This window comes from Schistosoma mansoni, chromosome 3 (genome assembly GCF_000237925.1).
Source record: "Schistosoma mansoni strain Puerto Rico chromosome 3, complete genome".
NCBI classification, from domain to species: domain Eukaryota; kingdom Metazoa; phylum Platyhelminthes; class Trematoda; order Strigeidida; family Schistosomatidae; genus Schistosoma; species Schistosoma mansoni.
The window spans coordinates 10715724-10859902 of NC_031497.1; the positions used below are offsets into that span (position 1 = coordinate 10715724).

Genomic DNA, 144179 nt, shown 5'->3' on the forward strand with positions numbered 1-144179 from the left:
CGGAGACGGATATCCGTGGGATAAGGCGAGGTGTGCATTTTTAGGGTCGACCTTTTCTAACCCAACCCCTCCTAGTGGGAAGGCGGCATCACTGTTATGCTGGTTGTCTGATGGAAACACCTTACAGCCGTCACACCTCTGTATTGTCGGCAGTACGACTTCGCCTTCGGACTTTGGGTTTGCTGCTTTTAGTCTTACCGCTCTGCAAATAATTTCTATTTGATTTCTTTTTCAAAAAGAAATAAAACTGAATGATGATTAACAGTGAATAACATGAAATGTATTTTATTCTATATAAGATTCAAAAGTTTAATGTGTTTGTATTTCAATATTAGTATTTATATTGAAATTTTAGCTTAGAAACTTTCATTTTTAAACATTTAATTATAAGCAAACATGGATAGTGGCTAGCAGTGAAATCCAGAACGCACGTTCCATCCTATTTGGGACTCGCCAGCTGGGACTCGAACCTAGTACCGTTCGCTTCAAACTCCATCCCGCGTCCTGGATTCCACTACTACCTACTATCCGTCTATGCTTATAATGCTTGTGAATTAAGGCTATATCGAGGCAATGCACACAGTATGAACATAAGTCAATAAGTGACTGATCAATTGCAGCCCTAAACATCAATGAGAAGATTCAAACAAACAATACCGAGTGCATTTAAACATTTAATTGTTGGAAATGTAAATCTTTTTTCATTTTGAAAATTTGAACATGGATTATATGTTTATTCAAATTGGAAACGACCGTCCAATGCTTCCAGGTTTTCCATAGTCGTTTGGCTTCAATGGATTCATGATCTCAACTATTAAAATTAAATGAACCATTAATTAACACATGACCTAATATAAAGAGTTATCATGAGTCTTTTTTTCATATATTAATAATAATTACCTTGTCAAGTATACTTATTATTTCAATGTTTAATGAATTAGTGAATAAAAGAAAAGATAAATATGTAAAACATTGTTTCTCACAAATTGGCTATTATAAATTAATTACTGGTTATTTTATATAAGAAGAGAATAATAGATAGACAGAAATAAGAAAATAGAGGAGAAAATTACTATTTAGGTAATTTTTCTTTTTCCTTTTTTTTCTTTTCATTTTTTCTTTTTTTTTCGTATTTAGATACTTCAATATTCATTGATTCATGAAATATAGTCCATTTATTTCTATTTTTCAGTTTAATTACCATTGAAGTGGATAGTCAATGATGATTAGATTGTAACTAATGTAAGTAATTTTACTATCTAAAAAAGAAGAAAGCAACTTTCATCATTGAAAGCATGGGTCAATTGAAGCTAGACCGTCAAGGAAAACTTATGAAAATACTGAAATCTTCACAAAACCCCTTCTGATAATAGCGTTTATCATGTTGTGTCGTATTACAGATAAAAATTGGTTTATTGTTATATTTATATCAAATAAACAGAAATAAACTGAATCGTTTCAATTAGTGATTTGTGGTAATTTGTTTCAATGTAAAGATGAAAATTCTCTCATAAGTTAACTGAATTGAATAAAACAAAAACACGTGTTACTATTGCTTTTCTTCTTACACATAATGAGTATACTTAGAAAAAAAACGAGAGAGAGAAAGATGACCATTTGACATTATTAATTCTGGGTAACATTTAAGAAATCTGAACACATAAATCAGTTTAACAAATGGTATAGAAGCCTATTTAGAAAAAAAGACATATCCATGTAGCAATGACTAGTAATCATGTCTGCCTAATTACGTAATCACAAGTGGTGAAAAGACAATTGATTAACACATTTCATTTGTGTTAATGATGGACTAAATTCAGGATTTAGTAAATGTGAATTGAATCATTTGACTAAAGTTTAATCAACTTAAGTATTTTATGCCTTCTATTTCTAAGTATACGTGTGAACAATAGAATAGTGTTCCAATGGCTAACAAATATATGTAAATGAACAATAAATGGTTTATACAAAACATATCATTAAAATTAACATAATTAAACACGAGTAAGCTGATAAGTATATGTCTAGAATTAAAGACATTATAGTACTATAAATTAGGAGATAATTGTAGTAATAGTATGGTTGTTTAGTTTTTAAAACCCAGTTTGTATGAGTGTTTGATATTATATAAAGTTTCATTCTAAGCCAGTTGACTTTGATATAAGGTTAAATTATCATTAATAAAGTAGTGAAAACAGTTAAGTTATGATGTAACAGTTAAGCCTTAATGATAAAACTATACTGTACTTAAAAGTTACATAATACTTTTAGATTTTAAATATATATTTCAAAAAAATGTTAGGTTATGACCAAACATAAGCGGTTTATCTCTCACAGGTGACCAAAATTTATGGTTAAACAACTAAATATCATAGGACAATGTGTGAAGTGTAGTTGTTAAAAGTGACTACACAGGAAACTCTTTATCGAAGATTATTAGATGCCAACATTTCCAGGTTACGATATCTGAAAACCTGAAGACACGAACACTTCATAAAAATTTCAGCTTGAAGTCAGTTACGGAGGTATATTTCCTTATGGTACAGTGTTCACTAAATGGTAGTAAATGCAACCGATGTGTTGATAGTGACATTCATATACAGTTGAATTCACGAGTCGATCTAAGCCAGACTACAATTCAAAACCTGGAAGCAATGGACGTCCGTTTCGTCATAGTATGATCGTGGATACCCACTGTTGAGGAGTCTCATACTAAGAAGAAACAGTCATTTAGTACTTCCAGGTTTTCAATGGTGGTCTAGCTAAGATCCGTTCATGAATTCAACTGTTAAAAATCCTACAATCTCCACAATTTCTCTTACTGATTAAATTCATATACCTCAATAAGTCAGTTTATCAGGCGTCTAGATCGCTCTAGTTAGTCAGTATTATCGTATTAGGGAGTACAAAGTTATGAGTTTGACTTTCCGTTACATAGCTTATCTGAGGGTTATTGAAACTACTCGACCATTTAAACTGTCATGGGTAGGAGGATATTCGTATCTGATATCTACTAACAGGGAATTGATTTCTTTAACTGAACTATACATGTTAACACTATAAAATTTGATTTTTTAGAAATTGCTTAGGTTATTTGAGTAGGACGTTTTGACTAGACGAACAAACAAAACTATCATCAAAAACAATTTTGAGAATGATGTAAAATTTAAACATATTAGAGCGTTGTTAAAATGAACTGAGCACAAAATATGGGAAAAAATGTTTGTCATTTTAAAGGACTTCATGACAAGGGTATTATTGATAATCTGCTGAACAAGGGAAATATTTAGTCGTTGTTTAAACAGTAATAACAAGTCACTTCATTTGAATGAGTAATGAATCATATAGTCCATAAATTGATATTTGTTATATTGTAATTAAAAAGTATTAAAAAACATTCAGGAAATCAACTAGATGTTAAGGCTTGAGAAACTTTAAATAACTTCATCCAGTTTCATCTTTCTTTCTCAAATTTTTTCTAATGATATGGAAATTATGTAGCAGTCCATAACCATTCCGTCTTAATCTTGAACTAATACACACACATGAAGTTGAACCCATGACTAAAACACCTTAGGACAGGAAAGATAGAAATCAGTAGCCAAATACAAATGCAACAGATTATAGTTCCTGACCATCATTTAGTGTAAATACTAGGGATTCACCTCAATTCCTATTTAGCAGTTCACATATGTCAAAGTACCCAGAAAGATCAATCATGAAGTAATTCTCCAATATGAACTGAACCGCTGTTTATGTTGTTGTTTATGGATGCTTGTTTAACTTGAAGGACATATTAACCACCAACTAATATGAGTCACTGAATTCACAATGGATGACCGAAATGGACGGATCTTCAAGTTAGACCTGGATATTCTCGTTTCAGAAGGATGTGTAAGCCCTTCCGAGGAGACTCAAACCGAGATAAAACAAATGTCCAGTGCTTCTTGGCTTTCACTGGCTTTTCATTTAACGGTTGTTTATTATGATAACTATTTCAAAGGTAAAATTTAATCAACAAATACTACATTTAAGAGCTCTTTTGATTGCGCTGTTCACTAGGAATCATAAGTAAAGATATTTTATACCTTTAATGTAATGAAGATTGACGACTTATTATCTAAAGTTTTATATTCTATGTATTTAAACTTCAATTCAATGTCGTCTACTAATGATAAGGTATATTACTTCATATCCATGATTAGTCTGTGTATGAGGGTTACAGGATCTTCGATTATATTGGTCTGTTAGAGTGTACGAATATGTGTGGTTTTGTACTAAGTATTAAAAATTCTCTCACATTTGTTTGTTTGTATGGGTTTTTCTTATTGAAAGTAATAAATTATCTGAGTAACGAATATATGAACAGGTTTGATTTCTTGACCTAAAGTTTTCTACATGTAACTCACTTAATAGCTTACATTTGCCACAAATTTATGAACCAAATATGACTCAAAAGCTTTTGACCACTCGATTATAATTCGGTAGCCAAATATTCATATTTTCCTCAGGAGATACTCATTACTATATTCGGTTTGATTACAAAAATGATTTTAAAGTTAATACTGTGCTACACCAAATGATGTCAAAGCATTATTTGACCCTTTCGTTGGTCATATTCTCAGGAGTGATTTAGTTGTCTTTCATATTTTGTAAATCTTTATGAGATTAATAGTGTAAAACTGGTGATTCTGTAGACCTAATTAGCGAGGAATAACTTTCTAACTCCATGTCAATATTTAACAAAGACAAAATGATAAAAAAATAAGAAATTGTGTTGACTGGTGTAAGATTATCGAAAATATTACCTACGATCATCAAACAAACAGAAAAGCTGTTTGTAAGTGACTCAACTAGCACATAAAAAGTGAGAAATATATAAATTTGCTTTCATTGATCACAAATTTGAAGGCTGAATAATTCCAGTGAAAAAAACTGACTACTAGAAATTAAAAAGTAGTACTATTTTAACTCGATAGTTTAAAGAATGTTATTCATCGATCTGGAAAACTAGCTTACTAGTTCAATGCGAGGAAGAACATAAAGCATGAAAACTTCCACAACTGATGACAGATAAGTCTAAACTGAATATACTGGCTAACGAACAGCCTAAGACAAATTTTTTTGATGAGAACTTCATTTCAATATGACAGCCTGTTATAACCCAAGTTATGTATTTATGTAAAATCGAATGTGAAGTGGTATTTAGAACTTAACGGTCTTTTCTAAGTAAAATTAATGGCTGGAGAAACGGTTGTGGATCCCCGAATATATCTGCTGTTGAATATCCTCAAGCAAAATTAATTAGTTTCGCTGATCAAAATGGACATGATAAAATTAATTCAAGATGCGATTTTTGTTAAAATGAGACCGAAATGATATATAAGTGGACAATGATGGCCGATACTTACGAGTATGGAGGTTGGCAGTTTTAAAACCTATTCACTTATGTTTCTTTTAAGGTCAAAAGTCGCTCTTTGAATTAATTACAAGGACTTAAAAATAGATTCATGTATTTTATTATTAGACGGACAGGATGGTAAAACTCTTCTTTTGGAAAGCTGATCGTAAGAAACTAGAAAGCAGGAAAATGAACTACACCATTTTAGTTTTCTCGTGACAGACATCCGTCTTTGAAATATTTTCGAATGTTTACCTCACATAGAATCTTTCTTTACAAATTTCTAGCATAAACCAACATTTTTCACCAAATAAAAAGCTAAATTTATCTAAAGAGCTCATAGATACTTAGATGGGAATATCAACTGAGGTGTATCTCGTGATTCGTGCATTCTGACAAACTGATTTGAAAATATTGTATTTGACGCGAGATATAAAGAGCTTGAGTTCGTCTCCCTATGAAGCTGTAGGTGTGTACTGCTTACTTATTTACTGACGCCTGTTACTCCCAATGGAGCATAGGCCACCGACCAGTATTCACCAAACCACTCTGTCCCGAGCCTTCTTTTCTAATTCTATCCAATTTTTGTTTATTTTTCTTATATCTGTCTCCATTTCTCGGCGTAATGTGTTCTTTGGTCTTCCTCTTCGCCTTTGGCCTTCAGGATTCCATGTGAGGGCTTGCCTTGTGACGCAGTTGGGTGCTTTCTTCACTTTGTGTCCTATCCACTTCCAGCACTTCTTCCTGATTTCTTTCTCCACTGGAATCTGGTTTGTTGTCTCCCACAGTAGGTTGTTGCCGAAAGTGTCTAGTCAACGGATTCGAAGTATTTTGCGTAGACAACTGTTAATAAACACCTGTATCTTGTGGATGATGGCTTTCGTAGTTCTCCAAGTTTCCTCCCCATACAGTAGAACTGCCTTGACATTTTCATTGAAAATTCTGAACTTCGTGTTGGTTGACAGTTGTTTTGAGCTCCAGATGTTCTTCAATTGTAAATATGCTGCTCTCCCTTTGCCGATCCGCGTCTTCACATCTGCATCACATCCACCGTGTTCATCAATGATGCTGTTCAGATATGTAAAGGTTTTTACATCATCCAAAGCTTCTCCGTCAAGTGTGATTCGATCGATGCATGCTGTATTGCATCGGAGAGTTTTGCTTTGTTGAGATTTACTGTTGCTGAGGCTACTGCTATACTACTCGTCTTCTCCTACATTTGTTTTTGCGTGTGTGATAAAATAGTCAGATCCTTTGCGAAGTCTAGATCGTTAAGCTGCATCCTAGCTGTCTGTCGTATCCCGTTCTTCCATTCATATTTCGACGTCTTCATGATCCAGTCGATCATCAGGAGCAAGAGAGAGGGTGAGAGTAAGAAACATTGACTGACATCAGTCATTACCTTGAACGAGTTTGTGAGCTGTCCTTCATGCACGATTTGGCAGTTTAATCCATCATAGGAATTCCGTATGATATTGACTATCTTCTCAGGCACATTGTAGTGTCGAAGAAGCCTCCATAGTGTTGTCCTGTCCACGCTATCAAATTCTTTCTCGTAATCAATGAAGTTGATGTAGAATGATGAATCCCATTCAATTGGTTGTTCCAAAATGATCTGTAGTGTTGCGATTATGTCAGTACACCATCGATACTTACGGAATCTAGCCCGTTGGTTTGGAATTTGGGAGTCTACGGAGTCCTTCATTCTGTTTAACAATACCCTGTTGAAGACTTTTCCTGGTATTGATAGAAGAGTGATGCCCTTGTAGTTATCACACTTGCTGAGATCGCCTTTCTTTGGTATCTTGATTAGGTGTCTTTCTTTCCAGTCTGCTTGTACTTGTTCTTCATCCCAAACCTTACTGAAGAGAATGTGGAGTAGCTCTGCAGTTGCTGCTACATGTGATTTCAGTGCCCCTGCCGGATCGTTGTCTGGTCCTGCTGCTTTGTCGCTCTTTATTTGTCTGATGGCCATGCTATTCTCTCCAATTTTTGGTGGACAAACATCGATTGGGGAGTCCGTGGGTGCTACTTCGATGTTGAGTGGTTTCAGTGGACCTGGTCGATTCAAGAGTTCTTTGAATCGTTCTACCCACCTGTTTCGTTGTTCTTCAATGTTACCTTGCCTTCCTTGCTTTTCACTGGTTGTTCTGGTTTACGGTAATTTCCAGCGAGTTTCTTTGTTGTGTCATACAGTTGTCTCATGTTTCCTTCTCTTGCAGCCTTTTCCGCTGTCATTGCTAAATCTTCCACATATTTACGTTTGTCGATTCTGATGATCCTCTTCAGTTCTTTGTTTACTTCTGTGTATTCAGCTTGTGACTTGGCCTTTTCTGCTCTTGTTCGGCTAATATTGATTGCTGCCCCTTAGAATTGATCTTTAACATCTTCATCGTAGTCGTTGGTAGTCACATAGCATTGGATGACGTTCATTGTAATGCCCTCTCTCCTTGTTTTGAAGGAGGTTTTGATGATCCGTGGTCCATAGGATTCCTATCCTATAATTGTTTTTTTGTGCTTGATTGGACAGCATCAATGCAACTCCTTGTGTATGTGGAGCATTTTCTTCTTCATGGCCGAAATATAACAACTAGTCTTTGTTGTTCAACCAGCGTCCAAGGTTTTTCGCTGATTCCAAGCACCTCCAAGTCATAACTTTTCATTTATGCAGCAACCTAGATGACTTTCCCGGTCTCCCACATTGTACGAACATTCCATGTACCTAAATTAATATTTGATCTGGTTGCCAGAAGGAGAATCAACCTCGTGACTTCCTAAGGAACTCAACTTTCATCATAAAGTGTCATAACTCATCCAAATGAAGATCTTCTAACTCCCAGGGTAGAGTCGAAACAGTGTGAATTACTTTTTCTGGTTAGCGTATTTTTTAGCGAGTTAGTTTTCTACGGGACAGGGTCGCAACCCCATACCCAACCCTCATGCTTTATCCGGGCCCCAGAGAGGCTCCAGGCGGAGTTAGGTATGTACTGTTATGTATTAGGTTATGACAAAAATTTTAAAGATAATCATCCTCTCGATCAACTTCATTCAAATTAGTCAAAGTCTTGTGGTTTTATTTTAGAAAGAACCAAAATAGTTGTAAATAGTGTACTCATAAAGTAAAGTCGAATTGAAACAGAAGCACACTGCCTCAGATCTAAATTTTATATTTGGAAATAGTATAACAGAAGCGACACCGAAACGCAATTCGAGTATTTTTATTGACAGTTGTCAGACATAAACTAAATACTTAATTCAAAACCAGTGAAAACTTATTGTATTCAATGATTGGCATTTTACTATGATGATTTTAACTTATTCCTTTTTGATATTAATCTCAGATATTCCAAGTCACTAATAATGTAATGTTCATCGAAATTCACAGAATACTATTCAATAGCAGTGTTATGGTATTGAATATCCTCACCCTCATTCTCACTTGTTTTCATTCCCTTTTGTGTTTTTAACTATACTACTTAGTAATATTCAGTAACTCATGTCATCGTGAATCATTTTTAAACATATAACTCATTTGAACACTTCGTTATTGTGTGATAATTTTAAGTATATACATGAATTTGTAATATTTGAACCTTTCATTGTTTCAGTAATATTTTCTTGACATTTTAAAACACATCGTCATTTCTTGTCTGTGCACTAAACATTTATTTACTGATAACAGATTCCATGTTTCCTGTGGTTAGTTCTCATCTCGAATGTTGACTGCTATAGTTGGATTAAAAGAGCTACTGGCTGTGAAAAAAGCCAATATGTGCTTTACTAAAAACGATAAGGATATTAACTATTATTTTTTTTATTATTAGTTTTATTCAATATCATATTTTTTGGTACAATATAGAATTATCAGCAGAATGTATTTCAACAAGTTTCCGTTTCCTACTTCTTGATCGATCCTGACGACAAATATTGAATGATCGCCAGTTAGAAGATAACAATTCAGTCAATCGACATCTAAATAATGTACATTCTTTTCGCTGTATATTGACAGCATTCACGATATCTCTGATTGAGCCTTTTGTAACTTGTACAGTGAAAGATTGTACACTTTTCAGAAACGTACCTGGATAGGTTATGCGATTAATGGTTATAATGATGTATTAAAACAAAAAAAATTAGATAACTTATTGAAACATCTAGATAGCAGGAACAGGTAACTCAGATGTTTAAGCAGGCCGCCTTTAGACAATCCAAGCTTTTCTTCTTTGATCATACTTTGACGTATATAGACGCTTTAGATAACTAATAAATATATAAATCCTTCAACCGTCCATTTGGATCTTCCGATGTGTACTGCAATCTGGACTATCTTCTCGACTGGCCTCTAAGTGTTCTGTCAATGCCATACTTCCGATTCACCAAAACTCTTCACTCTGTCCGACAATTAGTGTTACTTCAATACCGCGTCCCGCTACACAATACTCATAATATCCTTGTGAGTGTAGTCCACTACAACAGTATCATATTTCAGACAAATCTCAAGTTTTGATTTAGAAATCTCACGCGTCACTCAATCGTCTGATCTGAATCATCAAGTTAACTTAACAGTTAAAAACATGCTGAATAGAAGCAGTACTTCTAGCATATATATATTTTTTTCAAAGTTGAAATCATGAGTCAATTGAAGCTAGACCACCATCGGAAACCTGGAAGCCGTTTCGTCCTATTATGGGACTCCTTAGCAGTGCGCGTCCACGATCCCTCACTCGCGAGATCCGAACCCAGAACCCACCAGTCTCGCGTCAGAGCACTTAACCGATAGACCACTGGGCCGGCATCCACAGGTATTAATGTCTAACTTCAACCAATCCATGAAGTTTTAGCAACCGTTCACCAATTGTCTTCAGAGAGTTGTTATCTCTCAACAGACGTGGTTAAGTGCTCTGGCGTGAGACTGGTTGGTCCTGGGTTCGAATCTCGCGAGTGAGGGATCGTGGATGCACACTGCTGAGGAGTTTCATAATAGGACGAGACGGCCGTCCATTGCATCCAGGTTTTCCATAGTGGTCTAGTTTCAATTGACTCATGATTTCAACTATGAAAAATACTGAAATCTCCACAAAACTCCTTCTGAGTATATATATATATATATATGCAACACTATTGATACGTACTTTAGACACTATAATTTTATTCATAATGAAACTTATACAATAAACTGATTAAAAACTTGTAAAAATTAACTGATAATAATAGTGTATTCCATCGAATCAGAACAGTAAACTATTTATCATAGTTTTTTGTTAAAAAACTTTCGATAAGCAAATAGATTAGCATGAGTATAAAAAAGTATGACTACAAAGTGATCAGTTTATTTAGTTGTAATGAACTGTTAAGCAGTAACACCAGATACTGAATTTTCTACTGTACAAACTGATAAACGGGAAAAATTTTACAAATAGAAATTTTTATTGTCCGTTTGTAAAGCAAAAAAATGTTATAACGATTAATGTGAAGAATTTATTACTTCAAGGAATATTATTAGAACTTATGAACGTGGTATATTACTACTGTAGCTGGTGGTCGACTGTTTATGACTGCATCGCTAATTGTTATATCTGGTCGTCGTTAATTGTTATGTCGGAATCGCTGATCACTTATACTTGTAAAATGAGGAACCACTATAATTCCGACGACTCGAAAGTAAGAACACAAAGACTAGTACAAATGAAGATTTATTAACCCCGTTGAGTTAGTGGTACTATAGATTGTCTTATTTCTTGTTGCGTTTCCTCACTTATTCCGGAAAACATGACGACGACCCTAGTTGAAAATACACTCAATTACATATTGATTGCATACCCATTTTGATTATCAATTAAGATGAAAAAAAATATATATATATATATAAAATACTCTGAGTTCTAACAAACCATAAGCTGTATGTGCAGTATTTATTTTGCTTCCCATTATGGTATTTTATTCCATATAACATTAATTTATTTGAGTGTGACGTTTGTTAAAGATACAATATTCATGTATTCAATTAACATGAACTATGTACAGCATGACATGCAGCATATGGTATGTTATAACTCTGAGTACTTTTGATATATGTGATTACACCCTAATTAATAATCAAAATGGGTATAAAATCGGTTGATAATTTCTGCTTCATAACTATAGTACAGATTGAAAATTGAACGAGTTCGTTGTGGTTAAATATATTCAAATGATTAATCGTTGATTTTTGCCAACACACTGATTATGTAATCAACATAAATATTAATTAAGTGTTTATTTTATATGGATAATCTACATACTAAGATAAGTCTATTCAATATGTGTAATACTCAAATTAAAAAGTATTTAATATGATATGAAATGTAATTAAGAACCAATGAAATGTAGATTGTTATGAGAAGGGGTTTTATGGAGATTTTAGTAATTTTATAGTTGAATTCATGAGTCAATTGAAGTTAGACAACCATGGAAAACCTGGAAACATTGGATGGTTGTTTCGCACTACTGTGGGACTCCTCAGCATTGCGCATTCAGGTTTTCCATGGTAGTCTAGCTTCAATTGACTCATGAATCCAACTATAAAATCTACATTGTAGTTTATAATGTTAAAAGTTCCATCATATATATAATATGTTTGGATGGTAGAATTGAATAACTTCACTTTGATCATAAAACCGATCAAGTATACAAAGTTAAGAATACAAAACAACTGTTAAGTTCTAAAGAGATCAATTCAAGATGAACATTCATTCTGAAGTGAATAGTTTTCTTCTTGATGATATACTTTAAACAAAACCCAATTATGGGAAGTATTGATTTAATATTGACTAGTTTTTTTTTTCTAAAAGAAATGTGAATCTATAATACACAATTTTATATATTTTAACTATGAATGAAAGTACGGCATAACTTTTACATAATGATTTATGAGATTAGTTGTCAACGTGTTCTGGATGAATTCTTTAATGTATATAAAATAATTTATTAGCCCAGAAAAAGAAAATTCTTATCTCTATGGTGTAACTAATCACGTGTAAAAGTCAAGGTTGTTTTATCTATTGTCATTTGGTATATTCTCTTATCACACATAAATGTAAATAACATTTGGGATTAGCTTTCTTATTTTTCTTTTTGATAAACACAATTTAAACAAACAAAATAAATCATTAGTTGACTATTATTGTTTCCAAAGGTAAAACAATTCATCCAATAAATGTAGATTCCAGTTCTTGTTTTACTGACCTATCAGTAGTCAAATAGTACGTAACATAAAATATTTTCCGCTTCATTTAAAAAGCATTATTCCAAGGAATAGTTCCGACAAACTTCGACATTGACAATGATCATTATGTTTTGAACCAAACTGTTAAATAAAATACGCATAATCAGATAAATGTAATTAACACACATATAATCCAAATACAATATAGAATTAGATTAATAGTAAGTACTTGACAAACAGGAGATCAACAACTGCTCAATGATCAATTAATGTAAGAATTTTAGGCCTAAATAATTAGCAGCAACATCTCAGACTGTGTAACTGGATAACTCGGATTCCAATACACCATAGAGCATCAGTTTCTACAGGATTGTAGGCACATCCTGCTGACGAGTGCCAACTAGAACGAAATTTAGTTCAGAGTTTCCTGAGGACTTCCTTCAACCACCATATATTCAAATATATAAAGTGACTTAGTAATTTGACTAGAGAGGTCTTGTTTGCGAAAATTCTGACAATTTTTAAATAAAAAAGAGTGCTAAAATTCACTTTGTATATAACTGACATCAGATTAAAAGTTGATGACTGGGAATTTTCAGTCTTTTATGAGTACGTAAGGACGATCGGAAAGCTTTAAGGCGAATATATTTCTTCTCTTTCAATAAAAACATAATGAAATTAGTATCATACATGCTGGTGAACACTTTAATAAGTGGCTAAGCAAGGATATAATCAAGGTAGTAGAAAACTCAATTTGATTTTATTCAGGTAAAAAAGATCATAAGTTGGTCGTTTTCAATAAACTGCCCTGATTGTGGTAATCCGTCAAAAACTGATCAGATTCTGGATATTTCGAATGGGGGAGAGATAAATGGTTAAATAAATAATGAAAGTAACCAGAGCTCTGGAAATAAGAGAAGGCGATTCAACTTTTCCCACTCTCATCAGTAGATAATCATCTCGATGGTGCATATACTCTTTGTATTTTTATATTTTCAGAAGTTAAATTTATCAAATCTAATTATTTTTATTCTTTATATTGAAAAGATTTATACTTCATGACGAGTATCTGATTTGTTTATTAATTACAACATTACTTTATTCACTCAGATATTTGCGTTCTACTAGGTAAACAACATTTCGATTAACATAAAATAACTTCAGTTAAGAACTGAATCACCATAGAATTTACAATATGGAAATTTCCAAAGTGACTACAATAAAAAAAAACACTGGATATGTTTTAAAATAATGGTATGTAATTTTAAAAACAAATGAAACATCTACAGTTTATTTGAATTATTCAGTACTTTCGATAATTAGAGGAATTAATACTCATACGATTTTAAGATGGTGGAGAACACTTCACTTCTACCTGAAGTTTGTGCTGATGATGTCGTTCAGAAGAATGATGAAAGTTCCATGACTAAACTACCCAGATCACAGAACAAAACTTCACCAAAAAGGGGAATTAACAATCTGCTCATTTTGTATACCTGATTAAATTCAAAGTCATTTAGTGAACTGAATACTTTATCTCAGTTCTTTCAACTGACTTTAATTCAGTCATTAAAATCAAAATGGATTAAATGACCGGAACTTCATTAGAACAGATTCTGTGAGCAAGACAAAATCTCATATCGAGCATTTAAGTTGATGAAAATGTGATTTTTTTTTAAACAGAATGTAATAGTTTTGAAGCCTTTTTTTGTAAAGAACTACATTAACTACTGGGTAAGATTTTTTGATAGTACATTTTATTTTGTCATTGTTATCAACTGAAATTTACATATATACATAATGTATTATGAGACTACAGAATGAAATGACATCCTCCCCCCTCAAAAAACAACAACAACACATTTTCTTTCGAATATACATGTATGCACACACACATATGCACAACATTCTAAACACACTTTTCAAGTTATTCATAAGATGTACAAATTTGCACTTTATTATGTTCACTTATGAACGTTAAAATAAAATTGTCAATCAAATAACTTTAGTATTTCGTTTATCTAGAATTAGATTTATTCAAAAAAATGAAAGAAAAATGTAGTAGTACGTTTATATTAACACATAAAATAGAAATAAATTTAAAACAAAATTTTACATTTCATCTATGCTATTCATAAGTTTCCCTGTTTTAAATCTCGATTTTTACACCAGATGAAAAAGAGAAAAAAAGATAATCGTAAACATACTACTTTTCTCAAATCTATTTTCAGAGGGTACAACAACTATGAAATTAAATGTTCATGTAATATATTGAGTTAAATAAAATCTCAAAAAAATATCTGATCGTTTCCTTATTTATGAAATAATCGAAGAGAGATTAAGGCCAAGTATAATTAATTTGTTTTGACTAGTGGATATAAGGTTGGTAAATTGATATTTAAGCGCATAAAAGATCGATGAGATGATTGGTTTTCAAATGAAGCAATCTATCACTAAGTTATCTGAGAAGGTAAATATAATTCAAGGGATGACTGTCAAAAAAGGGGAATTCTATTATTACTCAATACCAAGAAGTAACGCATCAATTGTCATGATAAAGAGTAGTGACAAGAGGCGATCTCTTTTATTGAGCCCTCACAAGTTATAGCACTTCTTTTGGCCAACCAGGATTTGACACACACACACATATGCATCTCTTCTGAAGTACTAAACCATCTCTTAGGACATATAACCACGTTATGAGATAGTAAAAGTCTTGGAAGTTTTAATAAGCCTTAGAGAATATCCACTGAACGATACATGAGTCCCTCAGAACACAACATGATGAACCACTTCTAGGAAGCATCTATTTTGTCGCAGATAAGTGAGTTACAGTCTCAAGAGTGGAAAGGTACTCGATCAGGATTTGATCAATATATTGTATAGTTGTTTGGTGGGGGTTAATGTGATTAAGAGAGCAAACAAACCAGTTGGTTGAAAAAGACCCCATGCCTTCAGTAAACACAAAATAGAAGATGGTAACCTTGAAAGGGTGGGCTACTAAAATAAAGTTCACGTAACGCTCCAGAAATTTCATCTGTACTCTGATAAAATCAGCTACTGAGATAAGATCAATCCTTGGAGCAACTGCCCCTACATAATTCAGAGTCCATTTAATAATAATATCACCGTTATCATAATATATTATATAAATACACAATCATTGTTTGATGGACTGTTGCTATACTATCTTTCTCGAATTTTTCACCACTATATATATATCCACATCCATTACATCTAGACGACATAGAGTGAGTATTCAATGGTTCAGTTTTGTTTTTGAAAATCATCAGTCAATGATAACAGACTAACACAATCGAGGACTATTGATGTTGCCTATATATGAGTGAATTCCCATAACTGTTGTATATATGTAGCCCATATTAACTGGTAAACGAAAAACAACAAAATACTCAATGACAAAAAAAAATCAGAAAAACGATCTGTTATATTATTTATATAATTACATTCTACAAATAAGAAACATTTATAATTCTTCTCTCACCAAGAGTTTAGAAGAGTAGACTAGTAATTGTGATATTGTCTCTTGTACATTCCCTCTTCATCAACATAAACAAAGACGGCTGCAAGAAACACCGACAGAGACAATAACAGTTCAAAATGGATGAAAAATATACAATCTAGAACAAAATAATTAAAAGAATTCTACGATAGACGTACTACACACTTGATGATCAGTACTATTTATTGTAAATTATTCATTTATAATCACAAATAATCAGATCTTAAAAATAGGCAAATAAAAAAAACAAACAAACGAACAAATATCAGAATTAGAAAGTGATCACTAAATATGTTGTATTAAAGAAAAGATACACATACAAGCACACACATACACACTAAAAGATAGGGGAGGTAGAATGAAGTTGGTCATAGTTAATTAAGGGATATTATATGTAGATGAAAAAAACACACACACACAAGATACATATACACACATACACAGTCATAAATAAGAAAGAAATAATTATTTAAAGATGATAGTAACATAAAATGACGTAAGATATTTTTGTGTTACACGTGTTCACTTACTACATTTTTTTTTGTATTGTTGGTTAAAAATAGATTTCTCATGATGATTATATAATAATCATAATAATATGTACATAATGTAAGGAAAAATATTTTATCTATAAAGAACAGATTAAAATAATGAATAAAAGGCACTAACACATATAGGGTACATAAGTGAAACAAAGATAACCACTGAGTTAAAGATTAATTAATGTACATGATATTATGTCATTGTTTCTGCAATTTATTATATAATTCAAAAAAAGATGGATATTAACAGTAACAGTGGTAAACATTGCAGTGTTGGCGCTATTTTCCTTGACTTTCTTCTTCTTATTATTATTAAAAAAAAAAGGAACAAATAATACTTGGTATACAGCAACAAATGTGATCAAGTTGAAAAAAACTTTAGAATAAGAAATCACATTAAGATGAAAAGAATATCTAGGATGACTGACGGAGGAAAGGGTTATATGAATAGAAGGAAAAAGAAGAGAATGATACAATACATGTTAGGACGATTTATCAATTGATAGAAAGACGTTTACTGGTAGAAGTAGTTGCATTAGTAGTAGTACAGTTAGTAGTATTAGTAGTGGTGTTAAGTTTAACCGGTATGCTATTGCTATTATTATTATTATTATGAATAACAGACACAAGTGTTTTATTAGTCCGATTAGTTTGACTACCCGGTGATGATTTTGTGTTGCCACTTTCAAATATTTCTTGTAATCTACTGACCATCAGTCTATTCGATGAGTTAGATAATGGTCCACGATGTGAGCTAGGCTATGAGAAGGAAATTACAAAAAGAAGGAAAACAAAACTAGCACTGTCAACACACAGAAATCAGTAATATTGGTTTTATGTTTGTCATTGGAACAATGACAATGAAAAACAAATAAGGTATTTACTTCAACCCACAACAGTAAACATGACTTACTGCAAAGGATAATTCATGCAACAACTCATGATCACACACAAAAAGACGGTTAATACAGACACCTGCAAGTTAAACTGCATTAATTTAATACAAAAAAACACATTTAAATTTCTTTGGTTAGCTGGGTTAAAAATTGCATCACTGACTGTAAGTAAAGGGTTATGGGAATCATTGAATTTAATTGAGATCGCAAACAGATCTAAATTAAACCACCATGGAATACCTAGAGGCTCTGGACAGTCGTTTAGTCCTAGCGTAGGACTCCTCAGAGGTGTGCATTCACAATCCCTCACGCAGGAATCGAGTCCAGGACGTTCAGTCTCGCGTGCGAACACGTAATCTCTTGACCACTGAATTGGCATTCAACGGTATTAGTTTCTAACTTCAATCAGTGACCAGTGGAGCTAAACCGTGTTGGACGTGAGGCAGTTACCTACTAAAGACAATGGAAGATGGTTGGGGAATTTCATGGATTGATTAAAGTTGGACATGATTACCATTGAATGCCGATTCAGTGGTCTAGAGATTAGGTGTTCGTGACCGAATGTCCTGGACTCGATCCCTGCGTGAGGAGTCGTGAATGCACACCTCTGAGGAGTCCTACACTAGGACGAAACGACCTTCTAGTGCTTCCAGATTTGCAACGTTTATCTATTTCATATTGGTTCACGATCTCAATGATATTACAGATATTAGACTACTACTACTATTACTATAATTAACATAACAATGTAAAGCTTCTTTTACTTAGTTACATCACTGCAAAGCTAATCATCATCAAATCAATTGATTCATTACTAACCAGTTTATTATTGAATTTCTTTGGAGAAAGTTGTGCACTAAATTACATAATGAATAAACAAATACACAGACATTATTTAAAATCAATCAAATTGACCGAACATAAAACAAAACGTTTTAAAAGATATTTCAATAAGTAAATAAAAAAATATTCAGTTGGGTTTGATTAAATTACCCCTACAAGTACATAACAAGTGTACTATATTTTCTGAAAATTAAACGGTAAGGAAAATGAAAAAAAAAAGAAATATGCATACTCCATAGAAATTAAACTGCTTACTTTGGCAATATTAGACTTTCAAAGATAAACATTGGCAATGTACATAGCAGTGAACAGGAGTAGAACTATGGATCAGTGGTTTATTATTTCGAAATTTGAACATTGGACTACTTATTCCTAGCATCACTGTCCTTACTGTTATTTAAAAATCTTAAAACATGAAAAACCTTCACGAAATAAGGATGCTAATTCAAAACCTGGTATATAATTTATTGTGGTTAATAGTTCACTTGTGATTACTGACAGATAGAGAGATTTAATGATCTATACAAATTCTATTCGTTATAGGCAGAATTGAAGATATTGTAAGCAAAGATGGATAGTGACTAGCAGTGGAATCCAGGACGAGCGTTTCGTCCTACGCACAGTATGCACATATTTCAACAAGAGACTAATCAATTTCAGTCCTAAACATCAATGGGAAGATTCAAACAAAAAATACCAAGTGAATTTAGAGTTGAATATATTTTTGACTGAGAACTGACATCAACTGTAGAGCCATTAAAAATTAAGGCACACTGAACAAATTTCTTCTCTTATTCACTAACATTTAAAATGTTAGCAAACGTCAACTTTATATGGGATCGAATATACGATGTTCAGGTTTCACAGTTAGTATGTTACAATATGGAATCGAGGTTATAAACTTCTAGATCATAGATCCAATAGTTTGTTGATGATATTTGGTTCTCAATAATCCTCTCTAGCTTGAAAAGTTCTGATTTGAAAATGATCTTCAAGTTAATCATTATTAAACTAGAAGGCACATAAACTAATCCTAACTTCAGTTGAGTATATTTAGGGAGAGCAACGATAGGCTTTTTTAGAAAAAAAAAACCTTACTAAATCAGTTCCCGTACAACTAACGTAGTAGGTATTACCGAATCAATACAAACTTATCATGTTTCAGATGCGAATAATTTGTAATTGTCACTGAGGTAAAATGAGATAACTGTGGATAATCCTAGAGATTCATGAAAAAAAGATACAAACACTAGTCACAAGGTTTCGCTGTGTTAGATGCAGTTATGTACAAAATGAACCTAGGTTTACAGATAAAACATTGATAAATGATAATAACTGTTAATAAGTGAATAAATTTTATGATGCAATCTAATGTATACGGTAAACCATAAAACTATCTAAGTTTAATTTTGCGAGATAACTTTTTTAGTGTATAAAAAAGAGGAATTTTGCAAACTATAGTGATACAAACAATTTTAGGTAAGAATGAAGCCTTAAAAAATTCGAATGAAAAAATTTGGTGAAATTCATACTGAAAAATTCAATTGTATTTAGTGAACACAGTAAAAGGTTCCATAACTTGAAGACCTTGTATTATAAAACAAAATACAACTAAGTGAATAAGAATACTCCATATATCAGTCACCGGTATATATATAACTATCCCAAAATGTTAACATCCTCGGAAGAAATATGTATACAGATCGACGGTTATTCGAACAGTCATAAAAACAGTAAATAAAACCCTATTGATGAACATTGACTATTCAATTAGTCAAAAAGTTATACTAAGCAAAAAACTGATTGGCTGACATTTAAATACATTACTAATAGGAATCCATTTCAATCCTAATTTTTATACGTCAATACAACACAGAAGAGCTGTAAATATTAAAATACAACTGTATAACTAAATTTAGTCAGGTTCTAATCCATATTACTGAAGAGAAGAAACAACTAATATTGAGTAGTAAGTCAGTGATGAATAATATCCCGACAACGATCATAGAATCTTAGTATTTGGAATATTTTTAAGACAATTTCAAACAAACAATCAATTACAAATATCAAATAATACGAGATAACTATTTGATTATAATTTGGGGACTATTATCTATATGAATTTATCTTGTAAGTTGTATAGTACAAAACAAACAAGGTACAAAAGTTGTACTAGTGGATCTGTAGTTTTCTTTTCAGTTGATTATCACTTTATAATAAACATTATATTTGATGCTGTCATGCTAGTTTTATTCAAATTTATTTCACAAATGCAATATGAGATTCGGAGAAGAGAAATTATAGAACGAAACGCACATCCTAGACACTACTGCTAGCCACATTCGATCAATTCTAGATTAATTTGTGATATAATGGCTATATCAAGGTAATTCACACAGGATGGCACATATACTAACCAAAAGTGGTCAAATTTTAGTCAAAATATCAACAACGAGATAATCCAAACCATCAAAAATTAAATTAAAATTTATACCCCTTATACAGTTTTGAAGCTATCTGAATTCAGTAGCTAAGTGAATAATACGTTAAGGTTCTTAATCGAAAAGTAGCGGGTTCAAATCCCGGAGAAAACGTCAACCTTGGGATGGAGATACGCCCAAATGACGAGTCCTAGAGAGTATGAAACACGGGCTCAAGATCCTAATGCTAGCTATTTTCTATCTACTCACTGTTGAGAAGAAATTATGTTCTTACAATTTACTACGAAAATCCAGTTGGAAATTTGAATGCTTATGCTACCAGTGTGCTCATCAATTACCAAAAGGAAATCGGTAATCAAAACATTAATAATCTTAGCTTGTAATAGAAGTATGAAGCAAATCAAGATATACAGTGATTTCAACATCAATCAAATCAAATAAACCGAAATGTACATGTACTGAACATGTTTAAGGGTAATCAGAATAAGAGTTTCAGAAGACTTAGTTCTTGTCCAGCCTGTCGAGTTAAGAGAAATATTAAATTATAATGAAAAATAAAAAATAAAACAATATTGCTTATAAGTATGTAATTAAGATAGGAGTTTGTGATAGTTAGACAGAAAAATAAAAATAGGACACTCTAACCCTAACTTCCATCTCCCCCCTCCTCCGTTAAGAATATACACATAGTCAACTGACCTTTTCATTTGGATATCCATTTACCAAAGGACGATTAACACATGTTGTTTCAGCTAGTTGATTCATTCCTAAAGTTTGAAATCTACGAACAATTTTCAAGTCAGCCATGTTACCATTGTTGTTAATAGTAGTATTGGTAGTAGTCATGGAATTATTATTATTATTCATAGGATTAGCAGTGATTTCTAATTCTTTAACCGCTCTAGAAACAGCACCGAAAGATGAATAGGATTGTTTAATATTAGTTTCTTTTGAAGATTTCAATGAATTAGTTTTATTGACAATCACCTCTTTAGTGATCAATTGAACAAAATTAAGACTTTTATTGGTAGTATTAGTAGTGGTATCAGTAGTATTAAAAGAAATAGTATTTTTGTTGCTAGGACTAGTAGCAGTGGTAGTAGTATTAGCGGAAGTGGAGGAAGAATTACCAGTTGACTTAGCTGGAACAGATAACTGATGATCACTAGAAGAATCAACTTCATTCTAAGAAAATTAAAAGAAAGGAATACAAACAAAAAAAAGAAACATTTATTATACAAAGAATAAAAATCAAATCAATAAAATTATCTTTGTTAATGATACTCATTACCATAAGAGGTTCATGTAGAATGTTTAATTTCGTACTTCACATCATAGACTGACCTTGGACAATTATAGAAAGTACTGAGATGTTTCATTGAAGAAAGGAATTCAACAATCCTCAAAAATTCCCATCCCATAAAAATAATAATTGTACTCACTAGAGACTACTCTCGGGAGGTAATTCCTGGAGTTCTAGTAAGAAGCCTTGACCATTAAAGTTCAAGCACATCGAGTGTGAGGCAGGTAAATACCAATGGCACTGAACAATGACTATCTAATATTGCAAACTATTTAGTTATACATGTAAGCAATTAAATATTCCCTCAGTGATCCAAAGGTTAAGCACTTGTCACAAGGCCTGAGGGTTCGCGGTTCAATCGTTAGTGGGGATCAGTGTGTGATGTAAACGATGGAATTATTAATACTAAATTTATCAACTGTTTAGCCAAACTACAAATTCAATCTGATTCTGTGCTAAACATAAAATCTTTTACAAAAGTGGCTTTTATGGCAAAACTTAAAGAATGTTGATCCAGGACGTTTAGATCTTAGTCAACATTGCTCAAGTTAATAACAAAGGTTGATTACCACTCAGTCAAAATTATTAACAACAGGATAATTCAAATCACTTTTAATGATATTGTGGTGTATACTACTTATGTCTGCCTATGTAACAGTCAGAAGAAGAACGAATGGCAGCAAAAAGCTATGAAGTTCGACTTGAAGAAAACAGAAACGCAAATAGGAGGGAATTGTGACCTGGAAGAATCATACAGAATATGAAGGACAAATGATGGGATTTCGCAAATGAAGTATTCAATGTATGGTTCTCATATTTTACCAAGAGATTCTGTAATTTCGTATTGAACAGTTAATTGGTCGTACCCGCCTGTGTTCTCGTTCGTGAAAATATTAGTAATGTAAGATCTTACTCCTTCCACATTGGATAATCAACCTAGGAATCTTTTTTGTAAACTCAAATGCATAAATCTAATTACTTGACTTAACAGTTTCATTAACGGATTATTTACTAGAGTAGTCTATTTTACTAAGATTAGTATTTTCAATTAATTTTCACCATATCTTTATCATTTTCACGTTTTGATTTATTTATAGATTTAGTTAAACAACGAACTGAATTTAAACCAAATAGTTTATATTAGTTGAAATAAATGACTTGTTTGTAAACATGGATTTCGATAACTTCGGCAATAAGGAATAGACAAACACGTAGATCAAGTGGTAAATTTGGCGAAATAGAGTGGATAACCTTAAACGTTGTAATTATAGGAATCTATGTTCCCAAACCTAACTTTTGCATTCAAAAGAAGTTTATACAACTACCCTTCCTTCTTGTATTTGTTGTTTAAATCTTTCCATTGATGTTTAGGAATGTAATTGATTAGTCTCTTTTTGGCATATGTACAGATATATTCGGCTGACGAGTCCGAATAGGACGAAACGCGCGTCCTAGATTCCACTGCCAACAACCATCTATTTCTGCCTATAATTTTCTAATTTCTTTCACATTTGTATTTTTATATATTCGCAACGCAAATCTTTTGATTCTTACATAATTAAAATAATTTATTATTGTAATTGATACATTGAACAATTTAAAATGTATTACACTTACTAAAATATGATGATGTGTTGAAGTAGTGACATGTCCAGTTGCAGCGGCAAATGCTGCACCTAATCGACCAATTATGTTATTTTGAAAGTTTACTCGCCAACTACCACTAACAGTACTACTATTATTAATAGATTTATTTGAAGTAGAATCTGATGAAATTTTATCATTAGTCAAATCATTGAGTACTTTGGAATCGGTATTTGTACTCGAATTATTATTATTATTGTTATTATTATTATTCACTTTATTATTGATTGAAGAAGAACTAGTCTTAGATACAGTGTCGCAAAGTGAATTGCGTGGATTCAACTTTTTTACATTGTCAATTGGAATGGAGTAGTCTGATAGACTGACATCATTATTTCTTTGTTTATTTAGATTTTCAGCATCTATAAAATGAAAAATAAAATCGATTAATAGTATAATGATGGATGTAAGAAAAAAACAGTCAGTAGAAAGTTATCGCATCTATAACCATAAAAAACTGGTATTATGAAACTAAAAATATGGTAAGAATAAACGAAAAGACGATTATAACTTGTTATATCGTGTGAGTGCCCAGTTGTTATATCGATTGAGTGAGTGCGTACGTGTGCCCTATTTGATCTATGGACGTGCTGATTCCCGCCAATGAGAGAAGAGCGAATTATCGATCGGAGCAATGATACATAAAATCGTACGAGCAGTCTTGATTACTTGTCACTCCTGCTTTCTGCCTAGCCCAGCCAGTTAAGTCCAGAACACCAATAACAGCCTCTGTAATATGAATCATTATTCACAAACATACCGGGTTTATATACAAACCAAACAGACCACATCGTACCATAAAATAGAAAATAACATTTGTACAATATTTGGCCAAATGTAGCTGTGAATAGGGGGAAAGTAATCAATAGACTGATGATAACTCGAGAATCGTATAATAATAGTTCAAAGGTCGAAATAAAGCTTAGGATAAGAGGAACACGAATATGAATAGTTTAGTTACTTAACAATTATACAATAGGAAATTTAAATATTACATTGGTCCATAAATAGTCCTCAGAATTACCATTCATAATTCACCAGGGGATATAACATAACTAATAATATAGGATTTTTATGAAGAATGTAGAATTTTACACATCTACCAAATAAGATACGATGAATAATTATTCAGTACAGATTATGGGCGGAAACAATATGTTACTTGATTTGAAGCAAGATTTTCTGAAGCCAAGAATGTTGTTTCGTAAGCTTGTGTTTTTTCTTTAATAGTGATCATTGAGTGAAAGTGTATGATAACTTTGCGGAGGAATATGTTAGTGACGAAAAATAATCGAGACAAATGAGAGTGAAAACAGAAAGAAAGCTGACAAAAATCAAGAGTAAATTAAACAAGTTTTTTATTTGCTCTTCATTTTTGTCAGTTTTCGCCACCGTTTATTTTTTTAACTAAATAAACTTGTATACTGTCAAAAGTGTACAAACATTTGATGCTTCTCAATTTCTTAAATCTAAAAGTTATTAACTTGAATCAAATTAAAAAGAAAACAGTGATTAGAGATAGTCTTTACGGTTCATATTCTGATTCATGAAGCTGAACAATCTACATAAACATCGTGAAAAGTGCAATTACATACTGAGCCATTGAAAGATAATTATTTAAACAGTTTCCCATGGTATTATTATATAGGATGGGAGTACATATAAAAGTATACTTCATCAGAGCGTTTACATTCACAGGCTCAGTGAAGCATAAAGGCATCGAGGTCATTTAAAGTTACTAATTGAATTTTACTCACTTATTGGCTTATCCACCCATTCAATCACTACAGCTAGTAACATTAAAGCGTTTTAAAACTGTTTGTTAAAGAAATTTTTGCATTTCATGAAAAAAGCGGTAGATATTGATAGCTTTTGAAGTTCTTAAGACCACTTTTACGATAATTACTTTGCAAAAGAGAAAACGTTAATTATCTGTAGACAATGTCCTAGGATCATCAAACATTTTACTATCCAGATATACAACTTTAACAATAGACTGTTATCACGATAATTATTACTCATATTACCATAGTGACTACTTTTAATGTCATACACCCCTAACAGATATTCCCGATAAAGCAAGACCATAAAGTAACGAAGAATCTCATTAACATCAAGTAAACTTGCTGTTGCAGTGAGCAATTGCAACTGTTGTGCAAAGAAAATAGTTGTCATTTGAAATATATAAATGGTCAGTTGATTGTGATGTACTCACGCTTCTTAAAATTAACTGATAACGATGCAGTTCACGTGAACAATGAGAGCTTAGTCTTTAACATCAAAGCACAGTAACGAAAGTTTATGAAACAATAAATATCTGTATGGGGATTTGTGGAGATTGTGATATTTTCAAAATTGAATTCACGAGGCAATTTAAACTAGACCACCATCAGAAACCTGGAAGCGCTGGATGACCGTTTCGTCTTAGTATTGGACTACTCAGCGGTGCACATCCACGATCCCGCAGACCTCGGACAATGGATAAAAGGTTGTGCAAGACCATAGACCGATTGAAGTTAGACATTAACACCGTTGGAAACCGGCTCAGTAGTCCAGAGGTTAGGCGTTCGCGTGCAAATCCAAATGTTCTAGGTTCGAATCTCACGTGCGGGATCGCGGATGCGCACTGCTGATGAGTCCCATACTAGGACGAGACGGCCGTTCAGTGTTTCCAAGTTTTGAATGGTTTAGCTCGTGAATCAACTTTGACAATAAATAATATATTAAAAAAAGCTAATTATTAGAATGTTAGTAGTCTATCAAAAATATGCATAAAAAGGCGGTAGATAATTCATCTTAAGATCGGATACAAGTTAATTAAGTTGTTTATTAACTAACAATAATACCAAAATCAAAACAACTAATTTACACATTTCAAAATATAATTTAAATAATAAGAAAAACAGAACTTTCCTAGTCGAATATTCTATCCGAGTTAAAAGAATTTCAATACTACTAATAATAAAAATACATGGAAGAAATACAGTTCATTGAAAATGATAAAACGAGGCAGAAGGTAATTGAATCTTACGTAAGAAAAAAAGGTAAACATGAAATGATATTTTAAGACTGAATCGTAGTGTTAACTTAATAAGAAATACAAAGAAAAAAATTCCTTGATAAAATTGTTTATTTCACCTCCAACAACGAAAAAAATAATTTTCTTTTGATTGAAGAAAAAAAATATTCCAATAATTAAGTGGGCGGTTTATTTCATGATATTCTTTTGTTTTATAGAATATTTAAGACAATTAACTAGCCAATATTCACAATTGAGAGCTAGAAATCTGAAAGAATTTAGGAGGGAATCATCCAAATAAATTCTACGCTTCCAACTATTTATAAGTGAGATATATTTCAAAGATTTAGTATAGTGAATTTCTCTTCCCACCCACCGATGGATTCGAATCATTGTCATTAGGTGATCAAACCAAAATTTCAACAACATGGCAATTATTCTAAAAAACTAGCATGATATCAGGGTTTAGATAAGAAATTATCTGTAAGTATCCATTGGTTGTGATATGTTATAAATAGGTTAATCAACACTGAGTTTATCAAACGCAAAGTAGAACTTGGTACATATGCACATCGGTTCAAGTTGCCCGACTCCATTAGCACAGTAAGATGAAATTATCAAAAAAAATCCTAAAGTACTATAGGTAACAACAGTATAAGTGATAGTAGAGGAGTTTACACATGAAAGATACGATGAAGAAAGATAATATAGATTAATGTAATAAAAATATTCGTGCGATAACAGAAAAACTTGGGATATACGGGGGCGATTTTAATCGACTTTCAGTCACATTATTAAAATTCCAACTATTAGTGATGAACCGCAACCAGGTAGTCTGCACCTACCCGTATTGCTCAGTCCAATAATCAGTGTCTTGATAGACTAATATCGTGTCATGGTTTGGCCACCCTTAATTTTCTTCCAACCTACTCCTGCAACAGCAATCATTGCGCACCGAGGTAGTCGGTTTGTGGGCATAAGTAATGCATATCCTAGCCATCTAAGTCGATAAAGTTACACTACCTCACTAACCAATTTCCATCTTTATCTAGTATTTTGAGTCTAACTTCAACACTGTTAACTGGATGGTCCCGAAATGCACGAGAAATGCTTCGAATGCACTTATGATCGAATACAATTACCCTAGGAATATCTTTTATTGTTAAAGACCATGTTTCATACCTATAAAAAAGCATAGAGCAAACTGCTGCGCGGAAAATTTGTTCTTTAGATAGCAAACGGATAGTTTGCCTACCCCAAAAAGTGACGTAAATTGGCAAAAGCCAACCGGGTTTCCTGAATTCGTGCACAAATTTCGTCCGACACTGACAGTAGTTGACTAAGAAAAAAAGTGTGGTACAATGGGTATACAGGCCGAAATTGTCTTTAAAAATAGCCTCTTCATAAGAAAAAATTGAAGTGAAAATAACGATATTTGTTAACTAATTAGCTTTTAGTCCCATTTTGAACATTACGTAGGATTATGTAAGCCATGAATCATACTTTTTCAAATGCTTACTTTGGGAGTTGTTTACATGGGAGACAACAGGAGATCCAGAATTCGTTGAGCAAGCACTAGTGTTTGTTTTGAAAGCTGACAAACTTTTCGCTTGTAATATGTGATTTATGACTTTTTCATTTTTAATTATTTTATTACCACTATTACTGTTATTCCTGTTCTGATTTGATTCTTTTTTACAAAACTGTTTATTTTGAAGCGTTTGATTTGATGATGATTCAGTTGCAATTTTGTCTAACAGCACTGTATTTTGAATTTTGTTAATAACAGAGTTATCTGGCAAAGAAAATCGTGTCCTGTCATTTATGTTAACAGAAGATAATGGTGATGTAGGGGAGGACGGAGACTTCTATGAAAAAGAAAACAAAATTACAGATGTTGATGATTAATTATGACGACAATGATTAAAGGATGAACTAAGTAATGGCATAGGATGTGAAAATTTTGAAACATCAGGAGTTAGGTTATACAAGTTAAGGACACGTACTTAGTGAATTCATGAAATAAGTCTTATTTTGGTGTTAAGCAATTTAGATCGAACATTAGATCCTAAACTTAGAATTGTTCTCTTGTTGGGATTCATTAACAAAATGACTACCCAGAAATTGAAATGTATTCCTTAGCGCTTTGTTCAACGAATATGGTAGTTAAGCATTGTGTGTGTATTAAAGACTATCTTCCACACGAATGGATTACTTAATTAAACGTTACAAAAATTGTACTGGTATTCACTTTAACAAGATATTAGCTGGACAAATTCAACACGCAGTATTTTACATATTGATTATGTTCACCTCAAAACCTACTAGAATCATAAGCAAAGATGGATAGTGGCTAGCAGTGGAATCCAGGACGCGCGTTTGGTCCTATTTGTAAATTAAGGCAATATCGAGGAAATATGCACAGGATGCACATATGCCAACAAGAGACTGATCAATTTCAGTCCTAAACATCAATGGAAAGATTCAAGTAAACAATACCAACTGAACAGACTAGAACGTTTACTGATTATATTTATTTCATTAGTTGTAGTAATATATATTTAATTACCATTCAAAATAACCAGGTATAGAGTTAGTTCTTGTAGACATTTATCTAAATGATCAACATTTTCTGTACGTACATAAAATAAATAAAATACTACTTCAAAGAAACACTGGTTTATTTATCATTTCAGGATGAAACGTGAATTTTCGTTTGCTCGCTTTTTTTTAAAAAGGAGAACAACATTCTCGAATCGATATGGAACAAGAACAAACAATGATATCGGAATAAAATGAACGGGACAATACGAAAAATGGGAATAAAATCAACTGGTTATTGTCTTACATCTTGCTCTTCTGTATTGTTATTCTTCAGAGATAAGACACTGGTATTTGGATTGGTAGCTATAAAATGTCGTAAACTGGATAATTTTTCTCTGCTTATTAAGCTATCTCGTCGATAATTGGACTGTTTATTATCTTTAGGCTTTCATAGAAGAGGAAATAGAAAATAATGAAGACTAAATTAAAAAGTCATTAAAATAAAAAAAAGTGTATATGGTCATAACAACAAGAGCGACGAAACCCAAGAATTAATACGAATAAAAAAGTGAATACAACAATCTGTATCATTCAGTAATTAGTATGCAATTTAATACAGAAGATTAAAAGTTAAATAAACATTTTCCATTACCAGTAATACACATGAATCGATGTAATGTCGAGCCATTTAAACTATTTAGCTGTAATTCAACTTGATCGATAGACATCTATCAGAACAAAGATGGATTATACAGATATAATATTAGTCACTATTCATTCAGTGAACAAATCAATATCTTAACTATCCTACATATTTAGTTAAGATTTCGAGTATTTGAAAGAACCAATTCGAAATTAGACTAGAATACCTTGAAAAGAGTTTCCAGTTACAAACATCAGAATATTTTATTTAAATACAAAAACTGAAGTATGTATATATATATTGTATTGTGAAATAAATGTATTTAATAAACGATATGATTAAATGTATAATACCATGATAAAATTGAAATACTGGGTTATTCACAAAAAAAGAACAGTTAGTGAACCAAGCAGAATTATTAGCTGTGTGTATGAAGTAAAATAAGTTAAAAAGATGTTACACGATTAAATTACATTATTTAATGTAAAAACAGAAACATAACTGAATTACCTAAGTACTTAGAAATACAGAGTAAATAACACTGGGGGGGGGTCTTTTTACAGGATATGATGTGATAATAGAAAGATACAGTAGACAGTGGTAAACAGGTTGGTTCACGGTGTAATAAGTATCAAAGTCTGTAAGTATAATAAACCTAAAAGTAGTTTGTTCTGTTTAAACTCAATAAATTTTACTAACTTATCTAATCATGAAATATCGCCTTTTCTTTTTTAAAATAATCAAATTAAAACAAATCTAACCATTACAATATTACTGAATGGTTATTGTTTCTTTTGTGGAGATAATGCTGAAAGATGGTTTTCTTTGGTTTATTCAATTTCTTTAAGCAATAAAATGACTTCAGTGTATGTGAAACAGAATAGTGAAATATTTTTTGGAGGAGAGTGAGGGTAGTAGAAATTTCCATTTTATTTTACTTAACTTCTTTTACCTATCCATTGACTACTACTCTTAGTTGGTCTCTAACATACACAGACAATACGTTAGTGAACGATCACATCACGTTCACTTAGAAATAACTTGTTTTCTTTGTTCTCCTAACCACAACAGATGATTATATTTCCTGGGAATAAGCAATATATCGTTAAAAATAGGTAAGTATGAATATAATGAAAAAAATCACTTTAAATCTAGCACACACAGTATCATTTACCTACCTAACTACATTTCAAATCATATGGATCTTAATGAGAAAAAGTAGAAATAAAAATAATATTGGAAGCAGATCATTTTACAATGAGATATCGGTAACTCATCAGTGTTTTCTCTTTTTTCTCTTTTCCCTCTCTCTTTATGGTGTAAAATTTTTTTTATTTAATTTTAGAAAAATGAATAGAAACAGTTGTCAAATGGTAGTCCTGCTAAACAACTATTTCATGTTTATTGATAATCGAAACTGAATAAACTGATACATTTTCACATACCTGAACTGAACACGATTATACGTATATGTTGGAGACGTGATCGATTCATAATAAATTATATAAATAAAGGGCTATATCATACATATGGATCATTCAGTTGAAAGTAGTCACTATCAAACTATATAATCTTTAACAGATATCAGGTATTTTACCTACCGATAACCGTGTTTTTTTTTAAATCTGACAATTTAAATTATTTTTCAAGTGGATAATTTTTTTCGTAAAATTTTCAATGTTACATGTTTAACTGATAGGAACGAAGGTGGGTTTATATTGTATAGAAATTGTAAAGTCTATCACCATAGCCAACTATTTTAAGTAGTGATTAATTTATTTCCATATTCTACTGAAATGTGCAATTTCGAATTTTGCTTCTGTGTTGAAAGATACGCAGTTGTTGATTAGTGACAACAGTTAACAGAAATATGCAACGACCGTATTTTACAAAACAATAACTGAACTAAACTTCAAAAATATAGGCCAAATGATAGAGCAGTGGTTCTTTTGTTCTGTATAAAACTCAATTATTTGAGTTTACTTGTCGAATTACTGTTAAATAGTGTAAATACCCTCAAGTACTATCTAAATTTATTGATTTACGAATAACTAGGCTTCAAAACTAACTATCATCGAATCGATTAAGGTTAAAACACTCAGTTAATTTTTATTCTTTTGGTTCATAGACTGATGAAAACGACTGTTTTTACTGATTTTATTTTTCACTAATTGTCATTTGAACATATTTCTTCCATAAACAAATATTCTTACTTAGATAATTGTTCACTTTCAAAAGAGTAACACATTCTAAACAGTTATTCAAATAAGGATATCTATTGTTTTGACCAGTAGGATATTTTTCACATAATGTAGAATTTAATTGAAATTCTAGTTAGTACATTACAAATCCGTATAAGTTACCAAACACTCGTGTATCATATAGGGAATATAATAACCACTACCTAGGTATTCTGTGTAAATTTGAATGAAAGAGTTAACTTAAATTTCATTGGGTGTTCTTTCAATCAAAAGTTACCTGTTGAATTTTGTTAAAAAGTTACTTATTTAGTATATTTCTGTTGTGGACAGTTGTTATTCCTCAGGGTTTCTGTAACAAAACTTTATATTGAGTCAGATGTAAAATGTATTTTAATTTATGCTTTCTGCATTTCTCAGCTTTTGAGGTCTACAAAACACTAAAAACATTTATTTATTTTTAAAATAAATTGTTTCAGATGTATGTTGGGAGGTGTAGATTTTATGATGACAATAGTAATTGTGTGTAAATATCAATGACAAAACGTGACTGAATAGTTTGAAACAAACTAAGGCTAGGGATGTTTCAGTGAGAAATAGTAGTATCATATTCTCAAAATCCCATAGAAATAGTGGGAAAATGCATTCCTAACGTTTCATAACATCATGAAATACTTCGTTCAAATAATTCATAAAATCTACAAAGAAGAATTTCATATTCCACAAACTTGGGACATATCACCAGATAACCATAATATTCAGCCTAATTTAAATAACATTACATATATACTATCAAAAAATGACTGATTTCCACTATGAATCTTACATTCAACCACACCAAAACCGTTGTGAATTATCACTTTTAACTTAGAAGATATGGTGCAGTTAAGTTTTATCCTTTATTTGAATATATTTCACTGCTATTGTTGTTTCTTTATGCCCGATTAATTAAATCACGTGATACGACAGACAATTTGAGACATCGACCAATACGACAAGATCAATGACTCATAAACCTCTACGAGCAGCCTAGAGTTCTTATTGGTTTCCAGAGATAACAGCTTCTCTCCTAACCCAGCCGGTTTAGTCCAGAACGCCAATTCCAGTCTCCGCGATACGAATCATATATTTCAGACATACTGGGTTTATACACAAACAAACCAGACCGCATTATACCATAAATAGAAAACAACAATTATACAAGATCAAGCCAAAAAGTGTCTGTGATTGTAAGAGACTGTTAATAATAAACTGGGAATATCTCAAGAATAGCAAATCGTATGATAATAGTCAACAGGCTAAATAAAGGTTCATAATGAAATGAATATGAATATACATATAATATAGTTACTTAATAGTCATACGATAAGAATAATCGTATAATATTAGTCCATAAATAATTTCTAACGGTTACCATTCATTAATTACTCGTCCGGAAAAGCACAGTTTTTAAATTTTATTTAAGTAGGAGCATTATTCACGTGTTTGAAGAAGCGGCTTCTATGAAGTTGCTAAGTATGGGAAATACTAACCTACATGTTGATGCCATTTTACAATTACACTATTTTTGTGATAAATAGTTTTTTATTCATGCGAATTGCTCAATGACTGTACAGGCATGACATAATTTCAGAGATTTATTTGTTCATTCGCTTCCTCAGATGGTTGTTTTTGTATTACAATACTAACATTTCCTTGTGAAATTCCAGATATTAGATATTGTTAGTACAATAGTAAGTATGAGAAAGGTGAGTAATATTGCTCACCAGGTAGATCAGATGAAAAATGGATTTTTTCTAAAAAATGTATTAACTATCTATTTATTGAATTTCTGATGTGAAGGCAACTGAACTCATCTCATAAAAGAGATATAAAAGGGAAACAGTATGTACTTGAATGCGTAATAAACGTTTAGGTCAGCAATTATTATAGAACGACTAAACCTTTGAAAATTAGCTCATATTATGCCAATTCGTGTTAACAGTGAGATATTTTCAATATCTGAAACATTTTTAGCACAGGAAACTCCTATCTTTTATTCAATGGAATTTAAATATAACTTTTGAAGATAAGTGGTGATAGAAAATGACATTTATTCAGCGTGTGACATTTTCATAACATATTATTTTCTCTTCACGTCAAAGTATCAACTTATAATCGAGAAAAAAAGACCCAGTATTATATAAATATATGACAAAAAACCATATACTTACTTTAATCCAAGGATGTTGAAGGCATTCATTAACCGTAGATCTTTTTCTAACAAAAAATAGTAACATTTTGGAAATACAAATTATTACAATCATGATCATAATTCTTTAATGTTTATTGAGCAGTTTTAGATAGCTCTATAATATGCATGAGTGTAAAAATTATTATTAAGGGTTATATCTAGCTACAGAATAATCTAACTTTAAAATTTATGATGACTTTTGTTAAATTGTAGGCGCTTACAGGCTACCATAAAAGATTCCATTCGACTACTGAATTGAAATGACTGATCTTACTTCAGTGAAATCTATACAGAGCATTCAATATAAAGGTAGCAAAGATATCCTTATCATCGATATTTCTACGATCATCACTATTACCGTTGATAACAAAAATCTACTAGTTGAAAGCCTAGTTACAGTTCTTCACTGAGCTGCTGTTATTATCTTTAAAAAAAGTAAGAATAAGTCGGAAAAAATACAATCATGTCCGTATTCATAAATTGACTGACTAAATGATTAATACTTAAAATACACTAAACGATCACAATTCTTGCATAGTGTTCTGTTCAAAAATACACATTTAAACATATTGTATTGTATTTTCAAACAGATCATATATTACTATGTTGGAATATTCACATTGCATTGCATTAATATAATGTCAGATCACAAAATACCAACTAACTCTATATGCGATTTAACAAATTTGGTAGATAGAAAAAGTTTATCAATAAGCAACATTGTCAGTTAAACATTCAAACGACTAACAATTCCATATCCTGTTGTTATTTTAATTTTTGATTGATAAAAATCAAACCATTAATAAAGTAACTTCTATTCATTTTTGTATTGGTTGTTTGAATCTTCCCATGAATGTTTAGGACTGTAATTGATTAGTCTCATATTGGCATATGTGCATCCTGTACAGATTGCTTCGATATTGTTACTAAACATTATAAGCGGAGATGATTTAACACAAACATAGTGAAGTCTAGCTTTATTTATCCCTATCATTGATTTGTTTGTTTTTGTTTCTTTCTTATTTTTAAAGTTTCACAATTATTTTTATTTGAAATTAACGTGGATAGATAATTTTTTCTTTCTCTTTCCAGATAACTTGAGTAGTGATCTTTATTAGAAGGGGGTTTTGTGGAGATTTTAGTAACTGAGATCATAAGTCAATTGAAGCTAGTAATTTTTAATTACAATTTATTTTTCGAAGCAAAAAAAAACTAATTTTAAAGAAATTTATCCATTGTAAATTTAAGAAATGAAATTTTCTGTTCCAATTGTTTAAATGGATTTATTCTTTTATTGCATAAACACCTATGGTTGGTGCGCAATTACATAGCTTGGGAAGTCTTCACTAAGTAAGGTGGAAATAAATATAGTCTAACATCTTGATACAGAGAAGACTATATAAAATGTTTATAATTGATTGATTACTAAGTAATAACCAATCTCATGTATGTCAAGTCTTTCACAATGCTAATCGGATTCTATCGACCTAGTTGTCGTATGACCATTAGTCTAAATAATAAAATATCGCGTGCACTAGGTTGAGATATAAGGTGGTAGTCGGAGTTAATAGAAAATAAATCCTGAGATTGCTCAAAAATAGGTAATGGTGCAGCTTTTGAGTTGTTGTTTTTTGAGGGGTGGGCAAATAATCAATGATATGGCTTCACAATCAAGTAGTTGCAGATATATCATGCTTAAGTTATCTCAGTAATATCTATTCCAATAAACTTTTTCTATTTTCGTAAGATATTTCGTATGTTGTTTTATTCATCTGTTAAACAGTATGACAGTTTGAACTGGTAAATGAATTATGCTTGACAGTTTGTTAACTGAGGGAAACTTTTAGTAAATATAAATAGAGGGAATATATATATATATATATATATATATATACAACGGTAGCGATTAAGATAATTAGTGACATATCAAAGCAACAATGAATGAAACACATACATACATTCATGCATTCACACACATACACACAGACATCCATGGAATAACTCGATTATTCATGTTCTTCTTCTTTTTCGTGTTATTATTATTATTATTATCCTTTTTATAATAACGAATGGAATGTGTTCAACATGACCTTCAGTCTAAATTTAATCAATAAAATAATTCTTTCACCTTGATTTTGTTAACTGTAAGAAAAATGTGCTAATTTCGATATAAAAAAATTAATCAATTTAACAAATGTACACATGAATGGAATTTCTTTTATAAATGGGATAGACTGGTCATTTATAATAGAGTACGTGTATTTCGGCATGTGCACATGTCTACGGAATCATATATATATACTAGTGTATAGTTTCTTTTATTAATAGTATAATGAGAAAGTTATTAAGGGAAAGAGAAATTGTTAAATACAAAGCAAACATTCCCATATGATAGAGTTTTTTGTCAATCAACCTATTGGGCAAATTAAACTTAAACGATAGATAATCATATAATGTAATGAGATAACAACTATTAGATTCATTCATATGCATATATTCCATTGAACTTTAACAGATTTTTCAAGATATGATTTAAATGAATAAATAAATTGTATATAAAAGAAGTACATTTTCATATTTTTCACAGTTTAAGTTGCAAAAGAAAAAAAAGAAACAAAGAAATAGACCAAGTCATTTTGTATAAGATAAAGATGAACATTTGACATATGGGAATGAGATATAAAAACAGTAACAACAACCAGAAATAAAAAAAATGTTCCATTTCATTCAGTTGTTATGGAGTTCTAATCTTTTTTTGTTTCTTTCATAAGTATTGATTCAATCAATTCTGTGTAAGTGTAAAGCTTGTTATAATTTATTTAAAGATAAATAAACCGATAGAAATACATTCAATAATGTTTCATCATGTAGGATTTATTTTATTATTACAGCAAGCTAGTTTCAACTGCCTCATACATAAAAACAAACAAACAAATAAATAGTTGAAAGCGTGAGTCAATTGAAGCTAGACCACCAGGGAAAACCTGGAAGCACTAGACGGCCACTTTGTCAAACTATGGGACTCCTCAGCAGTGCGCGTCCACGACTGCGCCTCGCGAGATTCGAACCCAGGACCTACCAGTCTCGCGCCAGAGCACTTAACCGATAGACCATTGAACCGGCATCCGATGGTGTTAATGTCTAACTTCAACCAATCCATGAAGTTTCAGCAACCGTTGACCAATTGTCTTCAGTGAGTTTATATCTCACAACAGACGTGGTCGAACTCCACTGGTCACTGCTTCTCACTAGAACTCCTGGATTTACCTTTCGAAGTCAGTCACGTCCAGTGCTTCCAGGTTTTCCCTGATGGTCTAGCTTCAATTGACTCACGCTTTCAACTATGAAAATACTAAATCTCCACAAAAACCCCTTCTGATAAAAAAAACAAATAAATACAAAACAAACATATTGACAAGATCTGAGACATAAATTGATTAAATGACCAAACTGATAGAATAGGACGATACAGATGATAAAGATGTGAATAAAATTTAGAAAAATATTAACAGCAAATAAGTTTGTTAAGTTGTTACGTCAGTTTGAGAAGTTTGTTTCTGTTGGGGATGTCAAATCCCCAGAACTTACTTGGTAAATAGCTTAGTTTTGTAATTTTATTTTGAAAATTTGAATTTAGCTGTTTTCGCGCCAAAAGCGCTCTTTTTACCTTCACGTCATATTTCCCACTTGTAAACTATCTTAAACGCTATTGGTCCATTGTTTCTTTGTGTGTGCTATTTACTAATGATGCTCAAGGACAAATTGTTGCTGTATAAATGCGCTTGACTTTTTCCCTTATTTGATTGCTTGTACTCGGCTGCTTACGGAATACATATATATTCCCCTACTTGCCTTGGACTTCTTCATCTAGTTAGCGGGGCCTGGGACAACAGATTAGAATAGCTTATCGTGTCATTGGCTTTCGTTCGTTACAGCGGAATCGATTTAGTTCAAGCATAACAGTTTCAATAAGAGAGTGAGAATATTTCAAAACATTGAAGTACTAAGAAAACTAATTTTCAGCATATACACCTCAAAATAGTCAATAATTTCATGTAGACTGTATACACTTAATTTTTTAAAATAAAATTTAATAATCATGCTTGGTTTCATTACATTCTCCATGATATTAAACTATGATTAAAAGACTAAAAAATTCGGGATAATTAACAGTTTAAAGACGAAAACATTATTTAATTGATTCAACTAAATAAGTCAGTTGATTTTAGATTTAAAAAAAACAAGAAACAATGCAGTACTACAAAACGTGACGTATTTAATTAAAAAAACAAACAAACAAAATGACTAGAAGATGACCATAAAATAATGAAATTCAGTCAAAACATCTATTGTATTTATTTACATATTCAACAAGCTAACTGAATAAAACATTTATCCCATTTAATCAAATGACATTTCAATAACATCATGATGAATTACTGAGACAGTATTCTGTTGTGATAGTACTTATGCAAATTAGACATGAATTATTGATCTTTAACTTGACTAAATTTTATCAGTATAGGGTTGTTGGGATTGTTGAATTCTTAATTAAGATTTTGGACCGTTCGATGTTATACCACTATTGAAAACCTGAAAACACTGAACGGCTGATTCGTACTAGTATAGGACTCCTCAGTAGTGTTTATTAACACTGTTGGATCCTGAATCAGTGGTCTAGAGGTTAAGCGTTCACGCTTGAGACTTAAGGTCCTCGGTTTGAATTCCGCGTGCGTGATCGTGAACGAGCACTGCTGGGAAGACTCACACTGGGACGAAACGGCCATCTCGTGTTTACAGGTTTTTAATAGTGGTTTAATATCAATAAGTTCATGATCTCAATTAGAAACGAAATTGTACTTTTGGATATCTACAGTGAATAAACAAAAGGAAAATTACAGGAAAATGTTGAGTAAAAAAAGTATAAATATCAAAATTAAAATACCGCTGGTTTTTTGTAAATGTTAGCGAAATCACATGGAGAGTGAAATGAAAACGAGCTATCGTAAAACAATTCACGCAACATCACTTGAATAAATTAGTGTACACAAATGTAATACTATAGGATTGGTAATTTAGCGATTTTAAACTATTCCACTTTAGGTACAAATTTTGAATAAATCACTTAGGTAAAAGGCGACCAATGAGTATTATCACTTATCCTTTTACACATAGTTTTTACCAAGGCGAAGTACAAAAATAAGTTTCGTAAGATCCACATAACATATATAAATATATATATCAGTATTACCTGGGGTTTTTCACCAACAGTTTCTGAATAAAATCTTTAGCTAGATCACTAACATTTTGCATTTCCTCTCTTGAATAATCAACAATACAATCGAGAATATTTTGAAATGTTTCAAGTTGTGTATCTCCAGCAAAAGGTGAAATTCCAGTTAGTCTGTAGAAAAAATGGAGAGTAAGAGAAAGGAGAATAAAATAAGTCAACAACAGTGACTGTGAAAACAAATAATGATTAATGACCAAACAAGAGAAAATGAAAATAGTCTTGTCTTTCTACCATTACGAAAATACATGGTTGGAACACGTGATAAAAATTGATTTTAACCTAGCCATTTCACAGTCATTTCATATAAAACTTGTCTATGGTAAATACTTAGATTTGTTGAAGCATGAATCATGCAAGAATTCAGCTCCCATTCCGCGACTATATGTTTTCAAAAATAATATGTACTTATACTAACCCTAACCTAGCAAACAATAGATTTATTATCCAAAGTGATATGATTCATATTTCTTTTCCCTATTATCTTTGTTTTTCGTTATCTTCAAATTTTTCAAATCTGATCTTTATTTTCCAGATCATATTGTTCAAAATGCGCTGCGCCCATATGTCACATAGTCCTGACAAACTTCGTCTTCTCATTATCTTATCTAACTTTATCTCAGGAACTAACTAATACGAATATTCGTCAGAATTTGAACAAATAATTTACCAAGAATTGGGCCCTCAGTATAAAGGAGATATTATGCATAAAAATTTTATTTGAACTAATCTCAGCAACTGGAATTTAAATGATTACAAAGTTTCCCCCTACCAAACTTGTTTGAGCTTTTTCAGGATAATAATCAGAATTCTTAAAGACTATAAACACATTAGGAAACGATGAAAGTAATGAATGGTATTCTTGAAAAGTAAAGAAGAAAACAAGAATATGCACAAATGATACGACCATATATATATTATATATATATATATAACAAATAAGTTAAAAGTGAATATGTATACAAAAAGAGAAAATGAAACGAAATAATAATAATGTGACAGAGTAACAACAAGAAACGATGAAATCCATCATATGACTTTTCTTCAAAAGAAAAAAAACGGGGGACACAGAAACAAACCAATGAATAATGAATCTCAATAGATAAGAGAAGCATGTAGCATAACATAAATTTTTTTAAAAAAGCGGTATATTACATCAATGCCAAAATGAATGTTTATTACAGTCATTAAGAATTCTTTTTTGAAAGGTAATAAACATCACAAGTGTATCGTATACACAAGATTATCATATTTACATATTTTAAGAGGAATTAGTTACACAATTCATTGTCATTCACATGAAGTTATCAAGCATGTTGAACATTTTAGAGATTCATAAAAAAAAATGAAGTTAACTACAAATCAACATATTGTTCACAAAATGTTTACTGTATATCATCAACATGAATTCGGAAAAAAAGTAATTAATTAGAACTTAAATTAATGATATACAACTTTCTATACTTATATTTGAATGAAATACACTCAGAAAACGAATGAACTCGAAGGTAATTAATGAACCAAGTTGAAACCAACGGTAGTGAGTAATATATTAAACAGTTCGATAAAATAAGATTAGTAAGTAACATGCCGTTAGATTGCTGACAGACATCGTAACAATATTTAGGCATGACAACAACCGGTAGAAACGTGATAATAATTTTATTTTATTTATTTATTTAAACACATAAATAGTGGTACAAGGGGGCACCGGATATATATGTGATAATAAGGATTATTATATCTCTAGAATCAAGTTAAAATATCTACATTTCAAATACCGTAGCCTATTACAATTACTATTAAGACATGGTTGAATTTTCAGAAATCAAACTTAGTGGAAATATATATTTAAATTCTCCAATAATTTACTATAACTATTGATTGTAGCTAATATGTGATAATCGTAAATTATGTAAATTTCCCTAGGATGAATCAACATTAGTTTTAAATCCGATCATAGGGATATTCTCCATATACTTTCATATTTCTATCAATAATACAGTTACAGTGATATGACGAAGCAAGTATTAAGCCTTATAGTTAGGCAATAATTCCATCGTTGAAGGAATAGCTTACATTTAGATAAATGACTTCCCGTCATGTTTATTCTTGTTCCCAATGTTTTCTGTTTAAATATGTTATTTTTTTAAGAAAAATTCTATTGTGCAGGCAGGTGTATTATCTTCTGGTATCAGTTTAGTCGGGACTGATACCACTGATTTGATCTTTTGAAGCAGCTATTACTCAGTGACATACTGTCAATCTATTTTATCTATCGACCAGTGCTGAATTCATTCATTTTAATATTGCAAAACTCATTCAATATTCATCATAAAATCGTAGTGGACAACAAATACGTACAAAGTTAAACACATTAACTTCCAAAGCAGAAGAAATCAGACTTTAGTTTTGCATAATGGTTTACTTTTGTAGACAAGGCAGCTAGTATTAAGATGAAGAAAAACACATGATATATGACAAGAAATATGATGTTTGTATGCGATAACAAAATAATGTAAAGTGTTCAGATGATAGAAAAAAGAAGGGACTTTCCTATTTAAAAGCTCCTATGAATGTTAAGTGTCATTACCAAAGTTTGATTAGTTAATTTCGAATAAATTGAGCACTGGATAAATTGGAATTATAATTGTAAAGCTTCATAAAGTAGACGATGAAATTTCGGACGTTTCATGACTTAGTGTAGGCCATTTATACAGAGAATAAGAATAAATAACAAAATTACGTTGATGAAAGTTTAAGTAGTCCAACAGGAAACAAAGCAGAATATTTTTAATAAAGCCAAAATTGAAATAAGTCTGATTATATTATTTCGATTAAATTTATTCTGGATGTATTTTTTTTTCTTTATGTATGTTAACAGATATGAATGAGTTAAAATTTTGAAAAAAAATCTCTACAGTTTTACCAACTGTTCATTCTAGAAATAAAAAAAAGTTTTTATTAAGAAACTAACCCTAAAAGGAATGCTTTATCGATGTACTAGTAAGAATAATCACTTAGATTATCTAAAGTTCAAAAGATACTGGGATTTGAGTACAAGAAGTATTATTCTACTAACCAAGTATATAGGGTATATATATATCAGTAGGGTTAATTTACTCAACGATAAACTAAGAACGCTTATTTTAACTTGTAGAAAATAGTGTCAATTACAGTTAAGTGCCTAAATACTTAAAGCATTTCATTCTTAGCAGCTACAAAATTACAGTGTACAAACTTATTATTTATTATCATTTTTCGAGTACCCTTTCAAAAATTTAAAAAAAACTACACTTAAATAGAGGACATAGTACCTCAAGATAACAATTTAAAATACCTGACAGAGAGACTTAATGTGAAAAAAACTCTATCCAATAAATGCACAAACTATTGTCATGAAATTTAGAGCATTTCAAACATATTTCTGTCGACCTTAGGAAATTCTCAACTTTAGGTTGTGTACTTCTTCCAATTCCATTTTTATTGTCAAGAGCCCTGAGAAGCCAGACTACTAGGCTGTTTAGTCGTCTTACGTGTTCCTAGAGCCCTGTATACAGACGATTTACCTGGATTCGTTTTGCCAGTAATCATTTGGACAGTGAATCGGGTGTTGCAAAACACAACAGACCATATAAATTTGATTTTTATTTATTAAAACAGAAGTTCGACTGTTACACCGACTTTTCGTTAACCTCAATCTTCATATCTCTCACTAAAATACTATATCCACTTAAAAGTAGCTATTTTCTCCAACCTATTATCTTCATAAATAGCTCTTAAAATCTAATGGAATTCCTAGGAGTTTTTAAGAATTTTCACCTTTATTAGCTTAGCCCATTCATTTTCTAGCCAGAATGCATACATACATTTTCAACGTAGCCACTTATGAAAAACAATAATGACAAGATATATACATAAATGAACATTTTATAAAATTTCCATTATTGAGGATAAATCTGAAAAAGAATTTATGTATGCGTCAAAAGATACGCCTCAATATATTTTACATGATATACCATATATATATATATGCAAAATACTAACAGGTGCTGTGATGATATCAAGGTCATGAAATTCTTGAGGGTGAAAACTAAAAAAATCGGTAATTAAACTTTAAATAAACATGAAAAATGCACACTTCATTTATTTGATCCTTTTTTTAGAAACATAAACAAATTATGGATTTTTCAAATAGTTATGAAAAAGAAAATTTGACAGAATTTCAATAAAATGGGAGTTTGTGGAAAATGTAGTAATTTTAATAGTTGCATTCATGAGTGGAGTTTAATCAGTATCGAGCAGAGACAGGTATCTACATCAGACAGTGGGTGAATGGTTGCGCAAAATCATGAATCGATTGAAGTTAGACATTAACACCATTGAAGGCCGGCCCAGTGGTCTAGGGGTTAAGCGTTCGTTCAAAAGACTGAATATTCTGGGTTCGAGTCCTACATATGGGAGATCGTGAGTGCGCACTGCTGATAAGTCACATACTATGAAAAAAGGCCATGCAGTGCCTTCAGGTTTTCAATGGCGGTCTAGCTAAAATTGACTCATAAATTCAACCGTTAGAAATAATTAAACATATACACACAAATATAGACTCAGTTTACATATGGGACAAATTGGCAGGAATATAACTATTTATCATTAAGCAATGGATAGTAAGTTGGGAGGTTGATTCATCCTTTTTAACGAAAATAATTATTGAAGTTGTTAGCTAGAACCGTGAAACAGTTTGAACTACCGGTTTCTAGTGTCATAGATTGGAAACTTGTAGAGTAGTGCCAGAAAACGTTTATTTTCATATAAGTCAATATTGACCGTTTATTACAATGAGTAAATAGACATAACAATCGTACAGATAACACAGCTTACAGTATCTATAAATACGCAACTGAAACGATCTGCTATTATCCTGCCTAGTGATTAAAGGAAAACGATGAACATTTGAATAGTGTTATTCATTGTGATTTCGACTTTACTGCTTAACTACAGGTGTATTTATGTCATCCATTGGACTCGACTGTTTCTTTCAAGTGGTGTTGTTATATGACGAAAATCGTCAACATGGTAAATTGATATTCACAAACTATCTGACTAAATAGTAATCGAGTGTACACTAGTGACAAATTTCGAGATGGTAGTGAGGCAATCAACAGCTGATGAGACCGAACTATAATCGTGGTAACTAGTGAGTCAACTGAATTTGGAAACGTGGAGCAATAGATTTTAACTTGATGGTCTGAAAGTATTGTTTTTTCCACGAAATCTGGAGGTCATGTTGAAGAACCCCAAGCGCAAACGAAAATGCCATCCAATGTTTCAATCCTTCCAGTGAGCTCTTAAATGATATTAATTTGTGATGATCACCATCTTCTGATCATTATTAACTATCAGTGGGAAATATGAATGAAAGAATGATAGATGAAAACAAAAAAAGAACACAATTCTGAATAAACATAATTTGTTTATTTGTAATATAAATTGAAGTCGTTAAGTTTGAACTAATTATTATTTGTGATAAATCTCAAATAAAAACAGGAAAAAATTCGACTTCATAAGTTACTTACATATACAAACAAAGCTCAGAGACCAAAATCTCCACTAGAAACTACCTATGGTCTTCCAGAAGTAACATTTCACTTACTTTTTACAAACGTGTTTGATTTCAAACCACATGTTAATTTTGGTTTACAAAACAATTTACTGTTATCTTGCAGAAAACTCTTTTTTTATTTAATTCTTAAGTATGGGTAGTGATTAGTAAGATTTGTGATTTATTAAATTTAATCTAGCTGGAATGAAAGCAATGAAATCATAGTGTTACAGAGTTTTAAAAAAATCAAAGAGTTTTTCTCAACGAACAAACTAAATATGGATAAAAGGAATATGATAAATGATGTTTCATGACAGTGAACCTAATTACTGATTCAGTAATAATAATGGCATTAATCATAATAAAATCATCCACTAGGTACCTGGATATGAGCTGCACGTAAGGTGTGAGGACTAGTGATACAACTCTACTGCTCGAACTGAATTAAGTCAAGATAGGCTCGAATCTGGGAACTAGTCGCTGGAACGGCGAACGCCTAGACCATTAAGTCACAGATTATACTGATTCAGTATCATGTCTTTAAAAAAGTCTGGCCCATAACCCATGCGACTGTGGTTAGATGGAAGATACGTTAGCAACACACTGTAATTTAGGAGCATTTATGTATTAATAAAGAAATATAATTCAATTGTTAAAATAAAGGGTTATGTAACACAAAAATTTTATCCTAAGAAAGAAAGTACATTAAAAAAATCAGTCACCCAGTAGTACAAATATGATAAGAAACCGTATATATATATATATATATATATATATATATATAGGGGAGAATTATCGATAAATTCCTGAAGTCTAGCTCTAAGAAGAAATAAGGTAAGAAAAAGGAATGGAATGTGACATATATGTCACTTTTTTCCTTTTAACTTATGTTTTTTCAGTTTACTGTAAAATATTTTGTCAACTAATATACTTACAACTAGGCTAGAAAATATTTACCTTTTCGACTATAGACATAAATTTACAGTTAATTAAAATATTGTGAAGTTATTAGGATTTGTAATAATAATTTATTGCCTTGGTTGTTATGATGAACAGAACGTTTATAGATAGATGATGTGCAATAATACGATGTGACCGTCCGATAAATAGGGACGAAAATGCATCATTCATCTGAGCTCCCAATTACATGTTTATGAAGAGCCAAGGTAAGTTGGTTAGGAGAATATGTTTTGCCTTCAACTAAATACGTCACTAATAAGTCACGGAACTTATGATCTGAATCAGGCTTGTCCTCTATACTAGATATAGCATCAGTCCATAAATCCATCGACTGTTAGTAGGCGCAGATTATCTAATCGGGGTTCTTGAGATAACAGCAACCGGCGGTCGAAGGTTTAGGTTCATATAATCCAGAATAGTTTAAAATGGTAAGTTCTTTGCATTTAGAGAGAAATCATTAAGTTGGTTATTCTTACTGTAATGAAGATTCAATATTGGATTTGTACATTAAATCGATTATAATGGTTATATAATCGTAATAATTCTTTTTAATTTTATAAGATTTTATCCAATATTTGAACATCCAAGTTTGACTAATTTAAAAGGTAATAACAGTTATCAGCATTCATAACCTTTAAGTTCAACGGTTAGTCGAATATCATTTCAGATAAATTATATATGATAATTAAGAACTTCATGGAAATATGTTTTAGAAACGAAGTGATAGCCCTAGAAACCCACCTAAACTTACTGAAATTCAGAATTATTTAAAGTAAATATCTTCAAAATGAAACTAAATTGTGGAGACCAGATAATTTATCCCACAATGCGTGATATTATGAATACATCTAATGAATTCAAGAATACCATCATGAAATTTGTGTAAATAAATCATAAATTAGGGCAGCATTAGCACTAGGGCTAATGATTTGAAACTATTCTTACCAGTAGGTAGTATATACGGAATACGGATTAATTTAATTTCCAAATGTTAAACTTTCATCTCAAGTTTCACAAGTGATTAACAGCAAAAGTAATTAATTATTTAAGCCTATTTACGTAAGCAACTACTCCTTAACTGCACGTTTTTATCGGCATTATAAATAACTGATCTATTATCATTAACATTACTATTATTGTGGTTATATGATAATAACTGACGGAAATTGAGGTAAACAAAGGTTCAGAAAACCAAATTAGGATATATATATATATATATATATATATTAAACAGCTTGCTACAAAATATGTTAAGGAATTAACAATATTTTGTGATTATTGATGTTACCAAAAAAAATTGTGTAAAGGTGAAGTAAATGCTCTTTTTCGAATAAAGAATGTAGTATTTATAATCCAAACATAAACATTGTACCGGTAAACACAATTTAGAAGATAACTTTGATAAAGTAATTTTTGACAGTTGAAGTGTATTAGTTGAACACTAACATTTACGCTAAAAGTATCTCTATCACAATACCATCATCATAGACATGTATTATTATTAACTTGTACAACTCATAAGATAAGTTTATAAGAACTTTCGTCTAAATTAGAGCGAATAATTTCACAGTATTTGAGCGCCAAGTTGATGTAAGACATTAATTAGGAATAATATATTTGTGAAATCTCATCGAATGAAATATTCGATAATTTTGATGTTTGATTATAATTCCTTGAAAAAGCTTGGACCAAATTGCTAGGCGAAACGTTGGATTTACTACAAATCCATTCGCTGAGATTTTACAAATTAATGTCATAAGACAAGGGTAGAATTAAAATAATGATTTCAGTGTTATATCTACCTACCAAATTAAACTTTCATGCTCCGAAATAACACATATTGAAACTGAACTCTAGTGAGAAATGCACTGATTGAAGAGGCCGTAAAATAGTAGGACGTAGAAAGAGGGGGTGAAATGTTGACAAAATAAGGTCTCTTCTAATTACAACAAGCTTAAGTTCGATAATGAAAGAGGTCTCGGAAAAAAATCAGTTCCAGCTACTAAAAAACAAGTATTTTCTTTGTTTTCTTAAGCGTGAAAATCCCTTGTTTCACTGCCGCTTCAAAAACGCGAATTTCTTTGGTAGACAACTTTTAACAATAGATAACATACATTTCTCCAAACATACAACTAGAAGTATTTATAAGTGGTTTTACTTTCCAGAATATGACTGATACTACAAATAGTTTGTATGCATTTTCCATTGTTCAGATAGAATAATTAATTATATTGCACGGTTTGTTTTATTGAACATTCTGCTCCCACTAAGTAAAGAGAGAGTCATATTATTTTCGTTATATGTTGAGTATGTCATTTAATTTTTTCAATACATACAAATATTCCAGTATCCCTACATTTGTTATTTATTTATTTAAACACGTAAAACAAAGAATGGATATAATTGGGACATTAAGAAAAAACGAAATGAAAGTTTAATTGAAGAGTCCAACACACAAAAATTTTGTTCTAATGACAAGTATATCAAAAGATTGTAGTCAGAGGGAGAATACAACTAAAACAGATTCAAATCAAGCATGCATTCGTAGAATATGATAAATATTACGTTGCTTCTTCTTCAACTGCAAACAAACACCTACAAGTTTTATCGAGAATATTCACAAAAATCTAAGGCTCTGAAGACAAAACACTCTCCATATTTTGATAATACACCACTTGCTGAACAGGGGACACAAACTGGATACAATGTGTGCGTTTTAAGTGATCAGTAAATGATCCAGTCTCACCTTATTAAGATTCTCGGAAGCAATAAGTAGTGGGTGGCCTAAACATGATGTTTGCATCGAGAAAAGAGTATATGATTAACATACAACTACCATGGGTGACAGATACAATTAGCATGATAACTAGACATATTAACATTTTATTATAAAATCACTGATAATCACAATCCAGAGAGTTTTTTAATCAAAATGTCATTTTCGTCCTTAATGTCGCATATTTTTGTTAGATTACGTACTAAAATTACTTCAAATATTCTACAATCATTATTCCGATCATTTGTTCTCTCTCTTGGAGATCCTGTTTAAATTATAATTTTCAATATCATTTACATTTCAGATAACTTATAGTTTATTGATAGACAATTCATTCGTTAAAATTTTAATTATGTTACCATTTTGAATTAATCAAATTGATTAGGTTATATGTAACCAAACAGAAATCAATAAACTACAATGAATCCATTGTATTCTGTTAATATTTTCACTATTGCTTTGTTAAATTTTTTTAAAGGAAACCAATCACATTAAAACAGATTTCTCCATGTTTTTTTTTTTAAAAAATTTGATTTTATTGTTAAAAATAACCGATTAGATACTTAATTCCTGTTAAAAACCACATTTGATAATGGATTAGTAAAATAGTCAGTCTAACTTCTCAGATATTCTATCAAGTTTGATGAATTGGATTAGTTTTTTTTCTTGTTGATACAATAGATAACATGATAATATTACACACACACACACCCTTATATTCAATGGAAGCTAAATACAACCACCTCAAGACAATTAAATTTGTGAAATTAATTATCAAAAAATAAGATTTTACAAGATAAAAAGAAAACCAGATAGAAGAAAAAAACTTAATATTAAATAATAGAAATTGTTAAAAGTTTCAAACAAGACTGTACAAAAGTATCCAAAACATTAGGTAACCAAGACTTTAATGTTAGAGACTAATTACATAAGAAATATAAAATCGAATTTCATGATAACACCATACCGAAGAGAGAATAACATAAACAAATACATGAATTAACTCACAAAATGTAAGTCAATACTCCGACCGCCCACATATCAGTTGCAAAAGTTATCGGATCGAAATTGACGATTTCTGGAGCTGTTCATAATATGAAAAGAGAGAAGAGGTAGAAACTAATCATAATGATTAGATTACAAAAATGAATTAAGATATTACGACGACGATAATCAAACAAATATTTTTGATTCATCTTGTATTGGTTATTTGAATCTTCCCATTGAAGTTGAAGACTGAAATTGATCAGTCTCTTTTGGGATATGTGCATCGTATTCGGATTGCCTCCATATTGCCTTAAGTCACAAGCATTATAAATAGAGATGGATGGTGACTAAAAGTGGAATCCGGGATGCGCATTTTATCTTATTTAGGACTCATCAGCTGGATATCCCTGCAAGCCAGAGTTGATGTTCATTTCAGGACTGATCGGTTCCAGTCCTAAACGTCAATGGGAAGATTCAAATGTCCAATAGAAGATGAATTAAAATTCACACCATCGCAAAAGCTAGTAGCTATCTGGAATCAGTAGCTAACTGGATAACGTGATAGCGTTTGAAAAGAACGGTAGTGAGTTTGAGTCTCGGAGTGGAAATAAACTCTGAGATGCAGGTACATTCATGTGACTGGTTACAAATAGGACGAGATGGGCGTGCTGAATTCCGAAACTAGCCACCATCCATCTCTGCTTGCAATACTTTTTTAATATTGGTGTTTATTAGTAATATAATAATCATTTCGTCCTATAAACAAAATGAAAATGAAATGGATAGTATGAGCTAACCATAAAACAACGTAAAAAAATTTCGAAAGCGACTTTATATAATCCATTGTTAAACCACTGCGTAGTATATGTGAAGCTTAGATCGCAAAGTATTACGATATAAAATACGAGATATACCACTGCAGCAGAACATCACAGCAAAAATAAAGTTATGTTTAGATGCAGTAAAGTACCAAAAATTGTAATAACTAATCACGTTTACGTTAGTGAACTTCGTAGATATGCTTAACAATCCCCTAATATTGACATGCAGGATTAAATTGGAAAAAACAGATAAAGTTAAAGAGGACAAAAAGAATACCAAGCTAGAAAATTGTTATGAGGTTTTCAGACTCTCTATGACAGACGTAGAGAGCTAAACGAAACAGGGCGACATTTAATTTGGTACAAGTATTTCAACAGTACTTTCAACTTTCTTCATCTAATCCAATTTATTTTCAAATTGCTTAATACAATTTTTCTTACTTCTGTTTTCACTCATTGATTTACTAAGAATGTTCCTAAGATCAACAGCGTTATTAGATTAGATATTTTTATCGTTTGTATTAGTATATATATTCAGATTTGTATGTGTAATCAAAATAACAAAAATAAAACGATTAGCTAAAACCGTATATAATTTCAAAACTACACATTTCTTATCAAAAGATGTTCCTTTTACACAACACTAAAAAGAACAGAAGTTGATAGATACTGTTGAAATCTGGGATGGATTGGTAACTTATAATAATTCTGAGAAATACTTTTTATTCTCGTCAATACTGCAAAAATAAACGCCAATGCAAGTTTACATCCCCACTTGAACAACAATAAAACATGTAACGATTGGAGAAATATTGCCAATTAACTTAATATTGATCAACTGAGAAATTGCCTACAAGGTTCATGTGTCCTATGCGGATAATAATAGTAACACTAATGATAATCATAAACATATGAACAGTGAATTTACACAGACGGAATGATCTATTTGTATGTGTACGTGCATCTGTATGTACATACGTGTACACAGTAGGTTTGTGTATATCTGCACTAATTGGCAAAAGAAGTGTGTTTATGTGTACGTGAATAGATAATTTCACAAAATTGAGAATTTTGCAATTTTCTCTTAAATATAACAGGATATTATGCTACTATTGGAGTTTATTTTATGAGTCAGACAAGAAAATACGGAAAAAATATATAATTTTATTACAGAAGTGTTCATTATAGCTATTAGACGATAATTTACAGAAGAATCAATGAAATTAAGGATAGCAAGTCTTGGATTTGGGCGCAAAATTCATTCATCCATATAGTTAAATAGCATTTTGGCATTACAGCTTATGTCGATTCGTGATGAAAATTTTTACTTTAATGCATAATCTTAATTTCCAACTCCAAATCCTGATCCTGATTCATCATATTAACTTATAACCCTCTTTTGGCACTGGTAAGTTGATGAATTGTCTTAAGGTCACTACAGCTCCGCTCAAACGTTGTCCATAAACTATAGTCCGACCAAAATTATATTCCAAGTGAATATGTTTGGGTAGAAACTACTAGAAATGATTCCTTACTTTTAAAAATAATCAAACAGGAACTATTGGAAAGCTAATTTATTTTTAAAATAAGAAAAATAGAAGTTCGAATTAACATGTTAACAATATGTTTGTCTTTTAGATCATCGTATCTAATTGCAATCAATGTATTTTTGAATTAGTCAGATAAGCTCATCTTGAATACTGAAATAAAAATACGTTTGAGAATGTTGAATTAAAGTTCAAATAAGTGAGTTTAAGCCATTTGTATTGCTGTCTCATAACTACCGGAGTTATTCAGCTGCTAAGAGGCAGACCAGTTAAAGTTACATTAGAATATGTGGTACAGTAGTTTGAAGTATAATTATTAAACAAATGAGAGAAACAATACAGATTATGACTATAATCAGTTGATTATTAACTTTAAAATTATAATCATATATTTCAAACTTTGTATGACAAACTAGTGACAGGTTAGCATCCTTTATAAGCCTCGAACTTAACAGTCAGTTACATGCAACGTAGAGAATGAAACATATGTGCACCGGTTCAAGTTGCCATATTCCGTTAATAAAATGAGATAAAGTTATCAAAACAAATCCCTGGGTAGTAGAAGTAGTAATAGTATCAATAGTAGTAGAAAATATAAAACACAAAAGATATGATTAGAAGAGTAAATATGGATTCGTGCAATAAGAAAACCATAAGATAATTAACAAATTTGAGATCTAAGTAAAAGCGAAGAATAAATACACCCACGTCATTGCGAACAGCTCCAAGCCATTTATCCAACGCCTCCAAACACTGGTTACGATGATCATGCTGTATCCAAAAAGGTAATCTTCACCTAGTTATATGGTTGAGTCCGATTGTCAATGACTTTATAACTGGTGCTATGTCTTGGTCTGACAACCCACAACTTGATTCCAACCTACTTCTAAAACAGACAACACCGCCTGCCGAGATAGGCGGTAGTTTTGTATTCTGAAAACATATCTCAATCAAGTGCAGTGACGGACACTTTCAACTACTCCACTTCCTACCGTTAGTTAAGGTGTTGATCCAAACCAGTCCCAAAAATTTCGGATTTAGAGGAAGAGAATCAAAACCTAAATATGGTTTAATTATTGTTTAAAGTGGTCATAAGATTCTGAAATTTACCAGTCTTCACTAACCTGGACCATATTAACTGTTAATTCTAAGTCAACAAGTGATTTTGCTTGTAGGAGACCGATTTCTTGAAAAGTTAGGCGATGAGAGTGTTATCGCTAAAGGATGTATATTTCATTTGTTAATTTATTCTTCTTAATTTATTTAAATAGATATAAAAAATGAGTAGAGTGGAGTTTTGCACGAAAGTATATCGATTCTAGTTTAGTAGGACTGTCAACAGTTAAGGCAAATATTTAGATACACTAGGTGAAGAACCGAAGTGGGTAATGAATCAATAGGCGCAGAGTAATATTTTTCAAGGGTAGATAAAAGAAGAGATATATCAATATTAATATAAGTGGAGAGTTTGATACATCATCATCCGAACTGATACTGATTGAACTTTACATATGAAGCATAAATGTTTCAGATGAATAATTACTGACATCAAAGGTTAGGAATATATTCTACTTTAATCAACACATCAGAGTTGGTGGTTGCTATGCATGTGTAACCATTGATTTAGCTCCTAACTTCATCCATTGACTTGTAGTCTTGACTACCACTTATTTAAAGTGAGGGTTCATTACTTAGTGATTCAATTATAATCAGCTGATGCTTTAAACGAATACTATACAATTGAAAAACATGATAGTTTACGGTAAACAAATAAGAAAGTCTACTTACGCGTATTCTTTTCTTGGTATGACTTGGTGATTTTTTCACGAATGAAAATTGTAATAACATGGACTGATGCACTGTTGTGCATCGTAACATTTTATTTATCTAAAGTTTTCCATCTAAATAATAGAAAAACTATTTCCTGAGTTGTACTTTAACAATACTTACATCAGCGTGCAATTCTGGCTAACACAGGTGTAGGTTGGAAAGAAAGTTATATGAAACTAACCCGATAGGTAGGATTAGTCTGTGAAAGCAATGACTGACGGCCTAAGGAGTTTAAGAGAGTATGAAGGTTAAACACTATTAAGGTAATAAGGTTTAAAATCGATGGCAGTGATATAGATGCAGTAATTATTCATCTCCATCTAAATCTTGAATAGTGCATTTTTCCATACATTAATTCATTAAATTTATGTATTTATTTCGACTTTTTGCCTTTCAAACTTTCCCTAATATATAGTTATTTCCACTCGAGCTTATTTCCTTTGATGGTAATTATGTGAAATGTATCAATTTGGATTGTTACCAATTTGTGTCAGATCTTGTATCATTTTATATTTATTTGTCTGGTTGGTTTACTGAAATGTCATGAAAACTTTGAAAAAAGTTATGGCTTACAAGTAGATATCCAATTATGTTAAAATTATCATCAGAAAAGTACAAGCAGCTAAAATCATAATTAAAAATATTTAATTATAAAACATATATTTTGAAGAGTTGTTAAATATGAATGTACTTATTAACTACATATACTTGGTTAACCTCCAGAGTAATTGGCAAAATATGAGTTGGTTGTTTTTGCCTTATTCATATTGGTTTGAATCTTCCCATCAATAATTAAATTTGAGATTGATCAGTGTTTTTTGGCATATGTGCACCCTGTACAGTTTGTCTCAATATCGCCATTGAGTCATAAAGATTATAAGCAAAGATGGATGGAAACGCGAATGCTGGATTCCACTGATAGCCACCACTCATCTCTGCTTATAAGTAACTGCATGATTAGAAAATTTCAGGAATAAAAATATAACTAACACAGTATTCTTGAAACTGTAGTTAACAGCGCCAAAATAGTAATAGACAAATATCTAGTCAAAACAATATAGTTTAAATGAATCTTCGAAAATATATGCTAAACATGAGATGAATAGTGAAACGCGTTGTTATAATACTGGTATCAATAATAATACGAAAAGCTAAACATAAAGTGTCGTTCAAAAAGAATAGATGAATTAATGGGATCGATTTCGAATCATATCAATTAGCATTTCCCGTCATTGATATATGTATATACATATATTACGGTAAGAGAAAGAGAGAGAAATTAACTGGTTACGTTTAATGTCTAAATAATAGTCTCACCCATTTTCTTTGAAAATTACTCAACATTGTAGACTGTGGCTATATATACAATACCAGTATAGTAAAAAAGTCAATATTGTCCAACTACTAAACACGTTAATGGATATGATTTTTATTTACTTTTACCGTGATAGAACGTCTATAATAAAACACGCAAAATATTTAACATGAAAGTTAAAACCAAGAGTAACTGAAACCTGAATACAGGACAATTTATGATAGAAAAGAAAGGGATCAACTATGATTTCGAATAAAGAAATCAATGTATACGATAATATTATCCATTAAACATGTTTATGTATATACAAATGTCTTACAAACTTCTCCCTTCTCTTTCCCATCCATTCATTCTACTAACAATCCGTCAATCAATTTATTTAGTGAAATTTTTTTTATGTATTCTTAATTTTGAAGAAAAGATAAACATTATAACATTAACATATTCTAATAGAAAATGCTTCATAGGAGGATAAACGTAAAAGATGAAGCAGTAATAATGATTATTATTGTCTTAAACAAATAATCAAGATATCTATTTCTAATAAACATAAACACTAATGTGATATAATAAAAAAGGAACAGAAATGGAATAGGAAATATAATATAAAGCAACATTGAAGACAATGTTAATGTAAACTAGTGAAGTACAATACATATATTATGTACTTATCTATACATGAAAGCATACACAAATGCATTTGACAACAAACGAACTTTCAATATTAGATAATAAGATAAGAAATAAGTACAGTAGATTTTTGACTTCTACTGTATGTTTATGTAAAAAAGAAAAAAAAATAGACAATCAGAATTAATGTTTTGTAGAAGTAAATATTCAATGAATTCATAGGAATGAAATAATTCTGTTCTTTTACATTAAACTTAAAGAAAGTATTCACAAGGTATATAACAAAAAAGTTTTCGCTAGAATATACCTTCATGTTTAATAGTGCACTAGAGTTAAACATACAGAATTGATTAATTTTGGAAAAAAAGTTCCATACATTTATGTTTGATACAAAAAAAATAGGAATTTCGCTATAGAACTTGTGAAAAATATTGAATGAACAATGATACGACCAGTAAAAGTTCAATCATATAATCTGTTTCATGACTTGTATGTTTATTTGTGAATGATTGTATCATTTCGTAGTTACAGTCTCATGATTAAATAGCTTATATGGATAAGTGGAATTTTTCTTTCGCTATATTAAACTTAATTAGATGAGCTGGTTTTGCAGAGATTGTATTATTCTGCAGGTGATATTCGTCATGAATCGACCACATTTAATGTACCACTGAACATCAAGAAAGACTGGATAACTGTTATATCCTAGTATGAAATTCCTCCTGAGTACGCTTAAACACTAAACAACTGGATTGGTCACATTCACTTATTAAGCAGTCACTACCAGACCTAGAAATATTGGGTTCAATCTCAGGCAAGCTCATGGTTGTTTACTATTGGTAAGTCTCAAACTAAGATGAAACATTTGTCCAGCCTTCTCTGGTTTTCAATGGGACCTCAAACGAGATCAATTCGCGACGGACACTACATCAAGAATATACTCAATTAGTTGGCCATTTTTTATTCACTGAAATATATTCAATTAGGATTCAGGGTTCAGTTGCATGAGTGAATTTAATCATTACTTCATCCCGTTCAAATCAACATTAGACTAATATTTACTTCTTATATATTGTAACAATCAATGATCTCATAAAAAATTACAAACATATAACATTAACAATAAACCCATGAATAAACTGAGTTCTAAACGGACAATTTTGATCGACATATTTATCAGCCAAAAATGTTTGCTCACCCCCTATTAGTTTAGTCATCCAAGTTATAACATCTCAGAGTTCTTGTACTACATTGAACTATTATTATTATCATTATTAGGATTTCCATATCACTTTTTGTGTAACCACTGTCTATTTGCATATGACTATTATGGCTGCGCTTGACATGATATCACTTACTTATTCTGTTAGTAAGAAACATGATCATGAACAGTGAACTGATAACTTGATTCACACAAAATCATATTTCATTTACTAGGTCAGTACATATGTAGAAGACTTAGCTGAAGCAACATAGAATCCATTCACCTCATTCTTCAATGTTATCACTTTATAAAACTTTATAAATTTACAGAATTGAGTAACTCTTATCAATTCAAGTTACAAAACTTTGTCATACATTATAAGTATCAGTGATCATACATTAAACAACATAAACTATTATTAAAATATAAACAGAATAAGGACTGGAAACTTCACTCATAATTGCAATGACAGAGACATTTCTATAGAGATAGTTAGAAATTTAAGTCTTTGAAGTTTACATAGAAGATTTAAGAGAAACTTTATGATTGGTTGTATCTGATATTATCTCGAAACACCGAGATAAGTCAGCTCTCGAATACTATCATATATCACGATGAGAAGTTGATTAAACACAAATCTCTCATACTGTAGTGTATGCTACTTTTGCTGACAGATAAAAGTAGTATGTAGCAGCAGTCGGAAGTGGAATATCTACCAGCAGAATATTGAACTGAAGAGAACAGAAATTGAAACACAGAGCAATTGTAATAACAACAGAATTGTAAGGATGAAAAAGTATGTACAGGACAAATGAAGATGTGCAAATAATGTATTTAATGTATGATTTCCGTTTTTTACAAACGCATTGTGCAGTTTCGCTTAAAAAGTAGATTGCCTTTCCCTACCTGAGTTCTCGTCAGGTATGAAGTGATTAAAACGTGACTAAACAGAAAATCATGGTATCATAAAAATGACACTAACAAATTAATCGAAGTTTCCCACATACCTAACTACATATCAACAGGTCTTGATGATCTTTCCTTACTAAGTATTCCTCCTAAATGGGGCTAGATATAAAGTTTAAAGGCGGGATCATACGTATTCGTGAGTTTTAATTTTTACTATTTATAGCTAGATAAAAGTAATAATGAAGTGGAATACGATTATACTTTGATTACCATAGGGCAATATTATTTGCAAACATACATTTTCGTGAAATAAATATGTTCATCAATAATAAATTAAACCAGCGGCTAGACGATTCGAAATTTCTAGCGCTGGCCAGAACTACACTTATGACCAAATAACTGTGAACAAAGTATTCCATAACTACAACAATTAGGCTATGAAGTTTTATCACTAAGAGACTTCAATCATAGATAATTGGTACTTGTCGTTTGAAAATTCTTAAATGAAGGAAACAATAAAGCAAAATCAATGTTAGGAAATTTAACAAACGTGAAACAGTGAAATAAAGTAATGTGTTTGCAATTTCAGAACTTAAGTACCCTAATACACATGTTTTATTGTTTGGGAACACTAAAATTTCTTTCTAAATGTTGTATACCTAAGTGTACGCATTCTGCCAAAGAACAAGCTAAAATCTGAATTAATAATATTCCTACACAGAATAAATACAAATGAGAGTATGAATGTTTGTATAAAATGAGTGTTATTTATCTTTGCATAGTTAATTCAAAACACTACATTTATGTTATGTAACGATAGAAAATATCCAAAGTGAGTAAACGAACTGAAACATTCTTGATTATGAACTAATATCCAATGAAGCCTATCAATGGTAAGTTTTAGATATTTTGTTTCCTTCTACAGTCACAAAGTCTAGACAATAGTCACATGTAAGCCGAATAGAAATATTAGTCTATGAAAAGCCTCTAAAGTTAAAAAATAGTAATCAGTAGAATAGAGTAAATTAAAAGCTGTGGAAGTTAGTTAAATTAATCTTCCACTAAAATATATCTGGTTCTAATTTCATGCTGTTTAGTACTTAGAATTGACTGAATCCTATCAGTTAAGTTTGTAAAATGGCTTCCACTTCGAACAATGAACCATACCGATGGATCTAAAAATTGTACATGGCTTCTAACCAGATGGATTAAGTTAACTGACATTGAACGAATACTTTTTTCTAACCATAAATTGTTTGTTTATTCATGAAAGCAGTTTTTCATCACTGATATTAAATTAGTTACCTTGACTTTTATGAAGCTTTGATCATCCCGATTAATCAACCAAAGTGGATATAGAACCTGGTTCATCATCAGAATGACATGTAATTGATAAGGTGAATAGAAAAGGTATCCATCTAGTTGTAATACCAATGATAATAAGAAAGACTAAACAAATAGAACATTATTTAGGAATAAAAAAGTGAATTAGTGAAATAAAAGGTATGGAACAACATTCAAACTGAAAACCTAGGAAGAGAATAACGACTGATTTTTAGTCTTCACTTAATCACCCCTAATTTCATTCCAATCTACTTCAACCCTGGGCACTATCAAGAGTTGAAGCATGGGATGATTATGCACAGTATGATCTCATGTTAGTATTAACTAGTGAAAATAGCCTTGGATAACAAATTGGTATTTTTCATTAGTTTTTTAAAGAAACTAGATACTTTTATTTTAATCAAGTGAGGAGTATAAAATATCATTTTACAAGAACTCGTACACAAATAATAGAAACGGAATTTTCTTAAAAATCAATCCTATAAAAAGAACGAACACTAGTAGAATCTAGCATTTTTTAATCCCACAGAATGTATTTATGTAGGCGAATGCTCATAAATCAACTCTTATATTGTATAATACCAAAAATCACATATATTATAAATTGTCAAAGTTAATAACTATATAAATTCAGTGTTTCGATTTTACACACATATCTATATATACAGATAAGCATATATATACACACACGGATACATTAATTTCTCTCTCTTTTTTTCTTAATCCAAAATGTGTACAAATCCCAATGTCAAAAATAGTAGATGATTACACTAATTTCCTATCGCAACAGTCAATAAAACTTCCAATATCATAAATAATCTTTAAGGCAGAAAAAAGCTCGAAGAAGTCCAACAGAAAAAATATTTATTAGTATAGTGGGGTTTACGGAGATTGTACAATTTTCATAGTTTACATCACGGATTAATATTAGCCAGACAATGATTGAAAACTAAAAAGCACTGGACAATTGTTTTGCTTTAGTATGAAACTCCTCATCAATGAGCATCCACGACCTCAATGAGGGAGTTTACAATCGTCACAAATAATTTTTTGTTTGAATAAGATAATCCTTAGAGATAGTAAAAGGTTATGTCGTAATAAATGCTGTTAATTTACAATGTTCATTAGAGAAAAATGAAACTGATGTCCTGATAATTAAGTTTACTTTAGTAGTAGTACAGTCTTATTGATGATGAGATGAAAACGTTGATGGAAGTTGTCCTGTCAATGAATACAGCATGAATGATTAGAAATTAATATGATAACTACGAACTCTAAGTAATTTATCATACATGTAGATACAAATATATGTATCAGATTACTATAAAAAAGGCTGTCTCATGAGTTGAATATAACGAACAAATAAAAAAAAGAAATACAAATCTGAATACCATAACACAATTCCAAGAATATGACAATTATGAGAGAAAATGAGAAAAACCACAGAAAATTCTCAAAATATAATCACATGAATATGGCAAGAGTAACTCCTTTAAGAGAATCAATCCAAGCTAAGTATTGTTAATATGAGGTACCTTTGCTTGATAATCAAGTGATAGGATTCATTATTATTACTAACGTTTTGAAAAACGAAATCGTTTTATGGAAAGATTATTTATTAAACTACGGCGCTGATTATGATATCATTAATCATTTGAAATCTACAAATAATTTTATACTCGATTAACTTTCCAGGGAAATATGGTTATTATTGATTGTCAGTATTCATATCACCTGGTCACTGGTATTATTTGTTCAAAGTTAATAATGAAGGGTCAATTAAAGAAACAAACAATTTTAACAAGAAGTTTTCACCTATCATTAATATAATTGAACAGTGAAACTTGCTCGATCCTTGGTACTTAAGAATAAAAAACATTAATATAAAACCTAGAGTAAAGGAGCACTGTCCCAAGTTGTTATGGCTTACATAAGTTCAGTGAGAGGAAATAAACAAAAAAGTGGTGAAATAGTAATAATGATAACACCAACGTTAGCGAACAAGTGAAAAGGATAAGAAACAAATATATTTGGTCAGTATCAACTCTGAACACAACTACTGCTGTCGTATTACTTTTAATCCTTCTGACACTTGAACCTGGATTTAGTCAATAATATTTATACAAGTTATTAGTAACTTGAATGTAAACAAAACTTTTGTTTGAAATGTTTGAACAGATTTCTTTTTATGCCTATGCAGTTATGATAATGATCCGTCTACATGGACTGATGCATGCAAGCAATAGTTGTATTTCTCGACAATAAATCTGTCTAAGATTGGTAAGAAATGTCACTATTAAGTTGATTAAAATTTTGAAATCCCGCCAAAAAGCACTTTAGATGCATTCATTTTATACAACTGCTTTTCTCTATTAATTCAAAATATCAGTAAGGTTAAGATTATCCTTTCTTCAACCGTCTCATCAATCATACGCTGGAAAGTCCTTGAAGAAGTGAATGATAGAGATGTATATCTGTTGGCTTTTTGATTTCCTTATAAGGATAACATTATGAAATACAAATCAGGTTGATGAAATTGTGGTTAATCAGTCAAGAATTAGCGTTCATAAGCACGATATATGCTGAGTACGCTAAATTAATTGAATAAGGTAGGGAATTTCGTAAACTATATTGGTGAAAACAATCATGTTTGAACTACTATTTATTGAAATAAACACATATAAGTACAGAACTCTCAATATGTCTTGTGTAATGTTATCTTTACATTCTGGTTTTATCACGGTGCCTAACATTTTCTAAAAAATATCCTTTTCCTCTTTATAGAGGTCGATAAATCCCTTCCACGGTGTGGGCAACCGGGAAGTGATAACCGCCCTCAAACCTATAACAGTACTCAAGATCACTGTATTCGTAATCAATCTCCTTCTTCAATTCCCATTATTCCTCCTACCTTGACTTTTAACACTAAACTCCCTCTTTCGGCTTCCTCCTCAAGTGCCACCATGGCCAACGATTCTAATGTGCGAAATACTGTTCCAGGTCTACTGAAACCTCGCTCCAAACTACACATTGGAGCCTTCAGCGTACACACCCTATGTAAAATCGACCAGCAGGCCTCCTTGGCTAAAACCCGAAATACGCATAAAGGATCCTAGTGTGGTCATTCACTTGATCTCACGTTGCCAAAATGGAGAGCCGACGAGATACACCTTCCGTTTATCTGGCCGCCCGATGGCTAGTTCTGGTGGACTGGGGGGTGCATGGAAGAGCACTAAGTACGAAGGGCAGAACAAACACAATTACAATGGGTCACCGTTAATAGTCGCCTATTTGCTATTCGAGTAAACGGCTCCGTAGGAACACGGAAGGATAGGGACACACGTCGTTGCCTTTTCGTCATTTCTGTCTACGCTACCACCGACTGCAGCCCGGATGAAGTGAGAGATAACTTTTACAGAAAGCTCTCTGACCTTCTTCAAAAAGCTAAGCGCTCAGACATAGTACTCGTAGCAAGTGACTTTAAACCAAACAAAAAGACATTTAGTTGGGTATCTTAGTATTCCGGCTCAGCGAACAGATAATGGTGATAGCCTGTTGCAACTATGCTCAGACAGTCGTTTATTTTTAGCAAACACTGATTTTAAGCACAAAGAGAGACATCGTCTAACATTGGTGACCCCCTTCACCAAACCAACGATGGACTCAAATAGACCATACTGTCATCAGTCATCGTTGGAGAGGCTCGATAGGAGACTGCTACTCGTATTGGAATACTTGCTTAGACTCTGACCATACTCTAATAAGAGCACGCATTTGTTTGCGCCTCACTGGATATAGGAAAACTACACTAAGAAGACACATTAGAATTGAACTGGGGGACGAGAAAGACAAAAGTAGATTCCAGGAACAGCTGAGGTTACACTTAGGCAGTTCTGAAAACGAGACTGACTCAGATGTTGCTTGGAAAGATATGCAAACAGCTGTGAAAACAGCAGCAACATCTATTAGTGATTTGAACCAAAAGGTCACGAAAAACCAGTGGATTTCTTCCAAGTTTATTGCACTGACAGATTTTCATAAACTCATCCCATCTGGCTCCGAACACGATGAAGAGCGAAAGCAAATCAGATCTCGGCTAACCAAAAGTATAAGAAACGATCGTGAACAGTGGTGGGCAACGAAACCAAAAGAGATGGAAAAGGCAGTGGCTGTAGGCACCACCAGACAACTCTTCAGACTGATAAAAAAAACCGGAATTAAGAAGTCAAGTGTAAGCGAAACGATCTCGGAAAAAGACGAAACCCTTATCTGCTCTCAGCCCAGACGTTTAGAACTATGGGCGGAACATTTTAAGGAACAGTTCAGCTGGCCTTCAGCTACTCTACAAATGCCGACCATTCCCAAACAGCCTGAATGGAATATTGAAGTAGGTCCCCCAACTCTATTTGAAGTTCAAAAAGCTATAGCTAATCTGAAACGAGAAAGAGCAGTTGGTTCATATCGATTAGCTTTAGAGGTCTTTAAGGATGGTGGGCCACTTTTAGTGATTAGGTTGACTAATATTTTAGCTAAATTCTGGGAGTTGGACGTCACTTCATCAGAGGGATCTCAATCACTGATTGTCCCAATATATAAGAAAGGATCATAATCATCCTGTGATAACCATAGAGGGATTAGTTTGACTAATATAACATCTATACTACTAGCCTCAATAATTATCGGACGCCTAACAAAGACTTTTGAACTGCAAACAAGAGAAAATCAGCCCGGATTCAGACCTGGTCGTGGCTCTTTCGATCACATATTCACTATTTGTCAGGTTTAAGAACACAGGCATGCTTCTTGGTGTCCGACAATCGTAGTTTTTCCTGACTTAGAAGCAGCATTTGACTCTGTAGACCAAGAGGTTATGTGGCAGTGTCTGTCATCAAAAGGTGTACCTCAGAAGTACAGAAACCTTGTGAAGGCTCTTTACTCGGAAACTACTAATCGAGTCAGAGCTTATGGCGGACTGTCATCTGATTTCGCAACCTCAAGTGGTGTCCGACAAGACTGTCCAATGTCTCCATTTCTGTTTGATTGCATCATAGACCTACTGATGGAAATAACGTTCTCTGAATTTTCAGAAATTGATCTCCTTCCAGGAGGTACTTTTATTGACTTAGAATATGCAGATGACGCTGATAAAATGCAGAGTCCTCTGTTAGAACTGAGTAACAATGCCAGGATATTTGGGATGCATTTCTACCCCTCTAAATGTAAACTGCTACTCCAGGACTGGCCTGCGTCAACACCTGAACTAAGGATAGGGAGTCAAATAGTCAAACGCGTCGATAACTTCACTTATCTTGGAAGTCTGATCAGCCCTAATGGGTTGGTGTCTGACGAAATCTCAGCACAGATTCGAAAAGTTCGCTTGGCTTTTGCCAACTTACGCCACCTATGGCAAAGACGAGATATCCGTCTATCAATTAAGGGACGAATATATTGTGCAGCAGTTCACTTTTTTCTACTTTACGGCTGCGAAACGTGGCCATTAGGAGTAGAACATACTTGTAAGTTACTAGTATTTGACCACATGTCCTAGAAGTATTGTTCGCATCTGCTGGGATCACCGGGTAAGTAACAGTGAGGTCAGACACAGGGTATTCGGGAGTGATGGTAAATCAGTTGGTGGGATTGTAAATCTTGATCGACTGAGATGGTTGGGCCACGTGTTACGTATGCCTGAACACCGATTACCACGACGCGCTATGCTGACTAGTGTTGGAGAGGGTTGGAAGAAAGTTAGGGTCGGCCAAACTAAACGTGGCATCAGTGCTTGAAGTCACTAGCTTCTATTCTGTGCCATGTTGGTAGATGTAGACTACTTGGTTGGGGCCCGCATAACTATCGTAACCAATGGTTGGAGACCCTGAGTGACATGGCTGAGAATCAGTCACAATGGCGTAGGTGTAAACACTCTTTGTCTTCCCTTAAACCGTGAGATTAAAATTTATTTATATCTTTCTTCCTATGAATTAATTCTTTCTTCCTGTATTATATCCATATACACAATCTTTCTTTTTATAGATTACTACCATTGAAGTGGCTACTATGAATTTGATGGTCATCTTTTGCCAATGAGGGGTGGCAACTTGAACCGATACATATATGTGCCCGATTCCACGTTGTAGCTGACTGACTGAGAGGTCGATAAACAAAAAAGTTTCACCCGATGATTAGTATTAGATGGAGTTCATATTAATTCTGCACAATTGAATACTATCAATATTTATGAATATCTATATCCAACAAAGATGACTATTTTTTCAAAAAAGACAGAAATTCCATTGGTAAATAACTACACCACCTAATTGATAATCTTAAACTCATATCCAACGCTTGAGTGAATTTCTTGGATTTTAAAGTACCATTTTATAAAATATAGTACATAATATGAAACAGAAGTTACAGACTTTCATTCTTTGATTTTTATCTGCAATTAAACCAAATGCAGGTTTCCATAAGATAAACATGTATCCTGCATTATTTTTTGTCACTATTTGAAACTACTTGAAATCTACCTTTCTCATCAAGTTAATTCTGTGTTTAAAATGTGGTTATAGTATTTGATGGGAATTTGTAACCTTATTTAGTAACTACTAATGTTAAGCTTATAATTTGGTTAGCTATTACAGTCCATTTATTTGAAACCCTATGGTTTATAGAAAGTATCCTAATTTTGTCAAGCAGTCCCAGTTATTTGCTTTGTTTTCATAAAGTTCTGGTCATAAATTAAATCAACCGTTACCCGTGGCATTAAAAACATAGATTCACTTACCACAAAATTCCGGTGTTCCTGCCATATCTTGAAAGCTTTCATTTGGATTTAGAACTCTGGCTAGGCCAAAATCAATAATTTTTATCTTTCTGGATGCCAGATCTTCAATCATTATATTCTCAGGCTAAAAAATCAATATTTCATTATAAAGTATATTGAAAGATGCAAAAATAAGAAGTATAAACGAGTGATAGAGTGTGTAAAATTACCTTCAAATCCAAGTGAACTATTCCCAAACCATGCATATGTTGGACACCCAGAAGAATTTGCTGGACAAAATTTGAAGCCTCCTCCTCTGATAAACGCTCACAATCGGCTACGCGTGCAAACAGTTCCCCACCAGTTACTCTAATAAGAATGAAAAACCAGCATGAACAAATGTTTTTATATTTGGTAAGACAGTTATCAATCATAAGTAACTTAAGACCTGGAACAAACATTCATCAAAACAAGTCGTTACATTCAGAAGCCTATTGCTTCGTATCAATTGTTTCTCAAACAGATAAAAATATGGTTATTTATGGTTACACCTATGTTATCAGAGTAAAACGGTTAGTCTAACTGTAAATAACAACGAACCATGTCTTCATTTAACTGTGAACTCGGTAACACGTACTTTGATTTGGGTAGCAGGGTAGTAGCAATAGCCCACCTACAGTATGGCCCAAAGTCAAGTACATAAACTTGTCCTTACTATGGCAGTTGTGTCATAAACCAAAAATGCAGTATGAAAGAAGAACCTAAATAGTGCAGCTCTTAACTTTTTTCGATGCTTACCAATAATTTTCATGGTTTCATTTTTCAATTTGTTTTTTTCATCACTAATGGGATATAAAAAATTAATTCACATTTCAGAAATAATTAATAACTAGTGGATGGACTAAAACAAGTGAAGAAATGATGGGCCCTGAATTTACTCGACGTTATGTGCAATTGTATTTCAGTCAATCATCTCTGCAATATGTCGAAATACAAATTACACAGTAACTGAGAGCTAATAGATTCCATTAACTGTTAGCAAACATTAATTATACATGATAAGAAAAGTTGGACAGTTTCAAAACCCTATTTCATCAGCTTTCTAGTTTACTAACTTTGTGGTACTTTAAGTAAAGACGAGAACGTTGTTCAATTCTATGGAAGCTCAAACATTTCATCGTTAAGAGGCTGGGTACATTTGAACTGGCTATTCCGTACACACAGTAAACTTTAACTCTATGTACCTGCATTCGAAAAGTATTTAACTGCTGACATATCTACAACATTAAAGAAAAAACTCAAGATATCAGTTGACTATTATCTTGTTCACAAGTGATTCAGTCAACAATATACTGCATCTAGAAGCCATAAGAGATAGCAGTAACTTACAAGAGAAAATGAAAGACAGTTTAGGGGGACAGCCGCAAGAAATTAAATATCAAATATGCTTGAAGCATCAGTTCTTTTCATTTACTAGTCAGACATGGTAAAAAAGCTAAGCCATGATCGTAAGTATCAGCAGTTGTCAAACGTATTTAAAAAACCTGCTTAGCTACTAAGTTGTATGGTCTTTGTGATTTAACCTATAAGAGCGTGATGTATCAGATAATAATCGACTAAAACCATTTTTTGACATATATAAAATAAAATGGAGGAACCAACAAAAACACAAAAAGATGAGTCTTCCACTGATGTAGAGAGAAATCTTTGTTCTATCAGTCTCCAAGAAGAGCCTGAGTAATATATTTGACTCATTTGTTTATAAATGTGCTATGTATCAACATATTAGTTCCCACTACGACTAACATATGAGAACGGGAAGTCGGACAGAACTGGAAATATTACTAGCCAAATATTGAATTCTTTAGTGACTTAAGTCCTGAGCATAATCACAATTACTGACAGAGTGAACTGTTTGTTAGGGCGATTGTAACACACTGAAAATTCGCGGTAAGGCTAACACAGAACCCTTCTCGCGCTACTTCCAGCGTCAAGCCCAGTTAAAAGAGGGTTAAGAAAGGAGTCAGCAACCATGGAAGTAACCAGTATTTGGTGAAAAAGCTTCAAGACTACATAGCGCTCACAACAAGTGTTTGGTTGCATAAGAAATGAATATCTTAACCAAATTTTTAGATAAAGTATAGTCAGGATCATTTTGTGAGAGAATAAACACAGGGCATTTTGATCTCATGTGATTCAGAATATTTCGCAAAATATGTCAGTCTGGTTTTTATGGAAACCCATCATCTCCAAAACAGATTTTCATTAAATAATTAGGCAAGGCAGTAAACGTTGATAAACAGATGAACAGGTGAATAATCATTTCATGACCTATAAATGCACATAAAAACACCAGAAAAATACAGACAACCGGTAAGACGTAGTAGGAATTGGAAGGTTTGCTCCAGTGACACAAAAACATGCAGCTTGAACGGTAAGCCGGCGCAATAAGTATAAACCGTTAAAATCTTTAGTAATAAACCCTAATAACTACTTCACGTTATACAAACGGTATATTTTGCGGATAAAGGGAATAGTACCTAGTAAAAATACTTGTTGAAAGCAGCCCTAAACGAACAACAAATACTGTCTGCAACATCAGCGTCAAATTTAGACGGTTTGTACGCACAATAAGATAATTATTAAGTGTACATGCAAACGTATAGAATAATCTATATGAAGATAACTCAAAATACCAATCCCTAAAAAATACATCATGATAAATTCATGCTGGATTACAAACTACTTACAAATCCAAAATGAGAACAACGGAATCCTCTCGATAGAAAACTTCATGCAAATTGACAATATTTTCATGTTGTAAATTTGCTAAAATGAAAGCCTCGCGGTCAATATCAGAAACGCTCGACCCATGAAGTCCTGTGTTAATCCGTTGCTTCATTATAAACTTAGCCGCATATTTCTTGTTTGAACTTTTGCACACACAAAGATTGACGTCTGCGAAGTGTCCACTGATAATTCCTTATGATCGATAATATTTGAACTTACTCTCCAATTTTCTGTTGTATATCGTACAAGTCCTCCAGGCAACCGTGATTAACAAGAGGCTCCTAAAACATGATATTTCTTTGAAGAATATTCTACCTGACTTAGAAGAGGCATAATAATCAAACCATCTGATCGGCGTTAAAACCAAACCTCGCGCAAAGACACTGTATTTTTTGTTATCAGCTTTTTTGAAGTGTTAAAACAAACTCATCCCTTTATCTTACATGGACTGACTGAAAGTCGAAATAATGTTCCATGGAGTTTTTATTGATTAAAAACAAGGGTTTCTGAGCATAATAGAGGCTTTTACTTCCATAACCTACAATCGACAATGAAATCTAATAAACATCTGGACGAAGCTTCTGACAGTTTATTAGTTTATTCTTTGCTTGTTAAATGTCGAGTGTGTTCAGTAGATTTTCGCGAGGAGCCAAGACGCGCAAGATGGGAGTTTGTGCTCCATTTCTTAGCAGACAGGTTAGATTTCCATCCACCCATCAACCAATAAATACTACAAGAGTCCCTCCATAGAGGAAGTCAAACTCTGAATTCCCGGCACAGGAAATTAGACCCGTCACTGAAATGTATAAATGTCGATGGTGCGCAAGCGAAAAACAGCTAAAATTTGGAAGAGATTCAAATCTATTCAAATCCTTTTTGTGAAGTAAAAAGGTAAAGTCAGTTCTTTGGAGACAATACGTAGTAATCGCAAACTTAAATTCCTGAGGATGCTGAAGCAATGAAATGACGTTTTGCTTCGCTGAAATCAGGAATGCGGAGTAAACCTGTCAGTCATTGTTGTTCTTCAGCTGCCCACTAGAAATGGTTACCCGATTCCTTGTAAACAGATATTCGATTCCATTTTGTTCGAAATATACTTATTGATGCTCAGATACATAACAGTTATTCATTAACCACTTTTTTTCTGTACAGTAGGTTATTTCGTACTAGTAAAACCTTCGAATGTGAAGTGATGTCTGTACAACTGAAGTATTTTAACTCCCTTGATATAATTTGACCCTACAGAATCATAGAAATTACCGATAAAGTTTGTTTCTTTATATGTTGCGAATTGAGATGTCCATGTTATATATATCCCTAAGTTAACAATGGATACTATTCCTTTCACACTAATTAGTCTGAAGATCAATAATAAGTTTGAACATACGTTTTTATTTATAAAGGTCAAGCATACTGACTACATGGAACTACCTAAAAGAAGAGCAATCTCAGAGTAGACAGCTACCATAGATGATAAGCGACATTTGGCTAAGAAATCTACAATACGTGAAGTAGGTAAACGAACCAGATAAGTGTAACTTGTAGCCAAAGAACGAAAAGAGAAACCTTTCTATTGGAAGGCGACAGCAACCGTTTCTAGTGATAGGAGCATCGATTCGGACCATGAAAATCAGGGACACAGGAGCCGTGGATAAACGTTAAGCAAATGAGCTAATTACGAGGAGACATAATTAGGTAAAATGTCGAAAGTCAAACCAGTAATTCAGAAAAAAAAGAAGTGCCGGAAACAACAAGAATTAAAATAGGGACGTGAGTACTTTGAAGTAAAGAAGAGGTATTCAAGAACACGCATGCAAAATAAAGTGTGTGATCACTTGCCGCCAACCAAGATACTACAACTGATTCCGTCTTGGGCTCTCCTTACGAGTTGTAACCAATCACTTTTCATTCCTTTGGTATCTGGCTCCGATTCTCCATCGGTTTCCTTTGTTTTTCACCTTCAGAATTCCAAGTTGGAGCTTGCCTCATGATGCAGTTTGATGATTTCCTCAATGTATGTCTTATCCACTTCTAGCGTCTTTTGCTAATTTCCTCTTCGACTGGAAGTTGGTTTGTTCCCTGGTATCGTAGGTTGTTTCTGATGGTATCCGGCCAACGGATCGGGAGTATCTCGCGTAGACAACTCTTTACAAATAAATGTACCTCTATGATGAAAGTTGTGGTGATTCTCCAACTTACAGTTGTGTACAATAAAACTGTCTTGACGTTTGTATCGAAGATTCTTTGATTTCGGCTGACAGTTGTTTTGAGTCTCATGATCGATCTGGTCCTCTGTAATGTGATCCGTTGAGACCCATATCGCTTCACTTACGCGTTTGTGGGGGAACATAGTGTCACCTATAACCATTTTGTTGGCGACACATGAATATGAAAATCTCTTTCCATTCTCGTTCCTTTCTCTCAGTCAGTCCATATCGTCACATGATATCTTCATATCCGATGTTGTCCATTCCTACTGTGGCGTTTAGGTCTCCCATTGGGATGACCAGGTCCTTTCCTGGACACCTGTCTACGATCGACTGCAGCCTCTCATAAAACCGATCTCCATCGTCGTCGTTGATTTTATCGATAGCCGCATAACAGTGGAAAACATTCATTGTGATTCCAACCTTCATTTTGAAAAATGTTTTAATGATTCTGGGCCAATGAAATTCTCATCCTATGAGTGCTTTTTTAGAAAGTGGCAGTGCAACTCCTTGTGTGTGCGAAGCACTTTCTTCTTTGTGACCAGAGTACAACAGCATCTCTCCCGAATCTAGTCTTTTCTGTCTGACTTGTGTTCAATGGCTTTTACTTATTTCGAGCGCCACCGAGTTGTATCTTCTCATTTTCGCAGTGATTTTACTGGTCTTGCAGGTCTCCCATATTGTCCGAACATTCCATGTATCTTTGTTAATTGTTGCTTTGGTTATTAGAAGGGACATCAGCCTCGTGGCTTTCTAAGAATCTCGCCCTTCACCGTCAGGTGCCATAACTCTTCTAAATGAATATCCTTCAACTTCCAGGGCAGAGTTTGAATTGTTTGAGTGATGTTATCTGGTTGCCGTTTTGTTGGCAAAGTCGTTTTCTACGGAGTGGGGTTGCTGACCTCATGTCCAACTCTGCTCCTTTACCCTGGTTTGGGGCCGGCAGTAACCCTGGAATGGCTACAGGCGGAGTTAAATTTTCATATAGGACACTTCAATAAGGGTCATGTCACTACAATACCACTAGATCATATCTCTAAGTGAATCTGATAAAAATCCCACAAACATAACGTCAGTCAAATTTTGTATTTGCTCATTGTTCTTGAAGAGTATTGCTGGGTTTGTGTGCCTTAGTGTAAAACATAGGTGTAGAGAAAGACAGTATAACCAAGACAAGGACGTATTTTTGGGTGTATATTTGTACAGTCGAATGAATTCCGAGACATTCAGTACTAAAAGTTCCTATTACAGTTAACTCTAACAGGCAAAATAGAAGTGATAGACAAATAAATGCTTGAAGACGGCAAACATGTAAGTCTACTCAACGTGCATGTTCACTACCTAGTCACTAGAGCTGCACAGACATTCACTTGCATCTTGAGCAAAATGATGTAAAATAAACAAACTCGTAGTTAATAGACTTTTAGGTGGAAGACAAATGTTTGTGAAGAGGACCTTAGTCAGATAGAGAATGATTGAAAGTTACCAATTAGAAATTTGACAATTTTATCACTTATATATGAACTGTCCTTCCACTGTTTTAATTTTGCTTTAAAGCAAGCATTATGGTTCTTGGCTCTGGAGTTTATCGTATTGGCTCTAGTGTTGAATTCGACTGGTGCGCTGTCGGTTGTGTCAAGGAACTTCGACGCTTAGGATGGAAAACAGTTATCATCAACTGTAATCCCGAAACTGTATCAACTGATTTTGATATGTGTGACCGACTCTATTTTGATGAACTATCTCTTGAACGTGTTCTAGATATATATGAGTAAGTCCCATATACTACAACCATTTTAAGTAACTTGACGTTTTATTCCACAGAAAATATACGCTTCTGAAAAAAGAGGTTTTTCAAGGAGTCTTGTAATTACTTAAGTGACTCGAATGAAACTCTGTATCTTAATTAAAAATTACCTTACTAATTCGTTGCTATTTCACTGATTAAACAACTTAACGGTCCTAACGACGTGTTAATTCGTTTAGTAAGGTATTTTTGACAAGAAACAAGTGCTATGTAGTACTTTCAGATCTATATTTTTGGTGGCACTTTTAGTTATCTGATGTCCTTAGAAGTGTAATATATATCGTAGTGTGCAGCTTGATCAGATGGCTGCAAATGCCCTTGAGGTAAGTCTCCTGGTGAGATGCAACAGGCTTTCAGCTTGATGAACCCCCAATCACTTCAATACAATCAGGTTGAATATGCTATTAAAATATTATTTCAATATGCTTTTGGATGTCACTCGTTTTATACTCACTGAGTTGATGAAATGGGATTTACTATTCAGTGTAAACAAAACGATATCGGAAACCATGTTAAATGTGATGTGTTGCAGCTGGTGTTTCTTTATTGTTTCTTTCTCCTTAGTACAACTCAGTAAATTTACAAATTCGTTTATTAGGCTTTGAGCCACAAGTTTTGTCTCAAGGTCTAGCAATATGAGTCATTCGCCCGAACTGAAGTCGCTTAAGTTGGATTAGATCTTGTGACCCATGCTTAATAGCCGGATGATTTTACCATGTGACTACCACTATCAAACATTGCTGATCTTTTTAAGTGATCTGGGTGGGTGATCTTTGGAAAAATTTATCTATAATAGGTTCAGACGATGTTCAACGTTCACCAAGTAGATTTCTGATCTCGACCCATTGACCTACAAAAAAACTGCTGTTACTACAGTTATATAATGGGCCATCACTTAGATGTAATAAATTTTGATTGAGAGTTTTTGATGTGAATAACGCTTTGATTTTTTTGTTAATTCATCCCTTACATGTCATCACTTTTGTACAAAAAATTTTTATGCCCGAGATTTAACTTGATTTTGATATTGAAGTACTTCCTAGGAGATCATTTAACTATGTTTTGTGTGTCAACCTTAATTCCTAAACATAATTACAGATTCGAATCACCCATAGGTGTTATCGTTAGCATGGGTGGCCAAACACCAAATAATATCGCTATGCCAATGCATCGTTTAGGTGTACCTATTCTCGGCACAAGTGCTGAGTCCATTGACAATGCTGAAAATCGTTTCAAGTTTTCACGTTTGTTAGACTGTATCGGGTTGTCACAGCCTAGATGGAAAGAACTCACTGATATTGATTCAGCCAAGGCCTTCTGTGAAGAAGTAAGCAAGGTTTCTCTATTTTATGATATTTTATTTTGCTCATAATTTTGTTATCTCCAACAGTATGACGTAATTCCTATCATGGATACTAAATCCATAGCTACTCTTTAAAAAGCGCTTTCCAGATGGGTAAACATTATTCTAAAAAATCGGCTTTACTCCTTTTTAAATTTGATCACGTAGATTTTGAACTCGGCATCTATTTATTTGAGTTGTAATCAGTCCCAAATCTTATTCTTTGTTATTGCTTAATAAATAATTCAATCAGTAATAGGTAGTAGCCGTTTTACAGTAGATGCTTGTTTAAACTCAGCCATTAACTCTTATAAAGCTTAAATGGATATAGAGCCATGTTATCACACTTTACTTCTGCACCATTGCCTGTAAATTCGTGATTCAAAGCTATGGATACAAAATCAAAGATCTTAAAACAGTAAACTCATGTAGATGGAATAGACGGTTTGCATAAAACACGCTTTTGAACTGAGTAGAGTGTTTAGAGTGACGTACAAACTTAGATAATTTATTATCATCATTGAAATAGTTGGAAGGAAATTTATCTGTATCGAGAAGAAGTTGGCACTCGTTGTTTTTCAAACATTGGGATAAATAATTATTTTTAAAAACACATCCATGACATTAAAATAGTATGATTTAAAACAAAGTACCTGATGATTTCAGCTATAAGGATAGAAATTGGTATAATATTTTAAGGAATTGTATCCCCACTGAGTAGAAACTTTTCATTGTCTAGAATGGTGAATTCATCCGTCCAACCAGTCCAAACAATCAATAGAGGACATTCGTAAGTTACGAGTAGTTGACAATATATACTCATGAAGTGTTAATCTCCCATGTTGGGACGGCTGAGTGAGCAATATTAAGATTAAATCCAGGGTAATTCCGTTTAAAAGATTATGAATCTCCATCAACTGAAGTGGTTGGTCATGTATTACATATACCCATAAGCCACCTACATCGACGCGCAATGATTACCAGTGTATGAGTAGGTTGCAAGAAAGTTAAGGACAGCTAAGCCAAGACGTCGCATCAGTCCATAAAACGATTAACTATTGGAGAAATCCATTTTTGTAGATTCGTACTAACTCCATGTGATCAGTGTGATAATTCCAACCAGTGGTTGGAAACTTTGGATGATGCGGCTAAAAATCAGTGGTAATTGCACAGAAGGATTCATTCTTAGCCCTTAATTCGGTACTACGCTTCAAAATTATTTTGTGCTTCTGATTCTACAAGTTTGTTTATTCTTCTCCAACCAAATTCCTTTTGCTTAATATTCTTTGTACTATCACTGCTACTACTACTTCTAATACTCTAGTATTCATCTTAATAGTCTCATTTCACTGTGCTGATTTGGTATTTTAATTTGATCCTATGCACATACGTGAGGTCCTATGTTTGTCATGACTTACCGATTGATGAGTCCGTTGGAGGTAACTGATTTCACCTCTCCCAGAATGGACTTGAAGTTGGATTACAAATCAACTTGGCAACATGTTCACTAAACTGATTGATTTAAGACATGAAAATAACATCGGTGAATTGATGACAATAAAAAAATCTTATTATTAATACTACTAGTTATCATGTCCTGTTTTTCAGAAGTTTTTGTTCTATTTTCATTTACAGGTCGGTTACCCGTGTCTCGTTCGACCAAGCTACGTGTTATCTGGTGCTGCTATGAATGTTGCAAACGATCATGATCAATTAATTACATTCCTGACTGCCGCAAAAAATATTAGTCCAGAACACCCAGTTGTTATAAGTCAATTTATTTTGGATGCTAATGTGCTAGTATAGAAGTATACAATTGCGAGCTTGACCGTTTACGTGGCCAATTTGATACAAATTATAAACCGTAAGTTCAAGTATGCAACATCGTCCTTCAACGCTCTGGGAGCCGTAACGACTGAAATCCCAAAAATTCTTGTGAGCGCAAATGAAAATCTAACAAATCAAACTTTTTAACTTGGGACAAAACAGCATTCTCCAAGTAGTGTGCGTATTACAATCTAAATAATCTCAAACGTTTTGCTTATTGTAAATTATTTATTACAAAAGATAAGGAGATTAGAGCAAAAATACGAACACCATAGTCGTACAGAAAGCTCTACACATTCGAAGGTTTTACTAGTACGAAATAACCTACTGTGCAGTAAAAAAATGTGGTTAATGAATAACTGTTATGTATCTGAGCATCAATAAGTATATTTCGAACAAAATGGAATCGAATATCTGTTTACAAGGAATCGGGTAACCATTTCTAGTGGGCAGCTGAAGAACAGAAATGACTGAAGACCCCCTTCCGTAACCTTTTGTTCAGCTAAACATCTTCACACCTTATCAACAAGAGTTGTTACGTAGGCCTATTAATGTGGCATATTATTTGCGAAGATTCAGAAAAGTAATGGTCTGACAATGAATCACGCATTACCACATCACCACATTCTTTATTCTTAGAGAACCCATAACCCCAATCGACAATAAATGGGAGGTTCAAACTAAATCGGGCCGCATATGACACCAGCTGACCAATAGTGTTAAAGTGATTGTCGTCCAGACGTAGCATTGCCTTAACCAGTGATTCATCAACAAGAAATAATTTCACAAGCTGTTACAGATTGAAAATTCTGTGAGGGTTAAAAGGCTTCTGAATCATCAGAGTAGCTTCCATCTAGGAATGAGTCGACGTTGGTTGATTTCTATGACTTGTGTCTTCTCCAAATAATAACGAATAGTAGAAAATTACAGTGAAAATTGTTGTGACCTCATTGTAATTTTAACCATTCTATTCTATTTTTAGGCTATACTTTGAGGATATTCGTGGCTGAAAACAATAATTTTCTCACAATGTGTGTTTAAAGTTTCCGGGATTTTGATGCACTTATTGCCGTTCTTTCAAACATCCGTCAACTTCCCGTGGTTGGTAGTGGTGAATCGAGTATGCCGACTGGTGAATGTGCTGGTGCTCTGATATTAGAAGATGGTTCGGTATTCAATGGATTCTTGTATGGTGCTAAGACTCCTCAGTCTGGGGAAGTGGTTTTTCAGACAGGAATGGTGGGTTATGTAGAATCTTTGACCGACCCATCATACCACTCCCAATTACTGGTACTAACATATCCATCTATCGGTAAGCCGCATTGACTTTTTGATGTCTCAGGTAATTATGGTGTTCCATCACTGGCTGATATTGACGAATCCGGTTTGCCTAGGTGGTTTGAATCAAGCCAAATATATGCTAAAGGGCTAATTGTTTCTGAGTTGTGTGAAGAGTTTTCTCACTTTTCAGCAGTCAAGTCACTTAGTCGTTGGTTATATGAAAGTGGTGTTACATGTATAAGTGGAATCGATACGCGATCCCTAACCCTAAAGCTTAGACAACATGGTATTTTGATTTTTATCGGTTGCTTGATGCTTTTAGGTACGCTTCTGGGAAAAATTATTCCCCTTTCACTTCGTCCAGAAACATTCGATTGGATCGACCCTTCTAAAAGTAATCTAGTTTCGGAAGTAAGCAGAACTGATATCAAAGTTTTCAACCCTCATGGAGATGTTCATATCGCTGCACTAGATTGCGGGATGAAGTTTAATCAAATACGCTGTTTTGTCAGGAGAGGTGCAAAGGTAAGGCTTTATTAGGTTTGTCTCAGAGCCCATAATGCTCTTCTGCATCGGCTCAGTTTTTGAAGATATTTCATATTTCAAAGTGTTTTGACGTTAAATGATTCATCTTTAGCAACTGTGGAGATAATGTAACTTACTTTTATATGATGATATCAACCCATTGAAGTTTGGGAACGAAGAGTATTTAATGGTGCTTCACCAGCATCTGTCACACGACGACATTGCATATAAGCCAACTAGTGGTTGCAGTGTTATGTACCTACTGCACAATCAGTTTCTAGTTGCCCTAGTTCCTTTCATAGTTTTCATTAGGTATTAGCATTTATATTCAAAGCTGTTTCACCTAAAAAGAGTAGTTATGTAACGTCAGATTTGCTTAAGACTTTTGTCACACATATTTTATCGTCTAACAATACTTTATAATATCTGTTCGACAATTTATTTTAGGTGACGGTTTTGCCCTGGTCAAGTGACCTGACTAAAACCGAAACAAATTATGATGCACTATTTATTAGTAATGGTCCTGGAGACCCTATTCAATGTAAGGGTATTATTGACCAGATTCGAGGATGGATGACCACAAAAAAGCCTTTATTTGGCATTTGCTTAGGTCACCAGTTAGTTGCTTTGGCATGTGGATTCAAAACATACAAAATGAAATATGGAAATAGAGGTCACAACCAACCTTGTGTTCACTTGCCTACTGGACGCTGTTTTATAACCAGTCAGGTAAGATAACTTTAAATGTGTGCGGTTTAATTTTGTTTTAGAAAATCCTCTAGTGTAAAACATTCAGTTGTAGGCTAAAGTCCTACGACAAGTTATATTCCCCCTTATCACATACTTCATTCAATGATGCTCTGATAAAAGTACCCTCTTCGCTCAATTGTTTAAGCGATTTTTCTAACTACCCAGTCATATGGGAGGGTCCTCGTAAAAATTCTGTTCTTGTCGTAGAAGTTTAATAATGTCCAAATTTCATGCGTAGTTTTTCATTAACAGTTGATAGTATATAGTCCACTTACGGAATTTAGTAGTTATAGTAACCATAAAAACTGTCAAATTTGTCGAGGTTAATCTGTACATACAAGGTATTTTTCGGTCAAGTTTTGATAAATGTTGCAGATAACGTCAAAACAGTGTATTGTTCACATTTTAAACTATATTTGCAAATTACCCATATCAATAAGATCAAGTTGTACATATGCTTAATACCTTAGTAAAAATCATGCAATATGATGATAGTGCAGAAAGTCAACACTTAAAAATCTTCTGTTTCTGTAAAATTCTATTTCATATCTCATCAATTTCATTGATAGCCTAAAATACTATGTAAACAAACTGAGCAGTCAATTTTAGGACTTATGAACTAAACTACATCTCTATGTATGTTTGGAATAAAATCCGACTATTACAAGCTGATTTACTAACTTAAAATGCAATCAACTGGCCAACTACCACATGCTCTAGCGGTCAAATCATACCTTCATTGTACAAAGTAGAAATCAATTTCGGCTGCGGTAAAATAGCGATATCTTACATAGTTCTGTCAACAACCGCTGAATAACTATGTAAGTGCTAGACGTGGAATTCTGGTTTTGAACGACATACAGATTTTTAGTAAATCTCAAGTGAAGATAACAATTGGTTCCTTGAAAAACTTAAGGTTATATAATCTAAAGTTTATATCTCTTTGATAAACACATTTTGATTCAACCGAACCGAGGTGTAAATAAAATAATTTTCAGCATGTATATACTTAAAGATGATAGCCTGACAAGCTGCAAAGAGAAATTTTCATGAGTGTTTCAATGACTCAAGTGATAAACTAAGTATTTCTGAACATCTTTTAGTTGGAAAAGGACCAATCCTGTCGTAAAAGTGATCTGGTATTGGCTAAGCGTAAACATGTGGACGTGACTAGTTGAACATTAACCTCCTAATACCTGACTTAAAAGTATAGAAGTTGGGTTGTTCAAGTTCCTTTGACGTCTCATTTACTGACAGTATACGACCAGATATAAAACTGATATACTCTACGGTTTAGAGTATACTAACTAAATTTACATGAGTTAAATAAATATTTGGTTTCGGTTAGCCCGATGAAATATAGTGATGCGATTTCAACTTGTAGTATGTTTATTATTCTTTCAGTGGATAAGCTTATTGGCGTTGAATTTTTTATTTGTTCCCAAAGAATCATGGATATGCAGTTGACACTAAAAATATTACAGATGGCTGGTATGAATTGTTTCGGAATAAAAATGACCGGTCAAATGAAGGTCTTGCTCATTACACTCATCCATGGATGACTGTTCAATTTCACCCTGAACATATGGCTGGACCAAGCGACCTGGAGTTTTTGTTTGATATTTTCCTAAGTTACGTAAGTTAATTAGTTTAACTTTAAAAAAAACTTATTGGGTTTTAGCGATCCTGTTATGTTTTCAACAGGACTACTGTTCAAATTTATCCTCTTTTGCTTCACTTTTTTATAGATCCGATCATCTGGTGGACAAAGTCTAAGTGATTGTCTAACGAATCACATTTCCTATAAGCAGGAGGAATTTGAAAGAGTGCTTTGCAGTAAAGACAATAAACCAAGAAAGGTTTTGCTTCTAGGTTCTGGCGGTTTATCAATTGGTCAGGCTGGGGAATTTGACTATTCTGGTAGTCAGGCTCTTAAGGCCCTTCGAGAAGAAGGTGTTCAAACGTTACTGATCAATTCAAATATTGCAACTGTACAGACGACCGAAGGAATGGCTGACAAGGTAAGACTTTGTGGAATATGTTTTCATTCACTTCTTCAAATGTGCTATTAGTTAGTTGCTCACATTCACTCTAGTTCCGATAGTTTTGATTGTTCTTGTCCTAAAGTTTTATCTCTTAGCTTCTGTGTGAGCAATCTGGTATGTACTCAACATTACTTGTAGATGTGCGGTTGCAAGACGAGTTGCTTTGTTCAAATATTAAGATATCGACCATAATCACTCGTCTGTTATCTAAAGATATTAATCAGTCGCTACTATGTTTAAAGTCAATTTTTATGCTAAGTCTTATCTCTTATCCTACATGTATTTCATAGGGAAGTTTTTGGGAGACTTTAAGAGACTTGACACCATGTTCTTGTATATTCATGGAAACCGGAATTATTCATTCACATATATCTCTAATTTTGCAACGGTCTTTCCAGTCAGTAGTAAAAATAGACGATAATATGTTTTGATCTATTTTCTGACACTCACAAACAGAGAAATCAATTCATAAGCAATTGGAAAAAGATATTATCAAGAAAGTGTTGTGTTATGTTTTCCAAAAGCAGTTTTCGGTTTGTCGCTACTTATCAGTTATAGGAATGTTGATGGTGAGCAGTAGGAATCTCATCATATTACGTCTTTTCGTCGCCGATTTCAATTTTTCTTAATTATAATTGGATAAAAGTATAACATGTTTTTCATTGCCTTGAACCCTTACAGATATTTTTACTTCCAATCACACCAGATTCTGTTGCCCGCGTGATAAAAGCAGAGCGCCCAGATGGTCTTCTAATAGCTTTCGGTGGTCAGACTAGTTTGTCATGTGGTCTCGCTTTGACAAAAGTTGGGTCAAGTTCTTTAATTCCGGATCTTAAAGGTGAAGATTCAAAGAAATCAAATGTGTTAGATTTATATAATTGTCGGATTTTGGGTACTTCCATATCTGCCGTTGAAATAACAGAAGATAGAGAACTATTTGCAACAGCCATGCGATCTATGGGAGAAAAAGTTGCTCCAGCAAATGCAGCGACCTCTGTGCAGGTGTGTCAGTGTTTTGATGTTCATTTTAGTTTGAATCATTATTTTTGAGTAAGATAAACACCAAAACATATGCTTCATTTATTAGTTAACAAGGACTGACTATCATCTATAATATTTGTAGGATGCGGTCAAAGTTGCAAATGATCTTGGTTATCCTGTGCTTGTACGTGCAGCCTTCGCATTAGGAGGAATGGGGTCAGGGTTTGCTGAAAACGCTACTGAACTAGAACGACTGGCTGGTAAAGCCTTAGCTCAGACGACTCAAATTTTCATCGACAAATCTTTAAAGGGATGGAAAGAAGTTGAGTATGAGGTTAGTTTTTACTAAAATATTATTAATCATCCTGAAATATCAGTGAAATTATACTGAGTTACATCCGTTCCTATTGTATGGTATTCTAACCAACATTTTTTATTTAGGTTATACGTGATGCTTATGACAACTGTATTACAGTCTGTAACATGGAAAATGTCGATCCTGTAGGCATTCACACCGGGGAATCTATTGTTGTATCACCAAGTCAAACACTCTCGAATGTTGAGTATTATATGTTACGGTCAGTTGCAATTAAAGTAAGCAAACCTTTTTTATTAGTCCTTAACCCAATATGCTAATATACTTTATCATAGCTTAATTAATATTCCTTGTCGCTTGTTTTTAATGGATTATTATTAGTTCACATATCTCTTATTTGTAGCAACCAATAATATCATTTATGTGATTTGCCTGCACATATTTTGATTCTCAATTTTAGGTCGCTCGTCATTTGCGGATTGTTGGTGAATGCAATATCCAGTTTGCGTTAGACCCACATTCTTTGAACTATTACATCATTGAAGTAAATGCCCGACTGTCTAGAAGCTCTGCACTCGCTAGTAAAGCCACTGGTTATCCTATAGCCTATATAGCTGCCAAACTTAGCTTGGGTAAGAGTCTCCCGGAACTTACAAATAGTGTAACTGGTGGTCTCACCACAGCATGTTTCGAACCTAGTTTAGATTACTGTGTTGTGAAAGTTCCACGCTGGGATTTAGCGAAGTTTTCTAGAGTAAGTTCAATCTTTATCTTCGTGACTGTTGTTTATTCGTAACAAACAAATAATTTTTTTCATTCTTATTTCTGAGTAATCATTATTTTAGCTTCTGTTTGCCAAGCTTTTCGATATTTCGATTTCCTGAACACTTTGATTCTAAATTATTTAACTTTGAATGAAAACAACCTTCACTTATCAATAAATGACATTAGCAGTCTTCATAAAAAGGTATAACACAATCTGTTAATTTAAATCTAAAAATAGTTGTTAAGTTGAAAAAAGTTTTTTTTTGTACTTGAACATTTGGGATAAAAATCATACATTTTCTATAGACGTCTCATCTGTATAATGAGTAGGTAAAAAGCCATTTGGAAATGTACGAAAACGTTTTAAACACATTATGCTGCGAGTGATGTAACGGATCACTGAATAAGTGTTTAGCGATCATTTCGTTTAATGAGTAGTTTGAAATTATGTACTGTCTTTATACCCTGTTTTTTGGATAAGCTTAAACTTCTATCTTTTGTTAGCGGGCAGGAAAGAAAATAATAGGGAGTGATCTCGTTCATTATCATTGATTTCACACTTAGAAATTATCAACTTGGCGCACAGACTTGTCAATCCCCTTTGTCTGATAAATTCTATCATACACTTGCTGAAAATATTAAATATATATAAACCCAATGATTAGTTCAGCGTATGGCTTCTTGTTTCTCTGTACTACCTCTCATCACTAACTTATGCTCTGGTACGGCCAGGGTGAGAAGATTCCACTCTCTCTCTCTCTCTCTCGAAATGCTCTCACATGGCCATGTATATACAACCACTGTCAGAGAAGTCCTACTCACTGCCTTCTCGCAAACGGGGTGTTGTTTACGAAATTGAGAGGACGGAAAGCGAATGTCCGGTGCTTTAGCCGGGTTGGTGGGTACGGAGGATCCACCTAGGGGAGTTGGAAAACCCTGATTCCAAACCAATGGTGCACATTAGCTTCACTATCCTAGAGAAACAAATGGAGTATGAACCTATTGTTGGTCACCAGCTACCATGGGACTGCATCTCTTAACGTTGCTCCATTCTATGTGGATTAGACCTTTAAGTGGAAGGCTCCGGGTGTGGCCCTCTAAGAAGGCTACCTGCTTCGGTTTTGGAGCCCGGACAGTATCCCGGCCCTCACACAAATCAAATGAAATGACAATTAATACTGGATATACTATTTTCGCTTCAATTAAAATTCAGACAACTCACATTCATTTTTATTTTTATGTACTACGTCACTTATCTACTCTTTTCTATTCTCACTTTGCGTATTATTATTTTTCAACTTATACCACAGTTCTCCTATGCTGGAGACCTTGTCCCATCCAGACGATCTTGAGTCACTGACTGGTCAAAAGTTGAACGCTACCACCTACTAAGAATACTGAAACAGTCTTTCTGAAACCATGTACACCATTCAAACAGGCTTCCTTCAACGCTCGTATACTAATGCAAGTCGGACAACAGATATAGTTGGCTATGTCTTTAGAAAGTCTTAATATCGATATCTGTTTTCTATCCGAGACCCGTATTCAAGACTCTAGTGAAGTACTACAAATTCGCTCTCCATCTGTCGCTTTGAAAAGCTTGTTTCACGTGCGTTTATCCGGGAACCCTGTGGCATCTTCGTTTGGTTTTACTGGCGTTGGTGTCGTACTAAGCTCTAGAGCTGGGGCAGCACTGACCGATTTGATCCCCATTAACAGTCGGTTATGTGTTGTCAGATTAGAAAGTTCTGTCAAAGTGAAAAGAAATCGGTGTGAGAAACGATGTCTTTTCGTCATCTCCGCCTATGCTCCGACAGATTTAAGCTCGGATGCGATCAAGGACGAGTTTTACTACCAGTTAACAGTTCCTCAACAGAAAGTGCGTTCGACAGATATTGTAGTACTAGCCCGAAACTTGAATGATCATGTCGGGCGTCTAGTCACAGAAGAGAATCCTTTAGGTGGTCGATGGCGACTTGCTGGTCGCAGGCCAGATAACGGTGACCGTCTACTGCAACTTTGCGCAGACTACAACCTGTTTCTGGCTAGCAATAACTACCGGTATAGTCATCACCGATATGCCACCTGGCACCCTCCTTCATTTTAAGCCTGCACTCAGATTGGTCACATGGAGATCAGCTACCACTAGCGTGGTTGTGTACAGGACTGCCTCCCCCTTTGGAGTACCTATCTGGACCCTGATCACGCTCTTGTTTGCGCTAATTTTACCTAACAAGTCTATCGTCGTAAACGGATCGATGTCAGTAAATGTGTTGCAGCTTCTGATGCAACTAAATATTAAGCCAAGCTAGGTTCAAGGTTAACTACCCTCCTGCCGAAAAGTATAGATGAACATTAGTTACAATCGCATGACGCATCAGTGGAAGCAGTTTTGCTCTATGCTTGTGGCCTCTCTGAGTTGAGGATGATAGGTGACTCTCTGTTGTTGATCATCGTTTTCTCCGAAAGATTACTGACATCTGGTGGCAACACCATGTTAGTGATGCAGAGGTTCGGCATTGTGTGTTCGGGCACAGCAGCGATAATTCAATTCGTGTTACTATCTTAAAACATCGACTTCGGTGGCTTGGACGTGTCCTACGAATATTATCCCAGAGAATTCCACATCATGGGTTATTTTCCGACGCTGGGACTGGTTGGGAAAAGTGGAGAGATGGTCGTTGCATGATGTGGTATCGTGGTAAGAAATAAAACTGTACAGGTCTCGCTTCTGTTGTGCCTTCACAACTCCCTGGTTGGAGTCCTAGAGATGGTGCGGCGCAGTGGCTTGAGGCATCGTTATCAGACATATCCATTCCTAGAAGCTAGTGGCGATCCCGCTGTAACTTTATTTTACTTTCTTCATAAAAATTGGACGTAACTTCTTTAACTGGAAGAATTCTTTCTTAATTGAAAGCGTGAGTCAATTGAAGCTAGATCACCATGAAAAACCTGTAAGCACTGGACGACCGTTTCGTCCTATTATGGGACTCTTCGGCAGTGCACATCCACGATCCCGCCTCTCAAGATTCAAACCCAGGATATATCAGTCTCGCGCCAGAGCACTTAACCGATAGACCACTGAGCCGGCATTCAACGGTGTTAATGTCTAACTTCAACTGATCCACGAAGTTGAGCAACCGTTCACCAATTATCTTCAGTGAGTTTCTATCTCACAACAGACCTGGTTTGAACTCCAGTGGTCACTGCTTCTCACTAGAACTCCTGGATTTACCTCTCGAAGTCAGTCACTAGCGAGCATGTGATTATTATTATTATTATCAGAATGGGTTTTGTGGAGATTTAGTATTTTCATAGTTGAAAGCGTGAGTCATGGGTGCGCACTGCTGAGGAGTTCCATAATAGGACGAAACGGCCGTCCAGTGCTTCCAGGTTTTCCATGGTGGTCTAGCTTCAATTGACTCACGCTTTCAAATATGATAATACTAAATCTCCACAAAACCCCTTCTGATAAGAATTCTTTCTGTTTGTACCTTTGCTAACCGAACTGCTTTTCTCACTATTATTACTTCACTATCATACACTAGTTTCTGTTTGTTATTGTTCTCCTTTTTCTTATATGCACTTTACATTCTTTTTCTCCACATTCCCGTTGTGATTGTGTGGCGCATATGTATCTGGTGCCCCTTTGTACCAATATTTATGAATAATATATAAGAACTCGTCTAAATTAGAGCGAATAGTTTCATAGTATTTGAGCGACGAGTTGATGTAATACATTAAATAGGAATAATATATTTGTAAAATCTCAACGAATGAATTTGTAGGAAATCCAACGTTTCCTTGTAGAAGCTTGGACCAGATTGCCAGGCGAAACGTTGGATTTACTACAAATTAATTCGCTGAGATTTTACAAATATATTATTCCTATTTAATATTTATGAGTTCAAATAAACAAATAAAATAAATAACTTATAATCGCTTTCAGAATATTGTTTTGTATTATGTTTTTTGATGGTAACTCAATGACTTGAAGTGTTTAATATGACTAATAACATTAATAATGGTTACACAAATAAAACAAGTTCGATAAATTCGTAGTAGTGAGAATAAACATTTTATTGCTCGAAGTTTAATTTTTATGCGATAATTGAATATAATGGGATAGAGGGGATCAGTGAATAAACAAATGTATTTGAATAAGGGTCTATTCTTAAAACGTCTCACAAGTGTTAATTTGCTGATGTTTCTTACTATTCATAAGTACATCTGAGAAAAATACTAGCAGCTGTGTTGAACTGAGTAGTTGTTAGGAATGTATAGACGAATTTTCACAATGAGCATGTTTTAAAAATCTATTTCAAGGTGAGCCGTAAAATTGGCAGCTCCATGAAAAGCGTTGGTGAAGTAATGGCAATAGCACGCTGTTTTGAAGAGGCTTTACAAAAATCTCTTAGGATGACGAACGAAAGCGTCTCTGGATTTGATGGCTCACTCGAAGCTCCTGATGAAAATGATTTATCTGATCCTACGGATATACGAATCTACAAATTGTCTGCAGCACTACGATCTGGCTGGTCAGTTGAACATCTTCACGCACTTACTTCAATAGATCCATGGTTTCTATATCGCATGCGCTCCATTGTTAATTGTGCAAAAGAGTTGGAATCGGTAAGATTAATGTCATTTAGTTGTTGATATTTAATAATCTTCCGGTGCAATAAATGTTTATGTTAAACATAGAGAATAGCACTGAAACAATTGACATTTTCGCACAGCTTTTTGCCTCACTATGAGTTTATGTAGCGTCACTCAAATAAAACCAGTTGTTTGTATCGACTGTCTAAAAAGATTGAAATTACTATAAGTTATCCCTTGGTGGTTTATTAAATTATACATTCTTGTTCTCTTCAGTCAGTGCAACATTACTTGTGAGATTACTATCATTTTTAATAATACATATACATCAGTAGTGGAGGAAGTTTTTAACCCATAATAAAACGGATTTAATACTTATGAATCCATCACATCTAGTGGTTCAAAGTTCAAAATTATACTTAAACACTCAGATAAAATCAATCAATTGTTATTCTGTTTTCTGACGTATCTAACTTTTCGGTAATATATTGGATTCACCATATGTATTATGATTTATTTTAGCTGTAAGTATACATTTTCTAGGTATGTACAATAACTTATTGGTTCATCTATCACGTTTACATAAAGCTTTTCGTCTTTGCATGGCAACACAGTACATTTGATTTGGTAATGAAGATATGTAAACAATAACTTCGTGAATGCTCAAATAAGTTGGGGTTGTGCAGTACTATTTTTTATGTTTGTATAGTCATTTAATTGTAACATCCGAACTCAGTAAAACATATGCATAAAATAAACTGTCTGTCGAACTTTATGATACTAGTTTTGTTTTTCATTTTTTGTGACAAAATTAGATCACTGTGAATCAAGTTAAAATATAAGTTTTTATCGAACTTTTAGGAAATCGACATACTCTTAAATTTGGGATAACCCTACCATCCTATTACTTTATAAACCATAAAAGTAACAGATATTTCAACACTGTAAGATGTTAAATTATGCTCAATGTAACAGAAATCTTGAAGGTTAAGTTGAAATAATAATTATTTGCTTTTTTACCAACAGTTTAAATAAACCTGTCTTGTATTTGACTTGCGATTCCCATAACCTTTTAACTTTTAGCTATATGAAGGCGCTCTCGCAAATGCTATGAAGTTATTGGAGTGTATACCAACAACCGTTCCAGACAACAGCTCCTTTTATACTTTAGTGCGACATGCTGAAAAAGTGATGATCGCTAAAAGACTCGGTTTCAGTGATGTTCAGTTAGCTCGTGCTTTACGTTCGACTCCAGTCATGGTTCGCTGGTTTCGTAAACACCTTAACTTAAACCCACTGATCCGTTTAGTCGACACTGTGGCAGGAGAATGGCCTGCAACTACAAATTATCTTTACACAACGTATGCAGATATTCCATTAGGCAATATTCAACATCTACTCAGATCTTTCCATGACTGTCAAACGGAAACTTTAGTACCACAGGAAATGATAGATTTACTATTAAAGTGCATGACTGTGACCAAAATTCATGATGTCTTACCTGAGCAAAAATGTAAGTTTATATCACTTATTCCTTAGTCGATTTTTATCTGTTGAAAACTCTATTCTAATGACGTTCATTGTGTGTAATGATTTATTATATTTAATAGATAAAAATATAGAACTAATAATAAGAGTGTTTTCTTTGCTTGCAGACCGTCTACATTTTAGCTCCTTTCTAAAGCTTTCCAGCATTATTTATTTTCAAATAATAGTAGATAGTTTTAGCAATTCCAACATGACGTAGGATGTTTTCATATTATTACTAAGCGTGTTTAGAGCATTTCCCCGCCAGTCATTTATAAACACCTAAATATTACACCTATATGTTTTTAAAAGATGTGCCACGTGGATGTTCAAAGTTTGATATCTTTCACTGTTACTCCTGGTGAATCACAGGCTGCTCACCAGAATCCTCCAACTGATTCCGTCTTGGGCTCTCCTTACGAGTTGTAACCAATCACTTTTCATTCCTTTGGTATCTGGCTCCGATTCTCCATCGGTTTCCTTTGTTTTTCACCTTCAGAATTCCAAGTTGGAGCTTGCCTCATGATGCAGTTTGATGATTTCCTCAATGTATGTCTTATCCACTTCTAGCGTCTTTTGCTAATTTCCTCTTCGACTGGAAGTTGGTTTGTTCCCTGGTATCGTAGGTTGTTTCTGATGGTATCCGGCCAACGGATCGGGAGTATCTCGCGTAGACAACTCTTTACAAATAAATGTACCTCTATGATGAAAGTTGTGGTGATTCTCCAACTTACAGTTGTGTACAATAAAACTGTCTTGACGTTTGTATCGAAGATTCTTTGATTTCGGCTGACAGTTGTTTTGAGTCTCATGATCGATCTGGTCCTCTGTAATGTGATCCGTTGAGACCCATATCGCTTCACTTACGCGTTTGTGGGGGAACATAGTGTCACCTATAACCATTTTGTTGGCGACACATGAATATGAAAATCTCTTTCCATTCTCGTTCCTTTCTCTCAGTCAGTCCATATCGTCACATGATATCTTCATATCCGATGTTGTCCATTCCTACTGTGGCGTTTAGGTCTCCCATTGGGATGACCAGGTCCTTTCCTGGACACCTGTCTACGATCGACTGCAGCCTCTCATAAAACCGATCTCCATCGTCGTCGTTGATTTTATCGATAGCCGCATAACAGTGGAAAACATTCATTGTGATTCCAACCTTCATTTTGAAAAATGTTTTAATGATTCTGGGCCAATGAAATTCTCATCCTATGAGTGCTTTTTTAGAAAGTGGCAGTGCAACTCCTTGTGTGTGCGAAGCACTTTCTTCTTTGTGACCAGAGTACAACAGCATCTCTCCCGAATCTAGTCTTTTCTGTCTGACTTGTGTTCAATGGCTTTTACTTATTTCGAGCGCCACCGAGTTGTATCTTCTCATTTTCGCAGTGATTTTACTGGTCTTGCAGGTCTCCCATATTGTCCGAACATTCCATGTATCTTTGTTAATTGTTGCTTTGGTTATTAGAAGGGACATCAGCCTCGTGGCTTTCTAAGAATCTCGCCCTTCACCGTCAGGTGCCATAACTCTTCTAAATGAATATCCTTCAACTTCCAGGGCAGAGTTTGAATTGTTTGAGTGATGTTATCTGGTTGCCGTTTTGTTGGCAAAGTCGTTTTCTACGGAGTGGGGTTGCTGACCTCATGTCCAACTCTGCTCCTTTACCCTGGTTTGGGGCCGGCAGTAACCCTGGAATGGCTACAGGCGGAGTTAAATTTTCATATAGGACACTTCAATAAGGGTCATGTCACTACAATACCACTAGATCATATCTCTAAGTGAATCTGATAAAAATCCCACAAACATAACGTCAGTCAAATTTTGTATTTGCTCATTGTTCTTGAAGAGTATTGCTGGGTTTGTGTGCCTTAGTGTAAAACATAGGTGTAGAGAAAGACAGTATAACCAAGACAAGGACGTATTTTTGGGTGTATATTTGTACAGTCGAATGAATTCCGAGACATTCAGTACTAAAAGTTCCTATTACAGTTAACTCTAACAGGCAAAATAGAAGTGATAGACAAATAAATGCTTGAAGACGGCAAACATGTAAGTCTACTCAACGTGCATGTTCACTACCTAGTCACTAGAGCTGCACAGACATTCACTTGCATCTTGAGCAAAATGATGTAAAATAAACAAACTCGTAGTTAATAGACTTTTAGGTGGAAGACAAATGTTTGTGAAGAGGACCTTAGTCAGATAGAGAATGATTGAAAGTTACCAATTAGAAATTTGACAATTTTATCACTTATATATGAACTGTCCTTCCACTGTTTTAATTTTGCTTTAAAGCAAGCATTATGGTTCTTGGCTCTGGAGTTTATCGTATTGGCTCTAGTGTTGAATTCGACTGGTGCGCTGTCGGTTGTGTCAAGGAACTTCGACGCTTAGGATGGAAAACAGTTATCATCAACTGTAATCCCGAAACTGTATCAACTGATTTTGATATGTGTGACCGACTCTATTTTGATGAACTATCTCTTGAACGTGTTCTAGATATATATGAGTAAGTCCCATATACTACAACCATTTTAAGTAACTTGACGTTTTATTCCACAGAAAATATACGCTTCTGAAAAAAGAGGTTTTTCAAGGAGTCTTGTAATTACTTAAGTGACTCGAATGAAACTCTGTATCTTAATTAAAAATTACCTTACTAATTCGTTGCTATTTCACTGATTAAACAACTTAACGGTCCTAACGACGTGTTAATTCGTTTAGTAAGGTATTTTTGACAAGAAACAAGTGCTATGTAGTACTTTCAGATCTATATTTTTGGTGGCACTTTTAGTTATCTGATGTCCTTAGAAGTGTAATATATATCGTAGTGTGCAGCTTGATCAGATGGCTGCAAATGCCCTTGAGGTAAGTCTCCTGGTGAGATGCAACAGGCTTTCAGCTTGATGAACCCCCAATCACTTCAATACAATCAGGTTGAATATGCTATTAAAATATTATTTCAATATGCTTTTGGATGTCACTCGTTTTATACTCACTGAGTTGATGAAATGGGATTTACTATTCAGTGTAAACAAAACGATATCGGAAACCATGTTAAATGTGATGTGTTGCAGCTGGTGTTTCTTTATTGTTTCTTTCTCCTTAGTACAACTCAGTAAATTTACAAATTCGTTTATTAGGCTTTGAGCCACAAGTTTTGTCTCAAGGTCTAGCAATATGAGTCATTCGCCCGAACTGAAGTCGCTTAAGTTGGATTAGATCTTGTGACCCATGCTTAATAGCCGGATGATTTTACCATGTGACTACCACTATCAAACATTGCTGATCTTTTTAAGTGATCTGGGTGGGTGATCTTTGGAAAAATTTATCTATAATAGGTTCAGACGATGTTCAACGTTCACCAAGTAGATTTCTGATCTCGACCCATTGACCTACAAAAAAACTGCTGTTACTACAGTTATATAATGGGCCATCACTTAGATGTAATAAATTTTGATTGAGAGTTTTTGATGTGAATAACGCTTTGATTTTTTTGTTAATTCATCCCTTACATGTCATCACTTTTGTACAAAAAATTTTTATGCCCGAGATTTAACTTGATTTTGATATTGAAGTACTTCCTAGGAGATCATTTAACTATGTTTTGTGTGTCAACCTTAATTCCTAAACATAATTACAGATTCGAATCACCCATAGGTGTTATCGTTAGCATGGGTGGCCAAACACCAAATAATATCGCTATGCCAATGCATCGTTTAGGTGTACCTATTCTCGGCACAAGTGCTGAGTCCATTGACAATGCTGAAAATCGTTTCAAGTTTTCACGTTTGTTAGACTGTATCGGGTTGTCACAGCCTAGATGGAAAGAACTCACTGATATTGATTCAGCCAAGGCCTTCTGTGAAGAAGTAAGCAAGGTTTCTCTATTTTATGATATTTTATTTTGCTCATAATTTTGTTATCTCCAACAGTATGACGTAATTCCTATCATGGATACTAAATCCATAGCTACTCTTTAAAAAGCGCTTTCCAGATGGGTAAACATTATTCTAAAAAATCGGCTTTACTCCTTTTTAAATTTGATCACGTAGATTTTGAACTCGGCATCTATTTATTTGAGTTGTAATCAGTCCCAAATCTTATTCTTTGTTATTGCTTAATAAATAATTCAATCAGTAATAGGTAGTAGCCGTTTTACAGTAGATGCTTGTTTAAACTCAGCCATTAACTCTTATAAAGCTTAAATGGATATAGAGCCATGTTATCACACTTTACTTCTGCACCATTGCCTGTAAATTCGTGATTCAAAGCTATGGATACAAAATCAAAGATCTTAAAACAGTAAACGCATGTAGATGGAATAGACGGTTTGCATAAAACACGCTTTTGAACTGAGTAGAGTGTTTAGAGTGACGTACAAACTTAGATAATTTATTATCATCATTGAAATAGTTGGAAGGAAATTTATCTGTATCGAGAAGAAGTTGGCACTCGTTGTTTTTCAAACATTGGGATAAATAATTATTTTTAAAAACACATCCATGACATTAAAATAGTATGATTTAAAACAAAGTACCTGATGATTTCAGCTATAAGGATAGAAATTGGTATAATATTTTAAGGAATTGTATCCCCACTGAGTAGAAACTTTTCATTGTCTAGAATGGTGAATTCATCCGTCCAACCAGTCCAAACAATCAATAGAGGACATTCGTAAGTTACGAGTAGTTGACAATATATACTCATGAAGTGTTAATCTCCCATGTTGGGACGGCTGAGTGAGCAATATTAAGATTAAATCCAGGGTAATTCCGTTTAAAAGATTATGAATCTCCATCAACTGAAGTGGTTGGTCATGTATTACATATACCCATAAGCCACCTACATCGACGCGCAATGATTACCAGTGTATGAGTAGGTTGCAAGAAAGTTAAGGACAGCTAAGCCAAGACGTCGCATCAGTCCATAAAATGATTAACTATTGGAGAAATCCATTTTTGTAGATTCGTACTAACTCCATGTGATCAGTGTGATAATTCCAACCAGTGGTTGGAAACTTTGGATGATGCGGCTAAAAATCAGTGGTAATTGCACAGAAGGATTCATTCTTAGCCCTTAATTCGGTACTACGCTTCAAAATTATTTTGTGCTTCTGATTCTACAAGTTTGTTTATTCTTCTCCAACCAAATTCCTTTTGCTTAATATTCTTTGTACTATCACTGCTACTACTACTTCTAATACTCTAGTATTCATCTTAATAGTCTCATTTCACTGTGCTGATTTGGTATTTTAATTTGATCCTATGCACATACGTGAGGTCCTATGTTTGTCATGACTTACCGATTGATGAGTCCGTTGGAGGTAACTGATTTCACCTCTCCCAGAATGGACTTGAAGTTGGATTACAAATCAACTTGGCAACATGTTCACTAAACTGATTGATTTAAGACATGAAAATAACATCGGTGAATTGATGACAATAAAAAAATCTTATTATTAATACTACTAGTTATCATGTCCTGTTTTTCAGAAGTTTTTGTTCTATTTTCATTTACAGGTCGGTTACCCGTGTCTCGTTCGACCAAGCTACGTGTTATCTGGTGCTGCTATGAATGTTGCAAACGATCATGATCAATTAATTACATTCCTGACTGCCGCAAAAAATATTAGTCCAGAACACCCAGTTGTTATAAGTCAATTTATTTTGGATGCCAAAGAAATAGATGTTGATGCTGTTGCACAATCTGGTCGTCTAGTTGCAATGGCTGTCTCTGAACATGTTGAGAATGCTGGTGTTCATTCAGGTGATGCAACACTTGTCACACCCCCTCAAGACCTCAACGAAGAAACTCTGAAACTTATCAAAGAACTAGTTCGAGCTTTGGCAGATGAACTCGAAGTATCGGGTCCATTCAACCTACAACTTCTTGCTAAAGACAATCGTCTTCTAATCATAGAAGCAAACTTAAGAGTCTCCCGTTCTTTTCCATTTGTATCTAAAACACTTAAGTATGATTTCATAGCAGCTGCTACACGAGCCATTCTTGGTGCAGCACGTGATTCCATTCATCCCCCATTTGATACGCCTAATTCAAAGCTGGAAAAATTGTCCCTATCCAAGTCCTTTCTTGAGCCATCTGTCAACATTTTGGAGAACACTATAGGATATGTTGGTGTAAAGGTATGCTTCTATGATTAACGTCATTTTGTGTCGCATATTTTGCGTTTTATTGAGAACTAAAGTCTGTACTTACTATTACTATCGTTATTCTGTCTTCGGTAACCGTTTTGAAAAATAATTATAGCAAATGTAAATAGAAGCATATTTTTAGTCCTGTATTTTGTAATTTAAGATTTTAAACGAAGAAATAAAACGAAATAGATTAAAAGATTAGCTGTTGTAGAAGCTATATATCGATATATTCGGTATAGAACGTTCGGTAAAATTAAATCTTTTGTAACAGTCTACCAGTAATTTAAAGCTAAGCCATAAATTCTACGAATTATAGTATAATACATCATAATTTCATTTCGCTGATGTATATCTAAATTGCAAAAGCATTTATATATCCTAGGTTCCGGTATTCTCTTTCGCACGCCTTTTGGGTGCTGATGTTTTGTTGGGTGTCGAAATGGTCAGTACTGGTGAAGTAGCATGTTTTGGTGTTGATCGCTATGAAGCCTATCTCTTAGCACAAGCTGCTGCATTATGTAATACAAATGGACTCCTTCCTAAACCAGGTGATAATGTATTCTTATCTATAGGAAGTTATCGTCATAAATTGGAAATGCTTCCAAGGTTAGTAAAATTCTTCAAATACTGTCTCCTTTCAAGCAATTTATAATTATGATAACTTATGTCACCTACTCTGTGCAAGTCAGGACATTTAAATCAAAGGTGTTAGCCACTGACCAGTGTTCTCTGTGACGTCTTTATATTTCGTGAAGAGTGGGAGCAGTAAAACACTTCACATGTAATAATTAGCATCTCACTACTAAAAAAGCAAGCTTAAATTTTCGGAAAACTATTTTCTACTGTTTATTTGCGCTGTTATTTGGTTGTCAGTAGTTAGAATAGTGTCTGGAAATTCTAACTAACTAGAATGTTGAAAATTGCATATTCGAAACTTACTCAAGAATTTCATTATATAAGTAGTTTTTAAAACCCTTGGTGAACATGTTTCAACACATTTTCAGAGCAATTTCTTGATAAATTAGACTATCAAAAAATAATGGTCAGGCTTAGCAAAATTAAATGCAGACCAAGTTTGTGGGCATGCATAGTATCCGCTGTAATTACAAGATCTATAAAATTTATACCGGACATTTAGGTCATCAGTCCTTCTTTCCTTTGACGATTTTGACTTCATTAATTAGGTGGTGGATGTCATTCAGTTTATAGATTATTTTTACTACTTTGATCATTGTTTCTAGTATCTACGATTATTTATATAACTAGTTAGATTGACGGATTACATACTAAATATTTAGCACACAACTGTTAATCTAAATAAAATTTATCATTTACTTCTCAGTTGAATATGCTTGTCTGTTTAAGTATTTATTCGGGATTCGTTTTCGAGAATATTGATTAACAAATAATTTTTAGAAAAAATCAAACCAAGTTAATGATAATGAGGATTTTATGACATCATTCGTATAGTACTGTCTTAATATCGACTCATTCTTACTTCACTAGTAGTTAGAATGCTTGATAGCAATCAGAATAAACAGAAGTAATTTTCATTTCGAATTTCGATCAGTCTTAATTGTCATATGTGCTTCATGTGCAGGCCCTCTTGATACAGCCATTTTTTCACAAATTTCTACACAATAGATAGAATCCAGGATGCGTGTTTCATTCTATTTAAGTCTCGTTATCTGAGTGTACGTGGATCTCAGTACTGATGTTCACATCGGAACTAGAATCCAATTCATTAGAAATTGAATTAAAATTCGTACTTGTTGTACAAGCTAGTGAATGTCTGAGCTGAGTAACTAAACAGTTAACTCGTTGAGCGTTTGATGGAAAAGCCACTGAGTTCGAGTTCTGTTGTAAACATTAACATTGAAATCTAAGTGTACGTTTAGCTGACGAATCGCAAATGGAACTAAACGCGCTTCCTGGACTTCTCTGCTGACCATATTTCATCGTATTCTATAAGAGCTTATTTTCTCTAAGTTAAAGAGTTTTTTTTCTACTTTTTTGTATCATCTGATTCCAATGACTTAAGGTAAATTTGCATGATGTGTAAACAGCTTGTGCTGACACGGTTTTTAATCAAGTGATTTCCAGTTGATAAGTAACATTACCACCGGAATGACAAAATTCTTCTGGTTTTAACTTTATCATACTTTGTTTCTTAGTGTTAAACAGTTACACCAACTTGGATACAAATTATACGGAAGTTGTGGAACTGCTGACTTCTATCAAACTCAAGGCATTTCTATCATCCCAGTGGAATGGCCTTACGAAGAATCAGATATATGCATTTCTGATAATAAGTGAGCTTCTTTTTTAACATTTTCCTCAATTTTTTTATAATTATTACTGTAATCAAAGCTCATTTTGTCCTAAATAATGTTAAGGAGAATTTCGAACAAATGTTCTAACTATATGCTAAGATTAATCTTCTATTTCTTGCTTTGGCCTCGTATTAATTAGTATACTGTGGAAACTTTTCTATAGTATTATTGGTACTGTTTAACTATTTACTTAAATTAGATTTCTTCAAACTTTTTATTTTAGAATTCAAAATAATATGGATGCAAGTTCAAAAGACGGTACAATTCAGCAATATCTTAAAGATAAACTGTTTTCATTGATTGTTAGTTTATCATTGAAAAAAGTGGGATCTCGACGTCTTTCAGCCTTTGTTACACGTGGTGAGCAATATATCACTCATTTTGTCAGGGTTATACAGAATAATTCTTCAACTCACACACTAGACTTATTGTTCCTAAAATTAATAACACTAGTTGAATATTACATGTAAAATGCAACAGTAAATTCTGTACTGAAGTATAAAGTATTGTAGGTATTTTGAAATAAATGAAAAATATAGATTAATTCTGTACGACTGTTTCCTAACCTTATATTTTATAGCACGTCTTTAATTAGTCTACGAACAAACAAGTTTACTTATTTATTCAGACACATAATGCTTTGGATTCTTTTTCTGGTATCCCAGCCCTCACACAAATCGAATGGTCTAACTTGCTTAGGTTAAACACATTAACATTGGTAAAAGAGGCACCAAATATATATGTGTCACACAAACCATTCGACTTGTGTGAGGGCCGGAATACTGTCCGGGCTCCAAAACCGAAGCAGGTAGCCTTCTTAGAGGGCCACACCCGGAGCCTTCCACTTAAAGGTCTAATCCACATAGAATGGAGCAACGTTAAGAGATGCAGTCCCATGGTAGCTGGTGACCAACAATAGGTTCATACTCCATTTGTTTCTCTAGGATAGTGAAGCTAATGTGCACCATTGGTTTGGAATCAGGGTTTTCCAACTCCCCTAGGTGGATCCTCCGTACCCACCAACCCGGCTAAAGCACCGGACATTCGCTTTCCGTCCTCTCAATTTCGTAAACAACACCCCGTTTGCGAGAAGGCAGTGAGTAGGACTTCTCTGACAGTGGTTGTATATACATGGCCATGTGAGAGCATTTCGAGAGAGAGAGAGAGAGTGGAATCTTCTCACCCTGGCCGTACCAGGGCATTTGGGGGCAGCGAACACGTAATATCTATACATCCCTTTATACTTGAAACTCTACGCTGCTGAAATGCTATGATAATAATTCTAATTCAAAAATCATATACAATGACGTTTTTGTTGAGTAAGACGCTGAACCAATTTCAGAATTCCGTTTTAATGAAATCGAATATAATATGAAAGGATATATTCTTCTTTCCTTCACTATGTATGTTATGAATCGCCATTGGAATCTCTGAATTTCTTTGAGTAAACGGATTTAGATTACAGTTTTAATCCCTGTAATAGATTCATTCTACCTTAACCTTAGTTTATGACATGTTTATTTTTTTGCATCAGCAATTTACAATCAAACGCTGATCAAATTATAAAAAAATAATGATGATTTACGAAACTCAGTATGTTGTTTGATTATTCACATTTATTTATACTGTTGAACTATCAATTATTAATAACTCTTCCCCCCATAAACTTTACTTAGGCTATCAAACTAGACGTCTTGCCGTTGACACAAACGTACCTCTTCTAACTGATGTAAAACTGGCTAAACTTCTTATCGAAGCTCTTTATCGTTATTTTCATGGACAGAGTGCTAATAAAACATTAATAAAATCTGAAGACAATGAATATAACGTATATAAGCAATCATTCCTTCATCGTTTACTTCCATTGCATTCAATAACTTCTAGTCAAATAATATATTTGCCAGGTTTGATCGATATTCACGTCCACACCAGGTAATGTTTTATGCAATAGTCACGTTGTATTGTTTTTATATTTATTTACTGATGACCGGATAAAATGCAGCATATTGATGAGTAGAAACATGTCATTAGACTATCTTAATTAGAAAGACTTGAGCTGTTTCACAATTTGTTTGATATTCTCTGTAATACTGGCGTTTGATTCCTTAACTATTGATGAAAATCACGATGTAGTTATTAAATGGTGTATCATACGCCTAAGTAAGTTATAGCTAATTCAGTTCGTTAACGAAGTACCGATTCTTGTACTCACTTTGAAATTACACTTGTGTAAAAGTGACTCACTAAGGTACTGGACAAATTAAAATCAGTGATAAATATTAGAATCTGTTATCAGTGTCAAAAATCAAGTTATTGAACAACTGAATTATAGATACACATTGTTTTATTTATTGATATTGCATAACTGAAGTTCAATGTTCTGATTGAACAATGTTAAACAAGGTTTGTGTTTAGTTTGGATCAATAGCTATTTTTGAACTTTGAAAGTCCATAATTCGCTAAATTTGATAAAACACCTAAAGTTACCATCCATTCTGTAAATTTGAGAACTCACTGACCAAATAAATCCCTAATCATTCTGAAAAGTTGTAACTTTATCCAACAGAATGATGCTACGATTTCGTTTTCACTCACTTCAAAAGCCTTAGAAAACTCATGTGGATAAATAAAATAGGAACTGTAATAATTGAGTAAGCTATTTTAATAAATGAAATCACTTATTTGATTAGTGTTACATTTAATTAGTTAGTAAAAAATGGGCAAAGGCCAGCCCTAATGGCAAACGATTGGAATAGTTTTCTAACTGAGTTTATCCTTAATTTATAATATTGTGTTGGCAGTGTATCTGACAAATCACATTCATTTGGTTGTAACTAAGATAGTTTCTTCTGGTTTGAAATTTTTATTGACATTCTGATTATCCATCTTTATTTGGTAATGATTTTGTCACTATTATTCTCCTCCCTACACATCAAAAAATGTGCATTGCAGTGCCAAAAATATCTTACGCATCTCCTGTACCTTCAAAAACACTTTTACATTCATAAAGAGGGAGACTTCTCTGAATTATTCGCGTCCCTTAGTTAGCAGAAGGATGGTTCGACTGCTTCACAGATAAAAACGAGTTGTTATGGGTGAATTAACACTTTTGATCGGTGCCAAGATTTTGTCAGCCACCAACTTCTTAGGACTGTAACTTTGAGGATAAATGAACTGGTTAACACGTTTGACTACGTTACTCTCTATAGTCAGAGTGAAAGTTAATGCAGACCAGTTTTGGAATTAGTGGTAGACAAACGCATCCCAAACTTTCTCAGATTGTTGCTCAAGCTGTTGAAAAGACTCCGTTTGTCATTAAATGAAACTGTTATCTACCTACCCTGTCATTGACTGGCTCTATAAGTAAGTGACCAATACCCGGAAAGTCAGGCGGAAAAGCTTTGTTTTTGGAGGCATACCTTTTAGAAAAAATAATAAAAATGTTGAATTTATCAGTTTTCATGAACTGCGCTTGATGCAGATAAACCATTTGATATTTTACCGTAATCGCCAACTCTACCAATAGTACCCAAATAAGGAACCTTCAGTAGGTTTACAGACATTTTTGAACGTGGATGGAATCTAACCGTTTAATATGACTAAATTTGACGTCAATATATATCTTCTTTTTAGAGTTTGTTACCTTATGAAGATTTATCAGGTGGTTTTGTGGAGATTTAATAATTTTTTTCAGTTGAAATCAATTGACTCATGATTTCAATTATGAAGATTTGGCTAATACTTCCACGACTATGTTTAAAATCTACATAGTTTCCTCTGGTTCAATGTTTCCATCCTTCATTTAAGCTTCAGGTGATTAAGGAAGTTAATATTATAGACCCGATATTAATCGGAGTGATTCATCCGTGGCTATCAAAAATGGATCTTTCTTAGAGAACAATCGCAACCACTCAGGTGTAACGACTTCCAGCTTTTAAGATCTGATTAGTAATTCAGTTAATTTTAATGTTAATGCTAAGGCATCATTCATAGAAACTTTTGAAACTAATTTAATAAAACTTGATGCTGTTGTTCGCTCCAAGTTAGCCATTGTCTTTCAAAACTCACTTAAATTCAGATGGTTTACATCTGACTCTCATTCGAACTGTCTGTAAATAGTTGCAAGTGGGAAGAGTGGCTGGAACCAATTTAAGCTGTTTCCCAAAGTGTTCCATCTGTCATTCCAGTCGTCCAGGCTGAAAGTAGATCACAGCTCCACATATTTCCGAGATAGTCTCAGTGATAGCTGACTTTTTAACCTATGTCTCTCTCATGAATCTGGAAAGCTATTCTGTGTTAACTATTGCAGCTGCCTTTTCCATTCTTTCTGCTTTTGATTACTACATAGGCATTTTGTTTACGTTTGAGTTGCCTCTAGTCATTATTGTGTTCAGACTCTGTAGAGATATATTTAACTGTAGAAATCAATTCAGTAAATACTTCAGAAATTCACTATTCCTTTTCTAAGCATTTTGATGTATGCTGCTGACAGATATGTTTGTGTTTACACCTAGTTCAATACCATGCTGGAATAGTTGGAGACGAATATCCTTCGTATATGGCTATAAGTGTTCAGTTATTTCTTCCTTGGGTATATCTGTAACATTTACACTTTTAGACTAAGCTCCAAAAGACCTCTTTGTCCCAGTTATTTTGGTCTTGTAACTGAACATGATCAAAATCCAGAAATGAACCCTAGAAAAAGCTGGAAATTTCTATCAAACATCTTCAACAAAGATTTATTAGTGTCAATCTTTGACTTTCTGTTCAGTGTCCTCAAGTCGGATAATGTCGTTAGTCCAATTCACGAATGTTCACTTCAATTTCTGATTCCAAACTAGAACCATACCGATGGGATCACTAGAAGTCATTAATAACGTAGATGATAGGTGAATTGTTTTGGTTATCCACGCCGATAGTAAGACTTAATTTATGGACGTTATATTTTATTTTTATCCTTAGCACTCTTCAAATGATCTGCCTAGGATGGTAGAATATCAGGCAACAAATATTACACTCACTATAGGTTGTTTCAGTGATCACCAAGAAACTCCGATCACTTCTTTAATTTCACATACAGATTAAATGCCTTCCGTCTAGTATTGTTCAGGTTAAATAGGTTCCGACACTTCTTCCCAAATAATCCTTTGATGTTGTCTTACAAGGTAAAAGCTTTGACCGTTTAATTTAACTATGTGATAAAATGATTAGCTAAAAATTCATCTATTGTGAAATCCTCCACAAAATAATATGGGTGTTGGCAGATGAAAAAGTCAGTCAATGAAACACATCTCCATGACTATTCCATAGGTATTTCAAAAACCCATTACTCGTTGTTTTCATTTTTGTCTATTACTTATACAGGGATCCCGGAATGGAATATAAGGAGGACTGGACATCTGTTACTAAAGCTGCGCTTGCAGGTGGTATAGTAACTATTTTAGCAATGCCAAACACTGATCCTGCAATAGTTGATGAAAATACCTTTAACATTATGAGCAGAAATGCAGCATCTAAAGCGTGTTGTGATTATGGTCTTTATGTTGGCGCATCATCAGAAAATGCTTTCACTGTTAGTTCTCTATCTCACAAAGCTGTTGGACTCAAAATGTATCTTAATGAAACATTTACTTGCTTATCGTTAGGCAATAAGCTTAATATTTGGCGTCAACATTTTGAAGTAAGATGCAACAAAACTTTTTCTCTATTACGACAGACATTATTAGTACTGAAGCTATTATTATCTATGTTATTTAAATGTCATACAAATTTAACATAGAGTATAATTTATTATTCAGAATATTTTCCAGAAAAACATCATTCCTTTGATGTACAAATAAAAAATAACACTACAGTAATCATCTATGTTTTTAGTGAAGTTCCGTTTTCTGAGCCAGCTGGTTTATTCGTGGAACTTTCATTGCTCTCATGAATAACATAACATAACTCATCAATTTATCGTTAACAACATATTTTCAAATGAGCAATAAAATATACGAACAGACAAAAGAAACACCGGTTGAATCACAAGTATCAGAACCTATTGCAGAAGCAGTGATGCAGAGACTGGAAGCATCGACTTTACCAGTAATCAAGCCGAAAATATGAATTCCTTATATGAACGACACATTCGTCATGATCAAAAAGGACGCGTTGGAAAACACCTACAGTTCGATCAACAAATTCTTCGATGAAATAAAATTCACAACAGTAAAGGAGTCCAACAACAAACCATAATTCTTGAATGTATTAATCACAGGAACCAACACAGGAAAACTGGGGACATAAGTATATCGGAAACCAATTCATACAGATCAGATTCTCGACTAAGGCAGTAACAACCTGATAACTCGCAAAATTAACTTCATACAAACGTTTTTCAAAATGTTGAGAACACAACAGCACACTTACAGAGCTGAGAAATGAAGAAAAATATCTTTTAAAAGAGTGGCTATCTAATCAGCATCATTAAAAAAATATCAATCCAACTCATCGGCCAGACTGTAAGCAAATACAGAAACCAACAAACGGATCATTTTGCAATATGAATAAGCAATATCGGAAATTACAACGAAATTATTGAAGCCGTTTGTAATAGGTGTAGCATATGAACCGTCAAAATCACTTTAATCAATCATATAGCAAACCAAAGGATGAAATGACAAAAAGAAGAAAAACCGAGCATCATCAACAAAATAAACTGTTCCAACTAGAAGAAACACTACACCGGACAAAAGGAAGATCCTCATTATCTTTCCCTGGATCAACATCAACTAGCGGTCAAACACCATGATATGTCTTTGCTTATGACAATAGATGTAGTCAACTTTGGACACACATTTAACTGAAAAAAATTCGAAATCTCGGATAGAGGTGACATTAAGAACACCAGAAAATTTTTAGAAGCTTGGCACCCTGATCGATCAGCGATCAACAAGCACATCGAAATTAATCCAACTTATCAACCACTTAAATAAATCATGAACAAATATGGAATCGAGAATCAGATCAAAGGGGAATACAATCGAAATAAAAATGCAGACAATGGCAGGTTAAAGGTCAACAATAATCATTCAACATCGAGGTCAAGAGGATAACCTGTGAATCATATGTTAAGAAATTCGAATACTTCACTTCTATCTGATATTTTTGCTGGTGTTGTTGTTCAGAATAACAATAAAAGCTCCACAACTGAATCATCCAGCTCAGAAAACAAAACTCCACCAAAATCATCTACCTGAGCTGCAAATCTCCATAATCTCTGTGTAACCGTTACTTGCTGATGTTTTCAGGTACCAGAATTCTCAATAAATACAAATTCCAATGTTTACAAAATATCTGTATAACTTAACTGTTCGATACAAAATTAAATAAAAGCCTTTTAGGTATATATTTATATTACCAATCACACAGTACGATTGGACTGCTTTTTCTAATTATCACTACAAAATTATATAATGTCGCTGTCCATCATTAAATTCATACCTAATTCATATACTTCACATACCTTTTCTAATTGAAAGTGAACAAAATTTAAATCAAAAACAATGATTTGCTGACAAATAAATGATCGATTGCATTAATTACACGACGGATTTCTACTTATCATTATAGAGTTTCTTTAACCTGGAATCTCTTCTAATTTATGAACTAGACAATATTAGGGGTTTAGAAACCAGCGATCGTGTAGTATATGTAGAGTGCTAGGTAACTTATCTACTTGAAATGAATATTAGTCATAAGCGATTAGCTACTATGGTTCTTAGTATGTTTAGCCTATCTGAGTTATTTGTCACACATTGTATATGTTAATTACCAAAGTAAGAGTAATTCCTGGAGTTCTCCAAGTAGAAACAAAGATTAACTTATATAATCTCAGTAGAAAATGAGTGATCGTACTTAACTTTAAGCATCATCAAGATTCAATCAACTCAAAAGAATTTTTCCGCGCTAATTCCATCATTGATTCCATATTATCTACTATTTTAGTCCCGCGTACGGGATCGTGGATGCACACTGTTCAGGAGTCCCATACCAGGACGAAACAGCCGTCCAATGCCTACAGGTTTTCAATGTTGGTCTAACGTTGATCATTTCATGATCTCAATAAAAACTCAGCATTCTCCAAAACCCTATATTGATTATTATTTTAATATTTCAGACAATTTGAATAGCAGATACGAATGGTTTCTTGTCTGCATATTTTCATGTAAAAATTTTTTTCTGGAATGTATTGAGTGACCTTTTATGATCACTGCATACCTTCACCAAAATAGGTTGTATATAGTAAACAAATATTGACATGTTAGTGCGGTGGAATAATGTCACCCCTCACTTGTACACTTCCGTTCTTTTTTATTGCTTAAACCCATCTCTTTTTTTAATAAAAAACGAAATGAATTGTACCTCGTTATGTCATCTGGTTCTACCGAACATTAAATGTGTTTAAAAATTAGCATAAGCTGTATTCGACTTTCAGTTATGTAGTCGACATTTATTAGTATGATAATAAAATAACAACATATTCGTGATATTTCGATAGGGTAATAAGACTATGTGATACATTTCGAACAATGTGATCTCACATATTACTTGTTAAGAACATTTATGTATAAAAATAAAAGGTCAACTAGACTAGAAATGGAGGGTAAGAGGAGACAAGGATAATAAAGGAAAAAATGTGAAAACAACTTGATACACCAATGAGTAGAAACTAGAATTTCTGACATTTCGTGGCCCACTTCTTGAGATTAAAAATTAAGCCAATTAAAAAGTACGGAGGAACAGACAGACTATAGTTCTATCAAAACCAGGATACATCTGATTACGTCAATCTCAAGTCATATTTGGTCAAGGTAATTCTGTGAGACATTACCGTGTGTATTTGTGTGTATGATAATGGGTGTGGAAATTAAGGAGTAAGGTTGAAATCTGTGTATGTGTGTTAGTTATGTGAGAAAACAATAAATTAAGTATACTTTTCTGTTTAAACGGTCCCAATTGAATGAATAATCAGGCCTTCTATGCTATCGAGGGGAGAGTGATTTAGTATCACATGAAACATCCCAGCTGCTCAATTTTATCTATTATTGAAAAAACCTTTCTGAATTATTTTGAAAACACTAGACGGCCGTTTCTTCCTTAAACGGGACCCCTCAGAAGTGTACATACACTGTCCCTCACGCGGGACTCGAGCCCAGGAGCCTCGGTCTTGCGCAAACTCTTAACTTCTAGACCACTAAGTCAGTATCGAATGGTGTTAATGTCTAACTTCAAACAATCCATGATGTTGCACGACCGTCTTCCATCGTTTTTGATAACTGCTTCACACTCTGAGTTTCATTGAAATCAAGAACCAATCAATGTTAGACCACCATTGAAGACCTGAAAGAACTGGACGGCCGTTTCGTCCTAGTATGGGGTTCCAATATGTAGTCGCGATTCTGCATAGACATAAAAGAGATTTTTTCCGTTAGTTGAACTTCAGCATTTCTAAGAGTATCGGCTGTTTCACAAAAGTCTGATACCTCACACTGAATCACTTCATCAAAAATGACATGACGTTGACCTATTTCGATTAAACTAAATATTTAGCCTGTTTCTCTATACTATTTAAACTTGTGTCAATTTGGACCGGTTATTCATTTGTTTGCTCTGAAGAAGTAGCTTACACCAAGTTACGAAAGTTAAGAATGTTATTTCTATTCATTCAGTATCAAAAATATATCATTATTTTATCATTGACATTCAAACCAACACTCAACTTATTTGAAATAATTAAGTCCGATCTTAGTTATTAGTACGTTTATTGATCATTTCTAACAAAAAGTTTCATTCTCTTTCTATCTATCTATCTCTATATATATTTATATACGCTTTTAAAGAACTGGCCAAGTGATCGTCCAATTTGTTGCCATGCTGAAGGTGAAACCATTGCCGCTGTAATTCTTTTAGCGGAAATCACTGGACGCAGTGTGCATATTTGTCATGTTGCACGTAGAGCTGAAATTGAATTAATTCGTGATGCGAAACAACGTGGTCTAAAGGTCACATGTGAAGTTTGTCCACATCATTTATTCTTAACTGCAGATGATTTACCTCAAGAAGGAGGTTGGAGTAAGTCTAGTTCTCTTTTGCTGAAAATCGAAATGTTCATATAATAGTTAGTCGCTCTTTCTAATACCAATTTGTAAATTTTAATGATTATTTGCATATCCAAAGTATTCGATTAAAAGATGAAAGGTTGAATTTTAATCCTATGTTAAAAGTTCATCATGATCAGAACACTCGAGTTTTACTGTCAATAATTTACTACGCTAATTAGGGACGGGGAGATGATCTACAATGTCTACATGCTTTCAAATGATTAATCAAAATTGTAAATTGATAGGCTTAAGTCAGCTTTTATTTTAAACCATCGTCTATACTAGACCGCAAACGCAGCATTGATTTGCTACTTCTTTGATCTTATTTAGAACTGTGACTATTCGAACACCGGTAAATATTTTATAACCAGAAATCTACTAATCTCTAAACTGAAGTGCTTAATTTTCATTGCAAATTTTTAAACTCAATCTACTGTAAACTGATCTCGCGAGAGATGAATTAGTTTGATCGTTCACCTAATCATTCTTTAACCATCGTGCTCTCTGGGGTCCCAATAATAGTCCAAATTTGCTTTTAGTTTATAAGATCATCAGTGATAAGATCGGATATGTATTTTTTTTCTATCTTCATTTTATTAGTCACTGGTGTAGCCTGTAAATAACTCTCCGTACATAAGGAAAGGTGGATAGTGGCTAGCAGTGGAATCCAGTACGCGTGTTTCGTCCTATTTAGGGCTCGTCAGCTGGATGTGCCTGCATCTCAGAGTTGATGTGCAGTAGCTGAGTGGATAACGCGATGGCGTTTGGAGCGAAAGGTACTGGGTTCGAGTCCCTGAGTGAACATCAACTCTGAGATGCAGGTACATCCAGCTGACGAGTCACAAATAGGACGAAACGTGCGTCCTGGATTCCAGTGGTTATAATATTTGTGAATTAAATCTATATCGAGGCAATACGCACAGTATGCACATATACCAATAAGAGACTGATCAATTGCAGCCCTAAGCATCAATGGGAAGACTCAAACAAACAATAGCAAGTGAATTTAATCTCTCCGTACAGTTTACTGCGTCTTTGATTATATTTTGTGATTATCAAATACACTTATTATTAACAAAGCGTCCCTTAATCTTTACTTACTTAAATCTGTTGCTCCTGATGAAGCATTGGCCACCCATGAGGGATTTCCGGTCAACGTTGTATTAAGCTCTCCTTTCCGGTTGCTGTTAAGCGGTATTCATGATATTACTCTGATTCCCAGCTCTGCGTTATTTATTCTCACTCTCCCGTTTACCTTGAGGACTTTACGTCACGGCTTGTTTTGTAGTACAGTTTGATGGTTTTCCTATGGCGTATCCTATCCACCTACAACATTTTTTCCTAATTCCCTCTTTAACTAGCACCTGGTTTGTTCTCTACCAGAATGAGTAATTGCTAATAGTCTCTAACAAAAGAACCTAGAGTATTTTGCATAGACAACCGTTTATAAATACATGTACTTTTTTGGCGATGGTTTTGGTAGATTTCCAAGTAAAATAGAACTGTCTTGAAAATTCTGTCTTTGGTGTTGGATAAGTTCTTTTAAGTTCCAGATATCCTTCGGTCATAGGAATGTTCCCCTTGTCTTGCCAATTCATACCTTCATACTTTTATCAGGTAATCCATGTTTATCAATAACAGTGCCCAGGTAAATGCGTCCACTCCTTCCAGAGCTTCACCATCAAGCGTGATTTAATTACTGCTTACAGTTTTGTACGTGACCGACCTTTACAAAAACATGTATTACGTATGCCTATGGACCGACTACTTAGACATGCAATGATGGCTAGTGTAGGGGTAGGTTGGAAGAAAGCTAATGGTGGCTAAACCAAGACATGACATTAACCCATGAAGACACTAACTGTTTGGGGTCCACATGATTATCGGGACCAATAGTTGGATACTTTGGGTAACATGACCCAGAATCGTCCGCAATCTCGCAGATGCATTCACTTTTACTCTTCCTTTAGATCCTAATCTTCGAAATGAACTTGAAAATTTTTTTTCATTCCACTAATCTATACTCTCTTATCGCATCGTATCCGTTATACTTAACCCTTTCTGCCACCACTAGTACTGTTATTGCCTGTACTACTTGCGGATTTGTTTTGACAATTTCATCACGATGTGCCAATGGAGTGTGGCAACGTCAACTGATGTATACATGTACCAGGTTCTACGTTGCGTATGACTGACGACTGTAATGTTCATCATGACATAATTTCATCAACAGTTAAAAATATTTTACATATTATTTTCCAGATGAAGTGCGCCCACGACTCGGTACAGCAGATGATATAAACGCTCTTTGGGCCAACATTAGCACAATCGATTGTTTCGCAACTGATCATGCACCACACACTATTTCTGAAAAGAGTAAAGTGTCAGGGGCACCTCCTGGATTTCCAGGTTTGGAAACAATGTTGTCGTTGTTACTGACCGCTATGTATAATGGCCGTCTTACGCTTACTGAACTGATTGAACGCCTGTATATAAATCCATACAAAATATTTGGGATACCAACTGCTCACACTTTATATGAAGCTGTAAACTCAGTTAGTCGGGGGATATATGGCGAAACATGGGTTGAAGTGGATATGAGTGCTGAATGGCGTATTCCTGGGGCTGCATGGAAAACCAAGTCAGAATCTGAACCTTCATTCTTTACTCGTGCTAATTGGAGCCCTTTCGCCGGCAGAGTTGTTCGTGGTCAAGTTCGTCGGGTCATGCTCCGAGGTCATCTAGCATTTGTCGATGGACGTGGTATGACTAATCTTTTCGTTTTTTTTTGTTTTCACCGTTTAAGTCATAGTTTTTCTCGGCGGTAATATTTAGGATGTTGTGTGTACTCATTTCGAAGTCACGCGTCTACATTATTTATTATCTACTTTGATACAGGAAGCCATGTATTATCTCAAGGGGACACAGAATCAGTGAACTTTATCGCTTACTATTTAAACATAGTCATAGTTGCTGTGTTCAGTGAGCTATAATTAAGAGCATTTCATACTTCTGCTGATATTTTTCGCCAATATGAGTGACTTTATCCACTGATTGATACATATCTTTTTTCTTTATCTTCTCAAAAATAGTTATGTTACAAACATGTAATGCGATATCTAGCCTGTGGTTCTGTGTGGCTGGAAAATTCATTACAAAATAAGTGGTTGAGTTATAAAATGGCACAACAAACAATGACATTAGAGCATTACAGAGGACAAATCAATCAAATTATATGTGTTAATAATAATAATTTGATTTTGAGTTTCCTAGTTAAATAAACGTCTAGATACCAAAGCGAATCCCAGAAAATTAATTGAAAGCATTATTTTTATGATTTCGCATGTTATCAGTTTCATTGCACATATGTACCAGGTTATATGTTGTATATCACTGATTGAAAGCTGTATGATGAACTATACGCTGCGCCCATTTTCTAAATTTTATTTAATATCAAAGAGTATTTTTGCCATTCTCCACTGCTGGGAATATCTTACAAGAACAACAGAAGTTAATAATGAAATGAAACAACTCTAACTAGTGGGTAGGATAGCAGAGAAGTTGATTGGTTGCAATCACCTTTGTGAACTTTACTAAGGACCGAGTTCATGAACTCGACAATCAAAATAAACTTCCTTTTCAGTAGTCCCATCAATTGATAATTCTGTTAATAACGAACCAAAACCAGATAGATCATGATTACCTTAATCATACAACTTACCTGGAGTACACAAATCAAACATCTCGATAAAGCCAACATTATGTATGATCAAGTCTTTTTTTTCAAAAACTTGTCCGTTGGTTGACGAAGTGTCCAGAGCCGACCCGCAAGAAACTAGGTACCTACAATCTAAAAGATTGTCTCGAAATTGCACAACAGCTCGATAGTTTATCTGCTTCTGGTAACATTCGATTTTTCATTAATCTTTAAAAAGTCCCCTTTGAAGGAAACGGCTGAAATTATACGCCAGTATACTGGTGTTTTCTCTTTAATAATTAATGTATTAATGTATAACTAATAATAGCTCCTGTTCATGCCTACCAAAAATGTACAATTTCAGTTCAACAATGTGATGTCTTGGCAAATTAATAAAGTTGCTATGGATATCCCTTTGTGCCCGGTCCTGGCTATATTTTTTGGGAGCCTGAAAAAGACGAAGTTGAAACATGCAGTCGACGGAACCACATTCCTTTGCAGATGTGTTGGTGATACATTTCTTGTTCTAAAAACTTAATTAACCTTTTAAACAAAGCACACAAGGAAACCAAATTTACTATGTAATATCAGGTTAAGGCAAAATCTCTTTTCTTAGAAGTCGAAATTCGACAAACTCCAGAGCAAAAGCTATATATATCTATATATATATTGAAAAAAACACGGAGTTTACACTATTACAGTTTTTTGTACAATCAGCTATAAGAAAATGGGTTTTATGGACCCTCTTTGACAGTGCTCGCAAACTTTCTGCTTTCGACTACTACATGGGCATTTTGTTTACGTTTAAGTTGCCTCTAATCGTTATTGTGTTCGGACCCTGTAGAGATATATTTAACTGCAGAAATCACTTCGGTAAATACTTCAGAAATTCACTATTCCTTAGAAATCCATCGAGAAGTATGCTAAAGCTAATGGCTGTGTTAAATATGATACATTATAAAAGAAAACTTGTCCTCTATATCTTCACTTCAAGATGAAATTATCGGAAGAATTAATCACGGAAAAAAACACTTCAATAAAGATGGCTTATGTAGCAGCGAGGCTAACTACTTTATGTGAGAGGAAATACTCCCAAAAACAAACAAAAATCGACAGGTTCTCTTTCTCAGTACCTCCAAATGTATGTTTCAGTTAACATGTGCGTACCAAAACAAATACCGTGGAAAAACAGAGAGAAGAATACATTTTCGCAATTCCGCGTACGTTTCGAAGAATCTGAGACTAAAATATGCAGCAGCTCTAAACAGTGCAATTTGATAGCGGATATATTATTGACGTTTGCCAACCTTTCAAATTTATCAGAGGATAAAGTAAAATAACTTCTCGTTTTTTTTGAAGCAGTAGGAAATTAAAAAAACTCAAACCGGGTTTATATGCCCAAAAATAGACAGTTATCAATTTATCATTCCCTTTGTAAATTTACATTTTTTGATAAAAGTAGTCTGTAATTATTGCCACAATTACTTTGTTTTGTTTATTTATTTATGCAATCTTCACTAAGTCAATTGTTATTTCATCTACGCTAAAATTATCTTTTCATTCATCTGTGTTTTATACTTGTCTAATCTCCATACTTATGTAAACTCCTCAAACCTACTGTAATTATTCAGTAATCCGTTTTATCAGTTTCTACGCTCTACATAATTACTCTTCCATCCCCTCTTCAAACGACTTCACGCACGTGTCTTCGCACATATAGTCCAGATATTCATTATTTTAAAAATTTTCGTCACCAATGTATTTTGTATCAAATTATATTATACTCCAATGTTACACCTTAATACGAAATATAATGAATTCATATTATTTTACCTCAATCGTTTTTTTGTTTTTATTCAAATTCATAAAGAGAACCAACTGAATAAAATTTCCTGGCAATTTGGCTTGTATTTTCCTCTCGTCTCTAATATTCATACAACTAAATTTTCTTTATTTTACACAATTACAATTTTACCATCTTAAATAGTCCTATTTTTATAGCATTTATGACTGAATTTGCCACATCTAATAGTCATTAAATTGAACTACTTTTCTTAGAAATCACATATATATCACCGTTATCTTTTATGTACGTTTCCAGTGGATAAATACTTTTTCTTGCAACCCTTATCACTATCCTATTTCAGTCTTGGTAGAGCCTGGTTTCGGTAAAGATGTGTCGTCAGACATATCCTTGTCCAAGAATTCTTACGACCCACTAACAATTGACACTTCTTTGAAACATATCCCTGTCTCAGCTGGTTCTCCCACTCTAAGAAACCGGTATAGTTCAACTAATGAACGTGTTCAGGTAGTAAGTTACTTATTGTGTACAATTATCGTTGATTACACTTATGTATTCATATAAATTATTATTCCAAGACATGTGACGTTTTATCATATTTGTGGCTTTACTATCCAGCTTACCAATTGCTTTAAACAATTCGACAAACCCGTGATAAAATTTTATTCCATGAGATTTAGACAAGTAACAACATTGTGAAGCTAAGCACAAAAACAGTTTGCAACTTAAGTTGTAGTACTTTTAAGTAGCTAGCAATATATATATAAATGTCGTGTTACCATTTATTTTCTTTGTAACCAGATAGTAAGAGTTTGGTGAAAAACCTTTAAACTCACCAAGGTTATTCATTTGCTCGGGGTAAATAATTCCAATTTTAATAAAGATCTATGACAACAATCATTTTAGATTTTCAATCAATTTTGCTTGAGAAATAAACCACTCACTTGCAAAGGAATGTTATCCAGATTAACACTGGATAGTTGTTACCCTGAACTCAGTTAATGGTAATATGTTCATTAAAACCACTTTTGTAATGCTTCATACCTAATCAATAGAAAAGCAAGTTATGTATTCCTTATCTAAACTTTTTAAAGCTCTACAAAACTTTCCAGTTAGTTCAGATTCACTTCCTTAGGAAATATTCACTGAAATTGGGAAAGTAATCAATTAGTAGCAACGTGGATCTCATTTCATAACTTATTCTATAAGCATATATATAATTGTCATTATTATGAAAATATCTGTTCGTAACACTGAGAAATGATATTCACTTCTCGTATGTATGTCCGTCTGTATTTTCTCTTCAGTCTCAAGATGAACCTGGTACACCGATCCCAGCTAACACTCAAAGTGATGAGGGACCTCGTAGTCCAATTATTGTATACCAACCTTCTGCATCTGGTTTGATTCCAACTGCCCAACTACCTCAAACTCACCAAAGTCTTCCAAGTATATGGTTAGAAGGTATATCAGGGAAGCATATACTTTCTTCTGAGGATTTCTCAAAAGATCATCTTCGTCGGTTGTATAATTTAGCACATAGTTTTAAAGTTGCTCTAAACAAAAACAAACCTTTAGATCAGATATGCCGTGGAAAAGTATGTAAAACTTTAATGCATATTTTGCTAAATAAAAACAACTCACTAAATATTTATACTTCACCAAGTCTTCTCTAGTATATTTAATTCTTCACTTTGCATATTTCTTTATCAGGTAATGGGGAATCTGTTTTTTGAGCCAAGTACGCGTACTTCTAATTCATTTGCTGTAGCAATGCAACGACTGGGTGGCACTGTAGTGCATTTTTCAGAATCTACCAGCTCCCAGACAAAAGGTGAAACTACTTTAGATACTGTACGGATATTAGCCGGTTATTGTGATTGCTTGGTAATTAGGCATCCTGGAAAAGGTGCTATACAAGCTTTAGCAAATTCAATAGTACACAAACCAATTATAAATGCAGGTTAGTTCATATTTTTTCTTTATATTCTTGGTGAGTTGTATCTATTTTAATTGAATATGTGTTGTAATTTAACTGCAGTATTAAACAAGAATTAATTATTGCTGCTAATCAAAACTAAATGCCGCTGAATAATTACAAAAGTTTCAGTATACTCCAAAATAAACGAATCCAAGCTAAGATCTGTAAAGTTCTCATCACTTATTTAACATGACAGAATTTTGGCCAACTTTATCCCATGATAATATATTCATAAGTCACGAATATTAAATATACTGTGTAGTTGAAAGTTTTTCATTGATTAGTTATTTTATTAAAAATAATAACACATAGTGACAAAAACAATGTCATAACGGAGGCGTAAAACATAATTGTTTATAAACTGAACTATTGTAAGTAATAACAAAACAAAAATAAGGTCACAACCAATTGATCATTAAGTTAACTGTAATTAATAACCTACCTAAAAATAGTAATTAGGATCTTTGGTGTAATCATGATAAAATTAAAATTTCTTTGTTCAGAGAAATACTTTACATTTTATGATTAATCAAATGCAAACGGCCAAAACGAAATTGCCATTTCATGTCTCATTATACAAAAGAACAAGAGGCATCTTTCATTTTTGATGCATAGAATTGTCGACAATTGTTTCCTTCTTGTTGACTCGATTCACTCAGGACAGGGTTTTATCACCGCCAAATGAATGGAGCTTTGTAGAAAACAATCATGTATCCGATACGGTGCTTGATATTGTGAATGAGTAATTAAATTACATTATATGGCTGCAGCTCGTTTTTTCTCAACACATACGGCATGGTCCTTGATTTTTACGCCGCAGTAAGTGCGACCAGACGTTGATTTTAATTGATCTGGGATGCTGAGCTAAAATAGGACCTTAATAACTTCTAAGTTATTTGATCTAATTTTCTTTTCCTGCTATCTACGCTTGTTTTAAATTTAAAATTTTATTTATTCTTTGAGCAAACACTTTAAGCATTCACAAAGCTTTTGATATTTAGAAAATACTATTATTCTTACTATCGAAAGCAACGTTTATCTGATGTTGTTAAGTTTTGGTACTAATACTTATCAATCACAGTATGACAATGTTCGGAGACTTTTAAGAGAACGCAAATTTCTGTGAAATCGGATGGGATTATAAGGAAGGCTACTTCAAATGTATGGTTAGATGATAAAGGTAACTTGTTCTCGAAGCAAATAAAACGCGTTTTTGTCACTATTAACCTTTATTACCTACAGGATTTCCTCTTCTGGACCTAAGGTTTTATGCTTCTCTTCTTATCGATACAGGCGATGGGATAGGCGAGCATCCTACTCAGGCATTACTCGATGTTTTCACAATTAGAGAGGAGATCGGGACAGTGAATGGTCTAACTATCACTATGGTCGGAGATCTCGCTAATGGACGCACAGTACATAGTTTGGCTCGATTATTATGTTTATATAAAGTCAAACTACGTTACGTCACTCACAGAGATGAATTCAAGATGCCACCAGAAGTTAAATCGTATGTTGCTGATCGTGGTATTCCACAAGAAGAGATGACTAGGTAGGTCTAGTTTGGACTTTATTACAATTGCTGTGAATGTTAATATCTATAAAACCTCTATTTGATTTAGATATTCTGTAAAGCCAGAGAGTTTCAGAAATGCAATTCAATGTATTCCATCTTTCCTAAAGCTTAACGCAAAAATCAGATCATGCGTTGGACGACTACAGTACACATACAATTCTAATTTTCAACTGTGTAAAATATGATTCTTTTCACAACTAAAGTCAAAACCAAACTAACTCATAAATTATTTTTTATTCATAGCTTGGAGGAGGCACTACCTGATACCGATGTCCTCTACATGACACGTGTGCAAACAGAGAGAATGAGTGATGATGGAAATGCCCGGCGTGATCAGTTCGTTGTCACACCTGAACTGATGACACTAGCCAAGCCTAGAGGAATGATTGTAATGCACCCACTACCTCGTGTTGGAGAAATCAGCCCCAAATTTGATTCTGACCCTCGAGCAGCTTACTTCCGTCAAGCGGAGTATGGAACGCATGTTCGCATGGCCCTCCTGGCTATAGTGCTGGCTAATCAGAAATGAACTAATTATGATTCAGTCACAATGAACAATATTTCTTAAACATTATTTTGGTATATTAAAAATGTCATTATTTTGTTTATTACTTTGATACATAAACATTTCATGATGTGAAATATTAAACTAATTTAATATTCTGTATGGAAAATGTTTCTCAAGTATTAATTATTTTTTTATATTGATTCCATGAGTAGTATCAAGAATAAAATTAGTTCTCAGTGCAGTTTCATCTTCTAAACAAGTTTGGGATACCCAAAACTCAGTGTCAGTACACAGTTCATAAGCTACGTTGACTGCGTAACGAAAACATAGTGGGGAGAAAATAAAGACGTTATCTAGTTCAAAATTCTTTATTGGTCGACGTATATACATATTTAATTTTGTTTATTGTTTCTTGGGATCGATTTTTGTGAGAATTTCATTTTCGCAATGGGCAAAGTCGCATAATTCAGAAGTGTATGGACAACCATCTGGATGGTTAAGTGACATCCAGCAGAATTTTGTTTTACGATTCTTCCCATTGTTGTTATTGAATAACGGAAATCCAGAATCATTAAGTTTCGCCATCTTTTCTGGTAACCAACGTAACTGAACGGTGTTTTTGATAGCTTGATGAATAGACAAAAAAATACTATAAGTATAGTTCCATAGGTACAAAAATAATCAGTTTTACATGGTAATTAGAATTGAATAAACATATATATCTCAATAAAGCATAGTTGAGAATAAACTTAGTAGACAGGTTGATTATTGTCATGAACACATCGTCCTAATCTGCAATTTGTGAAATGCAACAATGGGAATGGCCTCAATGAAACGAATTTCTTAAGCGCCTTTGTCCAATGAAACGAATGGTCAGATTTTACGAGGTCACTGTTATCTGTATAGGTCAGTAGCGTCTTTAAACTACCCATCTTGCGATAATTAAGTATTCTCTTTCGTTGTTCACACAAGGAGTATATAAAGCATATTCTGAAGTTTATTTTATATTACGCCATTAAGTAAACAACGATGCTGCTAGGAAGTAATTCTAAGCCATTCGAATAAATCAGTTTTTTCATACGATTGGTTTCCTTTACGAATTTGAAAAAAGCCAAAACAACAGTTGAAGCAAAATAATATGAATTTATTTTATCTCATAGTTTCTCATCAGCTGCTTATAAGCGTGTTCGTATTACAGTGTAACATTAAGACATGATATATTATCCCGGAAACAAAATACCATTCGGTGTCATTACCAAGGTTGGTAATTTCAAATAAATTGAGCATTGGGTAGATTGTTATTACTAATAATTATATATTTGTATACCCCAATGAGCAGAAAAATCAAGTCGGAAAATTTAGAAACTTAATTTTTTTGCTCATTGGGATATTTATAAATATATTTTTATTAGAATACGATTCGATTTTAGTAAACTTTTCCATCTTATCCAGTTTATTTACAGTAGTATAACTTTGTCCAGCTTACCATTTAAAATGCTACATCTTTCGGCAATCTACGGCCAGAAACAATACACCATAAAAAAATGGTAAACGTTCGAGTAATATGAGCTAGGAACAGAAGGAACTACATTTCTTCTGAATATGTATATAACTGAGTGCCGTAATCACTAAATCATCTTTGATGCAGACTTAATTAACATATAATATACTACTCAATATAAATTTGTCTTCAAAAACATATTTTTTATGTTTTTGTTGAACTCACACTTACATCTCTCTGACTTCCACTACAACTGTTCTAGAAAAATTAATTTACGACAAAAAATACCCAATCTAGCAGATCGTTATATACTATCCAGAATCTACTATTTCATTGACCCAACATTGTTTATTAATCGTATCACACGTGAAGCAAACACATTGACGATATACACCTCCTAAATTTCTAATTTCCACCAAGTTTCAAAAAAGTAAGGGAATTCATTATTTTTTCACCGAATAACAAAGTTAGAATTAGCAACCACGGTAAGGAAAGTAAAATTTAATGAGTTTCAGAAAAGCCGTTTAGTTAAAATACTCCTTACAGTTTATATGGGTCAAAAATTAATGTGAGGAAATATTAGACAAATCAAGATAATATAAGAAACTGAGGTATCTGTAAAATTCTACAAGGGTGTGGTAAGAATAATTAGCTATTTAGTGAATCTACTATACGGGATGCGAATTGTACTACTTATTAAGATATCCTGAATGATTTACCAACAAAGATATCGGAAAATTGTTATCACAATTGAGAACTAGTTACCGTGTAGGAATGATACACATGAAGTGATTAGATTAAGGTTCAACAATTCTTATAAACAAAACTAATACTTCTCAAAGCTCATTTTTCCAACACTAGCAAGTGTATATCGCAACAAATTATTCGACGCATTCCATTGACTATCCCCCATCTCAAACTATGTTAAGCGACAAGAAATATAAAGACATCCGAAAATGACTGTCTACTTGTATGAGGGAGCATTTGCTTAACTCCTTTAGTTACAGGAAGAGGAAGATCCTTAACCATTTACGATTGTTAATAAACTACTGAATATGAAAGTATATACACAAATTCTGATTTGACCCAGGAAACTAAATTTCCAAATACAAAATTTTCTAATGATTACCATGACATTTACAAAGAGTTATTTTTGAAGTATTGTGATTTCTACTTTATCCTACATTTTTAGATACCTTCACTACTGTATACCTGTCTACACTGCTATGAAATTTCTTAATTGGTCACTAACTTATTTGATGGCATAATTCGCATTTACTTTGTTTTTAGTCACTGAGTTTGATTTTGGATATAATCATATGCACACCTACTTACCCTGTCAAACTGTAATATCTTTATACACACATCCATATATATATATATCTTTCAATATTATGCATCCAGTGCATTCCAGCTGGAGAGTACTATCGAGAACTTTTTAAATCCTTTATTTTTTACACTGTTTATCCCACTAAATGGTGTGTACTTAAGAAAAATCAGAAGTAATACATTGAAACACTAGTCACAATTGGGACTGCTAATTTTTAAGATACATATACAATTTAAAATTACATAAAAAATATACAGATCACATAGATTATTTAGTTAATTTTATGTTAACTCACTTCGAAAACACTGGTGGTGATTCCTCAAGACAGTTTGCAAACCACCATGCTGAGATTTTAATAACTTCATATCATCCAATGACACAAGTTCACTGCACTCTGATAAAGTTAATGTGCCTTATTAAGAGGGAAGAATATTTTATTCTGATTTTTTCCCATATTCTATCTTTTGTAATAAGTCAATATATTTGAGAGAAAAGCATCAGTACAATCGTGCAAAAAAAACTAGAGATACTCAAGTTAGTACTGGAAACATATTTATCATCATACAGAATGGTAGTAAAACATAGTTCTGTGATCACTTTTGCATAAAATGTGAAGTTCCAACAAAATAAGTATATCAATGTGTACAGTAGGCAATTAGATATAATTTAGTGATCAATTAATTCAATATCTAAACTGTCTTCATGCAATAGCTGGATGAATGAAGAACATTATGAATTCATTACAATCGAGCGGATAACAGAACAAATTCAGAAATATAAGATGATTTATCACTATCATAGTGACTAGTTTAAGTAAAAGTGTTTTCATATAAGTGATTTTGATAAGATTTAATCTTGAGTCATGACGGAACTAGGTTTTAATAAACAGAAAGTCAACATATTTCACAAAAGTTAGTCAAGAGTGATGTAAACAATGATAGCAGTGAAATCCAAAGCCAAAATGAGATATCCACTTTTCGTTTATGAAGTGTTACTTAGCAGAATACAAAGCTCCAATAATATACAGTACAAGACGCCTTGAAATGGCTACATAGTATTAGCTGATACACAAGTGATATAGTGTTTTGTTGAAAGAGCTTGTAAATTCAAAACATCTCATCGTGTATGAACGGCGAACTCAAGCAAACCCCACTAAAGAATAGTTCCATAAAACAACATCGAGTCTCGTATAGGATAAATCATACTCCCCATGAGTATACAGAACTCCACCTGTAGCTCCTTCGGGGGCTACTGCCGGTCCCAAATCCGGATAAAGGGGGAGGGTTGGGCATGGGGTTAGCGACTCCATCCTGTAGAGAACTAATTCGCAAAAAAAGCTAACCAGAAAAAATTATTCAAACCATTTAAACTTTGCCCTGGGAGTTGAAGTAAGGATTATGACGCCTCATGATGAAAGCCGAGATTCTTCGGAAGTCACGAGGCCGATGCCCCTTCTAACAAAGAAGAGCCCAGGACAAAGTGGGTTGGAGAATGCTGGTCGGCGGCCTATGCTCCATTGGGAGTAACAGGCGTAAGTAAGTAATGAGTATACAAAAAAAGCCACGTCCTTATATTACTTAGTTATCTAGACTAGCAAACAGTTAGGTGGTTATTAATAATTAAGCATAATTTAGATCAGTTCCACAAAATTTGTGTGATGTGATCGTTTATTGATGTTTGCTTTTCGACTATTTGGATACCTTAATAATATGAAGAGTTTTATAAACAAATGTAAATTATATCTACTCTGCAGAGTATAAAACCATCGGAAAAAACGACCTGCACAAACCTCTGGGTTACTGCTTTCTTAGACGAGCATATGTTGCCATAAACTCTCCTGTTTCCAATTTGGTATAATTAATAAATTATGTCTGTCGGTCGAGCGTTCTTACGCGCTTTCATAAAATCCACACAACCTATCATAAATTTAATTACAGAGTAACTCGAGGGGCACCATCAAGATGATCAATATGCCTTCCTCCTCTTATAATTTCTGGAGAAACGGCAGGCAATTAGTATATAATTTATATATCAAATATGTTAGGCGGTGGAAAGAGATGTCACGGAAGTAGGTATTATTACCAAGGTTTGACTTGATAATTTCGAATAAATTGAGCATTGGGTAGATTGTTATAAATAAATAATATATTTGTAATATCCCACTGAGTAGAAAAATTAGATTAAACTCTATTCTTTATCACTATAAAGGTCACACATTCCGTTGTACTATTTATTTATTCTCTGAAGAACTGTCTTACATTGAGTCACGAAACGTCAGAAAATCTAATTTTTCTACTAATTGGGATATTACAAATATATTATTTATTTAGATGTCACGGGAGTTAGACTCGTCGTAAAATCATACGGGTAAATATGAATAAGGACTAATCATAGTTATACACGACCATTAGATTTTGATTGTATACAAAAACAGTAGTATGTATTTTTGTTCAAGAAGTTAAGTTGAACTACTTATTAACGCCTCCTTTTTCTACGTTAGCTGTCATACTGAATAGAGACAGGTTATGTATCACGCTGTCAATAGTGTGAAACGCACTTTTAACCGTTCACAGTGATTCGTATGATAATTTAGACCCCTATTTATCTTACGCTCAATCTACCCTTGGACTTATTGAACTTCCAACATTCCAGTGAAAAATTGGATACTATTTGAAAAAGTATCTACCAATAAAACTGTTATGAAACCTTACCACCAGGATTCCACCAACGATTGTCCAAAGTTCGTACTTTTAAATCATCAGAAAGCATTAGATTATGGGATTGTAAATGATATTTATCTGGCTTACAGATTAATAAGGCTTTGAAAACTGTATGTGATATTTTGTCAAGAACAGATTTCGAAACTTTTGCACAGTTATAGGAAACCTCTGTGGGTGGACGCACAACAAACGTTTTGTTAGGTTTTGAAGTGATGTCACGTTCGTATTCAATGTATTTATTAACAGTAGACAAACGATCTGAGTGTTCATTATCATCAGAGTACTTTGAATCGATTATATTTCGACCAACAATACATATCTAAAATAAAGAAACATAAAAACAACATTTAAGAAAATAGAAACTAGAGTCAACAATTACTCAGTAGAAAGTTATGTGAATTTCACAAATAGTCGGAATACATCGTTTAAAACGAGATGAAATTACCAGGAAATCCATTTTATTTGTTGACTTACAGAAATGTCACTGGATCAATGCGAAGCAAATGTTTACTACATAATGCTAGTGCGTGTTCTTTGATTATAGAAGAAAGCTAAACCATTTATTCTTCCAAAACTATTTCTATCAATTAGTGATACAGATTACGTTGGCTAGTGGGTTTTAAAGAGAAACTAAGTCGCTGAATCAATAGCTTTACGTTTTCGTGATCTGTGAGATTGCAGATAGCCGTGATATCATACTGTAGTGCACTACAACAGCTAGAGAACACTATGATATTAGCTAAAGTAGTTAAGAAAATTCCGATACAAAAATTAGCAGATAAAGTTAAGTAAGACTAAAAAAATTGTTTGCAACCCCCAAACAATGAACTAAACAAATGACTGTCTCGAACAATAAATCCCCTATTAGTTTGTCAGTCTACAGCTTTAAGTTTATGACCAAATTAAGCAGTCTCATTTGTTGAATCCAGCTCCATGAATTGAACATTATAGCAACCGTTTCAACTACCCTCTCCTTGCCATATACGACATATCACCAGCTCTATCACAACCAATGAATTAATGACCACAGAGTAAAACTGTGCAACAATACTAAGTGAGAAATCTTCATGTTCGTTTTTAGATGACATACACAACTGTAGATAGCTGCAACTGGCAACATAGTTACAATGTATTTTGAATCTAACAAGGTTCGTGGCGTAACTCACACATAATTGTAGTTCATCTTTCAGCCACCAGGTTGTTTGTAGAAATACAATAGATATTTTATTATTTTGAGTTACTGACAGCAGGGCATATTGCAATTTTACATTATATATATATATATATATATATATATATATATATATATATATATATATTCGACAAATAACTAATAATTACAAGCCTACACGTTTAGTTGATGGTATTCTGAGCGCATCAACTTCAGGTACAAATCTGCAAATGGCAAGAATTTGTTGTATATAATTAAGATATGTTCCATATCGACTACTTTCTGTTATGTGTTTGACATTTATGTCGTCAGGTAAAAACGAAAGTGAACTCTTCGGGATATTGAATTTTCCAAAAAGGCTGTAAGGACAACATGGTAAAACAAATAGCTTGCACGATGGTCCACTTTTACATGCTAGTATAGGCAACCAAGGTGTAAGTTCATCACTGTGATTCCCGATTAGCCAGTTGGCTTGTGGAAACCCAACACACATCTTCTGGATTCAACGAAATTCCTAAAATATGAAATATTGATAGCGAGTTTACAGAGTTGAGTAGCATTATAAATGACTTTTAATTATAAAGTCTGACCTGTTGACAAGAATAATTACTGGAGCTGGCGGACTGGATCAGAATAAAACTATTACTCTTAGCCGATACTACACAAATATAATGAGAAAGAATATGGAGCTAACCAATGAAAAATAGAAACGACCAAAAAGAAACAAGAGTTGGGTCGGATATCTGAAGTGATATAAGATTATATGAATTCCTCTGGTTTTGTTAAATGAAGAACAGTGATTTTCTTTGTTCATGTTCCCAATAGAAATATATTTATGTTCTGGTACAATAGGGCACAAATAAATGTGCCAAACAAATGAAGCCATGATATTGTAAAGAAATGAGAGAAGGGTAGTACAATCAATAAATAAACAGAAAAAGTATTTAATATGGGATAAAGCTCAATTAAGAACACAACCAACATTTCTTTCAGTTAAGTAAGTTTATCTCGATATTGGTAACAGTGTAGTAGGAAACTACATTAGGATCGTCACTGGCTTAAATGCTGATTCACATGTGATAACATTTCGAGGAACCGAGCTGCAAGATCTTTAGAAACTCGACAAGGGAATCTTGATTTACCGACAGATCCCAGCCATATTGACTGGATATGTATCATTGCGAACGAGGAATGTTAACAGGTCTTCGACTAGAGATAACGATAATTATGAACCCCGGTTGAGAAATCTGAGTTTATCAACAATGATCAGCTTGACAACCAGTGGCTTCATGAACTGGTGCCACGTAATGATTGAGCTACCCTTAGCTTCTTATGATCAACTTTTGTGATCTTCAAATAGGTCGTTTTCTTCGAGTTTACTATCCCGAAGAACTACTCAGAATTTAGATGATGTTAGAAACTGTATTGGTTTAATTGGGTGTCTTATGGTTATTTCACAAGAGGGTTTGTCTCTTCTTACTAACTAGACCAATTATCGATTTAGGCCCACTAAATTAATGTGTCATATTGTGCTATTTCCCATTGCTTCATGTTATTTATGGCTTTTTCAACTTTGCAGATGAGATTTGGTTATTCATTACACAGGACAACGATATCACTTACATTTGACGTCAAAGTCTCCTACTAATTAAGAGATCCCCCATTTGAAGATAAAAAATAATGACTTTTAGGTCGACATTGATATTTCAATTACCACGAGTGAAACCCAGGTATAACATCCTCACTTGTGATTTTTTCAACTCAAATATTCTAAAAAGTAAAATACTTAGCTAGTTTTATGGGCGAAAAACAGTTGGTGTACGGGAAGCCAGTTTTATTTAAAATGATCGGAAGCTGTATATTAACATCACCTTCCTAGGATTTATTTTTCAAATTACATAAAATTATACGAACTAAATATTACGTGATGTCATTTAAAACAATGGTTGACAGCTACTAAGGTTACAGAACTTAAAACACAATTTTGTATTCCGTAAGAAAATCAAATCGGGATTTGAAATACACCGAGAATTAAAAGATTAAATGCAATTCAGGGATTAAGAAAGCACAAGAAATATACCTTTAAACGTTGTTGTACACTTAGTGGATAAGACTTCCAAATGTGCCTTTTACGTACATCTATTCCTATACCAGTGAACTTGCTGAATAAGGGATAAAGTACCTTACTCCTTCAGATGTAAGTATGTAAGTCAACAGTCCATTCCCACAACCAAGATCAACGAAATTAACATGTTCATTTTTCCATAAACACTAAACAAACATAAATCTATTATGCAATTTGACATACTATAAGGTAGCAAGCTATACCAATATCTTCATACACGAATTTCATTGGGTCTGTTTTCTCCGACCAGTTCTACTAAAAATAGTCAATCACAATTTTAATGGATACCTTAACTAGAGTAGGTCCATAGGTATTTTTCAAGCGTTCGTATTGCAGTTGATATTGACGGCAATCAATTAGTGAGAGAGAAGGAATATTAACTTTTGCATCACAAGAATACCAAAGATTGAGCTTTTGTTCAAGGACGTCTTTTAGCCAAGAACTGTGGAAAAACCCAGGAGACTCATCCAAGACAGAAACTTGGATGCGACCACTTCTAATCAGCATAATAGAGTAAACTTACTTTGTTTTCTCGACAATGTAAGTTATCGAGATAGATGAAAACTTATAAACTGATCCTTTGGAACAAACTTCAGTGAATTCACTGATCCCAGTATGGAGCTTCGGATAGACAACCCTTACGAAGGATTCATCAGTTTCGGACACAACGGATGAAGCAAATACATCTTTATGTACAACATGGGGTTTATGAATCCATATAGACAACGCCGCGGTAAAGCGTGCATCCATTTGAAGGCTAAAATGCACAAAAAATATTAGTCAAATAGCTGATGTCAGTTAACTGATTAGTTATTACAAAACTATCCTCCTGAATGTGGGAGTTAAACTAACTTATACTACCGAGCCAATTAGCATTAAGACATATATTATTTGTTCTTGCAAGAAATTTAGATAGCAATGAAGGATAGCACTATTACACTAAAGAGTGTACGATCATTTAAGACTCAAATGACTTTTTATTAGAAACAAAAATCATCTTGCGGTATCTCAAACTAAAAAAGAACGTAAAACCCAAACAACAAGCATCTGTCCTTTCTAATCCAACATTCCAGCAAACACAGACCGTGCTACCTCAAAAGATTGTTCGACTATTTAGGTGAGTTGATTGGATACGAATGAAGTGGGCATGAAGACATATTCGATGTCATAACATCGCTGTTCATATCACGGTCAACACGTAAGCAATAAAATTGCCTTCCATGAATCGATAGGGAAATCTGAAAACTGACACAGAGTAGGAAACATTTTTGGGACTTGTTGCTAACACTGGTCGTGATTTATTTAAGTGTGAGTACCGAAAAGTCAAGAATATGCGTAAAAAGGCTATAGCTAGACTCCTGAATACTTAAGAAAGATATTCGACACATGATAGCCATAGTTGCCCAGAACGATTGTTTTCGTATGTTATACAAAGAACAAAACGTAGTATTGGATTCCCCCAATTACCATTACACGAGAATTCGAACACGGTCAAAGCTGAGATTTTGTCAAACTATTTTAGCGAGGTCTACTCTGTGGGCTTTGTTATTAACACTCCCCGTAACCACGCTACTGAGATACCAGCCACAGTACCAGTGCTTGTAAGTCACCGGGGCCCGACGGGTTGCACTTACGATTGCTACTATTCCTCCTGGGAATTATTTCAGAAAAACTCACGGTAACGTTTAGCATGTCCCTTTCCCAAACTCTAGAGATTGAAATAATGCTATCGCTAGCCCTATACTTATGTATGGAAGGAAACATTGTTTTTATCTATTGAACTATCGACCCACCTAGCACAGTAACTAAGGTGTCTGAGAAAACAATTCGGAATAAGTTACCAAGTCATGTAGAATCATGCAATCTGTTAACTTCTGAGTAAAACGAGTCTCAATATTTATGATTAACTAACCAATCAAGAGAGGATTGGACAGCAGCCGAAGATAGTAGTTTGACTGCCAATGTGATATTCAAATAGTTTGACGTGTATCAATGAGGGCTTAAGCAAAGCCCTAAGGGCTTTGGAACAACAAGAGTCACAAAAGAGCAGGAACAACAAGACAGGAATATCAGTGAATCATGACTTGAAAACAACTACGGATTGCAATCCAGCAATTCTCAGAGGTCTTCAATTGTTAAAGTCACTTCACTGAAGATTCAAACGATTTAACAAGCATACTATTCATGTTTTATGCTCTATCTATTCGAGACGTCGATTAGAGTATTGCATTTCATCAGTAAGTTTACGTCTTACAAAGGATGTTACCACACTGCAGAGTGTTCATCGTAAAGCAACTAAGATAATGACAGGCTTTTCCAAACCGTCTTACAAAGAGCACTTGTAATATATATATATATATATATATATATATATATATATCGCAAAACAAGGTGACCTTTGGTTTATATTCCGCGTCTTAATTAATGGGTTGAACATGAACATGGATCGTCTAACATCCTCTAGAACTAATTATCTCCGAGGCCACAAGAAGATTAAAAAACCTAGACCAAATGAACTCAGTGGGATTCCATTTTTTTAACCGATTGGTCAATGACTAGATGGTGTGTTCCAGTGTGCTTTACGCGAACAGGCTTCATCAACCCCACCAGTGAACACTTTCAAAGAGAAGCTGGATCTCCGCTCCAAACGTTTAACACAGGTCAGATGACTTGCCATTTTTTCTCGGAAGACCGAACTTCTAGCAGAAGTAAGATTTTAGTGTTAAGTAGTAAGGATAAGAAGTTAATCGACCTATATTAATCCTTGCGATCTGAAGTGTTGTGGAGATCCAAACTAACCTCGACGGTACATCTACCAAAATTAGAACTACATGGAGGAGATTAGCAAGGTAATACATCTTAACACTAAGAACATCGTTCAGTATATGATAAGCCGATAATTAGGTCACCCCGTAACCTGCAGTAATACAACGGTAATAGGCTGAGGCGTTGCAGTCTGTCTTCATGAGATAGCCCAGAGAAACCTTTTACCATTGTAGTCCCCCACCGTTGAACTTGTTCTAACATGTCCGACTCATACTTCGAACAAATACTAGCCACGTAGATCATATATTCCAAATGCGCCTCCACTTAAGTCGGGTGTAATACCTTAGAAATTTCTCCATCCAGGTAATGAAACTGCAGCTGCAAATAATTCGCAAAAATAAATAGCTTTTTAAGTGTTCGACATTGGATACTGACCACATTAGTTTTATTGGACTTGTTTAACTGAAGACATTCGGTCAGTCATCCGCACCAGATCACGTTACACCTCATTAGTATCGCGGTAGACGCATCCGACTAAGCAGTCGAAGAAGTCTTGCAACAATTAGTTAACCACTACCGGCAACCTTTGACATTTTTCTTGAGACGGATACTAGACACCGAACAAAAGTGAAGCACTGTTGTAGGGAACTCCTAGCTACGTATTGTGCTGTACGACGTTTCCAACATTCCATCTAAAGAAGAGAATTCACGCTTTTTACCGATCATAAACCTCTTACCTTCTCTTTAAGTTCATCTTTAGACAAGTACTCACATCGTGAGTCTCGACAACTGGACCACATTTTGCAGTTTACTTTAGATATACAACACACTTCTGGAGCAAACAATGTAGTTACAGATGCCTTGTCTCGTATAACTTCCTTGAACATTTTCCAAGAAATCGATCTACTTAAACTCACTCAGCTTGAAAACGAAAGCGCTGATCTTCAGCACGAGTCATCCTCAACAACCTTTAAAATACATATTAAACAGATTGGAACAGGTAAGGAAACCTTATTTTGTGACACATCTACAGGTAGGGATCGACCAATCGTACTAAAACATTATCGACGCAACGTCTTTAATACGTTGCACAGACTTCCTCATCCAAGTGTTCGTGCATCCATCAAGCTTATAGCCGAACGGTTTTGCTGGCCTGGTACGAATAGAGACGTGAGGGAGTGGGCACGCTCCTGTGTAAGCTGCCAGGAATCTAAGGTAATTAGACACACCAAATGTCCCTCAGGCTCTTTCAAAACTCCTGATGCTTGTTTCGACCATGTTCATCTGGATTTGGTAGGAACCTTACCAGATTCTAATGGATACTCTGAAATGAGACAAACACTGCCTTCACTTGTTGCGGAGGCCTAGGCAAGATAAGCTGTCTAAACGGGTCCTCGTCAAGGGTTCGTTGATCAATGACCTCCCGTATTCCTAGTAATTTGTCTGTTACTGAGCCATATTGTAGGTCGATGTTGGTAAAGATTTGGTCTGAATTTGTCGATCGGTTAGACCTCTATGTTTAAGAATGGCCTTTTTCAGAGTTCATAAGATTCTCAGACATCACTAGTGAGCCTGCTAGGCGTGACGTACCTGTTGAATTTGTGCGGTAGTGCCTTCACTTCTGAGAGGTGCTGTGCACGTGAGTCAGTTTTCGCGTAGCAGAACCGGGCCTCGATGTTGTCGGGTCGGAATGACATCAGCTGAAGTGAGGGTAGCGAAAGAGTATTAAATTTAAATAAGCTTGGAGTTTTTCCGGTCATGATGAACATAAAGTATGACAATAAACGAGAAAAAATACCCAAAAATACGAAAAGAATGTCACAATATGTACACATTAAAGTAAAAATCCTGATATATAAAGTTCCAAAATGGGACAGACTCACAGTTCACAAACATGTACATAAGATCACGTCGGGCTCATCACTAAAGATGCCAAAAGTATTCGGAGTTCGGCAACACTATAACCAGTAAGACCTTCCATCATGAATTGTGCCCACCCAGTGAAATCAAAAGTCAGAAGCGAAGAGGTTCGAAGATATATTTGATAGGCTATCGATGAATCGAGAAGTGACTGATCTAAACTGATTAGCGGTTGTAGGAGAAATTGAGCACGGGTTACTCACTCGTGATCTGGTTCGAATTCTTGACCAAGCGCCTTCATCCAGGTAAGCTCACTAAAGCCGATGCGGTCAGCATCAAATGTCGAAGACTTAAGGAGCTATTGGCTGAGGGGATTTATTTACCTCTATGGACTCATTCAATGGTTTCCTTTTCTTTGATTTCGTGATCGGAAAGAGGAATCATGTTTGTTACTGCATCTCATGTCTTAATACCCACCTTGTGTTGGAATGACCATTTCATTGATCAATCAGGTATTTTACTGTAAAAGACTTTTCCAAGTCCACGACAAAAGCAAGATTGAAACATCATTCTTTACGTGAAATAACACTTTCTATGGCCAATATGGATCTAAATCAATACTTTTCCTACTATATGACAAATTTAGACGACGTTCATCACCATTGTTTTACTTCGTTATTTGGTCACGCTTCGCGCTCTTGCTAGACCTCACGACTAAGTTACTTATCGAAGATGTCTCGTTATTTGTTGTCAAGACAAGTGTTTAATAAGGTATTTTAGTCCCTGTTCCCTAAAGTCCCTGTTTAGTTTTTAAATTTGAAGCCATTATGCTCTTCCTACTCATCTAGTCCTAAGGGACATGTTGTTGGCATAGATCTTGGAACAACGAATTCATGTGTTGCAGTAATGGAGGGAAAGCAGCCTAAAGTTCTGGAAAATTCGGAAGGTTGTCGCACTACTCCATCGGTAGTGGCGTTCACGAGTGACGGAGAAAGGCTTGTGGGTGCACCTGCCAAAAGACAAGCTGTTACTAACTCAGCAAACACGTTTTCTGCAACCAAACGTCTTATAGGGAGACGGTATGACGACCCAGAAGTGCAAAAAGACATAAAAAACTCTGCATTCAAAATTATTAAGGCCTCCAATGGCGATGCCTGGCTTGAAGCTCATGGAAAAGCCTATTCACCCAGCCAGATAGGTGCATTTGTGTTAATCAAAATGAAGGAAACTGCAGGTTCGTTTCTTAGTGCACATTATCAAGCAGATTTTCAGAAAGTTATCTGGGGTCGAAGGTGAAAAATGTGGTGATCACTGTTCCCGCTTATTTTAACGATTCCCAACGACAGGTATTTGTCCTTTTTCTCCACCTGAATGTAAATCTAGGCAACAAAAGATGCTGGAAAAATAGCAGGCATGGAAGTCTTGCGTGTCATAAATGAACCTACTGCTGCGGCTTTAGCTTACGGTCTGGATCGAACGGATGATAAAACGTAAATTCACTATTATACTTATGATGTGCTTAGGATAGCGGTTTATGATCTTGGGGGTGGTACATTCGACATATCAGTATTAGAAATTCAAAAGGGGGTGTTCGAAGTGAAATCCACTAATGGAGATACATTTTTAGGAGGTGAGGATTTTGACAATGAATTGCTACGCTCTTTGATTAAGGAGTTCCAGCGAGAGGTAATGGTCGATTACTTAATCTAATCTCTTTAGCATGGAATCGACGTCACAAAAGATCCAATGGCTCTCCAGCGTGTCAAAGAAGCTGCCGAAAAAGCTAAAATTGAGTTGTCATCTTCCTTGCAAACCGATATTAACCTACCCTATTTAACAATGGACAAAGCGGGCCCCAAACATATGCATTTCAAATTAACTAGAGCAAAATTAGAATATCTTGTGGAATCACTAATCAAGCGTACAATCGAACCATGTAACAAAGCCTTGAAGGATGCTGAAGTTAAACCTTCAGATATCGGTGAAATTATACTAGTCGGTGGTATGACTAGAATGCCGAAGGTGAGGTGTATACATTACTAAAACTGAATTATCAATAGGTTCAAGAGACAGTTGAGAAGATATTTGGAAAGACACCTAGTAAAAGTGTCAATCCAGACGAGGCTGTAGCTATGGGCGCGGCAATCCAAGGTGGAGTCCTTGCTGGTGATGTCACAGACGTGCTGCTGCTTGACGTTACTCCTTTGTCACTTGGTATAGAAACTCTGGGTGGTGTTATGACCAAGCTTATAAATAGAAATACAACTATTCCCACAAAAAAGTCGCAAGTGTTTTCTACGGCTGCTGATGGCCAGACACAGGTTGAAATTAAAGTATATCAGGGTGAGCGTGAAATGGCAAGTGACAATAAATTACTGGGACAGTTCTCCCTGGTGAGTTCTTAGGAACTTGTTATTGTACCATGTCATACACAGTCACGTTTTTCGGATAGTATTACTTCGTTTATTGTTTCTAATAGGTGGGGATACCTCCCGCTCCACGTGGTGTTCCTCAGATTGAGGTCACATTTGATATTGATGCCAACGGAATTGTCAATGTAGCTGCACGTGACAAAGGGACTGGTAAAGAACAACAGATTGTCATACGTTCCGGTGGAGGTTTAAGCAAGGATGAGATTGAGAATATGGTGCGCAATGCCGAACAATACGCAGAAGTAGACAAAAAGCGTAGAGACCTTGTGGAATCAGTAAACCAAGCAGAAGGTATAGTTCATGATACAGAGTCAAAGATCAATGAATACAAAGATCAGTTGCCTGCAGATGAGGTACGTTAATTCACCGGCTTTAATTGTAACTTATAACCATAAATTTGCGTCCTCTTCGAAATACATATTACACAGATTCCACTTTTGATAAAATAGACCTGTTAAAGAAATTTAACTAGGTAGACATATACGTCGAATAGTTAGTAGTATCTATTTTTGTAAAACCTCACACCTCTTGATTGCAGATGGCTTTGTCGATAATCATTGCTACTGACAAAATGGCTAGGAACGTAAATTTCATGCAATATCTGTTTTGGCTTTGACACCCCTCGCTCATCCGATCCTTATTGTGTTGTCATTCCAATGGATTTAGTTACACTTTACAATAAACAACATCAAATTCCTTACAATCTAACCATCTAAGTTGGATAATTCAATGTGAAGTTTTTCTAAGATGTTCAGCTGATATTTATTCGAGGCTTGGAGTACCCAATGTACTGACTAGCTGTTTTAAGGATCCATACGGAAACAATAAACATTGAGTATAACCGAAGCGAGTGTAATGCTCATGTTGTGTTGGGATCAGTGCAGTAACAATTAATGAGTTATTTTTTCTGTGTTAGAACTTGAACTTTTTTTTCAAGTTTCACCTACAAAAACTACCTACTTAGCTTATTTACATATGAGTACTCTTCAACAGTCTAAAGTCACACATGTGAGTCATAAGACAGCATGGCACAAATGCCTGTCAGCTTAAGTTGCTGTAGCACATAGGATGATTTCTACCAGGATATAATTAGCTACTCAATATTATCCCCGTTCCCTTTTTTCCCCTTTTGCTTCAATGATATTGTGTGACAACTTGGTAAGATACACAATCGTCATGTTTTTAGTGTATAAAAGTATTCTTGAATTCAGCTCTTATCCGGCAATACTTCTGCAATCTTTAATTAAATATAGAATACAAAACAGGTGGATCTCATGAGTAGAAGGTAGCGTATGGTCGGTTAACTTTAATATTTAAACAGGAAAGTTTGATCGGACCCTCTGACATGTAATTGAGTCCCCAAGTTCACTGAATTGGTGTTAATGTCTACAAGGAACATCCTGTATTGCAAATCGTTTTCATGTTCAACAGCAGTAGTCATATTCTGCCTATTTGGTGTATCAAAGTAACGTAATTTTCTCAATTTAGAGGGAGAAACTCAGTGTACTTATCGAAAAGTTAAGAAGTCGGTTGAATAACAAGGATAGCGAAACAGCTGAAAGTATCAGAGAAGCTACTAACGAACTTCAGCAAGCGTCCCTCAAGTTATTCGAAGTTGCCTATAGAAAGGTTAGTTTTTGACAAGTTTATAATTTGATGTAAAATAGATGGCAGGTGAACAGGGAACAAAAACGGACTCTCAAAGTGACGAATCAGCCAAACAAGAAAAGCAGTAATCAACAGTTCGTTTTCGGGATTTCCTCACAAATGTATTTCCTTCAATCCTTTACTTCTCAGAGTGGAGTGTACTTTATCGGAAATCAATTAACATTTGTTTTGATGACAATAACGATTGTTTGATTGTATCCATTCAGTTATTAGCTCCTTTAGAACTCGTCACTTGCGATATTCTTAAAATTGTGTACATATTTTAAAATGTCATCAATAAAATTTATTACGGTTGATCATCTATTCTAAATAATTGTAATGAGTACCTTCTGAATCCCTCTTTTGGAATTTTGAGATTGATCCTTTCAAATAAAATGGATTTCCCAAGTTCGCGATTTCAGTTGTCCAAATTGCGGCCAGTTTAGCATTTCGACCAGAGTGCAGTTCCAAGCCCCCGTATATCCGTTACTTACTACTCGAAAAAAAACTGCTTTAGCTTTTTATCCCTTATCACTATTTTGCTTTCGAAAAGTACATAGAATCAGCCAGTTCGTTAATGCTTTCTTGGATGTTTATTCATGTAAGTTCCACATCCTCATGACGTATCGATTTCCCCTTTAAAGGGATATTTCGGAACAGGATGCTATGAATTATTTTTCCAGTTGTAGTGTCATTAGACTAAGGATGACGGAAATAATAATGTAACTTCGTGACCAATTAGTAATCTGTGTACTCGGATTCAGACTGCACTATTTACTACCAACTTGCTGAAACTTTAAGTGTAGTAGTGGTATTCACTTTGGGATTTGCTGGTGAGATTCACATGACCGAAGTCTGGTATCTCTCAGGGTATGTAGCGTTCACCAGCTGCTTGCAAACAACTCTGTACCAGACTCCTTCCCTGTTGTGAAGGTTTGTTCACGGTTTCCCTCGAATTTCCTGCAATATGTGTTCTTTGTTATCCCTCTTATTTACTTTGAGAATTTCAAGCCACAGCTTGCCCTCTGAAACTGTTCGATAGTCTTATTAATAGTGTATCCTGTCCATCTAATTTCTTCATAACTTGCAGCTGGATTTTTCTCTGTGAGAGTCAGTTACTGCCTTTCGTCTCTGATTAATGGATCCGGTGTATCTTGTATAAACAGCCGTTTATAACTAAGTATATTTTTTTGTCATATTTGTGGTACTTCAAGCTTAAATTCTGTCCACTTAAACTTTTAATGTTAGTTTTGAGAATCCCATCATTAGTCTTGGGTGGCAGTTGTTTTAAGTCCTAGATATTCAACTGTAGGGATTTTCTTGCGTTGTCAAGTCTTATCTTGACGTCTCCATACATGAAAGTTCTTCAACCATCAGGGTAGATTATAATTGGTTTCCTATCACTGACGCTTTCGTAGCGGGGTTCGTTTTGGCGAGATGCTGTTGCTAACAATCATTCTGACTGTCCTTCCGTGCTTTGGGTCTTCACTAACCCTAGAGCTAGTCCAGGATTTGCTAGGTTAAACTGCGCAACAGTTTGTTCCGTCCTACTCTATGAGTGTGGATATTAAGGATAAAGTGTATTCGTAGGTTACTGTTATTTGATCATTGGTGTCTTTGAACGATCGCTCCTGTATTTTGGGACCATCGAGTAGAGTGCTGATGTGCGATGACTGCCTGGTGTAGGAGAAAGCTAGGAGCCCCCAAACCTATGTATATCAGTATTCCATAAATTTATTGACAGTTGGTCTGAGTCATGTTAATAGATATCAAGTATACAGTTGAAGTCCGCACGGTTATCGTAATTAATGTTTAGAGGCTGGTTGAAAGCTCGTAGTCGTTCTCAGTGGCTCAGACGCACTCACGTTTTGTCTTGCTTCAGAACATGCAGCACAAAATCTCACCATTTTCTTTACCGAGTCTTTCCAATTCTGATAGTGTTGTCACTTCTACTACTGGCAAGTAGTTAGTAGTCTCGTGGTTTTGTCCTACATCTTCATTTCTACCCTTGGGTTATTTTCACACCAATCTTTTTGTTCCATAAACCCCATGGGCTGCGATCATTGAAAGGTTTTGTTAGAAATTGGAAATATTTGTCAGATCAAGACTGTGTATCACTCACTTCAATTGAATAGGGTGTAAGTGTACCTTACTGATGGAGACGGGTCAAATCTACCGTGCAAATTTATTCTGAATATCAAGGGTTAACTAAATAAAAATACTAGTGACTTTTCTGTGTATAGTAATTGATAATCATTTAGTTCTGTACAGATTACGAGTTTGTAGTCTATCTGACAAATCTTTCGATTTTATATGGTAAAAGATCAGCTGGTCAAAATGCCAAAAACGCTTACTAATTTCGACCGTCGTAGTTTATGAGAAGTATAGAGGACTATGTAACAAACAGACTACCTAAATCGACGAGGAGAGAACAATCGCTTCATTACTTGACTATATTTCCTATCATATATGTCTACTGAACATAATTCATTCAAATGACTACCGAATTTCGTCATCTTGATAGTGATTGGTTAGAAATTTCTCATTTTTGGATTTCGATTGTTGGGATTGATTATATACCTATTGGCTCAGCTATTTATTATTTTGTCTCTTTTAATGTCAGTTTACTTTGATTTTCAAAAAAAAACTAATTCTGTACTTTTTTATTCGTGACACCATTCTTAAGTCTGAGCGGCTTGTTTGTTTGCTCATAATATAGTTTAGTTTTCCGGACTCTGTAAACTTTTTGGCGATCTGAAGATTCGAAACCGAATCAGGTTATTTGATGCTCTGAATTTTTTGACTTTCATTCCGTCCAACATTCCATTCGTCGGAATCTATAAATACATCGTTTTCTTTCTACACAGTCCTTAAAATAAGTAATCTTATGCTTACCAGGAAATCAGTGCTACAACGTAGGAACAGGCACATATATGCATCGGTCCAAGTTGCCATACCTCATTCGCACAAAAAAACGAACACCAAATTCATAGAAGTAGTTAATTTAGTGGTGGTAATATATAAAAGAAAGATTGTATATAAGGATATAGTACAGGAAGAAAGAATGACATGAAGCAATTTTAATCTCAAGGTTCAAGGAAGTACAAAGAGTGTATACACCTACGCTATTGTGATCGATTCTGAGCCATGTCACCCAGAGTCTCCAACCATTGGTTACGATAGTCATGCAGACCCCAACCAAGTAGTCTTCATCTACCAACATGGCACAGAATAGAAGTTAGTGACTTCAAGCACTGATGCCACGTTTTGTTTGGCCGCCTCTAACTTTCTTCTAACCGTCTCCAACACTAGTCAGCATTGCGTGTCGTGGTAATCGGTGTTCAGGCACACGTAACACGGCCCAACCATCTCAGTCGATCAAGATTTACAATCCCACCAACTGATTTACCATCATTCCCGAATACCCTGTGTCTGACCTCACTATTACTTACCCGGTGATCCCAGCAGATGCGAACAATACTTCTACGGCATTTGTGATTAAATACTAGAGTATATTCTACTCTTAATGGCCACGTTTCGCAGCCGTAGAGTAGAGCAGAGCGAACTGCTGAGCACTATACTCGTCCCTTAATTGATAGACGGATATTTCGTGTTCGCCACAGGTGACGTATGTTGGCAAAAGCCAAACGAGCCTTTTGAATCCGTGCAGAGACTTCGTCAGACACCAACCCATTAGGGCTGATCAGACTTCCAAGATAAGTGAAGTTGTCGACACGTTCGACTGCTTCACTCCCTATCCTTAGTTCAAGTGCTGACGTAGGCCAGTCCTGGAGTAGCAGTTTACATCTAGAGGGGGGGAAACGCATCCTAAATATCCTGGCATTGTTACTCAGTGCTAACAGAAGACTGCATTTTATCAGCGTCTTCACCAAACTGGACAATGTCATCTTTTTAACTAAACAGGAATGATAAGTTTAATGTGAATCACAGGTCAAACTATTCATCACTTAAAGTTGATTAATTGTACTTGGAATTCTTGTCTTCAACTGTATGCTGGAGGAAAAAAATTAAAAGGTAGTAATGATTAAATGCCTCGACATATCTTGGTAACTAGACGGGTAAGAAGTAATTCATTAGTGAATGGAAATTTTATAATTTTCATATAAATATGTTAGAAGAGGAAGACTGATGTGAGCCTCTTATCTAATGGATTTGTTCTAAGTCATCATCAAACGGAATAGTTGGACAGGTCGAAGAATGAAATGTGTTAAAATCAATCACCTAGAAAATTGTAAGTTCCAGGTTCTCCAGTATTACGAGAATAGGTTATATGGTCAATCACGTCTAATTAAATTTTATAGTGCAGGTCAAAAGAAAGAGAATTAAACTGAAAACAACTCACCGGCTCGTAAATCCATAGTGCTACACATTTGTTTTAACTTGAATTACTCTTCTAAATGGTTTGAAGATGTTTGAAATTTTATGATTTTATGATCGCCTTTCACTAGACATTTGTATAGTCTTCTGATTCATAGTTTTTTGAGTTGAATAACGTTCCGTTTCCTGTCATTGTAGCATACGTCATCTAGTAGGTACATGTAAGTCGATAAATATAGATCCAGATGACAAAAGTCGAGTTTTTGTTAATACTCTACTGTTAAAATGAACATTATTTTTTGCGTACGACAAACAGCTAGTACATCATGATACGTTTTGTTGTGATTTTTTAAAGCTTATTATTTAATCTCGATTAAATTTGTTTTGTTTTAAGGTTGATTTCGGCTAATTTGATTGTTTTTCATAGAATTCTTTCATAAAGGCCTGAGAATATCCATTTTGTACTCTAAAGTTTTTGTGTGGAATAAGATTCCTCTAGTCTGTTATAGTAAATAAAAATCTGCTTATCAATTTAATTGTTTCTGTCTTAAATTAATACCAACTAGTGGCAGATGTATAAATCAATTTCAGTAAATATCCTTCGTAAAATATGTAACTCAGTTCAGTAAGAATATAAATCTACTAATAACGAAATCAAGTTATTGGTCTTAGATGAAAATTTTTCAATAAGTCGAGTACATCGAATACATTGTAAGGTTAAAGCTTAATTACCATTTGTTCAATTATATTCATGCTTGTAATGACAGTGATAATAGATACGCTTCTTTATTCTTCGATTTATATTTTTAAAGCAAGTCGATTGAATTTTGTTACTGTAGGATGGTCAGATTTTAAAATAAATGAAATTTATTTGAGTTCGGTAATTTCTGAAAAGGTTAATTGAGTTTATTAATTAGTGTAAGTTTGAGCATAAAGAATAAATAATAAAGCGAATGTTATTGGAAGATCAAATTTTATTAGTTTTAGATGATTACTCTATATCTTGAAGAGAGCAAACACAAAGATTTGATTTAGAACAACATATATATATGTTGTTCTAAATCACAATATGGGAATTTTACAAAGATTTGAGCAGAATAATACGAATTCATTTTATTTCGTTAGGTCCTAATCAGTTACTTACGACTTATAATTAATATACAAGTTAACATACTTATACAAGCGAACTTACTTAGAAGTGAATTAGTATCATTATGATAGAGAGAATATCTCAATAAATAAGATAGGGAAAATTGCCTAAGATAAGTACAATGTGAGAGAGAATTCTGGAAAATCAAAATTGTAACCAAAGATCACAGGCAAAAATTCTAGTTGATTACTCAGTTTAGTAACTGAACACTGGTTAGTGGTAGTGGAGAATAACATGGATCGAGATTAGTCAGTTTGAAATAGAATTGAAAATGATGTGGTCAAGGTATGAGGAAGAGTTATAAAAAATGGTGAGGCAATAAAGTGAGTGTAAGGATAGATTTATCACCTGGTTTTTGTTAAAAATTCAGGTTTTAGAAAATTTCAGAGGACTTTATTGGGAGCTTCACTCGATCAAGATGATACTTATTCACTTCTAATCAATTTCGCTTGTATACGTATGTTAACTTGTATGATAATTTTAATGTTAAAATATTATAAGTTGTAAGCAGCTAACGAAATAAAATGAATTCGTGTTATTCTGCTCAAATCTTTGTGTTTACTCTCTTCAATATAAAAGTTATTGTGGGTATGAAATTATTCTATCTAGCTGGGTTTATGAATAGACCTTGGAAAGACAGTGAAAACTGAGCATCAAGTCTGAATTGACATGCGTTGACACATTTTTAGAATTTTCTTATATAAAATTCCAAAATATAATCTAAATGCTTTGAATGACAGGTGAGGGTTGGAAATAGCTTCTATTTTTGACGATATGTTAAAATTTAGCACAAGTTAATAATAATATTTTGAAAGAGATGTTAGAGATCCTGTTGTTCAGTACACATAAGTAGAAACTGCGTTATATAAAAAAAATAAAAGCAATCTAGGTGTTGACCCTCAAGAAATCGTTATTTTTGAAAAAAAATATCAGACACGGAAAGATAGTAGCTTGGAAACAATCATATGGTTGGAATCTTAACACTCTCCTAGACGTTATATAACTTAGTACATAAGTGTGAAGGGGTTATCCGATAGAAGAGCTGCCTATTTTTCTTAGAATTCTTGTAGCCACTCTGAAAAGAATGGAAACACTTTTATTCGTTGTCTTAAGACTGTTCTTATGTACAATATTATTTGGCCCGCATTTAATAGCAACGTTTGAACCAGGTCGAAAAGACAATATGTAAAACAGTGTTTGGATAAGCATTTACAGTCATAAGTTAACTCACATAAATTTTTGAGTACAGTGATCGGTATCGAGGACGATGATACATTTATAAATTTCTAAACTCTTATAACAAAAGGTTTTTGTGAATCTAACTACTGAAAAGCGTATAGCTTTTGAATTTATATGAAATATAATAACAATTACACAGCGACTATAATTGTTAATTGCATCATACATGTTTCTGGTTCAGATTATCCCTTTGATAAAGATATGGTTAGTAACCAACACCGTACCGATTTCAACTTGGTTTCTGTTAAGTGTGAAAATGTTTTGATAAGGACTTCTATCGACAAATAGTAGGTTCGAAAAGGCTTTGAGATTAATTCTGTTTTGAAGGACTGTCCTATGCATATTTACTAACAGTCAATCAAAAAACCGATACTGGGCTTTTCTGATTGTGTTTATGATTGTTAACGTTAAAATGACCCATAATTTATAATGACAAATTAAACTATTAATCTTACGGGAATTGCTTTGGATATCGCACATATTGCCAAGTCATTGAAATGCAATTACAATTCACTTAAAACTAGGATTCACACTTCATCATCATAATAAGAAATGTAGTTTAGTCTAGCACACAGAGATTCAGGAGTCTATACTGTTTTATGACTAACTCCCTAAACACTTAGGTCATTCTGAAATGAACAGGAATCTTTGTTGTTTTGTATATAATTTGGTCAGTTACGATAAAAAAGACTTCAATATCCCTTCTATAATTTTGACCTGGGTGTTAAAATGGCTGGAAGCATCAAGTGGCAACGTTCTTGACAATGGCGGGCTAAATATTGCAAATAATAAAATAAGTTACATTTCTGGTAAAGTCATACACCGACAAATTTTTCTATCCCATAAATTCGAAAAGATACGTAAACTACTTTTAGTTTATCAGTAGCTTGAGAATGCTAGCATAAAAGTCAGATGACGGTTGAGAATTATTAGGTTTACCGTCATCATACAAACGAATTTTCATTCAAAATCGACTTGAGAAATGAATATAAGTTTGACGGTGGTAGTTCATCCACTCAAGATGATATTCATTGATAGGGAATAAGAAAAAAATATCAACCAATAATTCATCGATTTCTTGAACTAAAACGATAAATAACAATAAAGTAAGAATTGATAGTTAATAAATAAAAAGAAGTGAATACAAAACAATCTGAAATAGCTACTGTAAATGGACGAGAGTATCAGAAGTTATGCATAAATGGCAAGATTTCAAATTTAAAAAATTTTTAAATAAACCCAAAATAGTTGGAAAAATGGCGACTAGATTGGACTTAAGACTTCATATGAAAAACTGAGTGATTGACAAATACTCCATAGACAAAATCGGTATATTTGTGCTGGGATAAAATTCAATTGGTGCAGCCGAAGCAACAAAATTTAAAAATTAAGAGACAAGAAAGTAGCTTGTTGATTTAATTATCTTAGTCTCTGTAGGAGCTCCTCCCACTGAGTGCTACTTGGGGCCTTCGTAACTTTCTTGAACTTATGAATTTTCTAAAATGCATCTATAGTAAAGGAATACAGAAGTGTATGAAGTGAAGTTTCTGTCAGTAACTAGATGATTTTAGATACCATGAAATGCGCTGCTCAAGAACCCGTTGAGGATAACAACGTGCTTGAATAACGGTGACACACAGTTGGAGACACATGAATATGAAAATCTCTTTCCATTCTCGTTCCTTTCTCTCAATCAGTCCATATCGTCACATGATATCTTCATATCCGGTGTTGTCCATTCCTACTGTGGCGTTTAGGTCTCCCATTGGGATGGTCAGGTCCCTTCCTGGACACCTGTCTACGATCGACTGCAGCCTCTCATAAAATTGATCTCCATCGTCGTCGTTGACTTTATCGATAGCCGCATAACAGTGGAAAACATTCATTGTGATTCCAACCTTCATTTTGAAGAATTTTTTGATGATTCTGGATCAATGAAATTCGCATCCTATGAGTGCTTTTTTTAGACAGCAACAGTGCAACTCCTTGTGTGTGCGAAGCACTTTCTTCTTCGTGACCAGAGTACAACAGCATCTCTCCCGAATCTAGTCTTTTCTGTCTGACTTGGGTTTAATGGCTTTTACTTATTTCGAGCACCACCGAGTTGTATCTTCTCATTTTCGCAGTGATTTTACTGGTCTTGCAGGTTTCCTATATTGTCCGAACATTCCATGTATCTATGTTAATTGTTGCTTTGGTTATTAGAAGGGACACCAGCCTCGTGGCTTTCTAAGAATCTCGCCCTTCACCGTCAGGTGCCATAACTCTTCTAAATGAATATCCTTCAACTTCCAGGACAGAGTTTGAATTGTTTGAATGATTTTATCTGGTTGCCGTTTTGTTGGCAAAGTCGTTTTCTACGGAGTGGGGTTGCTGACCTCATGTCCAACTGCGCTCCTTTATCCTGGTTTGCGACTGGCAGTTTAAATAATATTGTAATTTGTAATCATTGAATCAATTAATGACAGAATCATCGTAAATGTAAATCCATTTCTTTTGTGGTTTAGATGAACAAAGTTG

General features: G+C 33.8%; 5 protein-coding genes across 6 annotated transcripts; 3 read left to right on the plus strand and 2 right to left on the minus strand.

Moving 5' to 3' along the window:
• Positions 1-19802: 19802 nt before the first annotated feature.
• On the minus strand, positions 19803-69535 carry Smp_181490 (serine/threonine kinase; the record flags this gene model as incomplete). The annotated part of the gene is made up of 14 exons (XM_018799181.1): positions 19803-19901; positions 21550-21839; positions 21981-22035; positions 23771-23919; positions 28336-28684; positions 29665-29805; positions 34415-34460; positions 39686-39838; positions 50071-50146; positions 66434-66557; positions 66643-66781; positions 69163-69384; positions 69422-69483; positions 69518-69535. The coding sequence occupies 14 exons, from the start codon at positions 69533-69535 to the stop codon at positions 19803-19805; spliced, it is 1923 nt and encodes a 640-aa protein (XP_018650995.1).
• Positions 69536-76244: 6709 nt separating this feature from the next.
• Positions 76245-76364, plus strand: Smp_113640 (carbamoyl-phosphate synthetase (glutamine-hydrolysing); the record flags this gene model as incomplete). Its single annotated transcript, XM_018799182.1, has 1 exon — positions 76245-76364. One exon carries the CDS (start codon positions 76245-76247, stop codon positions 76362-76364), a length of 120 nt encoding a protein of 39 aa, XP_018650996.1.
• A 1614-nt stretch (positions 76365-77978) lies between these two features.
• Smp_186670 (carbamoyl-phosphate synthetase (glutamine-hydrolysing)) lies at positions 77979-117401 on the plus strand (the record flags this gene model as incomplete). The annotated part of the gene is made up of 25 exons (XM_018799183.1): positions 77979-78191; positions 78639-78920; positions 80389-80577; positions 80690-80962; positions 81668-81988; positions 82110-82301; positions 82409-82561; positions 82744-83037; positions 87375-87680; positions 88731-89160; positions 91474-91687; positions 92822-93050; positions 94701-95324; positions 95719-95942; positions 97511-97648; positions 97893-98029; positions 99346-99601; positions 103034-103349; positions 107554-107785; positions 110077-110577; positions 113659-113825; positions 114623-114913; positions 115029-115278; positions 116590-116848; positions 117116-117401. 25 exons carry the CDS (start codon positions 77979-77981, stop codon positions 117399-117401), a joined length of 6777 nt encoding a protein of 2258 aa, XP_018650997.1.
• Positions 117402-117733: 332 nt separating this feature from the next.
• On the minus strand, positions 117734-126977 carry Smp_181480 (hypothetical protein; the record flags this gene model as incomplete). The annotated part of the gene is made up of 9 exons (XM_018799184.1): positions 117734-118006; positions 120507-120623; positions 122923-123250; positions 124281-124598; positions 126183-126260; positions 126290-126373; positions 126411-126479; positions 126516-126720; positions 126751-126977. The coding sequence occupies 9 exons, from the start codon at positions 126975-126977 to the stop codon at positions 117783-117785; spliced, it is 1650 nt and encodes a 549-aa protein (XP_018650998.1). The 3' UTR covers positions 117734-117782.
• Positions 126978-131535: 4558 nt separating this feature from the next.
• Positions 131536-135249, plus strand: Smp_106130.1 (putative heat shock protein 70 (hsp70); the record flags this gene model as incomplete). Of its 2 annotated transcripts, XM_018799185.1 has the most annotated exons (10): positions 131586-131624; positions 131661-132087; positions 132126-132199; positions 132237-132343; positions 132377-132539; positions 132573-132875; positions 132914-133246; positions 133333-133638; positions 134774-134914; positions 134953-135249. In XM_018799185.1, the coding sequence occupies 10 exons, from the start codon at positions 131586-131588 to the stop codon at positions 135019-135021; spliced, it is 1962 nt and encodes a 653-aa protein (XP_018651000.1). In that variant the 3' UTR covers positions 135022-135249. The 2 variants fall into 2 exon arrangements, with proteins under 2 accessions (XP_018650999.1, XP_018651000.1); XM_018799186.1 differs by having other exon boundaries at positions 131536-131624; positions 132914-133638.
• Positions 135250-144179: the final 8930 nt, after the last annotated feature.